Source organism: Plectropomus leopardus, chromosome 11, assembly GCF_008729295.1.
Source record: "Plectropomus leopardus isolate mb chromosome 11, YSFRI_Pleo_2.0, whole genome shotgun sequence".
NCBI classification, from domain to species: Eukaryota; Metazoa; Chordata; class Actinopteri; order Perciformes; family Serranidae; genus Plectropomus; species Plectropomus leopardus.
Genome location: NC_056473.1, coordinates 8,224,928 through 8,369,106, shown reverse-complemented (window position 1 = coordinate 8,369,106; position 144,179 = coordinate 8,224,928). Strand labels below are relative to the sequence as shown.

General features: G+C 39.6%; 4 protein-coding genes and 1 long non-coding RNA gene across 7 annotated transcripts in view; 2 read left to right on the top strand and 3 right to left on the bottom strand.

Moving 5' to 3' along the window:
* Positions 1-39,738: 39,738 nt before the first annotated feature.
* LOC121949926 (zinc finger protein AEBP2-like) lies at positions 39,739-74,649 on the bottom strand. Of its 2 annotated transcripts, none has more exons than XM_042495791.1 (9): positions 74,041-74,649; positions 72,418-72,628; positions 71,268-71,375; positions 70,757-70,943; positions 67,969-68,093; positions 60,211-60,278; positions 49,783-49,896; positions 48,576-48,605; positions 39,739-40,024 (listed from the first exon to the last, which is right to left on the bottom strand). In XM_042495791.1, the coding sequence occupies exons 1-9, from the start codon at positions 74,577-74,579 to the stop codon at positions 40,006-40,008; spliced, it is 1,401 nt and encodes a 466-aa protein (XP_042351725.1). In that variant the 5' UTR covers positions 74,580-74,649; the 3' UTR covers positions 39,739-40,005. The 2 variants fall into 2 exon arrangements, with proteins under 2 accessions (XP_042351725.1, XP_042351726.1); XM_042495792.1 differs by lacking the exon at positions 39,739-40,024 and adding an exon at positions 45,113-47,015.
* A 9,031-nt stretch (positions 74,650-83,680) lies between these two features.
* On the bottom strand, positions 83,681-85,613 carry LOC121950773. The gene is made up of 3 exons (XR_006106341.1): positions 85,528-85,613; positions 84,376-84,809; positions 83,681-84,234 (listed from the first exon to the last, which is right to left on the bottom strand). It is a non-coding gene; the product is annotated as an uncharacterized LOC121950773 (long non-coding RNA).
* A 5,005-nt stretch (positions 85,614-90,618) lies between these two features.
* LOC121950647 (neuroplastin-like) lies at positions 90,619-108,884 on the top strand. Of its 2 annotated transcripts, XM_042496719.1 has the most exons (9): positions 90,619-90,954; positions 99,417-99,764; positions 100,893-101,061; positions 102,072-102,166; positions 103,142-103,275; positions 104,002-104,275; positions 105,818-105,839; positions 107,715-107,791; positions 107,964-108,884. In XM_042496719.1, the coding sequence occupies exons 1-8, from the start codon at positions 90,864-90,866 to the stop codon at positions 107,773-107,775; spliced, it is 1,194 nt and encodes a 397-aa protein (XP_042352653.1). In that variant the 5' UTR covers positions 90,619-90,863; the 3' UTR covers positions 107,776-107,791; positions 107,964-108,884. The 2 variants fall into 2 exon arrangements, with proteins under 2 accessions (XP_042352653.1, XP_042352654.1); XM_042496720.1 differs by lacking the exon at positions 99,417-99,764 and having other exon boundaries at positions 90,620-90,954.
* A 6,526-nt stretch (positions 108,885-115,410) lies between these two features.
* LOC121950426 (potassium/sodium hyperpolarization-activated cyclic nucleotide-gated channel 3-like) lies at positions 115,411-132,774 on the top strand. Its single transcript, XM_042496421.1, has 8 exons — positions 115,411-116,060; positions 120,657-121,080; positions 122,233-122,394; positions 124,660-124,878; positions 126,631-126,777; positions 127,536-127,776; positions 128,778-128,942; positions 131,222-132,774. Exons 1-8 carry the CDS (start codon positions 115,411-115,413, stop codon positions 132,769-132,771), a joined length of 3,558 nt encoding a protein of 1,185 aa, XP_042352355.1. The 3' UTR covers positions 132,772-132,774.
* A 5,527-nt stretch (positions 132,775-138,301) lies between these two features.
* LOC121950688 (pyruvate kinase PKM-like) overlaps positions 138,302-144,179 on the bottom strand; it is a 9,575-nt gene continuing 3,697 nt past the window's right edge. Inside the window, exons 4-11 of the mRNA XM_042496765.1 lie at positions 143,826-143,957; positions 143,502-143,688; positions 142,712-142,982; positions 142,475-142,625; positions 142,237-142,389; positions 140,557-140,723; positions 139,049-139,230; positions 138,302-138,865 (exon numbers count right to left, since the gene is read on the bottom strand). Of these exons, the coding sequence (XP_042352699.1) occupies positions 138,759-138,865; positions 139,049-139,230; positions 140,557-140,723; positions 142,237-142,389; positions 142,475-142,625; positions 142,712-142,982; positions 143,502-143,688; positions 143,826-143,957 (1,350 nt within the window). The 3' untranslated portion in view covers positions 138,302-138,758. The remainder of the gene's footprint in view (positions 138,866-139,048; positions 139,231-140,556; positions 140,724-142,236; positions 142,390-142,474; positions 142,626-142,711; positions 142,983-143,501; positions 143,689-143,825; positions 143,958-144,179) is intronic.

Sequence of the window (144,179 nt, the reverse complement as noted above, 5' to 3'; positions counted from 1 at the left end):
CCCACCAGAATGTAACCCTAACCTTAACCGCTTTTCTTTTAACCTAACTTTGCTTCTGGGCTTTTGCTTCCAGACCAAGAACCTGATGGTGAACTAATGGTGCGCGAGTCATGTAGCTGGTGGGCTGATCACGTAGCTCCTCCAGGCCCTGCTACACATACTGACACAGCTCTTTGGTTCACAGATGACAGATTACTGTTTTTTCTCAGTAGAGTCTGACTTTCAAGAGAGCAACATAACGGCTTCGGTTCCCATCAGAAATGACTGACGGTGAGGTATAGTAGTAAAAATATTCTAACTATAGCATACACTTAACAAACTGATGTTGATGTTGTAAGTTGGAACTATAGGTGGTTGAAATACACTTTGCTGCTGCCCCCCCTCCACAAAAGTACATGTCTTAGCTTCCGTGTCTGTGTTGATACCTACTGTAAGTAATAAAGTGACTGTGAATAAGTACCTCACACAACCAAACTATCCCTTCAATGGCATCTGGATTCTCCTCTGTAATCTGTGCTCACATGCTTTTGTATGAGCTCCAACACATTTTTGGTATGAATTCTCCTACAGGAGCCCTCATGAACATTTGAGTCAGTTTTAAATCAGGGTCATCCTCTCTATGATTTTGTTTTCATGTTGACAAAACATTTTGCTGACTCTCAAACCCTGTGACGCCACAAAGCCCTGACTTTCTTTTTCTCTCTCTCTCTCTTTCGGGAAACTGTAATGAGTACTACACTGAGCACAGACATGAGCCAAATTTCTCAGAATATATGGTGCTGAAACATTTCTGTGGCTCTGCATTATGCACAAGTTATTCACGGCTCACTGGGAGCGTTCAATAATTAAAGTGCTAAAATGGCATATGTTTAAAAATTTAAACACCCCCCCTTTTGCCTTACTTGTGCACTGCACTGTTCCTCTCACTGTCCTACCAGTTTGGTGTGCATGGGGGGGTGTGTGTCATATAGCGACTTCAAGAGGATACAAATAACATTGTTGTCACACAGAATAAGAGATAAAAAGACAAGGAAAAGAAATGGAAAATAACACTATTCCTTTAATTAAAAAAAACATTCTTTAAACTGTTACTTCTTTATATAACTCCTTTTTGATCAATATTTAGCCGTTAGAATTAAAATAAGGATTTTTCTGTTGGAAGTATGTTGGTGATGAGATCATTCTTATCTAACTTTGATGTCCCTGATTTTAAAATATTAAGACTAAACACATTAATGGATTTAATAATTTAGACAAGACATCATCAGAAATCAAATCAAACAAATATAGTCTCCTATGCAGCAAAAGATAAAATTACAAACTGAAAAATTCACCAGAAAGACTGAATAAAATATCTACAGGAGAGTGCGTTGGGAGCTGCTGAAGTGCGTCCTATCCCTGTGGCATCAGATTTGGGGTTTAATGACTTCCAAAGGCCCAGGTCATTTCCTGCCTGTGCTTCCTGGTGCTCAGACCTGTGTGTGTTGGACTTTCCCTGCAGCCCTCCACTCTGCTTGGCCTCAACCGGACTGTTCCCTGGGGAGAGGGCCTAGTCCAAGTGGTAAAAGCCAAAGAGCTCTCATACAGACCAAACCATCAGGCCCTGCTGGCTCTGATCTAATCTGTGCTGGGCAAGAAAACCCAGCACAGCTTGTTATTACTCCAGTGCACAAGGAAAGTGCTCCTTGTGCTCCGACATCGGCTTCAGCGGCCAGATAAGCCTACAGACTAACTAACCACTCAGGAATCCAAAGATTGAGTCTGTTAAGGAAGCGTATGCCCGTGGATAGACGTATTAGCATGTAACCATGGCTGAGTATGCGTGACAAACTGAGCCGTCAGCTATATTTGCGTGCGTATGAGAGCATTTTATATCTGTTTGTATGCAGCTGAGGGCACATGCACATCATGTTTGGCTGATAAAGCAGGCACGCCATCTGGGAAGAACATACTCAGTATTTTCAAGTTTCCTTGGCTGGATGCTTTGCTGATCCATGATGACTGGCAGAAAGGCTGTGTGGAGTTTCCACGGCACATGGAAGGAGAAACACTTGCTGCGTGTTGCGCTCTGTAGGAGACACTGACATCATGTGATTTCATTCATTGACCTTGGGCTGACCAAAGGTAAGCCTTTAAAAGCATACTGGTGTGTTAGGGCGAATACACATGTATAAAGTATATACACATCCAGGATTTATTAGATCCACCTACAAATAGCAGGAGGTCAATGTCCATCAATCTAATGGAAGTTTGACTGCAACTTATGTTATATTACAGCTCTTCGTTGTGTGTGTTTGATTCAGCAATTCATTGGCAAATGTATTGAGCAATCCGTTTGATTTAACACGGTGAGCACTGATTTCATATTTGTCCAATCATGAAAACTACAACAAGCACACCCTTTAATCTATTACAATTACAATTTAAAGGAGAGAGCAGTAATCAGAAACATTGCCAAGAATTTATAGCCATAATGTATATGTATCAGCATATACATGTATCTACACCAAGAGGTCTCACAGCAGACAGCAACTTCAATTAATGAGCATTCAACAACCACAACTTCCATAATGCCTGAAAGACACTGCATGCATGAGCAGCACATTACGGCGAACTCCCCAAACTTCTGCATCTTGCACACTAGTGGTGTTCACCCTGGCAGTGTTGTTGCTTCGACGCTACTGTGTTTTCACAATTATAAGCACATACTCTACTCATTTATAAAGCCGTGCAAGCTCCTGCATTGTCAACAACACGGTGCTGCAAATATTTTATAATGAAATGCCGTGTGTCAACAACTGAAGGGATTCTGTCAACAGAAACATTGTCGGAGGGCTTTTATTTTGAAACTGAAAAAGGAACGTTTGAGTAAAATAGATATGTTTGTATTTTCCTTATGTCTGGGACAGATAAAGATATTGAAACTGCAGTAAAAGGTTGTATAGATTCAATATAATTAGAAAATTGCCTTTTTAAATGTCTATTTTTGCTGAAGACCACGCACATCACGAAGAAAAAGGTATGTGCCTGAGAAGCAGCTGAGACACGCCTGACCAGCGCTGCTGATGCTGGCAGTGTGGCTGCTCTAATCTGTTAACAGGGCGCCAAAATTAAAAAAACAAAAACAAAAAAAAAAACAGGCTCCGCGCTGCTCACACATGCAGTGTGTTCCAGGCATAAGGCTTTGAAATCATTGTGCTATTGGATAACAAAATAAGTTAAAGGGGACTGCCAACCCCCTCTGTGTCGAGATGCAACACAAAGCTCCCTCTGCATTGTTTTAGTAAGGCCCGCGGCTTTTGCCCAAGTGGCAAAGTAAGATGAGAGGGAATGAGATTGTGTTGCAGAAGAAATACCAACATGTACAGTACAGAAAGAGATGTGACAATGAGAAAGTTATCAAAGCCCAAGAGACAAATACAAGAGGGTTTCTCATTGTAAGTTTTAATAGTGAAAGGGCCTCAGAATATAACCCTAGCCTTCAGAAGTTTAATTTTCATACAGACAAACTTGTTAGTAAGCGTAAAAAAAAAATGTAAAGAAAGAGAGGCAGCTTCCCTCTGAGCTGTAGGAAGAATCCTCTCAAGCCTGCTTCACAAGCATGTAATTTTACAGACGTATGCTGTCTCCACATTTTAGGCCCTGAGATCCGGTTTACCGTTGGCTCTCAGGTTCATTACTAGAGATAATTACAACACTCACCACTGCATTTTATGCAGTAAGGTTGGTTGGTCTTCCCTGACTGAGAGACGTAATAACTGCTGGTGTTTATTTATCTAAAAAGCCCCAGTCGGAAAATTGCCATCTTAAATCTCATTTTTGGAACTCTGGGCCATACTTAACTCGCTCCAACAATTGGCTGATGATTCAGGAGCTCATGCTAGGAGTGATATAAGAGAGGCAGCTTTACTGTAAGCACACTGATGTCATGGAGTAATTTACAAAGCCACCTAAAATCCAAACATGTTTACTCTTCTGTAACGTTAAAGCACTTTGACATTAATTCCCACTTTTCGGCTGTAAAATGGAATGTACGCTCAGCTAACCTTGCCTGTAGTAACACAGGATTAAATGAGAGGAAACAAAATGAACTTTTACAAGGCATGGCTAACTCTGCAGCTACATCTACAAGAATTTTTGAGCATGCATCAGCTACTTCCCTTCCTGCGCTCGTTGTGGTTCTCCAGTTCACATAACAGCTGCTGGTAATGCATGTTGAGAGAGCCAGGTTCAGTCAACCGACCTGCAGTGTGTCTGCAGCATGAATGAACACTGCATGTGGGAGCACCAGGAGCAAAGAAAGGTTATATATCTTGAGGAGGAAACAGCTTTTCACAGAAATAGATATAATACATACAGCATACTGATATGCACTATATGTTACTATATCATGGCACTTCACTGCAGTGATGATGGCTGATATACAGTGGTTTAACCTATAATTAAAGCTATGTGTTGACTCTACCTCATAGTCTTTGAAATCTACTTTTTTTAAAACAGTTTTTGAGAATGAAGATTCATTCTTGATCTTGGTGACTAGGGGTGTAACGATGCATCCATTGTATCGTTGCATCAGTTCATATTTCTGTGATCATAGCACAGCAGTAGGTAAACAGCAAGTCTACCTTGTGTGACTTGTATGGATCTGAAATCATTTTTCAAGGCACAAATCAATTGTATCGATACTAAAGAAGCTAACATTTTTTAATAATATGCCCACTGTCTCTTTCTGTTTATAAAATGTCAGCAAATACTAAAAAATTTGATGTGAAGTTCACATCTTCATTTTGTTTTGTCCATGCAACAACCCAAAATTCAAAGATACTCAGTTTATTGTCATAGATAAAGATAAAACCCAGCAAATATTCACACTTCAGAAGTTGCAAACAATTGATTTCTGACTTTTTTTTGTTAGAAAAAAGTCTTAAATAGTTTAAAAAAGGTGCTAATTAGTTTTCTGATGTTTGACTAGTATGCAAAACAATCCACTCAATGTAACAATGTAATAATGTGAACAAGGGCTAACATGATGTCATATTTTCACCACATGATTATTGTTGCCAAAAGAGTGCACAATAACAATATTATTGCAAAATCTATATAAACTTTGATTAATTAAATTAAAAAATGCTATTGGTCAAATACTACTAATACTCAACTTTGTTGAATTGAGGGAAGGAGACAGCGAGTATGGAAAGAAACAGAAATAATTTAAGAGGTACTGGACTACTTACATGATATTATCATATGTGTGTTAATAACATGATATCAAAATTTCCTTTTCAAATATCACACTTATTGTCAAAACTTGTGTATTGCAACACCCTTAGTACTAACAATGTCACTTGCAATAATAATGCAATGTTTTTTGTATATTTTGTCATGTAATTTTGCATCTTCCCTTAAAATTCAAATCTGTAATTACCATCAATAATAGCTTTAATTATTTCTTTAAGCATGGACATGTCATGCATGTCTTCAATTGCATGCACACATTCTGGGATTTGGGTGAAATGTATTTAGATCCGTTCTAGTTATAATAACCATCTACTGAAACACCAATAAAGCATTCGATAATAATGATAAATGACAGTCAAATAATTTTAGAAGATCAAATATATTACATACACAAAAAACATGAAATGTAATTGCATTTCAAATCTAAATGATGGCAGACCTATTACCATGTTGACCTAGTCAGCACCGAGGCAATTTCAATTTAGAGGTCACACAAGTCACAGCTAATAGAGTTCTGTCAGGATTACCAAGGCTTAATTAAGATTAATTGTAGCATTTATTTCTCTCCAGTTAGTGTATAAATCAAGTGTGACAGCGCAGTATTGAGTCTAGCTGCGGGGCTGGTGGGTATTACTATGGTGACTTGACATCTACACACAAGGCCTCTCAAGGCAGGTGGTTTTAGGCTACAGGGATTTTGACAGGCTCCATTAGCCAACACTTGACTCTGACACTGAGGAGTGAATGCAGACTGGAGCTCCCAGACCCCCCTGGGCCCTGTTTACCTTTCAGACCACACTAGACGATAGTCTATCTGACAAGGAAGAATGTGAGAGATACAGTCATACTAACACTGCAGGACACCCACAGTGAGATACACATATAAAACACTGTTGCAGCAGAGAAGGAAAATCAAGGTTGGAATCATCTACAGCGAACGAAAATTTTAAATGCAGCACCTTTGTCTGTGCTCCTATTTTCCACTGGTTTAAGTTAAATATCTGACACTTTTTAAATACATGTATTTCTGTCAAATTTTGGTCACACATTTGTTAGAATCTGTGTCAGTGTGCATTTCTGCTTTTCCAAAATAATCCATCCACCTGACAGGTGTGTGCATTTCAAGCTGCTGACTAAAAAAAGCTTGATTAGTACACGGGTGTGGCTTGGGATGGTCACAATAAAAAGCTACTCTAACATATACAGGCATCCCTCTGCGTCGGTTGTTTTTGCTTCAGGATGCCGCGACCATGATGTCAACAAATGCACATGTTGGAAGGACATTGCATGTGGTTGTGTTGAGGCAACAACAGCACTGATGGTTAGGTTTAGGTGTCAAAGTCATGGATGGTAAGGTTTTGGGCGAGGAGGCACATGGTAAGGTGTAGAAAAAAACATCACATTCAAAAGGTAAGTGAACACCGGACTCCTGCAGTAAAGTCCAGGTTTGTGGGCACTCCTTACATCGTGTCGTTACCAGCAGCGTTCATACTGGACGCTGTCCTGACAGATTTAGTGCACATGTGCCAGGTACTGTCCAGCCAAATTCTCAAGTGATGCCACCCGTCCACTGGACACGGCAGGTGTCATCTGGCCACATATAATAACACTGCAACCGATTTTGTCTGGCCACAGTTGTAATATTAGATTTACAAACTGCTGTGGGTGATCCTGCATTTGCAGTGGAGTGCAAATCAAATCCTTGACCTTTCTCCTCCACATTTAAGGAGGGTATCTCTCAGGGTAACACAAGGCTACCCTGCCACCCTGTTACCCAATCAGTGTTTTTCCTGCCTGCTCCCGTCTTCAGGGCCAAATCTACAAGGGAAACTTTCCAGCTGGCTTCTGTGTCTGTGCAGTAATCAACAAAGGAATCTGTTTGGTTAGCGATGTACAATTAGATGGTTTTTAGAGCGTTTTGTAAGAGACTGGATTTATGGTCGGGAAGAGGCCCGATGTTTAAAGCGGAGGAGATAAAGTCAGGGGATGAAAAGCTCAGTTTCCAAAGAGCATCATATAACTGGGATCTTTGTTGTAATTGGATTGAGATTTTAAAATTTGCAAAACTAAGCTGACTCTGCCAAAGCTTTATACTGTCAGCTCTGAGACACTGCAGAACGATCAACCCTGACCTTTGACCTCTCTGAGGAAATGCTAACATGTTTGCATAGATTTTATGACATGTATGTCATTTAAGTTCAATAAAAATGTTATTCTGAAGCTTTTTAGACCCTGAGAGAAAACTACTGTGCATGACTGGTTCCATATTGTTAAACCTAACACACTGACAGTCAGCTATATGCTTTGGTAGACTGACAAATCTCCAGGCAGTTAAGCTACTAGAGTGCACAAACATGATATGGTTAATAATCACCTGATAAACTTGGTCTTTTCAAACACAAGTGAAAAATTAATTTGTTCATCTTGGATCAAGGTTACTTTGAAATCGAGGTGATATGAGGTGAAACTGACTGGCATGCATTACCATATCTTGTAGAGAAAGCACTCTAATGGCACTGAGCTGTAGTTAATATAAAACTCAGGGACATATCTTATCTAAAACATTTCTGAACTCTGAAATTAATCTGTCATAAAACTGCAGACCAAAACAAGAGAGAGAACGCACAGTTTAATTATGCATTCAACATTATAAATAATCTAATATACAGCAGCAATCTAACTGACCATTTCTAATGCACTCTGTGATGTCTGGATTTGATCTATATATAGTTAAAAATACAGAATGAAATTAAAACCACAGAATGAAAAATCTTTATGACAAAAGTGTAGGATTTAGTGGCATCAAGCAGATAGGTTGCAGACTGCAAACCATCCCAAACTTTTCCTGTTTGCTAAGCATGTAGTAGAGCAACAGTGACTGACATAAAGACGCAGAATCATGAGTGGCCCTATCTAAAGTCATAGTGTTTGATTTATCTGTGTCCGGCTACTGTAGAAACGATATATCCGTTGAATATGTAGATACAAACGGCTCATTTTAAGGCAAAGAAAGCAATCCTTGCTGTGGAATCTTTAACGCAGCTGTCAATCATGTTAATCACAGCTCCTGAATTGCGGTCAAACTGCTGCCATGTTGAAAACAGTGGAGCCAAAACAAATCACCGCCCACCAGCCACAGCAAACTTTCTCATTTTACAGAGAAAGAGTACAATAAAAAATGTTTTTGAAAACCTCTGAGGTGAAAAAATACGCATTGCAGTAACAGAATCTTGATTAATTTTTGATCTGCACTGTCTAGTTTGTCAGTTTGACTGAAGTTTACAAGCATTGATAGACATGACTGATAGCTGCTCTCTCTGAAAAAATGGCCCGCGATTGGCCAAAGTCACTCATCAGGGTGGTAGATTTTATGAGAACATGGTAACAATACCTTTTATAAAGTGGTATCTTTTAAAGGATTCTTTCTCCTTAAGCATAATTTGTTAATGTCTCAGGATTAAACAGAGCAGTATTTACTGCTCCGCCAAGCTCAGTAAGGATCGCCCTGTCCTCTTGTTAATTATACACTTGTTTGGTTTATTTCCATGACGAGAGAGACAGATGTGTTCTGGTCAACTCCCACTGTTTTTCAAGGGTCCACTTCATCAATGTGTCTGTTCCTGGTCCAGATAACAAAGCTCCGGCACATAAAACAAACAGGGAGTTTTACCCAGTGAGAGATTTGGATGGAGCTGCCAGACTCTTGGCACCCGGAGTCGTCCTCATCAGCACGGGAGGCCGAACAAGTGTGAGAAAGCAATGCCCAGAGAGGAAACAATACCAGGGTGCATTTAAGGCTGCTGCCACAATGACACTGTGTACATGAAAACAACTCATAGACGGTGATTAAATCAGAGGACTGAACAACTATAATCGCGGTTTTCTTTTTGATCATGATGCAACAAACGTCTCCATGTGTCGTCATTTTTATTCTCCACACGTTGGGTGAAAACAAACAATCTCAGACTGAAAACAAGATGCCAGAAGCTAACAGAGGTCTTGTTCGTGGTAACCCATTTTATAGGAAAAAAGGAGGCATCAGGCACATAAAGATATTAATAACACCTTGGGCTCATAAGATAAACTTGACCTAAACAATATATGCCATGTGTGGATAAATCAAACTTTAGACTGACAACTAATGAGTATTTTCATTGGCTAAAAATAGTGAAAAATTATATATTAAATTCTTAGAGCCCAAGGAGGTGTCTTCGAAATCTTGTTTTATATTCAACCATCAGTCCAAACTCCAAATTTAAACAGTTTACTATCAAATACGGTAGTGTAAAGCCGCAAGTCCTCACATTAAAATACATGAAAAAAGAGAGTGTTTACCATTTTTGTTTGATTAAGAATTTTTTTAAAAATGATTTATGACTTATAGTGTCAGAATTAAATACAATAAAATAAGAGAACATATGAGATCTGAAACGATTAGTCAATTAATAGACAGAAAAGCAAACGACATTTTTTACAAACAATTATTTACAGTTTCTTTTCATATTCTGTAATGCTAAAAAATAATATATTTGAGTCATGGTCTGTTATAAACTAACATTTGAAGACGTCACCTTTGGCTCTGGGAAATGCAAAGGGCATTGTTCACTATTTTCTGAGATTTTGTACACAAAATGATCAAACGATTAATCGAGAAAATAATGCAAAGATTAATCAACTATTTTTTTGTTCAATGACACAGTTTTTGTGAGATTTTAATTGAAGTGTAACCTTAATCTTTATTTTAACCTCAAAATGTGCACTGTTTTGCTACGGCTAAACATGTGTATTTACTAATAGATCTTTACTGACTGTATGTGCAATTTTTGTTTTATTTTACACTTGGATTGACAATGTAAACATGTTTCCCAAACCAATAAAGCCCTTTTTAACTGAACTGAATTTAATTAAACCCTGCAGTATTGAAAGGCAGTGCACTTTTGTAACAGCAGGGTGTTTATTGCACCACCGTTTCTATTTGAATAATCTTTTTGTGGGGAGCTGAACACAGCTATGATGTAGGTGATTTAACAAGGTTTTCAGGAGGTGAGAAACAGCCTGTCAGAGATGTTCTGGAGTGTCATTTTTTTTGCATGTGTAATTAACAAGAGGGTGATAAGCAGACTACCAGATTATCATTCAAAACATTCCAAAAGCAATACCACAGAACACAACCGACGTCACTGCACTCGTCTCCAGCCATAACTGTCACACTCACTTGAATGAAGCTCTGTTCGTTTTGGTATTAGAGCGTTCACTGAAGCTGAAGTCTTATAGTTGCTGACTTGGCCTTACTTGACAAAGTTTCACTGAGCTGGCAGAGATGATAGATTCTGTTGGTCGCATTGTTTTTCCAACATCCCCATTTGGCAGTTCTGACCCTGTCATTTATAATGGCCCTGGTCCATGTTTAATTCATACAAGCCCCGCAGAGCGAGGCTCCATACAGGAAGCTGGCTTTACAGGCGACAGCCATTCTACTTTCCTGCCTCAGATATTTTATCAAGACGTAACTCCGAGCCAAGATTTATGCTCAGCAGGCTGTACATCAAACATGAGGGACACACGCCAAATCCAGCGCTTGCACCCCCGCTAACCTCAAATTTCAGATCAGTGTACTAACAACTTCTCCCGGCTATTCTCCAAAGCGGTCAGCAATTACATCCTGACTGTAAATCCATGCGGGGGGTGTAAGTGACACAGTGTAAACACTAATCAGTTATTTTGCAGGCTTTGTCTCCACAGCGCTGCTGTGCGGTGGCATTAGCTGGACGCATTCCAAGTTGCATCAGAGAAGCCCTCGCAGAGGTGCAGCCTCCGCAGCCTAATTAGGCGCTCCAGTAGATGCTGTCCACATCACCAATCGTGGGCTTCAAAGCACGAGCTCAAGCTTGTGATCTGTTTAAATGTTTCTTTCATGAAATCCTCGTCACATCAGGGCGGCTATCACAAAAAAAGGTCAGTGAGAGGCAGAGAGGAGGAGAGACTGGAATCAGGTGGTGAGACTGAGCCAATGGAAGTTAGCTTGACTCCCCTCTAAGTATTTGAAGCTCTTGTGCATGTCATGAGCAGATCCAGAGGGACTTCTGTGATGCATGAAAAATCTCTTTTCATCTGTCCTCACTTACACCCCCTGATGCTGCACGGCATCGCTCCAACGGTCAGGACTGGCTGATAGTTTGCTGTTGCCACCATGTCACACATGACTCGGCCGATGTTTACACCCCAAATCAAAACTGATTGGTGACTAAAGGGAGATGTTGTGCTTCATACTGAAAGGTTTATGTAAAATCTTGCACCATATATCATACTATATGAAGAATTCAAGGAGTTTCTCATACCACAAAGAAAAGAAAGGCTTACCTAAAGAGCGAGCACTGCGGTTTAACAAACATACTGTACAAGCAATCCTTCATAACAATCCACATTCTGCAGGGGAGAATTAGCCTACACTGCTCGAGCTGAGGGTGGAAAGATGGTTGAGAGTGAGTGCTACAGACATTCTTGGAGTGTTAATGTCATCATGATGGCCTGACCATGGGTCCGCAAACTGACAGACCATCATCTGCAGCTGGCCTCCAGGCACGCTTGTGGTCCCCGCGTCGCTCAAGAATGAAGCAGAGAGAGAAATCTGCAGTTGTTTAAAAGGTTACATAACGCGATATTTGGAGGTGATCTATTTCTTAGAAAGACTGTGGCAGCGGTGGCGACGGCAGCGGTGGTTGCGGTCAGGCTGGAAGATTCTAATCACATACCGGCTCTGTGTCTACTGCAGCTGAAAGCATGGATGTTAAATTTCCTAAATAAGAAGGAAATAAAAATGCACGCAAGAATCATATTTCAACTGAATGTAAGGGGCGCGAACAATAGCCTTGCCCTCTATGTTTCCTTCTTGATCTCACGTAAGAGATGAAAAAAAAGGCAACATGATGCCATGCAATAATGCCAGTGGCTGGAAGGAATCTCTGGAGACATGCATGCATGCACAAATAGTCATATGCATGCAGTACATACAGTATGCATGAATGCCCCAATTAAAGTCTTACAATGCCTTTAATTGTTTTTTTCTGTAATTTCTCACTTTTCTTTCTCATGTGAACATTGTGTATTTAACAGGATTTTAATTTTAAGAGACAATCCTGGTTAAATAATGGTCAAATAAAAAAATAAAAAACAAAACTAAGACATATTCGCTCGCATATAGACAAATATTCACAAAGATCAAACACACACAAAAACGTGTCTTGCAATGGAGCCAACAAGCTACACTAACTTACAACATCAGATACTCAAACAGAAAGCAAAATGTTTTCAGAAAACTGATGTCCAAAACCCTGTCAGTGATGCATATTGCAGAATATGGGCGTGCGTCCACACAGTGTTGTTGTTTTGGGGGGTTTTCCAGCAGAAAAGCAGTAGCAGGACACTGCGGAGCACTTAATAGTGCTATAGTCCCAGTATTTCATAAAAAACACGTTTCCAGTGATTATTTAAGCGATGAGCCACGCATGGGTATGTATCTATGACAACAATATTTTGACATCAGTGCTAGCTAGGTGGCTGACTAACACTACATTAGCAGAGGGTTGACTGTGCACAGTTAGCCACAAGTACAAGTTACAGCACCTATAATTCACAACATTCACAAACAACAACTAACTGGCTGATCTGCTCCCTCACTTTTCTATCTTTGTTGTGAGAATTTCTGATTGCCATATTTATTATTAATTATACATAATTTATTATCACTTATTTTCTGACTGAAATATCCATAGAAATAGAATGACATTTTATTTTTATGGACATTTCATACAGTAACTAAAGGAACAAGAGAGACATCACTGGAGCCTTTCTGAAATTTTCAACTAGAAGCACGTGGAGCAGCCTGACAAAAAAAGCAGGAGCGCTCTGATAAAAGGTGGTTTCTGCACTCTTTCTTTAGTTGGCTGATTTTGCTCTCCCCTCAAAGGTTAAAAAAAATGATAAAATTAAAAAAAGACACTATCTGGACACTGGGCCCTAATACATTTTTTTTTTTAAATCTATGTCTTCATTCAACATTTAGCCAGTAACACAAACTTTAGCCACTCATTAACCAAAGCTTTGGCATTAAATATGTGTCCCAACACAAGGTCAACATGTACGTCAGCATCTATAAGAGATCAATAGACCAACATGTGAACACAGTAGATAATTAACACAATACATAACCATTTCAACACCTTATAAATGGAGATGATCGGAATTTATCAATTCAGATAAGTAAAATGTTTTAGCAAACATAATGCAGTGACAGACAGTGGGCCGTTATATTTCACTACTGTGCCATAAAACTCTCAGTGAGTCCACAGAGCACTTTTTCTCAGAGTCCCTATCGCCAGCCAGGTAAAGTTATCTCCAATCAGACTTAACACTTCCTCTCAGACTTCCTTAAATTAAGTGGTTGTTTCTCTTCTCAGAGATTAACACCATTAGTTTTTAGACAGACTCTTATTTTCCCTTCAGAGAGCTGCTTCTGCTCTGCAAAATAACAAAGAACACCACAAGAAATGCTGATAACATTAAAGATAAATAATGTGGAGGAAAAAGTATTCTATAATGCCTCAATACTGTAACTGTACAACTGTTAGCAGGCATGAGGAATTATGGACAGGTGGACAACATTTTCCAAATTAGCCCCTCGTCCATACCCACCCACCCTTTGCTCTTATAAAAACGACTATTTCAAATGGTCTGAATATTTTTACCCGCTACAGCAGGTTGCTCCTTTTCCATATTCAGTTTCGCCTGCAGTACCTGGTGGTTCCTTTGTGCTTTTAACCCTGAAATTTGCCAATTGTATTTCTGCTCAATCCATATCTTTTATGTTCCCTAGCTTTTTTTTGAGCCTCTGATTTTAATGAGGGTTTTTGACTTAACTAGTCAGTTTGCTTTACATCTTTAGCAACACGTGTGTTTTTCTGTGTTTTAAGGATAACATTAAACCTAGCTATTTATCATGTAAATACATATAATTTTAATCATCAGTGAGAGAGGTCAGTAAGTAAACTGTTGTTACTTGATCCCATTTAAGAGTCAACCATAAACCTTTTGCATGGGCTGAGGTCATCCGTACCTTTTGACCCCCATTTCTCTAACCCAATAGGCATAACTGTTATATAATTTGAGTGCTCCTCTCTATGTTAATATTTGGATTTGTATTGAATTGTTTTTTCTATTTGTTTTCCCGTTTCTTTACCTGAAATATATATTTCAGGTTCAATAATTCAGCCTGTTCACATAAAAAAAAAAAAATACACATCAAACAGTTATGACAGAGAATGTGCTGGCAGATAAAAATATCCACTCAGTGGGTNTAAACCTTTTGCAGGGGCTGAGGTCATCCGTACCTTCTGACCCCCATTTCGCTAACCCAATAGGCATAACTGTTATATAATTTGAGTGCTCCTCTCTATGTTAATATTTGGATTTGTATTGAATTGTTTTTTCTATTTGTTTTCCCGTTTCTTAACCTGAAATATATATTTCAGGTTCAATAATCCAGCCTGTTCACAATAAAAAAAAAAAAAAAAAAAAAAAAAAATATATATATAATATATATATATATATATATATATATATATATATATATATATATATATATATATATATATATACTTATATATAACATGAAAACTTTGATTCAATATTTTCAAAAGCAGACTTTTCTCTCTGTTAAAAAGAAAGACCTCTTCAATAGTAAAACATAATAAAGGCATAGATGTGCAGAGGCATCGCTCCCAAAGCAACAACAGAGACTGTTATTCCTCTCCAGTGTCTTCATCATAGGAATGTGATGCAGAGGCCATAGACTGAGATGAGCAAAGGCTGCTGTCACCATAATCAACCCAGTCAGAGATGGGAGCATGTGTCATCAGAGGAGGACTTAAGGTTATCATAGTTCAGGATGCTGTGCTCTCCCATTTTCTCTCTATCTCTCTCTATCTTTCCCCCTCTCTGTCTCTCCGCTCCCCAGCCTCCTCCTGCATCGCTGCAAGCAAACAGACCCTTTCCATCAGCCTCTGCCATCTCAAAATGCCAATCAAACAGAGAGAAGATCTGCAGGCAACACATTTTAAACAACCATCGTAGTGTCAGCCTCAGATTAACCACGGGGCAGGACACAGGAGACGTGCTTCCTCAAGTCCCATTACATCAAGAAACCCTTTGAATTTCAAAGAGAGAATAAAAAGCACCACCACAGTCGTGAACTTTGCGGCCACATGTGTCACAGGCCGGCCTTTAGCACAAAATCAGCCAGCCACGAACAGAAACACCATTTTCCAGGTAGCACTACATTTCACGAACAGGATAAAATGCTTCAAAGCTGAAAAACAGAGTCATTAAGGAGGTGACAATTATTGCCAGGAGACATAGTGGATATAGAGGTGTCAGTGGATGTGACACACCATGACATCTCGCAGGGCAGTTGTTGCACTGTGGCCCTGAGAACCACAGATCTTTGGTGGAGGACAACGCAATAAATCAGCTGAGTGGCTGTTTTTATGTGGGACTGGCACTATATGCTTTTATCTCCAGTATTTAACTACTATGAGCCTGATAGATTTAGGCCGTAAAAAGGAAGAGGTCTGATAAACAGTGCAGATGGCACCAAAGTAATCCGCTATCTATGGGTTCGGCCTTTTAATGTCGTGCTGACAACACCAGGAGATTATCTACCATCTATCATTGGATAACCTGAAGGGTGGCAGCCATTGAAAGTGCAGAAATTCAGGAAAATATTTACAGTAAAAAATGAAAACAAAACCAGCATAAAATGATATCCAGAGCATTGATATAGTAGCAAAAAACAATTTACTATGTAAAGATAAAAAAGGTATAGTGGAGTAATAGCGTCCTGAGCAGAGAATAAAGTCACACCCCCTCTGTGTGTTGTAATCTGAGCTTCTCTGTTCTTTGTTGTGGATGCCAGTCCAGCTACAGACTAAGTCTCTGGGTATCTCACTGGCTAGCTAACCATCACTACTCTGCACTGGGTTCATATGGCTGTTACTGCTGATAACGCTATGCCAACCCACAGTGGTTGGACAGCACAATGTTGCGCCCACCCTCTGATTCCTCCACAGGTTAGCACTGTTGACTCTGTAAGCACTGTTAGCTGCTAGCCACCTCCATGTTGACCGTGTGCAGGCAGAGATATTTAACTTGCTTTGCTTGGTGGGCACTTCTACAAACTGGCAGGAGGCCAGGAGCCACTTACAGCAACCCAATACATGTCTCCAGGATTTTAGGACATTTTTAGGATTTTAGGACATTTTTAGGATTTACGGACATTTCTCGAGTTTTAGGACATTTCTTGGATTTTGGTTGGATTTTAGTAACTTTCTAGAATTCCAGGACAATTTCTAGAATTTCAGGATGTTTCTGGGATTTTAGATAATCTATTTGTCCTAAAAAATTAGACTCTTTTTCACAGCAGGTGCATAAAAATTACATGCACTCTGGCACGTTATGTATGTTAAAGGTACAAAAACAATTACCTGTGTGAATCACTGTATTTTTATTGTTAAATAGAAAATGGTTTTGGGGGGGACCCTGTCGGGGGCCAGATTTGGCCCACTGGCCATAAGTTTAGTATAACTGCTCTAAATCATAGATATGCTTTGAATGTTGTATACATTTCCTTTAAAAACATCTTTACCTTTTATTTAAATTATTCAACTACCCTTTATATAGTTGGGCCAAAAAAATCCCAAAAACCCTTACCTTAAGGACCAGAGTTTTTGACGACATCCGTCATCAGACATCAGTCTTCCATAGTACATGAAGTTTGCTCAGTCACTGAGAGAGATTGAAAAAAAATACATATATAATCACTCTATTTACGAACCGTTATACTATTCAATAAACTGCTTCTGATTACAAATAATGCACACGTCTACAGAGGTGGTATCTATGCTCTATTAACACAGCATATCAAACATACTAAAGGCATCTATGTGACTGTATGGTTAGATTAATATTGTAAGTGTAATCCATCTCTACTTGCATTTTATGCACTTGGCAAAAATAGCATTTGACCTTTGTTTGCATCTCTGATGGCTTTGCACCTGCACTACAGTGGGTCTTTTTTCATGCCTTGAGCAGTTGACCCTGGGTTTTTACTTAATAGAGGCAAATGTAAGCGATGAGTCAGTATGCTTCAGACAAATCGCCTCCTCACACATGTCCAGTGTCAGAATTTTTCACAAGCACACTTGCTTCAAGCGTGGATTGGCCAAGTGTGCAGAGGTGAGAAAGCATGCAGGATTTTAACTTCCCTCTCAAACCTCTTCTTTTCGTACCCACTCACAACACCATGCCTGCCTTAGGATCTCACTAAGGTCCTGCCCCAATATGCATGCAATGTCCTTTGCAGCTGTATGTAACATCTGTGACAATTAATAAACACATACTCTACATACTGTCATTGAGTCTTGCTGTCTCTGAGTGAGAATTATCATTACTGTGACACAGGTGGGAGCTGTGGACAAATGTAAATGTACAGAGAAGGACTACTGTTGAAGAGGAAATTGTGGAAAGCTGAATGTGATATTTTTTGTTAAAAAAATATCACGTGCATAAATACCGTGGTTGTTTGTCACCATTGTGCAACAAACAGGTTTTGTTCTGCACTTGCTTCCTCATTCCTCTTGCTCTGAAAAACACATCAGCTCTCTAGTTACTTTTGGAAGGATGTGGAAAAAAGCGATTTGGTCGTGGGTTCCACAGACTGACGAGTCAATCATCAACAGTTGGCATGGCCGCAGGCCGATGTTCTACATTTTAAGAGGCACGCGCCGGTTTCCTGCGCCAGCCCCAATTACGCAGCTGCGGAGGTTTGAGGGTGCACGTGTGAATGTGTCCAAAATTATGGACCATTATCCCCATTTGTACATTACTCGCCATAATGCCAGGATTTTTGCTCTGCCCCTGAGTGTGGCCATTTGGAACAGATATAAACACATTGCCTTTAGCACAGTGGTTAGACTATTGTACAATAGTAATCTGTTATAAAGAAGTACGTTTTCAAAAACCAAGACAATGGACAGCAGGTGTAAGCAGAGGGACATTGCTGTAGTTGATACAAACTCTTAGAAACACTTTACAGCCATCTTTTTCAATCGTAATAATGGCTTATTGTCAGAACTCAAGAGTTTGAACATGCTTTAGTTTTTTATCATCTATGTGTCAACATGTCGTGAACTGGGCAACCGTTTTTACTGAATGGATATACTGAAGTACTCGGTTTAAGAGAGTGACTCAGAATGAAGATCTGCCATCAGTGCCAGGGGACTGATGAAACTGGCTGAGATTTTGGGGGTTATCTGTCAGTAGTTCACTGACCTGTTTGATTTCTCTGGCTCACTTTGGAAAGGATCTTGCCAAAGCAAACTGAGGACACGATTATCCGTCTCCCATTTTAAGCCTCACACTAATCTCTCTCGTCCTCTTTAGAGTCGTTACATTTGCCGACAGTACATTCTTTTGATGTGAAGAAAATGAAGAGATTGTTTCCCAGCTCTGGCACTGTTCACGTCTCCTGTGACGCCTCTGATCATTGCTGAGAACCAAAGTTTCACTCTCGTATCCGTCTGTCAGGTTAGCAGCCAGGAGCGCAAGAAACAAACTTCCCCTATTTGACAAGTGTTTGTAGTAACAAAAGCAGGTCATTTTTAAAGACAGCTCAGGACATGTCCAGCCATGTTTATAGTGACAAAAGCAGTCATTTTCTAACGACAGTTTGGCACATGTCCAGATGATTTCGTAGCAACAAATGCAGGTGGTATTAACAAGAGTTCAGGACATGTCCAGTAGTTTTTGGAGGGACAAAAGGGGGATTTTTTTTAAGAAACTTTGGGACATTTGTGGCAACAAACATGGCTGGACAGCAGGTATTTTTTAACAATAGTTGGGGACATTCTTTTTGTAGTGACAAAAGCAGGCATTTTTTGAGGACAGTTCAGGATGTCCAGCAGTTGAAAGTTTGGGACTTTTCCAGCTGTTTTTGTAATGACAAAAGTGATTGTTTTGTCAAGACAGTACAAGACATGTCCAGTCATTTTTGTAGCAATGAAAGCATGTGTTTTTTAACAACACTTCTGCACATGCCCACCTGTTTTTGTTGCAATTAAACCATGCTTTGTAGGTATTTTTTAAAAATAGTTTAGAACATATCCAGCTGTTTTGTAGCAACCAAACCGGGTACTTTTAGTCCTAACATGATGTTTTCCTAAATCTGACAAAGTTTTTGTGCCTTAACCTAACCAAACATTAACCATAGCACTGTCACAACAAAAATTGAAACAAAGTGTCAACATGTGAAATGCACTAAATGTAACATATTCGTGGTTTGCAGAAACGTACGATGCCAACATTTATTGTGGCGACTGGTTTGCCACAGAGGGATTGTGGTCACTTTCCCTCGCCCTGCTCTTTCATTCCTTTGACTTACTGTCCCATGAGCTATGAATCACGCTATTGGGCCAGCAGGATTGAGTGAGATCACAAAAAGAGAGGAATGCTATCACCACACTTTGCATACTGCCAGGTGCTGTGTCACATGTTTTGAGCAATCAGAAAGAAGCCCAGAATCAAAAAGAAACAGTCCTGCTTGTTTGAAGCTATTCCCAGTTTTAAGCCATTCATGCACTCATTCTGTTTACATTATTATCTTTGATTCATGTGGGCCAGACAGTCAAGAACTCAGGACTGTTAATGACAGCATGCATTATAATAATGTGATTTGCATGTATCTCATAATTCATAGCCAGAATCCAAATCGTCTTTCAATAACATCAATATTATAAGATGTGACAGCACAATTGCATGATATAAACTGATAATATATCATTTAACTCCGAGGATTGACCCTGAGCATTTGGATAGTTATACTTCAGTCATTATTTCAATTGGCATCTAATTCTGTGGCAATCCTTGAATCCATCCTGACAGAACTGCACAGCTTGTGGTTTGAATTTTGAGGTGAGGCATTAAAAAATGAAAGGAGGAGCATTCTTCATCTGTGCCCCTAAATCTATTTTCAGTGTCACGTCTTCATATCTGCCTCTTCTCAGATGATGAATATATTATGATGATGAGAACTCTAATGTAATCAGAAGCGACTGTCAGCGTTCTCAGGTGATTCCCTTCCATCCATTCTCCATGTCATCAGTTCACTGTTCAGTGTCTGTCAGTCCGCATGCTCATGCATTGTTTGCGAGAGAGAATTGCTCAGGCTTCTGAATTACTCAACAAGGTGAGTGCCTGTGGACAGGTGCACTGATAAAGACTGTTATGGAAGAGATTTTTAAAGAAAATATGATTGCAGGTGCATCGTACTACATGTGAAGATTTGTTACATTCATCCCCTGTGTGTTGCATTATTTTGACGTGTGTGTAACAAACTGTAATAGAAACACATTGAACAGAACCCATATACCTGAATACACATGTGGCAACATGGTGAAAGCTTGTCTAAGAAGTGACAGGTTATGAATGATCATCATTCATCTACCTGGGTTCAGGTATGTGTCATAATGTTCACCACAGCGTCAGGCTGTTCTCGTGCACTGTTTGTACGAATACCAACAAAAAATGATGCACCACAATTCCTACACAACTCAAGCAATTATGACCCAGCAATTCATGTATATATTATCTGGAAGGCTGCAATGGCATGACTTATGCACTGACAGGAGTAAATTATCATAAATGATCATAGTTTTTCCACTGATGTTAAAAACTAGATTTTTAAGCAATCAGTCAGCACTTACCTTCGGCCTGACTGACATCAACTTATATGACAAACACATCTGCATGTTTGTCAGCCAATGAATAACAAGAAATTGTAAAAGACAATGAGGTGCCATTGAAAGCCTCTGAAAAGCTGGGAACCAGAGGTTAATATTGTTTGTAAAGCTACCACTGCCAAGATCAATGACAAACATAAAAACTCAACTTTACAAATCCTAAAATTTAAATAAACCTGAGGGGAATAGATCATGATTTTGAAAACTAATCAAACAAACAAGACATACCATGGTAATAAGTGAATTTCAGTGGTGCTGGCAGGCTGCTGGTGGTAGCTTTACATTTAAGCAACAAATATGAGAGTGTCGTCAATCTTCTCATCTAACTCTCATCAAGAAAACCAATAAGCACATTGTATGTTTTACTGTAGCTGAGAAGTGATGTGTAGTTAACCCTGGGAAACCTGATTGGTCTGACTTCTTTCAAAAACATGGTGAGAAGGTAACAAGCAACTTGACAACAGATTGCCCCAAAAATAGTAGGAAATGAGTAAAAAGTTACGAGAAAATAAAAAAGTAAAACACAAAAATAAACAGGAAAATGACCCCAAAAATATGCATAATATATATATATATATATATATATATATATATATATATTTTTTTTTTTTTTTTTTCTCTTTCCATCACACAATTTTAATTATATAATTATAGTTATTATAAATATAGTTTTCTGTACATTTTTTTTCCTATTCTTTGATCATTTTCAAGCAATTATCCTACCTTATTTTGAAACAAATTTTCAGGTCACTTTCTTCTGATGTCAAACCAGGTTAAAAGGGTTAAGCAGTTCCACATTTTGAGGTTACTGATTTGAAATGGAAAAATTTAATTGGATAATATCTTGAGTTAAAGTATCAGAATCAATTTGGGAGAGGACAAGGTGTGATAGTCATAACAGTATGCTCCACAGCTGGAGGAGAAACGCCACAGTGTCACCACTCATGCCAAACTCGTCTCTACTGTATCAACAGACACCAGACGAAACTTATCAGAAGTGAGATATTTGCATGAGTGTGTTTTCCAGTTTTCCAGTCGCACAAACGTGTGACAAATCTCTTCAGTACATTTGACCTCTTTTGTATTTCAGCTAGTTCCAGTCTAAATTCACACAGCTGTAATATTATCCCTCCTCCGTAGGGCTCCGATTCAACTTCAAGTGAGCTAACAGCGGGAGAGAATGATAAAATGGCAAGTGCTATGAGCTCTGTATGCCACAGTTTTAAAAAGAAAACTCTGATCCGAGTTCTCCTGACAAGCTGCAAATGTCACATCAGGCTTCATGTTCAAAGTTTTATTCTGCAACATTGCAGCGTCTATTGTGAGCCTCTTGCCATGTTGCATCATGGCTGGCTGATGTAAGCTGGTGAACACAAAGGAAAACGCAGGGGCTCATGCTCAGCATCATTACTTTGGGGAAGCCTGTCCTGCGGTTTCTATTGTCTTCTCATATAGCCCCCGGCCACACCCAGACACCACTCCAAACATCTGCCTGTATCTGGCTGTCCCCATTCTGTGAAGACTGTGAATCCCTTTCAGCCAACTGCTGGGATGGATGGCGATGACAGTGTATCCCGAGAACAATATGAGAACAACAATATGAAATTTGGAACATTTTTTACTCTTTTCAAATACAGAAACAGAGACTATGAGTCAGATAGAGAGAAAGATCCATGAATTATAACAAAGAGCAGGATGATCAAAATGAAGGAGCATGGTGGGTGGTGGAGTTTTCTAATGGAGGCGGGGGCTGTTGGATACAGCTGTCTTGCGCTGCCAAATTCTGCGACACATCTAAGAGTTGGCGTCACGTTCTGATCTGAATTCAATGAAATGGAAAAAGGCAGGGCGTCCAATTTTATTCATGTGAATCCCACCCAAACCCACTGAACTTCACCGTTTGCCTGATTTTCCACTTCAAAGGAATATTGAGCGAGTGGCCCTTTTTTTTCCTGCTTTGTGAGGAAAGCTTCCAACCAGTTTGGGACTTGGTTGGGGTTTACTCTAAGACTGACTGTAAATGTGAAATCAGGCAGTGAAAATTTTATTCAGAAGGAAAAAAAGAAGCTCTCTTTTCCTGGGGCGCTCTCTGTGGAGCTGGTGTACTTTTGACAGCACCTCAGGGACAAATGCTGACACATGAACAAAAAACAAGAACAAAGCTCACCTTTGTATTAGAAGCAATGCATGTTAGGCAAGGTTCGATCCGGTCAGGACATGAGGGACTGAACCCCAGGAGAACGCTGAACGACAAAGCAGATTTGGACCCACTAAACCCTTCTACAACTTCTATTAAAGGTGCTGTTTTTTATTTCCTATTTTGTAAAAGAACTTTAAAAATACATTTGTTAAGAAACACAGAAAAAAGAAACAATTCTGAATTAAAATGCGATATTTATAACCAATACACAGAGAACCTAATCACAAGTCTTGATCAAACAGCTGTCCAGGGGATGGTGGTATCTCTCTATCCATCCATCATGGGCAATCTGGGGCCACTGCCCACCTGTGAAAAACACACCACAGCGCAGCACAGATACCCTCTCATTACTGGAGGAGATGGTGCAGCAGTGGAGCGCACTGATTCCACATTAACCCCAATAATGATCGGACAGCTGGGATACTTTTTCATTTTCTGTCTTTGGAGCAGCGCCCCACTTGACAGCTTATCATGTATTCTCAGATGGTACAACTGAGCCACATACTGGTTGGTTTTCACTTTTTTTGCTCTCATTTTTCTTTATTTTTTCAGTGATTGACTATTTATTATTATGTTACATGTTGTCTTGTTCTAGAGCTAAAGTAATGAGTTGATAAATAGGTTGCTAGAAAACAGATTAATAGATTGACAGAATAGACTGATAGAAAATGAATCTGCAATTATTTTGATCATTGATTTAAGTCACTTTTAAAGCAAAAATGCCAAACATTTGTGAATGCCTGAGGCATTTTTGCTTTTTTCTGAGACATACAGAATGAGGCATCTAAAAAAAAACTATGGGCATTTTTGGCACAATTTTGTTTTCACCTTTTAATACCTGGATCGACATCAGTTTTCTTGTGCTGCAGTTAGCACTTTTCACTAGCCTTCAAACCTCTGAAACCTGAGAAAAGTAGTTTGATTTCTGTCAAAAACATGGTGGAAAAACCAAACGAGCAACCTCATAAATTAAAAAATATTATAAAAGGTGACAAAGACATCATTAAAGAAGTTTGGGGGAGGGGAATGGTTATCAGATAGATATGATAAAAAAATGTCCAGAAAACTATACATATGGGTCTCTTTATTATATATTTAAATTATGTCATTATATATATATATATATATATATATATATATATATATATATATATATATATATATATATATATATATATATATATATATATATATATATATATATATATATATATATATATATACACATATTCTTTACAGTGGTTTTTGTTTCATTGTCATTTTTTCATTTATTTATTTTGCTTACTTTCAAGTACTTTCTATAAACTAAAATTATTTTTCTATTTTTTTCAAGTTGTTTGTTGCTCTCTCTCCATGTTTTTGAAAGAAATAAAACCAATTTGCTTAAGTTTTAAAGGGTTAAAGGAGAGTTTTGCACCTCCAACTATCCATCAACTATATTGCAGGCGATATAGTTTACAAAGAGAAGCGGGCAATTCCTGCATCCTTTAATTACATCTATTCCATGTTTTGATTCAATTCATGATCAATGATCATACAAAACATAGAGATAAATGTAAAGCTGTAAAAATAAAGAAAAAAAGGAAGATCATTAAAGAGACACTTTGCAGTAAAAAGTAGGAAAAGTCATCATTTTTGGCACATGCAGCTTGTCGGATCTTATCTGTTCATGGGTGGTTGAATTACAAGTCCAAGGATCACTGAGCATTTCAGTGCTGCTGCGCACATGGGAACAGGATAAATCTTGCATGTTAATAATTTCATATAAGGGATTTACTCAGAGTGAGACTGCCATGCAGGAGTCTGGCAATTGGTTTGGGATTTTGGAGGTGTGAAACGTGACTGCGTGTGTGTGCATTTTTCTCATGTACTGTTCAAGCAGAGCTAGGAACCTCAATCTTGAGAGTTGTGGTTATGTGCAGCCAGATAGGATTGGTGCAAGCGTGTGAGTGTGTGTGCGTGTGTGCAGCAGCTCTGCAGAAGGACAGCTCAGAGATAACCTGGTGACGTCACAGCCAGAGTCAGGTCTGCTATCTCTCCCTGACAGCAGGGCCGTGCGTCACTCCTTACATGCCGAGCCAGCGAGAGCGAGAGTGAGAGCGAGAGAGAGAGAGAGAGAGAGAGAGAGAGAGAGAGAGAGAGAGAGAGAGAGAGAGGGGGAGGGAGCAGGAAGTATAGTGGGAGGACAGGGAGAGGAGTAAGGGAGGGAAGAAGGATAGAAAGGAGGATGCCTCGGATCATTTAGTGGAGGGAAGTGGGACCTGGGCCAGAGTGATGCTAAAGTGGGAGAGTTTTTAATAAGAATAAGGAGGGACAGAAGGAGGAGAGGGAGAGAGGGGGGAGATTATGGAAAACACTCTTTACAGTAAGTGGTAATCAGTGTGAGAGTGAAAGAGAGAAAGGACAGAAAAAAAAACCCAGCAGGGTAAACATTCTGTTTGAAGAATAGAAATGCATAATGAAGACAAGAATGGATGGAGGTTATCTGTAGTGACAGAGACATAAACAGAGTGAGATTTGAGCAGGAAGAGGCAGGTCCACAGTTCATCATATGATAATGAACATTTTTTTTACAAGAGGAAAAGACAATATGATTCAAAGAATCTGGAGCAAGGTTCGTCATTGTGCCAGAGCGCACCAGCTTGCACTCCTGCTAATTATAAGCATTGTTGTGCGATAATTACATTCATGCCCGTCTCTTTTGAAGAGGAAGATTTCTCCCTGTGGAATTACTTCCATCACATTGCTCAAAAAACTCCAATATCAACATGACCACAAACATATCTGCTTTTCATTTATGGTTTGGGGGTTTGAGGATTAAAAATGTGGAGAAAGTGATGTGAAAGAAGAATTAAAGGACAAAAAAGTGTTTTTTTGCTCCAGGCATGTGTGAGACATTCTAACCTTGTCTCTGAGTGTGTTTGCATATTTGTGTGAATACACATGCACAATGGCACTGACACTATTTCAGACATGCAACTTAAAATCAGAGTTCATACGGTACAGAGGTCAGCAAGCGGCTCCAACCACATCACTCCCTGCAGGCATCCACTGAGCTCAGCAATGTATATTCTGGCCCTGTATATGGTAATGGCAAGTACAAAAAACCTGAAACTAGAGGTCACCTGGATTTTTATAGGCCAATAGTAATAATACAATAATAAATACAATAATACAATAGTTTGGAACGGGAAAAAAGCGTAGAGCCGATCAGTGTTCCACTGATAACAATGATTTGTCAAATGTCCTATCGGTGCTGATTAATTGGCCAAACTGAAAAACTGGTTAACAATTATTTGAAACACCTCTTAATGTAGTTCAGTATATCACCTTTAACTATGAACTTCCCAATAAACATATAAATGAATCTACACATGATTGACAATGTTGGAATTCTAAGCTTTGGAAAGATGCAATTACAAATACAACAATTTATAGCAGAACAGTAGTATGGAATTACTATAAACTGTACAGGTGAACCTAAAAAAGTAGACACTGATGGCCAAATACACAGCTGATGGCACCATGAATTTTGCATCACTTGCAGCCACTATCTGCCAGCCTCAATGCCTGATTCACACATGATAGTGTGCTAATTGTGTTAAAGTGCAAACTTAAAGTTTCTCAGTTGAGTGCAAAATGTCCTTCTGTTGTTCTGTAAGGGGATGTGTCCAACAAAACTGTTTTTTTCTGAGGCCAACAGAGTTTTTTTTAATGCTTTGCAAAGGGAGCACCATGTATTAATGTGTATTAATGCACTTCAAATGCCAGCAGCTTGGACAAAGTGTTGGATGTGATTTTGCACAGGATGTGGATTTGCACAGAGCATATATATATATATATATATATATATATATATATATATATATATATATATATATATATATATATATATATATATATATATATATATATATATATATATATATATATATATATATATATATATATATATATACATATATATATACACACACACACACACACACACACACACACACACACACACGGGTTCATAAGAGGAAATGTTGTATGTATATATATATATATATATATATATATATATATATATATATATATATATATATATATATATATATATATATATATATATATATATATATATATGAACCCACACAGACTGGCGGTTTGTCCTCTCTCCCTGCATGCCTCAGCCTTCCCCTCATCCAGAGCTGGTACTCTACCTTGAGGCGACAAGTTCTCTTAAACGCTCCCAGCTGACGCAACCTACATTTAATAAACTCGCCCACAAAATCATCAGCAGATTGAGTTCCATTCAGCTAAATGTTATGGAGCATGACATGTGTTTGACAATAGCTCAAGGTTAGCAATAAGTGTGATTTGGTGTAAAACAGAAGTTGAGCAATTTAAATTAGCAGCGAAACAGAAGCTGATGAAAAAAGATTTGTTAGAAAAATAAATAAAAGCGCTGCTCTAGAGAGGGACGTCTGGAGTGCTTTGCTTAGCCTTCTGCCCCTGCAGTCCGGCCTCAGATAAACAGGCAACAATGGATAGATGGATGGATATAAAACTTGTCATCAAACTCTCTGTCATAAGGTCCATAAATCATTTTACAAAAATGCCAAACTATCCCTTTAAGTTTGAAATGCTGCATCAGTGACACTATGTCATTTGGGTATAGCAAAACAGTTTGAGTTTTCCCTGTGAACTAACTTTTAAGCTTTGCTCCATTTATGCGCCATCTACGCACACAAGTTTAAATATATGCGGTGGAGTCCGGAGTTCATTCGGTCAACATCACAGGAATGTGTTTTCTGATGAGGAAGCTCGTGCCCTCACTTCCCTCTCCATATCAATGAGCTTGCACTGGGTTGTGCGTCATCAAAACAGATCACAGTGTTTACAGTCAACGTCTCTGTCTGTCGGTGAACACTCATGTGAAACCTGTATCCTGAGAGAGAGAGAGGTGGGAAGGAGTGCAGTCACACTGTCTGAAGGAGCCATCTGTCACAGATGTCCTAAATATCATTCCACTGTTACAGCAATCTGTTTACAGCTGTTGTGAAAATAATGTCAACACTAATGAGCTCGGAGTGGGAGGGGAAAAAAAAAAATCAATTCTTTGATGCATCACAATAGTCTCTTGAAGGATTATTTCTTGATGCTGAAAAGTCAATAATTTGATATTTTATATACAATTTTCTATATTATGATCACCTCTGACAATTATCTAAGACCAGGCTCTATATTCCTCATGGCTGAACCAATCGGATGGTGAAACATTACAGACCTAAACATGCGGATCGTGTTTATGTTCTATGACAGTGGTTCCCAACTGGTGGGTCACAGTCCAAAAGTGGGTCACAGGTCAATTCTGAATGGACCGCAAGTGACTTGAGAACATGCTAACTTTGCCAACAAACACACTTTATTTTTAAGTAAAGTAAAGTGAATTTCGAGCCCAGAGCTTTGATTTTGTATTGCTGTTTCCAGTGAATAAGACACTGCTACTTAACAGACACAGCAAACCAGCTAAACAGCATGGCAAAATGCACGAACGACATTATATATTAAACTGCCCACCCCACGAGTCAACCCGCGGGCTGTGGTTCTACCCGTGCATCACTAGTAGGAAGTAAAGGCATTATTCACTGACATCAAAGATCTTGCGCAGGATGAACACGCAGCTAAATGGTGTGATGTTCCCCATAGGTTAGTCAGGGCAATTTAAAATGCAGGGACAACAAGTAAATAGGTCCCTTATGTTCTGGCCAAATCAGAAATGTTGTGTGTGATATATCAATGATTAAAAAGACACTGTTTTCTCCATGGAGCTGTTCGTAAATCCAAAATGTACGTTGCATCATTAACTTTATGGCTCATTTGTTGGTTCAGCCTTTAGGATTTAGTCACTGAGAGTACAGCAGAAAATTAAAGTCACATCAGGAAATGATGCAGATATCAAAACTCACAACAAAAAAAGTAGAAAAAAATGATAATATTGAAAAAAAATTCATAACACAACTGCTGCAAAATAAATAGATACACCAAGTTTTTCACACAAATGTGCAAGAGTATTGGGTTCTTAACATTTTTTGTGTCAAGGATCCCTATTTATATATTTTAGGTCACAGGCCCTTCACTTCAGGGATCTCTTTCTGAAAAGATTATGGTGGTTCGATATGACTAAGATCATAACTCTAAAATTGTCAACATGATAACCGTGGAGGAAGTGAAACCTATTCATCACGCTTATGACTCATTCACATTGGGTTCACTTTTATGATATATTAAATAGTGAAAATGAACTATTCCCCATTTATAGCATTTAAATTAAACACTGCCTAAAAATTTAATAATTTCTTTCAATGGGCATATATACTTTTATATTCCTTTTTCTGCTTCTACTTAACTCTCAAGACTTGCAGAAATAAAAAAAAAAAAAAACTTCCACTTGAACAGAAACGCTATATTTCAAGACCACTTGGAACATTTTATTTTGAAGGATACAAGAATTGATTTAGTAATATTTTAGATTTATGTTAATTTGCATATTTTCACCTAAGAATATTACTTTTTAAAAGTACAAACCAATCATTTAAACATGATTTATTACTATGAATTACACTATTTAAAAAAACTGCACACTATTTAATCTGATGTAACAGTTAGTTATTATTATCATTACCATTAGTAATTCTGATGATGATGATATTCTTATATTCTTTCATTACTTCGCAAGTTAATTAGTTCATGCATAATTGAAAAAAAAAACTAGTGTATTCCTGCCAGTCTCACGGTAAGTCTCCTGTTTCCAGTTATAAAGTTCCTGTGTTCTCAGAAAAGCTAAGGAAGCATGGAATAAGAGACTTATGACTTCCTCCTTTCCTCACCTTATCTCTGTCTTTACACACACACACACACACACACACACACACACACACACACACACACACACACACACACACACAACTCATTCATGCATGAAGAAAAAGGGCTTTCACACAGCACTCACAGGCCGAGCAGGACTGCTATTTCTGCACTTGAACCGAAGGCAACACAATGGCTGAAGTCATTGTCTGCCATGTTTTGGACTCTGGTGAATGAGCAGATGAATGAATCTCGAGTGCATTAGAATCACATGAATTTTGCATGGGCAATGCATTTGATGGTGAGGAGGAGTTCTGTGGTCAAACATAACACTGTTGGGTGTATTATAAGAGAAACAGAACGCCATTGCCCCACATCAGAGCAGATGAATGATGAGTGATGAAGGATGAGGGAGAGAGAAAGAAGCAAAGACAGAGGAGGGAGAGCGGTAGAAGCAAAAGAGAAATAAAGAGAACAAGTGTGGAGAACGACTGTTTATTTGACGAGGGGTGATTACGATCGGACAAGGTGAAGCGAGCACTTTTGCGAAGGGTGTGATCCCTGAAGAGAGGGAAAATTGGAAGGGCAAGCAGGAGGACGGGGCAGAGTGTGTGAAAGGGGAGAGACACAGAGAGGGGAAAAGATAGAAAGAGAGCAAACTCAGAGAGAGTGGCTGCTTTAAAAAACATCTGGGAGCCATCAGGGAGCGGAGAGAAAAACGCTGGACTCAGCTGAAACTCTCGGCTCCCCTCGCTACACTGCTTGCCTACTCGCCTGCTTCACGTCCAACTAACACCTTCCCCCAAAAGACACAAAGAAGAGGAGGGAGAGTACAGTCGATCACAGTCCTTGAGCTCTGCAAGCTCCCACTCCCCTCAGACTACAAGGAGTGCTGTAAAAGTGGACCATGCATTGTTAACGAATGGGATTCGTCTGAGGTCAAAACATTGCAAAAAGTTGGCTTTAAATGACATTCAGACACGCAACTTTTCATGTCTGAGATTCATTTGAAACTGTAAAATGCAACACATAAAAAGCTTTAACGTGACGTTTGGTGCACGCAATGTCTACGCACGCACTGCACTCGCCTGCGTTTCCACCGTGCTGTCACCTGCACTTATTTATCATGTAAAGAATTCAACATATGATGTTTAAGGAGGCGGTGTGCTTCCGTAGATGGCTATAAAAATTTACCTCCGCAGGCGTTCACTTGAAAACACAGAGAGACATGGAGTTTCCTGTGTGGTCACAGTGGTGTGAGCAGAGGGTGGCATCTGTCCATGTCTTCACTGAAATGGCACGGCTCATGTGATGGCATTAGCAGAAATGTCAGTCACCCGGTCCCAGCGGTTGTGTAAAGGGCAGACTTTCTTTCTCCGTGGCACCACCACAGTTATCTGCTAAACCAGCGGATTCCCTTAGCATGTCTCCATTTCATTTCCAGAGGATGGAGCAGACACACAGCTATAAATGATACATGCATGTACACTGCAGTCATTGAATAGAAAAAATGAACGAAAAGTTTTTAAAAGGAAGCACTATAGAGGAAAGGTCATGGAGTCATACAAGTCTAAAAAAGGTTATCATCATATCACTGGGAATATACATGCAATCCAACACAAGTCTTCCTCTTGGATTACAACATATCTCATGCACAAATCTGACATTTTGGCTTGAGGGGAAAACAAAATGGAAACAGTTTACATCCTAACTGAGACAGATTATACTGTGCTCATACTGTAGATCAGTGGCTCTCAACTGGTGGATTGGTGGATTACAGCCCAAAAATAGGTCGCAGGTCCATTCTGAACGGAGTGACTTGTCAATATGTCAAATTTGTAAGAAAAAAATCAAAAAACAATTTACTTTAGAATGCAGTGAATTTCCTGCACAGAGCTTTTATTCATTCAAGTGCCATTTCTGTTTATTCTTGCATTATGTTTGTATTTCTTTGTGTTCTAAGCCAATGTGAAGTTTTTGTTGTGAAGATTTTGTGAAATTAAATTGAATTTGTGGTAATTTATCTATTTATTTATCATTTTATTCATATTTTTTATTTATTTCACACCATGAGTTACATTCACTCATTCACACACATTCATACACTGGTGGCCGGGGCTACCGTACAGGGTGCCACCTGCTACTCAGTTTTTAAACACACTGTTGGCACAGCCATTGGGAGCCTTTTGGGGTTCAGTATCTTGCACAAAGATATCTCTAGATGTTGGCTGGAGAAGCCTAAGATCAAACCACCAAGCTTCTGATTAGAGGACAACTTGCTCTACTTTCTGAGCCACAGCCGACCTTTACCGGAGACATGGCTGCATTTCAAGCTGTAATAGAGCCATGTAAAGTGCTTTTTTATACAGGACATCTGTGCATTTTTGGAAGGGATTGTGTCCCCAGTACCAGGTGTTTTAAGCCAACACAAGCTAACCAAGTGGTTTTTGTGCATAACCCTAACCTCACGTTAACCAAAACATGTAACATGTAAAGAAACATAAAGTTTCAACGTATCTGCTACATAATAACATACAATTGCAACATATTGGTGGTTTGCAGAAATGTACAACACCAACATTTATTCCACTGACTGAGTTGAATCATGATGGTCCATCTGGCACAAAATGATACATGACCTTAAAATTGCAAGATTATGTTGAAAATTATGTTTTCCGTAATGTTTTTTCAAACAAACTTTTATATGTGGACGTCATTCACCTCCAGTTAATCCTTTACAGTTTTGTCCTGAAACACCCTTGTAACAACTCCTATATCTGGATGCTACAATGACAACTTGGCATCAGCATTCATGTCGGGGAGGGAGAAAATGCATTCCTTTATGAGCCATTTGTAGAATGCTTCTTTCCATTAAATCTGTAACAAGTCCAATTTCTTTTGGTAATCCCTTTCTGAGGGAACACAATGATATGTAAATTGTCATATCAGAATGGCAGAATGGTTATTAAAAAGGGGACACAGATTGAAAGTGATTCAGGGACAACCCTGGTAATATATTCATACCATAGCAGCACACTCCCATCCCAACATGTCCTACCTTCGAGTCCTCTCTGATATTTTCTACCCAAAATGTGTATTTTCTCAGAGATAAATGGGTAGAGATTGGGTTATGAATGAAGAAATGTAGGTGAGAATAATTTTGCCTGATCGTTTTATAGGCCACCACTGCAAACAAATCCCTTTTCTAAGTCTGATCTGCATGTCATCATTCCTTTAAAGTGATTTTCTCTACTCTGGCTGTTTCCGTCTTCCCCTCCCCCACTCCCATCCTCTGCCCTCCTTTTATCCAACTTCCATTCTTGCTCTCATCGTCTCCCCCAACACACCAACCCTGCCTCCCGCCTCCTTCTCCTCTCCTTGCCTCTCCTTTTCTGGCACGTCCCTCTGTCTTTGTGTTGCCATCCAGAAGAGGTAGCGGTGACGATAGTGGTGATGCACGGCCCGGGCACAGTCCGGGACAGTGTTGAGGAAGAAACACGAGCATCATCATCACCATCATTGTCATCATCAGCCAGATGAGGGGAGCCAAACTTGAAGTCTGTCCATCCCCATCAGGCTGGCTGACAGTCACAAACTCATCTCTTATTCACTCCACTCATCAATTATACACAGGCCAAAGGAGCCCTGAGAGGCAGGAGGCTGCAAAGGCCCTTCTCCACGTGTCGTCGCCAACTGCGGCACAAACACAACGCAGCGCTCTACACTTAGCCCTTATCATCAATGTCCTCCTTCAGTCTCTTTAAAAGCAGGAGGCAGCTTGTCATAATGCCTTTAGCCACTGTTGCTATGTGTGGATGTCATGTATCTCATCGTGAGGCTAAGGTTAGATCATCTGGCCAACAACGACATGACGACGAGAGAGTGTAGACCTGGTAACCTTTCTCAGGACAAATATTCCATTAAATGTTAATTTGTGGCGTCCACCATTGGGATCCATTAAAAGAGAAAACATGATGTCAATATTTATATTTTCAAACAGGATCTGCAATCTGATTGGTCGCTCCCTTTGGGCAAAAATGTACTGACCAAAACAAAACTGACAGATAGCCAACATTAATCGTGCTCAGGTATTTATACAAGGCTCCATTTTTCAGTCCACATGCTGAACCATTGTTTCGCCAACTGTGATTTACCACACAATTGGGACCAATAACAAGTAACAAACATGACATATAGCCCTGGAAAACAGATTTAGAGAGAAAAAGCAACATTTAACAGTCGAGACAAGTCCATTAAAAGCTCCATGTTGGGTTTGTATCAGCAATGTGTCAGCTCGGAGCAGAGTAAAATAGTGCTCCGAATTTACAGCTTTGTCATCAGAGATTAGAGATCTTCTGATGTTGTGTTCAAGGAAACGTCTTTCGTACGAGAAGAGCTGAGCCTGGTGATGTTATCTGGAGGATACAGCTGTCAAGTGGTCACTTCTTGCATGAAAGATCAGAGGCTAATGGTTGAGTTAGCTGTTACCTGCGGGTAAACACTGCTAATTCTGACAAGTATGAAACCCTCCCGGCCATTCTGTGAAAGATATAAACTACTTGGAAACAGAGCCGCTCTCCTCTTGTCTAAGGTTTCATGATCATATCTCTGAAAGTGCAGCAAAGACAACACATCTTTTTTTTTTTTTTTTTTTTTTTTACATGAGGGTGGTTTGACAGTTTTTTTTTTACAGTCACTAGCTATTTCCATATCAGGCAATGCAGCTGGCGTGGGGGAGCCCATTCAGAGAGGTGGGCTGGCTCTGACATGAAAGAGGTAGCATCCATGCCAGAGTTAGCGTGACATGCCCATTCCTTGTGTGTGTGTGTGTGTGTGTGTGTGTGTGTGTGTGTGTGTGTGTGTGTGTGTGTGTGTGTGTGTGTGAAAGGGACTGGTCACCCCTGCATAAAGTAATCTGACCTGAGCAGACAGCTAAACACTAACCTCGCAAGTCAGCCGGATCTAACAAGCTCTGCTCAACAGTTTCATTTGCACGAGATGCAACTGCAACAAGCCGAGTATGATTAACAGGACTTGTTTTCCTTTTACTGATTGTAAGATTATATGTATTATATATCATGTATCTCAACTGCATTTATACATATACAAAAATCCCCATGACGTAGATCATGATTTTGGGTCATTTGATATTTATCTTTTTTTTTTTTTTATCTATACATTTATTGACATTTGAATGGTAAATGGTAAACGGACCTGCACTTGCATATTGCTTTTCTAGTCACTTGACCACTCAAGCACTTTTACACTATGAGCCACATTCACACATGTTCATACACTGGTGGCCGACGCCATCACACAAGGTCCCACCTGCTTCTCAGTTTTACAAATTCAAACACACTCACACTGATGGCACAGACATTTTTATGTTATTATCTGTCCTTTTCCCCTTTGTTTTCTCTAATTGTCCTTTTATATACTCTATGACAATTGCTTCCTTTAGGGATAATTCGTGCATTTTATTGAAGTTGTGATGTAGATTTCAGAACTGTATGCTTTGTTTATACATTCCAAGTTTCTCTTGAGGTTTTCAAATAAAGCTTCAAATTACCGTTGCTATATCTTAATAAAAAAAATTTAACCTTGAACAAAATCCTGTTTTAATAAAGTTATTCATTAGATTAAATGAGTTAGCCTGTTAGCCTGTCCTCTTTAATGAATAAACATAAATTATTGTGTTGTTAGATGGATGCTAGACCTCCCTGTTAATAGGACTTTCTGACCGCAGTGAAAATGATATCTGAAAGACAGAACGCTGAAAAATATGGACTGATGCAGAATATTTTTTTAGGTAAAAACATGCTGTGAATTTGAAAATAAATTTTGACTATTGGACTTTACACCCTGGAGTTATGGTTTTGTTTTGATTCCTAATCAAGACAGTCTGGAAAAATTTTCTTTACCCTGTCAATATGGACTTCAAAACTATTTTGTAATTAAAAATATGGGAATTGAAAACCTGTAATTTATCGCAATTAACTACAGAAAATTCTGCAATTAATCGTGACTAAAAAAAATGAATAGGTTTACAGCCCTAGTTATGTTTCCTGTTTGCAGTCCTGCCAAATCCATAAGGGACTGATGCACTTTCAACTAACTTAAACATACAGTCAAATGTGAGGAGGAAATAGAGAAACGGAGTCGTAGCTGTCGGAGCTTAATGCTCGATATCGTTAGAAGATAATGAGTGGAGGAGGAAATGGAAAGAGGGTGAAAGATAAAGATAAACAGAGCGAGACCACACAGATAGCTGGGCAACAATTCTGACAAATCACTGAAGACTGGAGGCCAAAATGGGAGGCTGCAAAAGGAGAGGTTGCCAGCCAATCACATTTTAAGAACAAATGCATTTAATCATCTGCTAAAAAGGGAGTACAGCTCAGAATTGAGAAAGAAACTCAACACATCCAGCAGGTCCCAATGACTCTGCTGATACCTACCTGTATCGTGACGATGGGGGAGATGCCAATGATGTGACGATAATGCTTATGAGTGTGAGCTATACTGCTCTGGCAATGATTAGTGTAAAAATTGACATCCTGTGAGTAATTTATTTTGACGTTATCTTGCACAAGAGTACAGTGTTGCACCATCTTTTTCTCTCACGTGTCCTCTTCGTCATAGAGAAAGTAGTTTACATTCTATCGGAGGATGATCCCAAGCAATCTGACAGGAGGGAATTGGTTAAAAGGCAGACAAGAAGCGTGACATTATTCCCATATGGCGAACTCAGTCACACACACATTCATCCTCCAGATACATGCATGGGAAATATGTGATGGCACAATATCTAAAGGATTGAGACTTATTCTATTTCACATGAGGTAGAAGGGGAGCTGAAGCTAGGCATGGCTAATGTGCCTTCACTAATTGGTGCTCCCGAGGGGCCTAAGTTCAGAACATAGAAAAGAGCCCAAATCATTTATTTCTGCATCTGTCATCAGCACACAGCATGCTCCAATCACCACCACCCCATCCGCTTCCCTCGACCCTCATGAATCAGCACGTTGACCTGTCGTGATTAAGATGCAGCGTCAGAGATGAAGCATGGAATCAAATATGCCGATACTGACTCAGGAACGTAGCACAAAAGGCTCCTAACATCAGCCTACACTCTAATTCTTTCACTTAACTGTGTATCCTCCGCTGTAAACTGAAATAAATCTGGAGGATGTCAATTAATTCTCACATCACTGCATGCAGCACATAACTGAAAAACTGTGATTTACAGATAAATACATGCAAATGAACAAAGAGCAGAAACATAAATCATAAGCAGAGGTCAGAAACATAAATTAATGCTGGTGTAGAAGCAGAACATAATTGGTTCATGTTTATGTTGGTGATTATTTGTCGTGTGATGATCACCAGCTGGAGGTCGTACAGTTTTATCTCTCTGCAGAATCTAATCCCATCAGATCCTCCCTTATTCCCACCAGAACCACAAAATAAACATGAAGAAAGAGATGCTGTTTGATATACAAACAATGTTTTACAACAAATCCAAACATAGAACATTATTTCAAGCTGAAATAGGAAACAGATAATGCCCCAATCATATACAGTGTGTTTCCTGCACTCCGTTGCCGTTTTTCCTGCAGTGCTGATGACACACTGAGAAACTGATGAAATACTATCATCTATAAATAAAAGCTGGTACTATTGTAAAGCTGCACGGCCTGATGGGAGAGTGGAGAGGGAGCGTGATGCTGGGTAAATGGCCAAAGGGCCATTCGACACTGTTGCAGAGTCGTAATGTTGAAACTGCAGTGAATGAGTTTTCGGCGAGCACAAAGACAGAGCTTGATATTAATTCATTAATGCAGGCCTTCCCTTTGCTTGCAGTTCAACTGTAATGATAACTTACATAACCTCTACACACTGACTTTCCCCCTTTACAGAGCCATGCTGTGATATTTGCATGATGTCAACTGAGTCTATTGGACTGGTTGTACTGAGAGAGCCATGTGCCTCTGTGGGACAGTCTATACGAGGATACCGACAGGCATCACGTGGTAGAACTGGAGTGCAAGACTTCAGCATATATTTAAATTAACTTCCATTACATTCAAGCCCTTACCAAACAGGTTCACATTGAGCCTAATGCCCCAGGGAAGGTTTTTCGCAGTTTAGTTGTGTCTGGTGTCTACGGTGACTTATCATGCTGGCGCAACAAAAATGATGCATTTTCATCAATCAGCCAGAGCTAAAAGAGAAAAATCCTAACAAATGTCCAAGAACAGTTTCTGGAGTCTTTGCACCAAATACAATAGAAACTCTGCATTCAGATAAAGGATTAGAGTCAAAATATTTCCATGGGAAGAACTTAAGAGACTGGTCCAAGGGTTCACCTGTGCACATACATAATAAGCGCAAATTTGCAGTGTTTGTGTAAGAACACTCACTACCAGAGGGAGGAGACAAAAGCTCCACATTCCAGCTTTAAAGGAACACTTTAAGATGTTGGGAAACAGGCTTATTTATGTCTTTGCCGAGAGTTAGGTGCTGTGTCCATCAAAGCAATTTTTTTTCTGAGGCAGTGTAGTATTTATTTATTGAATTTTTTAACACTTTGCAGTCTGTGCGCCATGTATCAACATCGATGAGGTGTTGGACATGGATTTTGTGCTTAGCGCTGCAGATTGGGTGTTTTTTTCATTTCATTTATTTTATTCATAAGGACAACACACATTAATCAACATTTATGTAAATGTGCCAATGTTCGCCATCTGACTAATTTTCAACTGTACTCCTTTTGGTACTCTACCTTGTGCCAGGATGGTTACCTCTGCTGATATTCCGTATCATCGCAACCAGATGAAGTGAAAGTTTCTCAGCTGGAAAAAAATGCAGTGTCTCCAAAGCGCTCTTAACACTCCTGGAGCACCTGGTGTTTTCAGCTGGAAAAAAACACTTTGCTAGACACTGGGCCTTAGATCAGAAGATTTAAACACCCTATCTGTGTTAAAGCTTGAGCCAAGAGGTGATTGGCTTACCTTAGCATAAGACCAGAGGTAAAGTGAAACAGCCCCAGCATCCAAGCTCAAAAACACCTACTAACACCTGTAAAGCTAACAAATTTACACAATGTATCTCTTTAATCCATGTACAAGCAGTGATGTAAAAACAACAATTTGTGGCTTCAAATAAGTTACATGGTGTAACTTTTTCTTAAACAAGCATGAAACTCTTCGTAAAGTGCTGTTCTTACAGTTCTGTTTGTCTATGGATTAGGTTTAGGAGCCATAATGTGCTTTAGAAGTGCTGGTGTGGGTATTTTTAATCTTTTGGGAGAACTTGGTTGTCTGTTTCCCCCCCTGCTAAGCTAATTGCTTTCTGGCTCCAGCTTCATACTTAATGCACAAAAATGAGTGCTATCTTCTCAAAAAACTCTTGATGTTAAGTGTTTATTTCAAACATTAAGACACAAGTACACGTTAGCTGCTATGCACACATCTCTGGCATCCACCCCTACTGAAAATAAGTTCCTGCATGGATTATCCCTATGCTAAAGTCATGGCATATTATAGTCATTAGATAAATACGTTTAGATTTAGCATCATTTGTGACTTAACAGTGCAGCAACAGTTTCCCACCTTTATTTGGTCAAAATTCCTCCAAATTGAGGTAAAAACAAATCCTAAACTCACAAAATCTGAACTAAACAAAGTAAGGGATCCCCTGCTCTATAACCTGATGGCTAGCAAGCTAGAGACCACCACGGAGGATTAACTGGCTTCCCCAGCTGGAAGATGTTTAGACAGGATCAGATCCTTGTGTTGACAGGAGGGGTCAGCAGTCAGGGCCACTTAAGGACAGATTATTGACCGTTTCTCCATGCAGTCCGCACTAATGGAAGGGTCCAAAGCTGTCAAAATATATTTGCGCACAATGCTTAAACAAATGAATAACCCATCAGAATGAATAATACAAGGAGATGAAGCTATGGATGGACAGCAACGTCACAACAAAAGACTTTCAGCATCTCAAATAGACTTCAAGGAAAAACACTAAGATAGAAAGACTCAATAAAAAGACCATTAGTGTTTAATGCTGTAGCAGAGGAATCAGAAACATGATGGAAATCCAATTAAAAATACATCTACAAAGGAAGAGTTAGGCAATTTACAAATACTCCAGCAGCTGATATGTCCGTGTCCTTTTTTTTGCAGGCACGCTCCATGTGTGTATTTGCTCCAGGGCCCGACAGAATCCCTTATACGGCCTGTTTTCACAATGATGCTTTGTGAAACTGCCCTGTTTATGCAATATGACTTCTGATTCTGTTATTTCTATAATGACTGTCTCCAAAGCTAGATGTTGCGGATTAATTACCATCTGAAATAGTAGAAGGAAGTGGGTTTGTCAGAGTTATTGATACTTCAATTCTTTTTCGATACCATGTGTTTAAAATGATATCTGTTTATTTCATATTCGATAATACTGAAGCTATAAAAAAAAACATCTACAATCAGATTTTCAACCAAAGGCTGCACAGATGAGACTAAAAAGAGCAATCAGAAATCTTTGATCCATGGTATTCACAACTGGTCTCTTAACGATATCAGCTGTGTCTGTGCGCTACGGTACAACAAAGTAGTAAATGAGGACAATAAACAATTAAAGGAATAAGAGCTTTAACTACATAGCCTACTTACTTACTCATGGTATAAGCACAAATATCAAGAAAAAATGATGACATAAACAAAATCCCAGATAACAAAAACAGGGACTAATTCATCCTGTAATGTGCCTATCTTTAGTGGATTAAAACACATTGGGAATGGAATTAATCTACAGATGCCTCGGGTCAAATGGAGACCAAACTTTTCTATGGATGTCAGTTTTTGAGCCACAGCAGAGGCCAACATGTGGCCTGCAACAGACGGAAGGGCTTGTTGTCTTAAGCTGAGACAATTTCCAGAAAGAAGGAGGAGGATTTAGCTGTCATTGACAATATGAAACAATCAGTGACAAAGGTCTTTCAACAACTGTGAATCACTGCAACCACAAGAGGTCGGCGAGCACAAAGTCATAAATGAGCACACAAAATATTAGGATGACTGGTCCGCTAGTTTGCAAGATTAGCTGTAGACTATCAGATACACACACTCAGACAAACTACTGAACGCACCAGCAATGAACGTTAAAGAACGGAATTAGCCATGGAATCTGAAGAGGTATCATGTATCATTTTTTCATGCTTGTATGAAGTATGACGTTTAAAATTCTGGCATTGTGACAACATTTATATGAAGTGAAATTTTCAAGTAGAAAGGCAAAAATCATAAAGTTTTGGTCACCAGTCTAATGACCACTACTCACCATTTCATACTATTAATACCCTTCCACATGCCACAATAATTAACGAGCCTTTAACATAATACTCCTGACTGATTTCAACTCATTTCCTAGCAGTTATTCCTTTGAAATATCTGAAACAGTGAGGAAAAACAATTCCAGTCCAGGATTTGGAGCAGCAGCTCATCGCTTTTGTTCTTGATGTAATGCCTTCCTTCTTTACTGAGACAGCGGTGCATGCAGCCAAAGCAAAGGGAAGATTTTGTGCACAATGAGAAACTCAGATGGGTGATTCAGGACCAAATGTAACAAGAGCTGCAGCCCATGGAAGACGTCCAGGTTTGAGCAGTTGGACCACAGAACCAACAGACAACACTTACAGACACAGTGTCACACATGACTAATGGGCCAGCTTAACGAGGTTCACATGTCACAGAGCAGAATGAGCTTCCATTACTGGTGTAACTTAGATCAATATTAAAGTAAGTGACGTCAATAAATTCACATCTGCGAACATGCTGTGATGAATCCAAAACAAAACTGTTTATCTGGGATTTTCCAGTGGAGATAGAGGCGGAGGGATTGGCATCATACTTGGAGGAAGAGGAGCTGAAGGAGGGGAACTCATCTCATGGGTTGAGTGAACAGTCACTCCAGGGTAGAGTCCCAGTGTTTCCTTCACAGAGGGGTTAAGGCAGGATTAGGCTCTGCAGGCAGAGCCGCTGCCTGCTTTCGAAATCCGCCTGCCAGTCTATCAATCATAGTGTTCACTCCAACTGATGTCAGTTGTGAAGATTTAAACAAACCTCGGTAACAACTAGGGCTGCCCCTTAAAAGTCGTAGATTTGAATTATCAGTCAGAGACCCATCAGTTGACTGAGATTGCTCAAGTCGAGTCGAGTCATCAAATTTTTTTTTTGTTGTTTTTTTCTTGTTGGTGTGCGGTGCAATGTACTTCTGGGGATGTTTTGGCCTCCCAATTTTGCTGCGGAGTGACCGTGCTTCAGTTATAAGACCAATAAACAAAATTTGGATCTGATATGCATTTACAATAAAAATTAAAATCTTTGTCAATTTTCAGAATTTGAAATATAACAACACAAAACTTTGTTGAATGCCTTTTGCAAATCTTTAATCAAAACTGAAACTTTCAACATCAAATAGAGCAATTTATCAGCATTTTTTTATAAAGTCAAATGCAAATTTAAACAAAAAATTTGACTGACATAACTCTGAGTCGGGTACAGTCCTAGAAACAGCGTGCTATTATTTCATTCAAAACATCCAGGAGGAAATGCTGGAAACATGATGTGCCAAAGAGAACAGGAGACATTTAAAAAACATACATATTCAATCCAACAACAGGGATTACTGAATGTTGAAAAGCCTTCAAAAATCTGAATGTGTTAATGCTCAATAATCCTGAAAGGGGGGAGCAGTCCACTAATGTAAAGGAACATATAGCCATAAATAGGATATCAAAACAGGAGTACATCAAGCAAAGTACATTGCAAACGTGCAAAAAGGGCCTGCTTTCCTACTGAGTAATACTGATCATTATTGGAGAAAGCACTGCAGATGTGGCCTACTTCCTGTTTGTAACCTCGACTCCAACTTTGTCACAGCCAAATGGTCTGCTGTTAGTTAATCGAGTGTTGTCGACAGAACTGTGGGAATGTTATTTACTCACTGATATAAGAAACTGATAGGTCTATTCAACTGTCTCGCACTATAACTCATGAGCAACTGAAATATTGTAAATAATGTGCGCACACTAACCTCACAGTACATTCTTATCATTGAGAACTTCCTGCTCAACGATAGCTTTGAATCTGTGATCCTGCGATAAGTCCGACACTCAACTTATGAAACTGCAAGCAAAAAGTGGGTATTAAAAAAACACACATTTTCAGGAGTTAAACAGGGATAAATAGGATTTGGTATAAGTTTTGATTTCAATAGTTTCTGATGTATTTTTGGGGGCTTTGCAGTCCATTTTAATGTGGTTCCACCTCCAAACTAACACATTAATAACCTAACATCAGCATCATGAAGTTGAAATGCTAAATGGGTTGCAGTGTAAAAATAATTGCATTATTTACAAGTAAGTCATCTCAATGCTCCTTTTATGTGCATATGAGTCAATCTGTCATAGAAATATGTTTCTGATATAGTTACCTTAACACACTTGCAATGACCCACGCAACTTAGAATAACAAGTTTAAAAATATGGCAATATGTAAAAAGGTTTTAAAAATTTACACAGTACTATGACTCACACTTTGGTTATACTCTTTCACTGACTTCATTATCCTTTACAGTTTGCAATATAGCAGTTTTAGTGATAACAGCATCCAAAAGACACTGTAAGATATGATGGCTGGTTCGACTTTTGTCAGATGCAAAAACAAAAAAAGAAGGGAGACAGGAGGTTTGGCAAACATCAGAATCACCAGCTCGTTTTCATTCCCCACTGGTCAAATACGACCATCTCAGCTTGTGATATGGATGTTAAAGACACCCTTTCAGACGTTTCAGGCTTTCAACAAACTGCAATTTAAACCCATCCTTGAAAATATTTGAGGCTGAGACCATGTGACATAGTGCCAAGAGCGGAAACTCTGCATCGGGTTGGTGGATGGGTCAAACAAACACGGACTTCAACTCAGGAGACCACTGTTCGTGTTCCGTGACAAACCACAAGTCAGGTTCTACGTGCTCTATAGTAGGCAACTGGACGTGCTTGAGTACTTGAAGATGTTTCATCTCTAATCCGAGACGCTTCTTCAGTTCTAACTTTAGTTCGTTAGAAGTATTACGTCACACAAGCCATACATTAAGGTCACGTTACGTACCTATTTTAACCCAAAACATGTTTTTTCTAAACCTGTTCAAGAAATGTTGTTGCCTAACATCTGACAACGTTAACCATGTTTCACAGAGTCTTTCACCCTAAAGACAGCTGTGTGTCACATACAGATGCTAAAGGATGCCTGGTGGAGCAGCATGAGATGCCAGAAATGAGTTCCGGTCGGAATGGCAGCAAAATGAAAATAAAGTTTAGCAGAGCATTTTTTTTGTAGTTTATTGTTGTTGATGTTGTTCAACTTAATCCAAGATCCCTGGCTTTAGGTAGTATCTTTAGGTAGTTTTTGCCACAAAACAGTTCCAAGAGCTGCCACCGACCACTGCAGGTATGAGACAGACAAAAAGCAAAGCACAAGAAAACAACAGGGTGCCAAAAAACTTTCAGTGCTTTTCCCCAAAAAGAATGGAACAAAACCTGAAGGCCTCATTATATCATATGCTGGAGTCCTAACTCCCCATGAATTTTGTATGTGTAAGCGTGTAAGTGCATGAGATACTGAAGAGCAGGACAGCCATATTGTAGAGGACCTCTCCCTGAACTCGGTTTTCTCCGCAGGCAAGTTCACTAACAGCTGAGGCTAGCAGGGGTTCTGCCCTGCTGGCCCAGTCATTAGCTCCTCCACAGCATGCTCCCAAAGCTGTTCTGCTAATGGACGCCAAACAACCCAGCCAACCCTTCCAACGCACACATAAGGAACTCATATTCATACCACAGTAGAGGCATTGCTCCTTTCTGCCACTCAAACACCTTGCATCCTCATCCGTACAACAACTTGCGATCATCGTCTGTCGTTTCCCCCCATTTTATTACAGAGTATTCCATTTCCAACAGGGATAACATACAGTAGAAAACACCTTTTTAAACAATAACTTTTAAGTGCTTAAATGTAATGTAAATTTATCATGATGATACACACAGTTCACGATATTTGAGGAAGAGATGGTGGGGGTACATTTTGATTTGGGGACCTGACACATCAAGCCGAAGGTCAATGTCTGGGTCATAAGTGAGCATCTGTTGCCATAGTTTTTGCCGCAGATCCGGCACAGGCCCCAAGTTAGTGCACCTAGCTTTGAGGCTAATTTTTGTAGAGGCCAAACAGTGGAATTACAATTCCCGAGTCTGTCACATCATGCCAATAGGCCCAAAAAGACTTTTCTAAACGACTTACATGGCAAAAGAGATGTCTGTAAATCAGTGGATACATGTTTTGAGCATCACACCCCGCAAAGTGACTCATTTCACTACCAGGATTTAATCCATTCAGTCTAATAACATTTGGAAAGTCTGGAAGAGCTGCAAGATTAAATAATTTTTTCCCCAGTCAGTTAGTGGCGCGCTAAACCCAAACTAGCCAGTTTCTAATGCGCTTGCTCCATGGGCCCAATGATGTGGAAGTAGTGCCTTTCGTGAGAATGAACGGGGCCCCACCTCCAATGCTGTATCCAGGTCTCATAATATAACCATGGTCGTCATGGCCTGTTTTTTAGCCATTACAGCATGGTGACCTGCTGGCGAAGCCAGCGTAGTACTCAATGACAGAAATAGCACTGTTCAGCTCAGTGCACAAGAAGAGAAATGCAAATGAAGAAAGTAAACAAACAACTAAAGTCAAGAGGGCATGAGACTGAAACAAACTTATTTTTTTTTAACGAGTGAGTGCTTTAGCAGACGATTTGCAATTGTTTGTCTTACTGAGCGCTAGCGCACATTTAACATCAATTGTTGTTCTTTCAACATCAGGTTGCGTTGTGAATGTGCTTAAAGGTTAACTGGCATCTTAAATCTGTCCCATTGGTTTTCCGGTTTCCCTCTGAATAATACAGATTACCACCACCTGCTGCTATGGAGAGTTATTTCCTCTCATGCAGGCAGTCTTTGCCGTTTGGTCAAGTGCAACTTTTTGGACGAGACATTGGTGACACAAGGCAACACAACAGTCAGCCTTCGCTGCCATTTTTTTTATATTGTTTTGGTGTCTCTGGGCCTTTGCACTTTGAGGGTTTGATGAAACGTTATTTCTGAACTGTATTACCTACAAACTTGGTAAATATTTAAAGTCGTGACTGGTACAACCTCACACTTCATTGTCATACACACAATTAAAAGTACTGCAATCAGTAAGTATAAATAGGATAATCTGTTAAGACTTTTGTCATGTACAATGCAATAACAACTAGAAATTTCTCCTACAAGTGACAGTTAACATAGATTATCACAGTAAATACGGTTTGATTTAAAACCTTCACAAAAGTCACAACAGCATTTTCATGGTATAAAAATAAGTTACAAATCTGCATAAATATTTTACACAAAAAAAACAGTTATAAAATATGCTGTATTTTCTGACAAGGTTACACAAATCATTTTTTTTTTACACCATTGGGTATTAATATTTTCAGTTTGGTGCTTGTTAGAAAAACATTCATTGAAGTTTTTGATGAACATAAACTTTTTAAAAAAATGTTAGTCCCATTCTCCACCACAGTTGGCTACAACAGTTGTTCAGATATACAAAACTGAAGAGGAAAAAAAACTGCAGCATAGCCAAGTTTCACTTCCCTTTATCGCCACTTCACTCCCCCCGTTCGGCAGAGACAGATGAAGAGCGTCCCATCCCATATAGATAAACCTCCCATGAACAAGCATTTCCCCTTAAGTATCAAGTCCACAGATGACTCCTTACAGGCTGAGCACAAAGAAAGGAGAGAAAGACACAGAGAGGGAGAGAATGAGTTGTTCTCAGTGTGTCATGAGAGAGATTACAGTATGAGAAATGGGCTTTATCCTGGATGTTCAGACACTGAGCTGACTTCCTTTGCAGACACATTACACTGTGTGTTTTAGAGCTTTTGAGGCACTGAACTACTGAGGTCAATTAATGGAATAATGAACAAGGGCCAAAAGTGACCTCATGTTTGAGTGAGACTAGGGAATGCCAAGGGTCGTGGCTCCAAAATGGCCCGCTTCCCAATTAACTGGCCTCACGGTACATAGGAACTGTGAAACTGTGGGCGATAAGTAATCATCCACAATGATGTTTCACCACAGGAGAGCCGGAGCCATGTGTAATACTGCGGATACACAATCATTACCATACCATCAAGGCATTGGCATTGTTTGATCTCCATTATAGCACAAAGAATATGGAAATTTTCAACTTACGGTATAGGCATGTGGGAGTTAACAAGCAAGAATAAGGCAGTATAAACTCTGTTGTCTGCGTACACAGACCAACATCACTATGAACTTCAAAAGCTGTGCACAGATGTTGAAAAAAGATACTGATGTGACATTAATGCATCATGCGGCTATCTTTTATGCATTAGCCCTCCCTTTCTGTGCATCCGTGACTGCAGTATTACTGCTACAAACTATGCCAGTAATGCCTTTATTATTTTTTAATAATGCAATTATATTCAAAAGAAAAGAATTAAAAGAAAAATAACCGAAAGGCAAAATCCGTTGCCTTAATACATTCGAGAAGTGTTTTAATGTAGTCATTTGAGTGCCTGAAAACTGTTAATTTCTGTAGTTCAAATAAAATTGCTGAGTTACACCCATATTGTTAAATACTTGTAGTGCATATTGTTGTATACTTGCAGTGTGTATATGTTATGGCAATAGTGTGCAGTATATCTAACCAATGCAGTATGTGAGGTTCCGTTTGTCCAGTTTCCACTTTCAGTTTTGGATTTGCTGTTTGATGTGTGGGCATCAATAATGAGGTCAAATAACATGTTCACTTGTGGATGATATACACTGTTATAACTGTTGGCTTTGAGCTAAAATTGGACTGAGTTTCAGTCAAACACACACCGTGCTACTTTGTTTGTATAATCGATATCTAAATACATCTTTCAAGGTCCAGTGTGTGGGATTTAGTGGCATCTAGCGGTGAGGTTGCAAAGCTGAAACTTCTCCCATGTGTAAAGCATGTAGGAGAATTATGGTGGCCTCGGATATCATAAATGGTCCTATCTGGAGTCAGTGTTTGGTTTGTCCACTCTGGACTACTTTAGACTACTTTAGTCTACTAAGTCTGTGGGAGAGGATCTACTCCATATGGAGATATAAACAGCACAGCGGTCATTATTTTTAATGTGATCATAAACTAATGAAAACATTGTTATAAATATGACATCCAAGTGCTGCCTATAGATTCCCCTAAATCCTACATACTGGCCCTGTAAGTGCACATCAATGTATTTTTATTGATATCCAACACGTAGACGCTGTTTCAGCTTACCTGCGCTTCAGCCGCTTTTGAGGAAGTGCTCTGAAAAGACAGAAAAAGTTTGTGAGGCCACTGTGCAAAAAAAAAAAAAACAACGCAATGGGATCATATGTTTGAGCTGATTTCAGTCCAGTAGGACTTGTGACAAAGTGTAAGAACCTCAACATGGAAACACTGAAATAATATAATCCTAGACTGCCGCTACGTCAGTGTCTTCCTGCACATCCCATTCACATGCAGAGGGGTTCAAACACCCTACTATATTTACAGCCAGAGGCACCAGCCACCTCATTTGTTTGGGGATTTCATGCATTAGGACAACCTTGACATAAACTGGCTGAGTGCTGATGGTTATATTCTACTGTGAAACCAGAGTCCAGCAGCAGCCCTTGCAGTTACTGAGCCTTCAGGTCTAATTAAAATCAGCCAGCTTGTGTGCTGATCAGCACAGTTGTGAGCCATATATCTCCGGTAAGATGACCACTCTGTTATTTTAGGCACATTGTTCCTCTTTCAGGGTTCATTTTCAGCCTTTTATGGTGTATCGTAAAGCTAGCCTTGTTTTTTTTCATCTCAGTGATGAGTGAACTAAGTCTTGCAGTGCTGCACAGTATCCAAATAATATCACAGTTAATGTTTAGTGGAACATTGTGCACTTGAAGACAGAGAAAATATAGGCTGTGGAGTTTTATTTGCATGGAAGCAAGAGGTTCTTTTTCCTGGTTCAAAATCTGTGATTTGACTTTTTAACAACCAGTTTCATTTTGACAAATCATCAGTTGTCAATGACCTTCTTGATCAGGTTGTACTATGTTGACCTGATCATACACACAAAGACAAACAATCTAAATGAGTTTTCTCTGCACTTTTTTAAAACCTTCTTGTTGAAGTCAAGAGTTGGCGCCACCTGGTGGAACAAAGTGTTAAGGATGCCGCGCGCACGCACACACACACACACACACACACACACACACACACACACACAAAAAAAAACAAACACAGAGCCACAGACACACACACACAGGTGTGGAGGGCAGAGGAAATGCTTTCCAACACTTTTTTATTGCATTTAAATGCTTCACACAATGAATCCTATGGAGGATTAGATAACATTTACACATGGGCAACATGTGTTTGGCTGAGAAAAACTGGATCTGCAGCAGTGTGTTAGTGTGTGTGCATGTACACAAAAAGGCCACTGACATCATCACACACTCACCGATAGATGTTTGGGTCTAGCAGCATGGCAGTGTCCTGCGGTAATTGGGATAAGTGCACCACTTTCGTCTTCAGCTGAGATCGCTCTGTTTCATTCACCCACACGTCAGGTAGTCTGCAAGACAACACACACACATGCAGAGAGAGGACATGTGGTCAAGGTTTGAGCTCTAACAAGAAAGTGAAAGAGAAAAGGGCGGTGGAGTGGGAGTAAGGTTAAATGGAGCTGGGTAAGAGGGATGGACAAAGAGCCTCATTGAGTTCAGCGCACATGTTAACACCTTCCCCAGAACACTGAGTACATTTCCATAAGTAACATGGCCTTGACCAAAGCACTGGGGCCGACACACTCATAAACGTGTACACACATTTACACACAGGAAAAGCATTAGTTCCTCCCATGTTGTTAATTATCAAGTACCTTCTACACTACATCTTCATGGTTAGCATTTGTTCACCTGTGTACACTGGGAAAAACTATGGGACAAGTGAAAGCTGTGTGTGTCAATGTCTGTGTGCATGCATGTGAGAGTGCATGCATTTAAAACTTGAAAAATGTGCACCTTTGAATCTGAGACGTCTGATTTTTCAACCTCTTTAAGCTCGAGTGCAGAGAGGTAATGTCTTTAGGGAACAGCTGCATACACACATGTGCACATGATGTACTGTACTGCTCAGCTGCACCTTACTGTACCCACAACAGTGTGATCCCCTTGTGAAAGAAGGGAGTGTGCGAGCACTGGCGTGGCAAGTCGAGGTGCAGAAGAAACAAAGAGCTTAGCAAGTCGACTGCACCTCTCCTCCCTCCTCCAACAAGCCCCCCCTTCCCTCCCCTCCCCTCCGTCTCCACCCCCAGCATTCCCCCCGTCACTATGTGCGTCATCACAGGAGCCCCCAGAGATGCAGACATACTCGCGCACACACACAGACACACAGGGCAGTTAGGCGAGCAGGCAGCCACCCAGCCAAATCACTCATTCACATGCCTAGTCAGCCCATTCAGTCCTGTACAGGTAGCACTTCACATGCATCACTTTCATTGCAACTGGGTGCAGGTAAAAGGTGGAGGACAAAAGAAGGAAAAGTGATAGAAAACTGACGGGAAAGGGAAGAAGGGAAAGTGGAAGGGGAGGGTAAAAAAAGTGGCTCATGTTAATGTACAACAACTCACTTTAACAGTGGTTGCAAATCCTTTTATGGCGTGTTTTAGTAGCTGGAGGGTGGGGTTAGCCACACTGGATAATTTAAATTTTAAATACTATAAAGTTCAGAAAGCCACAATAGTGAATTTATAATCTACCAAAATCCAGTTTTTATCGTAAAACAGAGTAATTTGTATATTCATATAGATTTATCAGAAACACAAACTGGCATTTTAGTCCATCTGGCCTTAAAATGAACACATGTGAAACAAACAGACATAATGTTATTTTAACAAGAATGTGTTTATAAGCGTCAAAAGAATTACACAAAGTGCCTGGAGACAATTACAACCCTCCATTCACAACATGAAGTGAAAAGCCCAACTCAGCCCTTTGCTTTAAGGGATACTATGCAGGATTGTCCGTTACTGTTCGCAAACACACTCACCAGTGAAAGTGAGAGTAAACGCCAAACCACAGATTTACTCTCATTGGGCATTTTGCCTCACTATATTAGTGTTTTTTTGGTGCTGTGTCTCTTGGATGCCTGTTGCTTATGATGTGACACGTTGTTGCTATCTTTTTAGAAAATCATGACCTCACCTGAGCCCTGTGGGGGTACACAGCCATGAACGTCTCGAACACAGAAAATAAGTAAGAAATTTGCATATGTGGAAGTGATCATGCATACGTGAGGCATTTGATGGCAATGATATCTGATCACTGTGTAATTGATGGACGTTTTTACCTTGTTTTTCATAAACATTTGAAATAATTTTGGTAGATGCACTGAATAGGATATTTCAAAGAAATTTCTAAAATGTTGCCCTAATAATTGGTTAATTTGTCTTGTTTTTGATTCTATATTGCAAGGCAAAAGTGTCTCTATCCCCTTTAATGGTGGGGAGAGAAGACAGAGGAGGCTGAGGAAAAGCAGGGACAAGACGAGAAACAGTCCCCTTCAAAGCAGCTTTAAAGTTTGGATTAGTCTTGAGTTAGTGTCCTTGTGCTACGCAAACCTCAAATGACAGACGAGGACCTGCTGAGTGTTAAATATGCAGTCAACACCCATGTGTATTTGTGTGCGTGCACGCCCACACACCCGCTCCACTCCATAGTCACCGTAAACATGTCAGAGCGAGTGTGCTGTGGTGTTGATGACTTATTATATTCTGATGGATGTAAGGCACAGGAGGGCTGCACCGGAGGGGTCAGCATGTCACACGTGTCATGTACACACATATATGCGCCAAAGTGTTCATATTCCTTCCCAAAATGCGCGCATACACAAACAGTTCATTCAACAGAACATTTCAAAAGACATCTCCACCCAAAGACTCTATTCAGTCACACCAAACCAAATAAAGACAAATGGATTTATTTTATTTTCCAGAGGAGACTGTTATTTGGCTCGCTTCTTTATGAGCCAGAAATGTATATTGTGAGTGAGGCCTCTGTGGGGAGAGCTACTGGGGGTGCCTGCCAGAGTGAAGCCCTGTCTTCCAGCCTGGATTGATAGCTGGCTCCAGGCCTTGAAGCTCCCAGTGGTGACAGGAGCAATAAGTTCATCACAAAGCAGCAAAGTGTATATTAAACCGCTCACATATTAAATGGCTTTGTATGGAAGTCTGCAGGATTGACTGCAGGAGTTCACTGTCCTTATAAACTGCATCATTCTGCAGAGCAGAAGAGACCGGGCTCAGAGGGCTGTTTCGGGAACTGCAAAGGTCACTGCAGCTGATAGAAATACCTTGTTTGGCAAAAAGAGTGAGACTGCACAACTTCAACACAATCACAGTAGGTCTGATCGCAAAGCTGAGGACACTTTTGAAAAACAGTCACTCAAGTGGCCCGCCCTTAATTATGCATAACTTTAAGCCTTAAGAAAATGTAAACAAGTGAGTTATATAAAAATTCATCCAGTTACAGTTGTAATGAATCCTAATATCAGCTATAAAGACCAAAACCAGTTTTTGTACCAGGCTGTAAACACATTTATTTCTGCTGCTGGGCAAGTTAACATGGCCTCCAGTAGTCATTTAAAGAACTGCAGTTTTTGGCACTTTCATATTGGCTTCATTTTACAGCCTCAGCAGAGGTTGCCACTTGGCTAACTGTCATGACGTCATATTCATAAATGAAATGCACAATGCACAAAAATATACTCACACACAGATAACTGTAACTCAGTTTTATCAATAAATTTAGAATTATAAATGGATTAGACGCATGCACCTGAGTACTAAGGTAGTTATGTGCATGCACTGAAGTTTTAAAGAAGAAATAAGTGTCACTAGCTACTGCCATTTAGACTTGGTAATATTTTCTTCTTGCCTGATATCAACTCCTGCCTGCAGCTGTTTTTGAAGTTTGGTGCCACTTTGTAAGTCGTTTCTTTCAACCACAATTTTCCCTCTCAAAATTTTATGTCTCCAGGCAAGAAAACTGCGAAAACATGAAGGTGTATGGCACTGTTAAAATACAAAAAGATTAAAAAAAATGAATTCATAAAGACAGATCAACCTCACATTGGTCTTCCTCGGGGTCAAGCCTGAGGTAGTATGAGGTGAATCAAGGATAGAGCTGGATATAATTTACTCTGCTTACATGACTGATTTGCCTGTGTGACCCTGAGATCGTTTTATTACTATTAGATCAAAAGAGCCGTTCCTCTTTTGTTTTACAACACATATATAAACTGCAGTGAAGCGTTTTCTTGCCGTTTTTCTTTTATTCTCTACTCTATATGTAACTGTTTATGGTGCAGAACAAAATGACACTCCTTTCTGTTGCAATATCACAGCAGGACTGCAATTAAGCAAGGACAAACTGGCCATATATAAGCCTATGACTGACTCACCCATATTGCTGCTGGCTGCTTGCTCCAAATGCATTCAGCCATTTATGTGCTGCTGCTTCTTCATGATCAAACGTGCACATAGAAGGGAAAGCTTTTTCACACCTCAAACGGATGTTGCTTATGGATCATTAGTGTATTTAAAGATCCTTGATCTTTGCCATTATTCTGCATGCTGAATTAGCGTTGCCAATTTGATGTGACGGAGTTCCCTGGATTTTTTTCTTCTTCCTCGGGCGTTGGGGAGGTTTATGTAATGAAAACATTAGATTGAAAAAAAAAGTCGTATTTGAATTTGATGCAATTTTTTCCCATAAAATGATGAGATTTAGGTTATATTTATGTGTGTTTCATACTCTCATTAGTTTTTATACCAAAATGTTTAGATTGAGGAAATTTGTTTAAGGAGTTGTGGTCTTTGAAGTGCTGGAAATGTTTCTGTTTCATTTCCTGTTTTGATCATCTGCTGCTGGTGGGATTTTTTTTTAGGTTCCCAGCAACAACCAAAAGAAAATCGGGCATGCAGCCTTTGTCAATTACGCCCCAAAGCAATGGAACATACAACCGACACATATCAGGGAAGCCAGCTCGCTAAAAAATCTTAAATGAAAGCAAAAAACTTATCTCTTCACTTTCCAGATGATGCCTTAAAATTCTTTCTTTTAGAACGCTTCACATTGTTGATATTGTTTTTAAGAAGTTTTATCTTACTTGATGTCATTTATGGTTTTACGCTTCTATGATTTTGCTCATACTGAGCTTTGATGCCTTCCATCATTTCTGTTTTCATCTAATTTTTGTTTTTTTTTAACTTGCATTCTTTTCATCTATCTTATTTGATAGGGACAATGCAATTTAATATAGTTTTAATACAGAGTTTAAGTATGATGTGTTGCAGACTTTAAAGCTATTGCTAACTTTCAACTCTATTTAAATGTCCTTTTATACTGAATTGCCTTGTTGACCTGTTTTATGTTTTTTTGTCGATTTTTATGTGAAGCACTCAGTGCATATAATTCCCTTATTGTAAAGCACTTTGTGCTGCATTTCTTGAATGAAAACTGTTAAATGAATCAAGTTTATTATTATCGTTATTACAATTCTGTTAGCATGCGTAGTTTGATGTTATTTTGAAAACACCATCTATCAAAGTTGTAATAAACTCAAGGAAGCACTATCAGCTTGTGACATTCTTTGTGCACTTTGGTAACTAAATACAAACAAAGCAATAAAAGCAAAGCAAGCAAAAAAAAATCCCAAATTATCTTACAACAGTTTTAAAAGATAACCCATGTTGAGCATGATAAGCACCGTGTAGTCTGTACCAAAATGATGTACAAGCATGCATTCAGTTGCTTGAGGCGTTCATTGTCACCGACTAGTGTATTTTACTATTTGTTATTCTGAAGCATTTAACAGCATGCAGGGGAATCCATTCACCCATCCATCAAAGATTAGACAGCAATTATAGTTCTCTCTTTCTCTCTCAGCCCACCCAACTCCCCTCCTCTTCCTAAGCGATCCGCTGGTCGTTCATGTTAATCAGTTACTCATTAATCCAAATGGAGTTAATGAGTGTCAGCCAGAATGTGAATGGTTTGCTCCAGCATTAATAAACATGACTTCCCACATTCACACAGCTAATCATTGACTCAGTGACTGAGAAATATACACGTACACATACAGCACTTGATGTTGACCTCTGTGTTGAGGGTCATGTCACTCGATGGAGGACTAAATGACCACCGTATTGCCTGCCAGATACCAGGACATTACACTGAGCCGAAGACTAAATATTAACTCTGCCGAACTGACACTCACTATCAACCATCCCAGTCTCAAAACAGTTTAAGCAAAATCGCTCCCCTTAACAGCAATCGCATGGCTGACAAGCTTTTGATTTTCTCATATGGTGAAACAATGTTCGTGTTGTGCTATGAGCAAAATACAGAATTTAAAGGGCATGCAGGGTGGTACCTTTTTTAGCCTTTCCAAAAACCAAAAATACAAAAGCAAAAACGTAGGGAGTGCAGTGTGTTCATCTCATCTTAAACTGCATCATTGGCATGTCCGGCTGATTAAATGGGGATTATCAGAATTAAGTCCAATGTTAGACACACACAAAGGTACCAAAGCAGCTTGCATTTGAGGTTGCTAAGTGACCAACAGCACTGTATCATAACCTACTTACCAGAGATCCTGAGTTCAGAGCTGTTCTTTTTTAAGTGTGTATCAGGCCTTAAATATTGTCACTAGGACAGATGTGCAGCTCTAAATATCCCTGTGCTAAAATGATCAACTTCTTCTCCATATTTATCATCAACTAAAGAAGAAAAGCATCATATCTACCTGCTGTGGTTGGTTGTTCCTCATCACATGACATGCAATGCGCATTGCTGTGTTTGCCAAAAGTTAAACTTTGTTTATCTGAGGGCGCAGCCTGACAAAACAGATGCTTGGTTAAGCTTGCACGTCACAACAGCTTCACACTTTGTTTTAATAACTAGAAACATTAAATACTCAGCCTAAAGTGAAAGTTTTAACCAACTCATGGAGCTAATTCACATCTGCACTAACTCCTGCACCACCAGTGGTGCATAGATCTTTGCCTGACCAGCGTTGCTCATGCAAGCAGAGTGGCTGCTCTAACTTGTTAACATGGAAGCTGGGAGTCCAAAAAAAACCAAAAAACTAATGTGCCACTCACACATGCATTGTGTTCCAGGTGTGAGCTGGGATTGCTGCTTGTACATGGTTTTCAACATGGAGGTGATCGAACCAGTGGCTAGCAGCTAGCCATGCTAGTGCCTAACTGTGTTAACAGTGTGTACAATGGCAACATTACTGATAGCTAATGGTGTAAAACTCGGGATGGAGGATGGGTACTACACTTCGCTAAACACGCAATTATGCCACTCTCAGGAGTCAGGATTTCATCTGGTTATTAGAGGTGACCGCTGTATAAATCAAGTAGGATACACTCACAGAGGGTTTACATGCTCTAACATGCATGCACAGCCAGACTGGCTGTCAAAACAAAGAACAGAGAAGCTCAGCTTAGAACGCACAGAGAGGTACTGTCTGCTCAGGGCGCCTTTGCTCTACTACATCTTGACATAGCAAACAGTAGTTTGGTGGTACACTGATGCTCTGAATGTCATATAGAGCTCCTTGCTTGCCTTTCCCTAAAGGAAAGTATGTGACTCAGTAGGATCGCATTTTTTCTCCCACACAGACCGAGCCAAAAAGCATCACATCCTCTTTTTCTATCTTTCTTGTTTACTCCCCATCATTCACTCTGTTTTCATTCTGCTTCTTCTTCACATTTCTCTCTCCCACAACCATTTTCTTCCCACTCTCATTTCTCACCCTCCTCAATTCTCTGTCTCCCCCATTCTCTCCCTCATCTATTCTGCTTATATCTGTCTTTGAGTATCAGTATAAATCTCCATCTACATCCCTCTGTTTGGAATTAATCTGAGGAGTTTTTACTGATCACCAAACTTCATCTTTCTTTTCCTCCCCCTTCCCCTCATTATTTCTCTATGCACAAGATTAAACTCCCACACACAGGGTGAGGAGGAGATAGAAGAGGTGGATCAGAGAGGGGAAAAGGAAAGCAGGATGAAGCAGCCAGAAGGCTGAGAGAACAAGGATTTAGCTACAGTATGTTCATTGGAAGATGTCAGCTGCAATCTTCTTCCTGATGCATCATCCGCTTTTCTTTGGCCAGTGCCATCTTCACCAAATCCATTTTTCTCTTTGTTTACCAACCTCTTTTTTGTCTCCTTTGACCTTGTTCTCTTTTCCCCTCATTTGCCTCCTCCTCTCTCTTTATTCACCTTTTTCTGCTTACTTCTTCTCATCTCCCAAATGCTTCACCCTCTTTCCTCCTCTCTTTCATGCTTCCCCTCTCAGCACTCTGATCATACTCGGAGGCCGTGCAGTCAAACCCTTTAATGGGAACGTTGGAAGTGTGATGGGAGCTTCCCCTGAGTAAGAGCCTTGCTGAATGTTACAGCGCTCTGTGAAGCTCTCTCTCTTGATGAGACCGACCTATTTCATAAGCACAGTGCCAAATCTGCCTGCCCTTCTGCCAAATTGCTTAATTGAGTTGCGGCTTAAGCGGTGCCAACGTTCACCTTAAGTGAGCTGAGCCTGGTGAGGCTAAGCTGGGAACAGGTATGTAGATAGTGAGGACTGGGTGGAGCTGCTCATGCCCCAATGGGCTGATAATGATTTTTTTTTAGTGCGAGTTCATGCAGAGGTTATATCAAAATACTACACTTTTACACTGGAAATTCCAGAAAAATGTATTAGAGCCACAAAAAAGAACAAAATCAGGCTCAGAGTAGTTTTCAGATTTGTGCAAAACTTTGCAGCCACTGCACTAGCCATCATCATTTCCTTTTAAAGGCGACGTAGGTGTGCAATGGCAAAGATAATGAAAAGCCAAGCCCCTTATACGTGGGAGCAGCCGAGGGATTTCTGGGAGGTGACAGTCCACAGTCTCACAGAGTAATTGTAGATTCAAAACTTCTGGAAGATCCACTCAATTTCTGATGAGATATGTGATGCAATAACACCTCCTGGAGTACATGCTGCATTATGCCCAAGAGAGCCATTTCCTACCAACAAGTAAATAGCCATAGCATCACGTGAAACAAAAATAGTGTTTCCATTGCAGTTTTGCAAAATATGGCTTTTTGAATCCCCTGAAATACGACCTCATAAGAGCATAAAAACTTTTTTTTCTCCAAAGTTTACATGTTTCCAGTAGATGTCTTTAATATTCGCAATTTAAATTTGCGCAATTTGAGGGTTACTGCATACTGTTACAAAATACAAAAAAAAATAAAGTTTAACCAAGTAAGACCAAGCCAATCAGATGTTATAGAACCAGCTCCACACTCAAAGAGACACGCAGAAGACTTTCTAATTGCCAAGTCCAAACTTCTCCCCATCAGCGCTTCAGGCATGAATGTGGTATAACACTGAGTGAGGATGATGGCCCATTATTATGGCTGATGCCCTCAGCTCCCTTTGAGGAGAGCCCCAGGGCGTCAAGCAGGGGTGCTAGTGTAATATGGTCTATAAGGGGACCTGGAATCCTCCCACTTATGAGCTCTCCAAGAAAAAATACTGGATCAGCCAACTGTGGAAGGTTGGAAGGATTTACAGCAAATCATGACGCGGAAGAAGGCCACCATGTTGAGAGCAAAACTGGATGGAAATGAGAGTCGTAAAACTATCAGAGATACGTATACATTGTTGGTGTTCACTTACACTTGCAAGCACCCTGCTGCTCAATAAGGAAATGTTTGTGTGACAGGCTCAGGCTTTACATGGTAAGCATGTGGAGGAGATTTGTAAATGTGATCTTGAGTTGCCTGTTTGTGGATCAGTGACATTTTAAAGGTTTTCTACAAATCTAAAAGTGTTTATGGACACATCTTTTAATAATAAAAACGCTTTACATTTAAATACTGAATAGTATTTCAAATCCACCTCTACCTGTTTTGCAACAGGCATAAAGATACCATAAAAAAAAAAACTTTGGCAGGGAGCTGGGTCATCTAGCATGTTTACCCAGAAATATCTGCTATAGAGTTCACTACAATCAATTAAGCAATTTTAGGGTGAATGAAGGGGGGCGCTACCCCCCTTGATAGCGAAATGACCAAAATGCATCCCCCTTGTTAACATGCCATCCATCCCCTCCCTCTGCAGTCACTAATACTAATAGACTGGCCATGGTCCAGGTCCAGATCCTGACGTTGTCCTCCGACTGCTGTGAACTAGAGCAGCAGCTAAATGTATTTTAGCCATCTAAAACCATTATCTATGCTAACTTCAAAGCCACCAGCTTCCCTTAACAAAAACAGTCATTTTATCTCACAGAATGTGAGAGTTGCTGGTTAACGCTGCCTCGATCCTTTAGTTTGTTTGTGTTATTGTGTGACTTTGGTGTTAATTTGGACTTGTGGATGGAGACAGCGGTAGATCAATAACTCACTGTGTTCTGCAAGTTAAAATTTTTTGTTTGTTTGTTTTTAAAAAGGAATCTGGTGCCTTTGAAGGCAGCATACATGGAAGTAACAGCTTCAGATCCCTGTTGGAAAAGGTTGACTGCAAAATAAAGCAGTGAAAATATTTTTATTTTAAATAACGCACATTTAGGATAAAGGGTGAGGAGGTGGTCATTTCCCTTGTTAAAAAATGTACAAATGGCATGTGAAGCATTTTTTATTCTTCTTTCACCTAAGAGTACTGATGATAAACTCATTTTAAAAATTACAATTGGATCTTTGCAGAATTTGCATGTTCTATTTGCTCTAAAAAAATCAATTTCTCTATTTGTAAAATGTTCTAGCCTAAGGCAAAGATTAATGCAGATGTGTGGTAAAGTGCCAGGGAAAGTTTTACTCACATGTCTTCAGGTGTCCAATGTAGGAGGACCTTCACCTTGCCAGATCCCTCTTTCCTTCTGGCTAGCACCTGCACAGAGACAGTCAAGCAAAAACATACAATGAGTGCCAAGAGCCAAAGACAAATTGTCTTCTTGTTATCATTTCACTCAGTTTGTCTTTGCTGTAGTGTTTGGCTCACGCATAGCAAGTAACCAGCTTCACCAAAAGAAGTCACATCCACGTATAGACAGGCATATGATTTAAATTACATATTATGGATAATTCCGAGACAGGTTGTGATTTTACAAGCGTCAGATTAGCATAAAAGTGTTAGGTTTGGCTCCTATTGCAGCATTCTCTCTTGGCTGTAGAGAACGGGCTTCAAAGACATGCCCCCACCCTGGCCCCGTCCGTCTAACGAATAATGAGGCTACATGCTTCAAACATCTCACCAAGTGATACAGTGGGTGATCATTACACTAATAAGCAATGTGAGCACTCTTAATAATGCATGCAAGAGCTCAGTGAGATTTCTATTTTCAACGGGATTTATCTCGCGTTCCCCTGCAACATACTGTAAGACCGAGGAATTCAGACAAAAGTTCGATATCTCCTGAGTATCTGGACTTCACAGAGAACTGCTTATCGCGGCTGACATTCTTGTGTCTTGACTCTTGAATCAAGAAGATAGACATGGGGTATTCACTGAGCAGTTATCACCATAAGCAAGTCACTGCTCTCGTTTGTGGATTATGTCAGCACCAGACGCGTCAGACAGGAGTGCGTCTGATGGAGAGACCAGCACCCACTCTCTAACATTTGCTGCAGTAACATGGCGTGTTGTGTTCACTCCAGCCGTGTTTTGTCACCTGGTTTAACTACTCAAGATTTAATCTGCCAACACAACCATGAGCTTCAAGGCTTTTCTTCTTGTGAAAATACAGTTGAGACAATACCAGACTTCCTGAATATTTGGCTCTTTTCATGCATAACATTTCATCTATCATGCTGTGCGTGCTTATAGTAAAACTGGTCTGGAATTCACACAAATATTGTCAGTGAGGGGAAAGTAAAGCTAGAAAAATAACCAGGAGAGTCAAAAATAGCCAGAGATATAACCTCTTGCGTCAATTGGCTCTTTTTTGTTAGGAATGTCTATTTTTAGGACAGGGGAATGAGCTCACATGTGAAGAACTTCGCTTACGCACATGAATATCTGAAATTATTTTTGTGACTCTAGGGACCGGCTGCGGCATTGATGGAAACTGGTTTGAGGACAGGAGGGACGAGGCTCCACTGAGACAAGAGACACAGACAGAGACAAAGACCTAGAATCACTGCCCTCCTCACGGCTTTTCTTCCCCTCCCACTTTTGAGCCATATATGTATTAATCTGATCAATTTTTGGAACTATCTTTTCCGGCTCAGGTCCATATTTTTGTTTTCTATCTAGAACAATGCAAAAACAATGAAAATATGCTCCTCCCACTTCACTGTGAGTACAAGAGCAGCAAAAAAGTGTGCAAATCTAAATTTATATTTTGATAAACTTCCAGGTATAGAGCTGTCAGCCACACTTTGATTCATTATTTTTGTATGAAATATTTAGGCGCTGTTAGCAGACATCAGTTTTGTTGTTATTGGCTTTGTGCCTTAATATTTGTCTGTGAAAATCTTTTGCAAATAGCAGCCAAGTTGGCAAATCAGCCCTGTTGTTGCCTTTTGTCTGTAATACAGTGTTCAGCCGTAAAACTCTCTAGAGTGGAAAAAGAGAACAAGCGGGCAGAGCAACACAGCAGTAACAGCTTCAGCGGTGAAACAGAAAAATGACTGGAGCATCTCTCACTTTAACAGAAATACTGTTGGCGTGAAATCTAAGCTAACTAGCACCCATGACCCTTAAAAATCAAATATGCTACAACAGTCTGCCTCTGTGGGCAAAAAATTGTCGTGATTTCCGCTTGTTTCCGTGTTAGTGAATCATAGAAAGGATGTAATACGAGTGATACATGTAGTCAATGTTCGCTCATGATTTTTGACACATGCATGCAAACATGTAAGCATGATGTCATTGGTTGGATTGTGATGTCAGTGCCATCCCCCTCTCTTGCTCCATCAATGCATTTCAATGCAATTAAGTAAGTTGGTGACATCTAGCTTTCTCCACTGGGCTGATTTTACTAAAGCGAACACACAAATTTCCAATGGTAAATTTTTACTGGCTCTGTACAATATGCCTTCCATGTCTACAGGAAACCAGGTGTCTAATCAGCTTGCCCATTTTTTTTTATTTCAATGAGCCATTTTTAATTCAGATGATAAAATTACCTCCCTCATTAAGCCAAATGTAGAATTGCACAAGTTTATTACTGTCTGAATACTAGACTGATCTAAGCTCTCTACCTTTTATTTGATTTATCTACTTACTTTGTCTGAATATATTTTTTGTTTTTATTTGAATGAGTCAGATTTTTTTTTTTACAAAAAACTATATATTAATACATGTACTTATGTTTTTTATGAATGTGTGTTAGTGTATTCAACTTGATGTAATTCTGGGTTTTGTGCAATGTTGTATTCAACATTTTAGATGTATTAAATGCATTAAACTTTAAGTATGATTTAGTGGCATCTAGCGGTGAGGAGAGCTACTGTGACTGACACAAAAACTGAGCTACTGTAGAAACAACATGGCAGGCTCCATGGAAGAGGAACCGCTGTTTGTAGATAGAAATGCTTATTGTAAGGTCATGAAAACACAACGATTCTTAGTTTCAGGCGAATCTAAATTAATGAAAACATAGTTATGCATGTTAAATTCCATTTCTGCTAATATGCTGTACGTACCATCTTGATTAATCTGTCTGTAACTAACTGTTGTTAAATTGTATGCTCTCCGAAACAGGTCTCTCTCTCAGGTCTCTTAGATTTCTTATCACTTGTATATAAAGATCAACTTAAATTGCTATTAGAGACCCCTCTTTGAGCTTTCCAAATTACCCATTAGAAGATGTAAAACCTACTGAATTCCCCCTCATATGTTAATAAAAAATATTTTCTTGTGTAGCTGCCTCTGCTTTTATCTATGAGCTTCCCACCAAAGCCTGGGTGACTAGTGCTGCTCCATAATAGACCCACGCGAGAAAGAAGAGACAACTTCTCGGAGTCATCCACAGAGCCTGGCAGCAGCATTAGCCTGAATCTAGAGCTGGCCGCTATGGGCCCTACAGTAAATGTCTTAAGCCTTGCGGCTAAGACTCAGTGCAGCAGCAGCTGCTTCATTGCCCTTTTAATTAAAAATGCATAGCTGTTAACCTGTGCCCTCAGGCTCTGCACAGCACCAGGTTAATAATCACAAGCTCAGGCTACACCTGAAGAGGCCATGACCATGTATGTAAAGGCAAAGGATGAAGAAGTGGGCTTGTGTTTAGGCAGCATGAAGTGATTTGTGAGCTGAGTGGTTTGATGATGGCAGTTGGTGCTTTAAGGGACAGATCTTAATCCTCAATAGACGAGAGAGAGCGTCAGGGAGGGGGAGAGAGAGAAAGAGAGAGAGAGAGAGAGAGAGAGAGAGCACAGGAGGAAATAGGGAGTGAACAGTGGATATTAGTGCGGCTCCAAAACAAGCTAGTGCAAACTGCAGGACCAAAGGCGGGGGAGGGCAGGCCTGCTAAAACTGGGTGCCTGTCTAGTGTCAGGGGGTCAGGCTGTGGATGACGCAGATTGGCGCAATAACAAAAATATCCCATCATAAACATGACTGAGCTTCTCTGGCGTGTCAGCAGGCCCACTAGCCAAACTCCACAGAACCCCCACAGCTCTACTCCATCTCCCCAGGCCTGGGAGGGTCCGCTGGGGCCTGGGGTCTGACGCAGTGCCGCAGTCCTTCTCCACCACAATCCTTCAGGGATTAGAGAGAAGGAGCATGTATGCCCAACTGGCTAGATCTCCTTCCGATTCCATGACCCTGAACTTCACTTAACCCCCTTTTGCTTGTCCTTTCTCTCCAAGTCTCTGTTTCTCTCCATTTGTTTCTCTCCCTCCCCTGGTTGGCTCTTCCTCCTTCTCAGTTTGTGTCCAAATATGTGGTTACCTCTCTTAACCTCTTCCCAAGCTTTATCTTCACTTCTTTTCTTTTTTTTTCCCTGAGCTTTTCTTTTAAAATTCTTGGCTGCTGATGAGCAGCTGAGGTTTGTAGAGAGCAGAGCAGAGAAGAGTTGAAAGGGACTGAGCAAAGAGCAGACAAATACTGTAGGGAGAGTAGCACTGATGTCAACACTCTAATTACACTTTAGCATGAACAGAAACATAAACAGTGAGTTTTTCTGACACTGTACTCAACACTACACGTTTTCACAAAATCCTTAAAGGGACAGTTCACTCAAAAATTTAAATTATACATGTTTCTTATCAACCAAGATTGTTTTGGTGCCGAGTGTTGGAGACATCAGACAGCCATGAAGATGTCTGCCTTCTCTCAAATATAACAGAACTAGATGGCCCTTGACTTGTGGTGCTCAACACGCCAAAAAATATGTTTGAAGAACTTAGCTCAACTTGTGAGCAGTGTCATGTAGGTACTATTTTCTACTGAACTACAAACAAACCATTTTGCAGAAGGAAGCATGGACAAGAGGCTCGTGCTCGTGACAGCGTGAGATGTAAACATTAATGGCATCCTCTTCAGCTGAACTGTAATGTTAGCTAGCTCAGTGAGCGTGCATCTACGGCTAACTAGGTGAGCTAGCCGTAGGTGCACGCTTCCTTCCTTCCTTCCTTGTAAAAGGAAATCAAATCCCATATGAAACTACTCACAACAAGGCCTGTGGATTATCTTGAGACATTGCTGCAAATATATTTTTTGACTCTTTGAGCCCAACATGCTGAGTGCATTATATTGGAGAGAAAGCAGGCATCTCTACAGCTGATATCTTTAACACTCCGCAACTCACACCAAATCAATCTAGAACGATAAACAGCACTACAGGTAAAAAGAAAAATATGTTTTGTTTTTTCTTGATTTTGGGGTGAACCTATCCCTTTAAATTAATGGGAAAGAGAAGTTCAACAGAGTTTCATGGATATCTGTTTACATAATAAAAAATATACATTTAAGAGACACGTGAAGAGACGCATGTAACCTGCAGGTCTATCACACTCTTACATTGTCTGTGACCTTGTTGGCACACGCACACATATTTTTCAATCAATAAAACTCCTGACTGTCTCACCGGAGAATCAATATTATTAATTGTTTACTGAGTTTGAGTGGAAGCATTGTGAAAATGTGATCTTCTTCTTGCATGGGGTTTTTGTTCTGAAAATTTCTGTTGTATTAATGAATGTTTCCGCAAGTAAGCATAATTAGGAAAAAACAAAATAAGTTATTGAAGTTTGTTTTGTTTTTGTTGTGTTTTTTAACACAAACTAATAAAATAATCTAAGGTGTTCTGTTCTTTGCTTTGTTTTACTCAGTTCTGCATTATTTAGCCATTTAGTGATATATATTGACCTCTGAAAACATAATTATTAATATGTTAATCAGTTAAACATTATTGCCCTTACCTGTAAACTAATCTTCTACCTGTGTGTGTTTCTTTGTGTATGTGGTGTAAATCACATGTGAGGTGCTTCAGAAAATGTTTTCACTTTTCTCTTGGGGGAGGTGAAAATGTAGATTTTTTTTCCCCTTTGCAAACAGACCGTTTCGGCTAGGTTTGCTGGTGGTGGCACGGTACAATAGCAAACCACATTAAATGTATAATTTATTTATGAGGTAACTCATTGAGGGGAAAATATTACATTGCTAATTTTCTGAGTGGAGTTCTAGAAACTGATAATTAAGGACATATTTCTGCCATAATGTACCCCCTATAAACAGAATCACTGTCACTGACTTAAGAGTAAGAAACATGGATGATGGATGATGACCCTTTCATTTTCCACCTCATGCAACATGAGGGTCTTAAACAGGAGGCAGAGCGCTCCCTAGTGGAACTGCACAAAAAAGGCAGTCATTCAAAGAAAGACCTGCCATTCACAACCAGTGTGTTATTACCGCTGACCCTCCTTAATATGGAATTAATTCCTCCACTCTTTGAAGCCGTTTTCAGTGAGAGACGGAAAATCTTTCACTGGAAAAAATAGTTTTTTCCCCATGTGAGTGCTCATATATGCCCTCAATAGTAAGGTGCAAAGGCATTTTAGAGCTCATTAATAATGTATCATGCACTGGGCTCAGAATTGAACTGAGCACAATACACAAAAACAATCCAATTGTCTTAACTATGAAGGGTGATTCAGAGAAAAACAACATCAAGCCTTGGGGCGATTCACAAGGTTCACTTCAAGTGCAACGAGGAAAAAATCTGCAAAGAGGCGGATTTTCAAATAGTGATTCTTTCATGCCCCCTGCTGTCTGAAAAGAAAGTGACATCAAATAAAAAACGTTCTTAAAAAAAATAAATAAAGACTCAAATGTGAAAACAGTCATGCACATTAAATGACCAGACAGCCTGTGTTTTTACTATACTTAAGATTAATTATGATTTTGATATAAAACTGAGTAAATACTGTGCGTAAATCTTCACTCCTCTATTCCAATGAACCGAAGATCTTTGGGTTATGAACAAAAAAAGACATTTGAGAACGTTGCCTTGGGCTTTGGGAAACACTAATCAACACTTTTTTTTCCATTTTCTGACATTTTATAGACCAAACAACTAGTTGTCAAATGTAGAAAATAATCAACAGTTGCAGCCCTAAATGCCAGTATGTAATACTAAACCTGAAACAAGCCTTTCTGCATTCACTTTTCATATTATGATGTCTTAGGTTATATTCGATTTATGCAGTACAGTTAACTTTTAACATGTACAGCTACATGTTGATTATAGCTACATTAGGTAACTTTTATAAACTATAAACCATTTAGCTGCAAAATAAGTCCAGCTCTGGCCTGTGGGCTTGATTTTGGTTTGACTGTTATTGACATGACAGCCGGGTCACAAACACTCTCATATTACATCTAAATGGTAAACCAAAATGTGTCTCAGAAAACATTTGAAGCGAGAAAGAGGCTATGCAGTAAGAGAATCTTGATTCATACTTGTTCAGCGCTGCCTTGTTTGACAGTTTTACCGCAGTTCACAAATGGTGACTGACATGACTGACAGCTGCGTTAGAGACTGTTGACTCGGGCTGGTTGTTTTCATTTAGCCACAGTGGATTCTTGCAAATGCCATCAGAAGCAGTAGGATGAGGCAGAGGAACATGATTCTTCACATATTAACTGTCTCATGTAAGACTGTGTGGATATAGTAACAGTTTCAGCAAATATGACAAAATGTTATTTTAGAAAAGTTAGAAACGGCAGCTCTGAAGAGCAGTAAAGACGATGTTTGGTTTTTTGCAAACATTTTGTGTCAAGCATACAGCACACAAAATGTCATATCTCTTTATCTGTCTATATACATGTATTTGTTTTATTTTATTACTTTTTTAAATTTATATTTTTTTTCTTTAACTTTTTCTTTTTTACTTTTTGTGCCCTTTTTTCCTATTCTTGTTTTATTGACATGTTCAAAATAAACATATTAATTTAGTCTAATCCATCAAAGAGGAATGCATCTGGTTGTTTCTCCAAGAAAATCAGAAAGCATCCTCACTGTTATCTCTGAATTCCCTCAGATACTTATTGTGTTTAAACCCATTAAAATGGAAACAGGCAGTCGGAGGAAAACACCTACAAGACTCACAAAAGTAGCAAAGTTGCTCACCGTGCTGTGAAAGACCACACTGTGGCCGTTGCCCACACTTTCGATGTGGGTGGCGAGGTTGAGACAGATGGCCCTGTGGCGAATAGCATCCATGGTTTGGGCATCGAAGAAGTCGTGGGGCCTCGCTGGAGGAAGAAAAGGACAGACTCAGATGAGAGCAGAGTCAAACAAACATAACATCAGGGTTCCCACTGTGGCCCAGTACATAAAAATTCCAGGGCTTTTCCAAGTCTTTCTGTACCTAACCATAACTACGTCAGAATAATCTCATGACTGAAAAATGATATTCCTTTGTGGTTTCTAAATGTTGCTTTGCACCAACACAAAAATCCAAAAACGAGGTACAACTCTCCACTGAAAGCTGCAGTAATGAGATTCTTCTGGTTTAGGGCTCTGAAGAACTGCCTCACTGCACATATTCAGTGGCAACGATAGTCCTCGTGACATTTCAAATTGGTACAAAATATTTATCCAGGATTTTGGGCTGCGGTCCATGCAAAGCAATTTTATACAAACTTAAGTATAGAATTAAAACAGAGGAAAGCCTACAAGTTTCAACACATTTGCTTTATTTGGGCTAAATAATCAAACTAGCAGAAGTATGATCATCTTTTACTGGGACCTCTTTCTCATATCACATGAAGAGGTTCTGGAAACTATTTCCTTTTTACAATAATTTCAATTGACCCATCAAGGTGAGACCAGGTCTCTGCACAGGATCTCACTGGCACTCAATGGACAATATATGACTCTTGGTCAGAGTGATTCTTTGTCATTTATTCAATAATCCATATCCATAAATTTCCCTTTTATGTTGTCATAAATGAGAAAAGAGCGCTTTGCATAGAACATGCCATTTTCAAATGTCAGTGTCTCAAGATGTTGATCACATAATTTAAACTTGGTAAAAATGTTTGTGTTGGTAAATGGCATGTCATATAGGTTCTGGTGTTATTATATTTACACAACATTTTTTGTGTATTTGCTTACATTTACATTATTTATTATATTATTTATGTTAGAATACAGGTGAAGATTATTTACCACAGGTATGATGCCATAAGGCAGTTAAGTGCGCATGACAAGACAGAATGTCTTGACCTTGTACTTGAAGATGACGAGAAGTCTGCATTGGTGAGGATAGTTTTTAATTTTTGACCGTGTTATGTTGTGTTACAGTGTATAATAACAATACATTACATAGGGACAGGACATCAAAACAGTAGTGTACTAGACGAGATGTAATACTTTAAGGACTTTGCCTGCCTTTTTTGTGTTCTCCAATAGACCTTCAAGTTCTTCCCCGTCTCATGTGAGTTCTTGGATTTCACAAACAGAACTGGAACAGTCTGGAGTCAAAGCCCAAACACCTTGCAGACTAAATGGCCTAAGAACTTTGGTATGTTAAAACAGCCACTACACTACTCATAAACAGAAGTTTTTTATATTATAACCTTTTAGTGAAAAATGCATCTGTAAAGGAAGCACTGAGCATATGACTGGATAAATAAGAGTCAGATTATACTGCAAGAGTTGTGGAAGTGGTTGTACTCAGGTTTTGATATAGTTTTGCTGTTGTTAAAGATGATCCCTAGAGACTTTAATACATGAAGAATGTTCGCCTTTTTTGGAGTCTCTGTTTTCCATGGAGGCGTGCAATATAAACAAAGTTTCTTCATGAATTTAAGGCAACATGGGGTGAGTAATGGATATAATAACGGTCATATAAATCCTTAACTAAAAGTGTAAAATATACAATAATGAGAGAGATGTTTTATGAAGACAGCAGAAAACTGCAACATGCAATCTGTCTGTAATGTAAAAAAAAAAACATTTTTGTGATCTAACTTCATACATATTTAGACATCAATACACAACTACAGCTGCCTGAATTTTAATACAAGCAAAAGGTGTAAAAGTAGAAAAAAAAGAACTGAGTGTGCATAATGCAGACACAAGCCATCTGAGGTAAAACATGCCACCATGGAGCCAAGTATCAGTATCAACATGAGCGCAGACACATCAGCTGAGAGGAACTATGCAAATAGATTAAAAAGCTGTTCTCTGAAATGCAATAAATTGCCATGGGGAGGATCTCTCTGTGTAGCTGGCACAATAGCATGTAGCCATTTGTGTGTGTGCTGTCCAGCTCTAGCTTCTCCAACAAACAGATAAGTGTGGTTAGAAGTAGGGGTCGACAGATTAACGGTCTGGCCGATTACTGGGGCTGATTTTTGGCATTTTGCAGATTATCTGTGTCGGCATTTTATTTTCGTGATTGCCGATAAAATAACTTAATTAAAAAGAGCAGAGAAAGTGTCAGCATGGGAGGAACTTTTACCCTGTAAAACCTCAGGGAGATATTTTTGTTTATTCATTTTCCATTTGAATTTTCATTTGACAAAAAAAAGTTGCTGGGAACTTGCTGTATTCAATGTTAAACGTTTCGGTTTTGATTTTTGCTAAAAGGCATTTAAACAAAATTTTGCGTTGGAATTTTTTTCAAATTCTATGTACTGACAGAAAGATTTTTTATTTTTATTATAAATGCATATTGGTTCCAAATATTTGTTATTGGTCTCATTAACTACTAATAATTAGTATCGGTATTGGCCCTGAAAACCCACTATCGGCCAGCCCCTAGTTAGAAGCTGAAACCATCAGCTTACGCACAACAGACATGGCAGAAAAAGGCTCAAAAAATGTGTTCAGCCTGTAATCCTTCCCAATAAAGAAAAGAGGAAGACACTTTGAAATAGGTTAGTTTGTGTGTCTGTTAGGTACGTACGTAGGGAGCACCTGCGTTTGTTCCTGAGTTTCTTCCTCTTGTTGAGTCCAGCCTTGGAGGGGGACTCCTCCTTCAGTTTGGTCTGGCTGGACACTTTGGAGGAGCTCTGCTGGCTGAAGTGGCTGGGGACATGGCGAGCTAACCCGCCTTGGGAAGCAAAGCTGGCATTGCAGCCACCAACTACACACTATAGCACAGCAAACAAAAAAAGAATATAGGTTATATTTGCCACTTAACAGGGCAAAATGACAACATTTTAATCAAATTACTAACTTTATTTTAAGGCAAAGTAGGGTCAGGCACTACCATGCATTTACTATCACAAAATATAACCAACATACACATAAAGGGGACTGTCCTCTGCATACAGACTTCTTTAGTAGTAAAACAACAAAAACAATGGCTAGATGTTTATGCTATAAATATTGATCAGTATCATATCACTGATGATCACAAACTGGGGAAAGAGCTGCAGATATATATTGTATCCTCGTTAGAGTGTTTGTTTTACCTTGAAGGGCTTGTCTCCACTGTGGGTCAACATGTGTCTCTGGAGCCAACTTTGACTGGTGGATGGTGTGTTATATACCTTACAGCCCTTCCACAGACACACAAACACCTGAGACACAAACATGAAAAGAGGAAAAGGAGAAAAAGAAAAAGAGTGGGGCAGAGTAAAAACAGAGGTTGATTTCCATGACAGTTTGGAGAGGGACTGTTGGACAGAAACACAAAGAGAGATCTCTCAAATTATATAAATCCCACTCCTAACTTCCATTCCCTGGACACTGGGGATTTTGTTGAAACCTCAAGTGGAAAGGGTCCAAGTGTTTTCTGGTATTTCTTATGTCAAGAAACAGAAAATGTAAATATGTGACTGTGAACCTAAATCAATGTTACATTGATTGACATTTTTGCATTGCACATGTTCGACATACTGCAAACAATTGCACAATCTTCAGTCCATATTTTGCACATTCCATCCTCTGTGTTTTAAACACTGCCCCACTCTTTTCATTGTAAAGGAGGTATATATTACATATTTTTATTGTAATTTTCTATTTTGTATCTATGATTCTGCACTTTTTAACGTTTTCTTTTTTTTTCTTTTTTTTTTTACTTTGTTAGGCAAAATCCCCTAAAGACATATTTGGCAATAAATCTGTTTCTGATTATGATCAGCACAGCTGCAGAAGCCGACAATGGCTGTGCTTGCTATTATTTTTTTTTAAAACCGTTATCTCGAAATCATGAGTAATCATTTTGTCATCTCAAGATAACGAAGCAATTTGAACCAACTCTTTAACACTCAACGGTTGTATGCAGTCTAATTGTAGCAAGTCATTTTACTCTGTCTTGGGTGTCTGGACTGTCAATTTTAAGACTTTTTTTGCCTTTTTATGCCTTTAATTTTGACAGGACAGCTTAAGCGTGAAAGGGGGAGAGAGAGGCGATGACATGCAGCGAAGGGCCGCAGGTTGGAGTGGAGCTTGCGCCCGCTGCGGCAAGAATATAGCCTTTGTAAATAAGGGCACCCGCTCTACCAGGTGACCTACTATGCACCCCTTAATATTAAGCTACAGCCAAAAGGGACATTATCTTGCCCGACTACCTCTCAGACAGAATAAAGGAGATCAACACAAAGTTTTAAGTCTACTGACCCCTCCCCTCTGTCCATCCACATGAATGCCTCTTATATGCTCAGCCAGATCAGGACTTGAGTTGAAGCACTGTGAACAGAGGTCCCAGCAGCAAGGGTAAGCCACTGTCTTAGGCCCAGAGGAGCTGGCACTGCTCTGTCCGATCATCATAGCAGGGGTGGAGCGCCCGCTCGACACTATGCTCTCCATCTCCATTAGGGTGCTGCTGATACTACAGAGAAGGAGAAGGTGAGTAGACCAAGAAAAGAAAAAGGAAGAATACAGTCCCACTGTTATAAAACATGTGTGCCAAGGCCATCGTCTTCATTGCTTAGATGAGGCTTTGAACAGCCATGAAGAACAGGTGCAGATATTACAAGCCACATTAAATGGTCACTATGCGTGAAAGCCTTCAGGCTGCAACTGATTTTTCATGCATGCCACTTTTATCACTCATGCCAAATCCATTACAGTGCTGCATTCAATATCCCTAGCACAAGATTATTAATTTGCTGTGCTGTCAACATCATCAATGGGCTAGTAGGCAATAGTTAACTCATCACTCATTCAACAAGTGACTGCTCCTTGTTTACACTTTTACACCAATGCTTTAATCACATTTTATGAAGGGGATTGGCAGAAATACCTTTCAATAAATGTAATTTTTACCCTGGATGTTTGACCCTCAGTGTGCAGAATAATGCATGTGTAGAATATGACACGAGAAAGCTGTCTTCCCACTCATCTACTGAAGTTTCTGAGCGTTTACTTCGAAATCTGTCATATGGATTGTCTATTCTGTAATTTAATACTGTTGCTCTGTTTCTACACAAGACATTGTTGCATATCTGTACGTCCTGGGAGAGGGATCTGTCCTCGGTTGTGCTTTCAGAGGTTTCTTCAATTTTTCATCACTTCAGCTGTTTTTATTTTAGGGTCCAAGGTCAGAGGGTGTTGAATGTTGTAAAGCCCTCTGAGGCAAACTGGGAGTTTAGATATTGGGCAATATGAGTAAAATCTAATTGAACAGAATCAAGACCTTGACCTGCACTATGATTTTGTGACATTACAACTAATTTGGATGCCATTAACGGTCCCACATGCAAGCTACACAAGTGTGACTGAGACAACTGAAAACTCTCCCATAAACATGCTGATAATTGACTTTTTAGTGAGTTAGGAGCCATCTTGCATCCAGCAGTTAAACTTTTGAAATGCACTCTTCTATAGTATATACTTTTTATACACCTGCAAAAAGATTATGGATCAATGAAGGAGGAGTGGCATTTTGATCATAGTGGTTAACTTTTTCAAGGGAAAACCACATTAGGCACAAACATTATTATTCAAGCAGAGCATATCTAACTGAACAGGTTTTGAAACATGTCTGACGTTACTGGCTGATGTGAAAATATGACACGTTGAAATTGAAATTAACACGCTGATTTGACATTTGTGGTTCGTGACATGAAGGTGTACATTTTAAAGCTTGACCTGTTAACAACAAACACTCTAATTAACGTTAGCTAACTAAGTTGTTATCGTATATTCATTAAAAGACGAGTTGCTAATACTGACTTGTTGTTCGTGGCTAACGTTTCTGTAACACCGCTCAACACTGATCATTCATTTCCCACAACCAACCTGTCCTCCGAGTCCATGCGGCTCAGCGGTTCACCATCCGAGGATGATACCTCGACACTCGGTCGCCTCTTGTCGCCCAGCTCCCCTCCTCCGGCTTTCTCACCATCTTCGCAAACTGTTTTACTCTTCTCGCAGTTTATCACTGAACACCGGCTGTCCTCTCCCAGGTCCTCCTTGGCTTCTTTTAACGCGGTATCGTTAGTAGTTTCATTGTTACCTTCTCCCGGGTTTATCTGGGACTCCGGCTTTTGCTCCGGTTCTTCAGGAGTGGCTGCCGCCGCCTCCTGGTTCACAGTTACCGTACTGTCGTCTGTCACCGCCTCGCTCGCGGCCTTGTCTGCCGCTGCAGCGGGTTTCTCCTCGTCGGCCTCCGCGTACACCTCTTCCATTTTCGGTTCTACGCCACTGCGGGGCTCCTCTGTTTCCGGCTCGGCGAGGGCCTTTTCTTTCTCCTCACCGGTGCTCTCCGCTGTCTCGACAGGCGGTACATCGTTCCCGACACTCAGCGCGGGTGTTTCTTCTGAAGCCGCAGCAGCCATTTCAGCGGCGGAGGGGCCGTGAGACACTTTCGGTATTAAAATTTCGCCGTGGCACCGAAATGCTCCTCTGCAGAAGAAGGGTGGGTCAACTCACACAGCCTGCTCTCTGATTGGTCAGAGGCGGCACGAGGAGGAGAAGCTCTGACGTTGGTATTTAAACTTTCCATGTGTTTCAAGATTCTTTTAAATATGGAAGTCTTTGTTTACTACAGCAAAGGCTCCCAAATTATTAAGGCGTCATGCACAGATACTGTAATTCTGTTAAGGTATAACATTATATCCGTAGAGGGTCTTGGACAGGATGCAATGGCAATAATTTTACCAGTGCTGTCAGTTAAAAGCCATATTCAAAGCAGACATTTTGACACGCATAGTAGGAAAAGCACAGGTGTAGGTGTATTTAATAACATTAGTGACGGCTGCATTCCACTTAGAGGAGGCCCTGATGTTGTCTGGCTCACTTAATGGGAAACTTGGAAAGGTTAATGTTATTAATTCCACCTGTGCTTATTCTTTCACTGAGAAGTCAAAATGTCTGCAGAGAATCTGGACCAAAACCAATCAATAACATCTTATCTCCATTTATAACTCATGGGTGGCTCATTAGAAAGCCTCTGGATGCATCCAGAGGTTTTTATTGATCAATATCTAAAACTCAACCACTGCTGGATTGCCAGCTTGGCAAATTAGGCCAAAGGCCACGGGCCTGACAGCCAATTTTTTGCACAGGAGCCCCAAACAAGTTTAGAAAAGTTTGTTTTTTCTGCACATAAATGTATATTTCAAAAAAGAGGAAGAAGAAGAAAAATTTGAACTGTGCCAGAGAGGTTTGTTGCCAAAAGTGGCTTGTGAAGATACCTTCCCTATTAAATAACAAAAGTCATAAAATAAAACAAAAATTGTATCATTGATTAAAGTTTTAAGATATAGCAGTAATACGAAATTGATACAAATGTACAAATTACAAGAAGTTTATGCATACAAATTGAGATTAATGACGAAGGAATCAATGAAATGTTATGTTGGTGAATTTAAGAGTCCTATTAAGACGTTTGTTTGTTTGTTTTTTACAATTAGGCCTATAATATGAATGTTGATTTTGGTGATGGAAATGGTTGGTTGCCTACCAAAGACATGGTACTCATATTTTAATTAATTTTAATTAAGGGAAGTCCAAGAAGTTAATCCAACCATTAAAAAAAAATAAAATAAAAAGTTTTATTGCTTTGTTGCCAAACAGGCATTAACCCACGATTTGGCGGTGCCTGGGGCCTCCGACCTCTAGGGGGCCTCCACACCCCACCAACTGTAACATCCAGCCTTTACTCCTTCTTCTTTTTTTTAAAATCAGAGAAATACTTAACTTTATGCTAGTACCTGTGTTGAAATATTAATAAATTCATGTGGGTACTTTATTTCATTATAACAAAAGTTTTAAAGGTTGTTTTGTTGCTGTGCCTGTGATGATGACGATGAGTCATGTTACCTTGAGAACTGACCTAACATAGGCTATCATTCTCCTCATAGCAGAAAATGGATTTTAAAAAATGGTGGACCACTGGAGCAGCAGCAGGGTGAGCTTAAAATACGGAAAAATATTTCCTCAATTTCAGTTTTTTTTTCACTCTGGAAAAGAGCCAGAATGCTGCAGTGAGAAGGACGTAGCCTATTTTTTGGGCCTGATGCTAATGTGGAGGACAAGCCGGATACCGAAGCAGATGGTGGAGACCCGTTGGCGGGTAGGCAAGGAGTTTAACAGCCCCACGATTTATCTTTTTCCTATCTATTTTAGTCTTGACAGTTTTATTTCACTATTTAAACCATCAAGGCCAGGCGCCATCGTGCCCCCGCCACCCCCCTGAAAAGTCAAATGGATTTTATTCATATATTTATATATTCTATATGTAGCGCAAAATCACAACAAAGTCATCTGAGGTCACTTTTCATATGGAATAGGTCTAGACCATGTTTTTTATTGAGTAAACTAAATATGCGTATGAAATTGATGCTTTCGAATGAATGTTTCAGTTTCAGCTGAAAGAGTCAGTGAAATGTTGGTGAATTTAAGAGTCTCTGTAAATTCTGCGCCCCAAAACGCACACGCACCGAGATTAACTCTGGTTAGAGTTAATACTGAAAATGCACAGAAATAGTTACCTGTTTTGTTTTTAGGACACACGCTAAGATTTCATGTCCACGGGCCTCTTCACTTTTAGTCTGTGGCTGGGGAAAGTTACTGCAGCAAAATGACCACAAGAGGGAGCCACAGTTCAAAATTTAAAATGGTTGCGTTAGTCATTCCACTGACCCATTCTACATTTATTTCTGATGAAGGTAATACATTTAATTATTACTCCATTATTCAAACTAAAACCTCTAAATGTTTATTTTTTGTGACCTGAAATCAGGGATACACATTTTAATAGCCAGACCCTGAGTCATGTTAGCATGATTTTTGCTCTTTACAAAGCTGACAAAGCTGAACTTGAGCTTATGAACATGAGTGAGTAAGTTTATGGCTTTATTATCAGCTTGTTAAATTGCTTTTTATGATGAGAAAGAACACAGAACAAACATATGAGAAAAAAGAGAAGAGAAAAGAAAGAAAAAAAAAAAAAGCAAAAAGGCCCCCCCCCACCACCCCTAAGTAAACAATAAACAAGTAGAACACGAACATGATCAGCTCATCACACAGAGAAGTAACAAAGACCACAGTCATGACAACAAATTAAACATACATGTTTTAAAGAAAAACTGCAAAGTGAACGGTGAATGGTAAAATAAGGAATATGCACAGCAAGGCGTTTCACAGTGGTGGACACAGTAGTCCTATCGTTGAAGTAGTTGCAGCACCGGATCCCACATCTTTTTAAATATATCTCCCCTGTCTTCATTCAGAAATCTCAGTCTTTCCAGGTGAAGCATATTTGCCATTTCTCCCAGCCACAAGTCATACGAGGGTGCAAAGTCTGACCTCCATGCCCGGAGAATAACTTCTTTGCAATTAAAATAGGATAGCCTTCTTCTAATGAATATGTTCCATAGCCTTTTCTCATATGTATTTGTTAGCATGTTGACCAGTATGTCTTAATCTGTATGGCAAAGTAGTTCACAGAGCAGCAAAAGCCGTTATGGATCCCATACATCATCTTTCAATTCTGCACCCAGTTCATCTTTCCATGCCTGCCTAATGTTTGCTGTCTTGTGCAAAATCTGGTTTCCAGAAGAAGGAGACTGCCCCTTTAGTAGCAAGGTCAAACTTATTTATTGCCTCATGTTCTTCCAGAATTTCAAAGTTAGATAAGTGGGTCCTGACAAAATTTCAAATTTGAAAGTATCGAAAAAGGCCAGTTTTGGGAATGTCATATTTAGCTACAAGTTGTGGGTATGAGGCAAAAATGCCTTGAATATATAAATCACCTATATTGCAAATGCCTTTCCGCTTCCAGAGGAGAAAAACACTATCAGACAGACCTGGCAAAAAAGAATGATTTTCACATATTGGGGTGTCCAGGTAGATTTTTGGAGCCTTAATGTAATGTTTTATCTGCTTCCAGATTTTTATGGTGTTGCCAATTACAAAACTGCTGTTAAAGCATTCCTTTTTAACAGTAGTAGGGCTGTTAAGAAGAGCAGATAGTGAAGTTTTTTTGCAAAGCATTTTTCTATACACAACCATGCAGGGCAGATGTCTGCCTCCGAGGGAGGGCCCTTCTTCCACCATGCAAGAATAGATAAGTGTGCCGCCCAATAATACAACTTAAAATTCGGCAAAGCGAAACCTCCCATATCCTTTGGTTTTGATAGGTGTTTTTTAGAGATTCTAACAGTTTTATAACTCCAAACAAAAGGTATAATAATCGAGTCTAACTGCTTGAAATATGATTGCGCAATAAAACATGGAATGGACTGGAAAAGGTGGAGGAAGCGGGGCAATACAATCATCTTGATTGCATTCATCCTCCCAACCATAGATATCGGGAGGGTTCTCCAAAACTCGATATTAGTTTTGACTTGCTCAATTTTGTTTTGCCAGTTTAACCGGAGGAGATCATTTGGATTTTTGGTGACAATCACTCCTAAATATGTAAAAGTTTTGTAGGATTTTTTAAATGGAATGGATTGCAAGTATGTCTTGTTAACTGTTGCGGAGACGGGCATAAGTTCACTTTTCTCCCAGTTGATAGAAAATCCTGAGAGGCCACCAAATTTATCAATGAGAGTCAGGAGAGGAGGTATTGATGCTTGTGGCTGAGAAATGTACAGGAGGACGGGCATATATAATGAAAGATGATGTTTTTAAAACATGTTAATGGGGGAGATTAAAGGACTCTGTCTGATACTTGCAGCGAGCGGTTCGATGATAATTGCGAACAAAAAGGGGGAGAGGGGGCAACCTTGACGGGTCCCACGGTGAACTGCAAATGGAGGGGAGATATTCTGATTTGTAATAACTGATGCAGTCGGTCGTAAGTAAATTATTTCAATCCACTTCATGAAAGAGGGTCCAAATCCAAATTTTTTGAGCACAGACATCATGTAAGGCCACTCTACTTGATCAAACGCGCATTGCGCATCCAGTGAAATAACAACCGCCTCTCCTGAATGCTTGGCATATAGTATATTGAAAAGGCGGCGTAAATTAAAATACATATGTCGACTGGGCATAAAGCCAGTTTGATCTGGATGTATGATGGAGCATATGCATTCTTTAAGTCTATTGGCAAGAATTTTTCCAAGAATTTTGGTTTCGATGGATAATAGCGAAATCGGGCGATATGATGATACCATCTGAGGGTCACGGCCTGACTTTGGAATTAGTGAAATATTAGCTTTATATAAGGTAGGCGGCAAAGCCGAGGATAACTTTGTGTGATTGAACATTCGTAAGAGCAGCGGGGACACCTTAGAGCCAAATTTTTTGAAAAACTCTACATTAAAACCATCTGGACCAGGTGCTTTGTTATTTGGAAAGGAAGAGATAACCTGGGTAATCTCATCTAGATTGATGGCTCTGTCTAACATATCAGCTGAGTCCAATGATAATTTAGGTAAATCCAGACTCTCAAAGAATGCATTAAAGGCTTGAAGGTCTAGGCCGCCCTGTGACTTGTAGACATTAGCATAGAAATCTGCAAAACATTCATTGATCTTCACTGGGTCAGTATGCAAGGTTCCTTTTTCGGATTTGATACAATGTATGGCTCTAGAAGCCTGTATTTGCCTTAGCTGGTCGGCTAATAGCTTGTGTGGCTTGTCGCCAAGCTCAAAAAATATCTCTGTCTGACTTGTACTAGTAATTTTGATGCATTTTTTGACATTATAGAGTTATATTCATACCGTAGAGCTGTTATTTTATTAAGTACTTCTAGTTTACGCTCAGTTTTGTATGTTTTTTATTCTAGTTTGGTCAATTTGGTCAATTGATCATCGATTTCAGTTAATCTTTCCTTTGATTTTTTTTTCTCTATTGCCTCATATGATATTATATGGCCTCTAAGGACAGCCTTCATGGCCTCCCACAGAGTGGAATCATCTACATCGCCCGTATCGTTGCTGCTTAAAATACAGTTCTATTTTATCAGAAAGATAAGTTTACAGAAATTTTCATCTTTTAATAGTGCATTATTCAAACGCCAGCTATATTCACCTCTCTTGTGGTTCAAGTCAAGACTTAATGAAACAGGAGCGTGGTCTGATATTAGTATATTATGGTAAGTGCAGTCAACAACTGACTGTAGTAGCTTAGAATCAATCAAAAAGTAGTCAATCCTGGAATAGGATTTATGTACTGCGGAAAAATAAGAAAAATCCCTCACGGTGGGATGGAGAAGCCTCCAGATATCCACCAAATTATAAGATTGCATAAGATTGTTGAGCATGCCAGTGTTTCTAAATACAGCAGTGTGGGAGTGCTGTCGATCGAGAACAGGGTCTAAGACGTAGTTGAAATCCCCACCCATGATTACATTTGAATCTGACAGATTTGGCAGGGTATTGTAAAGGTTCTGAAAGAAAATTGGGTCATCATCGAAATTGGGCCCGTAAACATTTACTAGAATTAATGGCGTGGAGTTCAGAGTCCCAAAAACTATCACATACCTGCCCCTATGGTCCGAAATTGTTTGAGAATGGATAAATGGTATATTTTTACTTATCATAATTGCAACGCCCCTAGATTTTGTACTGAAGTTGGATTGATAGACCTGAGAAGCCCATGAGGGACATAGTATTTTTTCTGCTGTTTTTTTTTAATGTGTGTCTCCTGGAGAAAATATATGTCTGATTTAAGTGCTCGTAAATGAGCATACACCTTTCCCCTTTTCAGTGGGCTGTTCATCCCTCTTACATTCCAGCTAGTTATTTTAATTTTACCATTGCTGCGTCCATGAGAATCAGCTAACATACTGAGTATCTACTGTATATATAAAAATGAAAACATTTTCCATGACTGTGATAAGGCATATTCAATTAATTCAAACAAACAGATGTGCTGCTGAGTAATCACCCCATAACAAACACAAAACCCTTCCGTGTGAACACAGGAGTAGTACTTCCATACCCCTAACTTAAAGTTAAAACTAGACTTGGGAACCTGCTGGTGGTCCAGACTAGCAGTATAACTATCCATCTTCCTCCAGCCTTGGGAGAACAGGCACCCCACTTCACAGACAAGTATTGAGAAAACAATAAAACTTAATAGTCCTCACGCAAACTGAACATGAGCATATCTTATGAACTGGCAGTCTTTGTTAAACAACATAACTTACGTCATCCTTTAGTACCGCAGCATTTATCATATAATGTGTCCAGGATATCAGTCTGCCCCCCGGCTTACAGTAGCGCTGGCGGCAGCGTCCCATCCCTCAGCCTCGCGGCTCAGGAACTCTTCAGCTTCGGCCGGGGTGGTAAACGTGGCAGTGTTGTTGTTTACCGTGACCATGAACCGTGCTGGATGCCGGAATCCACACCGGATCGACTTAGCCCTGCACTTCTCCCTGATAGCTTGGAATGCCTGTCGTTTCTTCATTGTGGCTGAAGTGAAATCCGGAAAGATGTACACCGGGCGCCCATCATATCGTAGAGGAGCTTTCTCTCTTGCGAGCCGCAGCACGAGCTCTTTCACCTGGTAATAGTGTATCCTGCCGATGATGGCTCTCGCCTTGCCGTCTGTAGCCGGAGCTAAGCTGCGATGGGCCCGGTCTACTTCTATTGGGAGGTTGAAATGCTCCTCTCCGAGCAGTATAGGAAGCAGCTTAGAAAAACTCTGTAGGCTGGCCATTTTCTGTCTTCTCCTTGATTCCGACGATACGAATATTCTGCCTGCGGGAGCGAGCTTCAAGATCATCTAGCTTGGCTTGCTGCTGCTTGTACTGAGACGCTAATGTGTCACATCGCTTCTCCAGCCCCTCTAGTCGCCTCTCGTGTGACTCGGTGGCGGCCTCGGTATTTGACACCCGCTCGCTTACTTCGGTTAGAGCAGCTTTAAAATCCGAGATGACTCCGTTGAGCTCAGCGAACCATGTCGACCTTGCTGTCCAGCGTTTTTATGGCTGTCAGGATGTCTTCAATGGTAGAAGGAGCCGGGGAGCTAGCTACGTTGGAGTTAGCTTCACATGCGTCTGTTAGCATGGCTCCGTGGTCGCCAGAGTCGTCCTCACCGGGACATTTTTCTTGCTTCTTTCCTTTACCGGTTTTCGTCATCTTAACTAAAATGTTGTAGTTCACTTCAGACAGTATAAAGTGATTGAAACATTCACATATGTGTCGGCAACAATGCGACAGGGACTGCAGAAGATCCCGTTTTTAAATAATTACAACCCAGACACAGGAAAAATTACAAATAATCTTTGTCTGCAGCAATAAAGTGGCTCCTCCTTTCTTTGTAATGGAGGGATCTACATCTCTTATAAAGTCATCTCTCTCTTTGATAGATGTTCTTTACAATAAATGGATAAATATGAATGGTTAGCGCATGACCTATGTCTGAAAAACAAAGTTAGTATCTTATAAAAGACTTCAGTGAATTAAAATGATGTGAAAGTATGTTGCATTGGCTTGTAAAAAATGAAAATGGAACTGCAACAATAACAGTATCAAAGCTGTGTTGTGTGGCGCCCCAAAGAGGGGAAACAACAGAGAAATGAGAAAGTGTTGTTGTTGGCGTAAGAGCTTAAGACATCACAGTGAGCATACAGAAGTCAGAGGATAACACCCCGACGTACAGAGCAGGCAGTTTCACTTCTTAATAGATCATAAATTAGAAATGTATGAGTTATGGCTTATGGATGTGGATAAACAAGTAATCCACATGATCTTGATATAATGATTTAGAGCTTTTAGAAAAAATGTGCTCTTTGGTTTATTGTTAAGGAACTAAATGTATTTCCTAAAAGCTGAGAGATAAAATACTGCATTAAGTAGAAACAACTCCATCAGGTATTACAGACAAACAGGTAATCAATTGTCATAAGTTTATTTATTTCATTATGACACAGCAAATGCATGAAAAGGAAATACATGTGACACATTGTTGTTCCATGTTTGATTTGTTTGTAATTTTAGACATTATAAGTCTTCCATAGAAGACTCCACCTCACTGCATACTTGAAGCCAAAAATTTAACAATTTCACAATTATGAATAGTATTTATGTTCATAGAATATGTTAACATTTTTCTAGTATATAGCATGTCAGTACTTTTATCCTAATATATTAAAGTGTATTATGATGCATTCATATATATTGTATATTGTGTAGATAGTCTATAGATACATATCTTTTTTTTCTTTTAATACAAATATACGGTTTATATTTCTCTATTTTCTTCAATATTTTTCAATAATATAATATGCACAAAAGTGTCATATCCATTTTACATAGAAATAACATAGATAATGAAAGACAAACAGATTGAAAGGATTTAGCTTCATTCAAGACATTGAAATGATGGATGAGAAATACAGGTTTTATCAATTTTATCTTTACATTTTTGTTGATTATGATTATTCATTACCTTTACAATTCCATGGTAAGTTTTTGTCTATTTGTTGTAACAGCTAAAGTAATAACAAACAAAAAAAAATACATGCCAAGCACTACTGAAATGTTTTACAAATAAATGACTTTTTGAACAACACAACAATTATGACATATTTGAGTAGATATTTAAATGATACACATTCCATTTGTATTTCTTTGTAAAATAACTTTCTTCAAGTACATCGTTTGTTCCTGAAGGAGTATTTCTGCTGATTGTTTTGCCATTAGAGGATAGACAAACTCCAAAACAAGGTAGCCAACAGACACATCCCTGACTCATTATCACTTTGTCATCATATTAACAAACACTTGCCTTCTTATACATCCAACAGACACGTAGCATCATTACAGTATCATCCTACTGGAGTTGTGTATACTAGAGACAGAAAAATTGGGCAAAAACTGAAGATTGAAGGATTAACATGTTAATATGCACTAATGTGCATAACAAAGCTCTTCTAATACTCAAATACTTAAACATCCTTTATACTTAACGTTCCTGGTCCTCCTCTTTCGGTGATTGTTTTCTGTGTCATCCGCTTTGTTTGTACGCCTTTATGACAAGCACAAGGACAAGTGCGACAAAAATGATGAGCATCACGATTCCGATGTTCTAAAGAGTGAACAATTAATAAAAAAATTAGTTAGACAAGATGTTCATCAGCACTGTCAAGTAACCAGTCAGGTTAAAGATGATACTAAAGCTCTCATCCTACATATCAGTTTCAGATACAAAAAAGTATATTTCTCTTACCTGGGACAAAATGTAAAAGTCATGCGACTGGTTCAGCAGTTCGGAGAACCTTGTTGTGTTAGTTGGTGAACACCACTTCAGATAACTTTTATCAACAGAAACATATTTGCCAGGCCAGTCTGTGTTTCCACAAACAAAGTATTCACCATTAAGAAAAAGAAAATCCACCCATAAGTAGGCCGGGAGAATGCTGGACAAAGTTTTTAAAGAACTTTCTTCTCGCTTGACATGGATCAACAAAACCAGGAGAAATACCAGAATGGCAGGAACTCCAAAAAACCCAGCTGTAACCCAGGCGTTCCATTTAGGATCACAGGGACAGGCAAACTCCATCTCCATAATCTTCTCCAGAAGAGCCAGGATGAAGCAAGCTGTCAAATTTGTCGTAACACTGCTTTCTACGAACTTCTCAATGAAGGCTGACATAATGAATTCTACAAAGAGAAAAATACAGATTTAAAGTGAGAGAAAACATCAAAGAGGAAAAGGTTGAGTGTGTAGGATTTACAGGCATATATTGTCAGAAATGGAATGAAATATCCATTAGTTTATAATCACCTCAAAATAAGAACTGTTGTGTTTCATTATCTTACAATGAGCCATTTCTATCTACATACGAAGCAGGTCCTCTTCCGCTGTGTCTGCCATGTTGTTTCTACAGTGGCCCAGAGTGGATAAATCAAACACTATCTCTAGATAGGGTCTTTTGCATTTTTGCATCTGCCGCCAACTTGGGAGAAGTTTCAGTTGTGCAACCTCATTGCTAGATGCCACTAAATCCTACACACTGGACCTTTAATGCATTGGTTTTACTGGTTTGATTTTTTGTTCATAGGTTCACCTATTTAATAGCTTACAAACAGGACCAGTTTTTGCATCACAAAATTACACAGCACAGCTCTTTTTTAATATTTAAAAATATTTTGTAAAAATTGTCCTTCATTGTTATTAAAAACTTTTTTTTTCATTTTGAATAATGAAATATATTACCCTTTTTCACATTTTAATGCTATAATCAAACAAAGGTTTTATTTTCTGGAGTAATAAGAGTTGTCATCTGGAAACAATAAAATACCCTTAGGAAAGAAGCACACATTGTAATATAAAACCTAGACTTAATGAAATGTATATTAGGATTAAAGTTTTACCTACCTTAAGAGTTTTCCTGAGAATACCTTGAGAAAAATGTTCTTCTTGAAGCCTGCTTGAAGTAAGTGAAAGTCCTTCAACTACTTCCTCTTTTACACTTGTACTTTAGTTTTCAATCTCTACACACGTTTCAAGCATGGGCGTTTCCTTTTGTCTTTTTGCCTAGTGCAGCACTGAATTTCACCAATAGATCTGTTTGCACACTGAGACATTTTAATGTTCATGCAACAATACAAAACAGTGCTCAGTGTCCTCCACACTTTTACTGTCTGGACCTTTGTCGATTAATTAAGAGGAATAGATGCCATATCAGTGGCCTCTTCTCCAGTTTCTCTGCTGCTTCTTCTTGTACATACGATGATACAATGAGTAGCAGGAGCAAAACTGTGAGTATAGCATTTCCGAACCCCTAGATTTCAGTCAGACACCACTCAGTCAGACACTGTGATATAAACAGCCATATTTTGTGGGAAACTGGTGTTCAGTTTCTGATATTTGCAAAAACAAAAGCCATCTTTTGTTTTTACTTGAGACATGATATAAAACCTGTGTGAGCGATTCAGTAGTTCTTCTGAAATGGTTGTGTTGATGGGAGTACACCATTTCAGATATGATTTTTTATCAGTGACAAATGTGCCTGGCCGGTCTGTCTTTGCTCAGACCATGTATTGGCCATTGAGCAACATCAGGGCCAGCCACACTATGGGATGAAAGAGGCCACACAAAACATTTTTATACCCGCTATATCCGTGAATCATCGGCATTAGCACAGTAGCTGTGACTGCAGGGATTAAGAAAAATGGAATCACAAACATGCCGTTCCATGTGGGGTTACAAGAGCAAGCGAATGCCACCTCCATCATCTTTTCCACACCAGCCAGGAGGAAGCCAAAAACAACGTTTGACACAACAGGGCATTGTCCAAACTCATTCTTGAGTCGACCGATCAACTCTGCATCTGCTTTCATAATAATGATGACAATCTATACAAAGCTAATCAAAAGTGCAGATGAATAATCAGAGAAATGGTGCACATTCAGAAGGCGTTCATGGATGTCTTCATATGTCTTGGTTATAGGTTCACTTTGTGTGTTTGCACTCACAAATCTATATTTCACCCTGACAGGTGACTGAGGAAGAACAATAAATGGAGGAAGAGATCCAGGAACGTCAGAGAGCCTTATTGATATACCAGATTTTACTACTTTGTCATAACAAAACTGCGCTTAATAAGGGAATAGCAGATGGCTTTCAGGCTGCATTCAACAAGACAGGAAGTGAAAAAAAGGGTCTTGGTCTTTGTTTTTCTGAGTTTTAGAATTTGCTGTGATAACAAGGCATATCAAAACATTGTTTATCCAGCAAATAGGGCTACTTATTCCTACATTCCTTCATATTGTGTGCCTTCTTGTGGGCTTTTGATTATCTTAAGTGTCATAGCCCTCTAACCCTTATACAATAATTTTTATTTTATTTCTACTTTATTGCATAGAGACTGGAAAGGCAGGGGACAGAGAGTATTGTTCAGTCACTTTTAATGCTATTGTTAAAGAAAAATGAAAGTTTAGGAATATAAGAAATTTGTGTTAAAATGCTTTGTTTTCAAGATTGATATCAATCTAACTGAGTAACAATAAAATAATCTTATTGTGCAAAAGTAAGTACAACAAAACCTAAAAACATACTAAAACCAGGAACTGTCTTTCAGTATGGGTCTATTTCCTTAAAGCCTGCTTTAAGTGAAACTCATGCTACTGTTCACATTGGTTTCTATCTTTGCACGTCTGTTTCAAGCATGGGAGTTTCTTTTTTAGATCTTTTGTGAACCTCACATTTGTGGTCTTCAGTTTGTCTTACTGTAGCTTCGTATTTATATCATCTTAATGATAATAATTTATGGAGGTCAAACATAACATTAGTTGAAGACTGGAATCTAAAAAGCAATTTGACACTGAAAGAGAGCTAAGCTTATAAATATGAAAGCTACTAAAAGGAGGCTACATAGAGGTTAGAGTTGTGAATCCAAAACTTTGACTGGGTTATGTTACAAATGTGATGAATTATGTTATTTGGGAGCTGAAACATAGAAACAACTGGGAGTGATATATCTAGCACTCAGATGTGATGTCAGATTGTCTCAGATTGAAGATGTGCCATAAAGAAAAGTTACATTCAGGTCTATCAGTCTTGGTCTCTTGTCAGGGAGGCACACCAGTTTACTCAGCCAATTGTCATTCACAATTTTAGTGTTTGTTATGAATGTATTATAAAACAATGGTTCCTAACTAGTCCAGTCACAATTCCCAGATTTCTCCTTAGTCTTTCGTTCAAGGGCATCATATTAGATAAATAATCACATGTTCAATTTGATCTCCCAAAATGTAAACAACATAATGGCTTACAACAATAATAAATGTAAAACAGTGCAAGAATAAAAAGAAGATAAAAGCTTTGTGCCAAAAATTCACTGTACTTCAAGATAAAGTGTTTTTTTTCTTGTTGTTATTTTTTTTTACGAACATTCATAAGTCACTTGCTGTAAATTCAGACACAATGCTCTGCCTGGTTTCATTCCCAAAGTATTAAAAGACAGTGCTTGAGCAGTGTCCTCGGGGTCACTGTAATGACACCAGGGGGTTAGTGTTTGTGTGAGATCCACTGGGCTTTCCACCAACTTCAACGTAAACCAGTTTGTGTCATTATCAGACACTCTGAGCCATTTGCGTATAAAAAACATGAAAGTCCACCTAGGGTGAATTCAGGTGGATGGGTCTGACAAACAATGGAATTTGACCAAGGGGACTGGTGTTCAAGAGCATCAAACAACAACATTGGTTTGTGGCACTGAATGTGGTTAAGTGACATGCAGCTGCCTTTCTAGCAGCATTTATAGCATTTAAAGCCAAGTATTTTTAGCAACATCTTCAATCTTTTCTTAACCATAACCAAGTAGTTTTGCTGCTTAAACCTAAAAAACAACCCCTTACCACTGAAATCTTCTGCTACAGTGTGAAACATTGCCCCCCTGATTTCTGCCCATGTGGCAAAATATGACCTTTTAAGATAGAGATCACATCCCAGTGCTGTTGGATTGTCTGTTTAGTTAATGTCATCAACTTTGTTATCAACATTGGCTTGCATTTTATATGCAACATTATTGTAGAGGAAGCTTTCATTAGGAAAAGTCAAAGTAAAAGGGATATTCCACCTTTTTTACATATGAAATATGATGCAGCAGACACTTTGCATGCATTAATACAATGAATAGTTTTAAATCTTTTATTTTTTTATTTTTTGGATCACGTAGCCAATGTATGTGCAAAATAAGAAGCTGATGTGGGTACATTTTTATCCTTTTGGTAGGCTCTTTTATATTATTATAACACATTTTACACCTTCTATTAGTAGCAGTGTGGTTTTATAATAATAATAATAATAATTACTTTATTTACACAGCACCTTTAAAAACAGAGTTTACAAAGTGCTTCGACAAACGGCAAAATCACTGTCATTGCAAAATCACTGTCAAGTGGTGGATTGGATTGCTGCAGTAATTTAGCAACTCACAGATGACTGTGATTGCATTTGTTAGCTCCACTTTATGAAGACAGACAAACTTTATGAAGCTAATGAGAAACAGCGAGCTGAATTCATCCGCTGTATCATCTATTGTTGCACCCTTGAGAGAGACTTTATGAGAGATACAGAGTACTGAGTGCTACAGAATCAGCACTGACAAAGGCACTAACCACAACATCATGTATGTGCCTTGCAGGATGTGGTAAAACATTTCCTGTAGCCTTTCTGTTTACCTGACATATTTCACATCCACATGTAACTCAATAAAGTAAAGCTCGCTTGGTGATAGCAAAAGTGAACAACAACAGCATTTTACAGTGTATGACAAAGAAGCAGATTTTTTTTAGGATTACACTTTATGTGAGATCTGGAAGGATTTCTAAAGTTAGACTTGTTAATGAGGATATTTAAGATATTACAGAGCAAGAAAATAAAAAGTAAAAACTATCTAAAATATACTATGACAGGAATAAAATACATGAATAAAAGTTTCAGTGCAGTGTAAGAAATGAATAAATATTTGATAAAATAAAAGGCTGCGGCTAATTTGAAAAGAAAAGTCTTCAGCCCTGCAGACTTAACTGCAGCTTATTACTGCTATTAGAGGAGGAACCACACCCACAGAACCACTTGTCCTGGTTTGCTGCCACAGAATGGTTGCTTGGTTGTTATTATTAGATAATAAATAATTCCTTCTATGCATTTTCCACATTTTCAACAACCATATCCTGTAAGTCCCTCATCAATGAGTGGCCTATGACATGATGCAAATCCCAATGACATTAACCACTGACCACAAAGTAAGCTACATTTAGGTTACTTTACCAGCTCCATTTAGTTAAGGAGCACGGTTACACAGTGTTGTAGGCGTGAGGCTGCCATTAGGCCTAGTTTAAAGGGAAATAGGATTAAAAGTCTACTTAAAGCCACAGGTCCTGTTGAGGTCAGGGCTTAGTCATCCTGAGAGACTGCTTGACCCACGGCACAGTTTCAGGCCTGTTGCAATTTTTAAGACATGGATACCATTTGTTATGGCTTTCAACTATGTTACAAAAAACATACAAAAAAATGACAGAAATTGTTTGACTTTTTCAGATACATAAATATAAAAAAGTTATATTAGTTTATTAAATACAAATGTACTTTTTAAAAATATTAATTTTCCATTAAAAACATTGTTGGCCCCAGTGCAACCGCACTGCCTGCACTGTCTTTATTTGCTCATGACCACAAAGTTTGAAGAACAACTTCCAAATTCACCAGCGCGTGAAATCTGCAATAATTCCGCTCAAAAGTCAACGAAACTCAACCACATAAGTTAATACGGCTACAAACAATTTTCAGAGATGTTTTACATTGATAAGTGACAACGGTAAAACCTGGCTGATTAAACAATAACGTCCATTTTGTCTGTTGTTTCCATATTTCTGCTCCACTCTCCAACAGGACGGCGTCTCTGATGTATCCGTTTGTCTCTGTGCTCCTATAAGATCTCGCGGGATTTAAGATTAAAGGGGTGGTTAAGAAGAAAAAAAGGTGGTTCCCTTGCTGCACCGGGCTGACAGCAGCACAGCGGAGAGCCGCACAGGTAGCTAGCAGCAGCGCCGGAGGCTCCCGTTAGTCTACCTAGCGACACTTCCCTCTCTGCGTGATACGACGGGAGTGTGCGGAGCCTCGGCGAATCCAGCCCGCATCATCATACCCCGCTCAGGTCACCTTAGAGCTCGCCTACCGGCATTTTCCATCTCCCGTCTCCGAAGATGATACCTGGCAAACGAAGAGCTGCAGTCATGTCCCTCTCGGTGGCGATATTTGGAGCCCTGATGCTGCAGTCCGTCTCTTCCCAGAACGGTAGGAAACGAGCTCTCCTGGCAGAAAATACATGGCGGTTATCTCACAATATGACGAAATTGCGGGTATTGCGGTGGGGTTGTCGCCTGCATTTCTGCAGCGGGGGTATTTTTAATGAATAATTTTAAAGACGTGTCTTTTTAAGAGCGCTATCCATCACGAATGTCTCCCAAGCAGCCCAAGACTCTTTAGATAATCCCTTAACGTGACATTAACAGAAACATCCCAGTCGACTGAATTGCTTTTTTTTTTTTATTGGCTTTGAAATGAATTGTTAATAAATCATTAAAGAGCTGTGTTTGTTGGGCTGAAGTGGGCCACACGGAGGCCTGTGCGATGTCCCTTAAAATGTCCTTTGAAGTGAGGAGCTGCATGCACGCGCCGTGCGCTCAGCAAGGACAAGTTCTGCTCATTATCTTTGGGAACAGGAGAAGGTGCATAAGGGAAATGGTGTCACGCTGAACTTCAAAATCTGTCATGCTTTCCTCAAGAGATGAACACACGCACAGCCAGCATGCTGTCACGCTCGGGTCTGCTCAGGTATGTCAGGATATGGCTCAGGAATTCAGTATCCAGCAGCTCCTCTCTTGCAGGGTGAGATCATTCCCTGCATCAGTCCAGCTCCCTGTTACAGAGCATCACATGTATGTAATTAGATGTAGGACCTCAGAAGTGCTGGAAATAGCACCAGTCCATTTTGCTGCATGCTTCTATTTTTAGAGCAGAGATGCTGCACTGGGAACCATGGCTTTAATGTCCTCTTGCAACAGTGAATCTGTTAACTCTTCGTACTGCACTGCAGAATGGCATTGATTTTGTCAGCACGGTGCTACTTGTCCAATTGACCCCGCTGCTCATAAATCTCACCCCCCACCAAACAGTTTAGGGCAATGTAAACTAGCCTGGGCTCAGTATTTGGAGGTGGCAGTGTGCAGTGTGGCTTTTTATCCCTTCTGCAAGCATCATGTGAGAATGAGTGAGAATTTATTCATCCCTGGCCTTCCCTGGAGTTGATCATGTGTAGGAATGCATTACACATCTGCTCCTATACAGCACACCCACTCATTACATCTTCAATCAGCACGCCAGCAGATAAAACTCTGCTTAAATCTAATGGCTTCTTATCTGACTGACTGCTAGAAAGTGTAATTTTTTCCTCATCTTTGCGTGTTTTCAAAACGTCTGGATGGTTTGCACAATAATACACCAAATATTGTAAGTATAATATACCATTAGCTGATGTTAATGTGAGATATTAACGCACACAGCAGCCAACCACATCATAGAAGCCTTTTGTATCTACTAATGGCTGCTCACATTTGAAGCTATTCCCGCCGAGGTTCCCAAAGGATGTGTGTTTGATCTAAAGTGATCTTTTACCAACAAGGCTGTTTTAACAGTATAGTTCAAACCACATTTTTTGGTTTCTCATTTTTCATGCAGTAGCCACAAAAATGGCTAAATACGAAGGTCACAGTTAATGAACTCGTCTGAATTGCAGAGGATTTTGTTGCTCCAGTAATGAATTTAGTGCAATCAGTAAGTATTTAGAAATGATCAGTCTTGGGTTCATATGATCGTAGCAGTGTTGAGATTTTCATTAGTACTCAGGCCAGGGTGCAGTTATCCTGACAAAACAACCTGCCAGAGCGATTATTCACCTTCGGATCAGGATCACTTCTATTTTCATTTTCAACGTTAAACTGATATGTTAACAAATCCCAGAATGAGAATACATATTGATTTCAGTCCCAGATTTAATCCTTATTAATACAGTTGATCAACCTGTATATTTGCTGGCAATTTGTGAATGATCAAATAGTGAAATTTTTAACATGTGTTGTCAGTGAGTGTGTGAAAATAAAGCGTACAGTACATTTTAAAACAACTTATTAACATAAAGCTCATCAAGTGACATGTATAATACACAACAGACATCAGCAAGCCTGAAATGTGAAGTTCCTATCTGTGTAGCCTGCAGAATAGGGCTACAGATATTGATTATTTGAATTATTGATTAATCTGATTACAGTTCTCTCAATTTGTTGATTAATTGTTTGGTCAACACGATGTCAGAAAAAAAGCTGAAACTAGGGAATCTGAGGCATTTGAAATACTTAAATGATTATCAAAACTTTTGCAAAACACTATTTTTTCAATTGATTAATTGATTAGTTGTTTTAGTTCTGATTTACATTTCTGTAAAATTTAACATCAAAGGGGCAAGGGCATCCTAACTAGGAAGTATTGTTGACTTTCCTTATTGGATCCAAAATATTAATTTTTTCTTTAATCATTTTAGAGACTCAGTTTGTAAGAGTAAAAACTGTAAATTCAAATGATGAAGCACATTAAAAATCGGATGACAGCAAAGTAATATTTTAATTTTTGTATTTTATTTATTTATTTAGCAGCACATAAAACTGCATAAGATCCAGATGATTTAAAAAGAGGTCAAAAAAACAGCAGCCTGTACACTGTACCTCCCCTCAAGTTAAGGAGAACTTTTTTCTTAGATGGAGAAAAAAAAAATCATGTTTAAGAAATCACTTTTATTTTCTGGAAACATCAGATTGCAGTAGTTTGATCTGATTGATATTTGTTTATACAATGTAAATAAAAAAGATTAAAATCAATAGATTGTAATGAGCGACAACCTGTACAACAAACTCAATGAATAGATTCTCAGAAACAGCAAAAATGAGATCTTAAATGAAATGAAATGGTCAGAGGAATACACTAAATGCACTAAATGTCAGTAATGTAAGTCACTCAAGTAATAATACATCAATACATTCACTTTAAAACCAGCACGTAAATATAATATGTGCTTTCTGTTGCTTTTTCTAATCTCCAGTCATCTCTGTCCGCTTCTGATAGAATATTAATTTGTCATCCAGTTAGCTACTCAGTATGTGTTGCTACAGTTTTGGTACATTACCTGGGACAGAGGCCAGATTCACTTTATATTACACCGGTTTGAAGAAATTCATCAGAAGATACAGAGAAAGTATCTGCAAGGAAAGACTCATGACTATTCCAGGCCATCTGTTGTCAGGTTGTACTGTCAGATTTACCATTTGAATAATGAGCCAGAAATTAGCATCAGTTTAAACTCAAGTTGGTCTCCAGTAATAAATGAAGAGCGTAGTGATGAGAGATTTAAATTTCTGGTTTAAGCATCATATTAACCATCTTCTCAGTTTAGAGGAGCCACATGGCTAAAGGCAGATTTTGGTTAATCCTCACTGACACATCAAAGTTTCTGATTGGAGAAAAGAGCTAAAAACCTTCTATGATGATGCAATGCAGTGATTGTCTCTAGCTTAGAATACATTTTCTGAAATTAACAAAGCATTATAAAGTCATTTTTAGAGCTGAAACAGTTTGCCAAATAATCACTGAGTAGATCAGAAGAAAAACATTTGCCAACTATTTTGATAATCAATAATCATCAAAGTTAGTTATCAAGCTCTAATTCTCTGGTTTCAGCATCTCCAGTATGAATATTTATTGTTTTGGCATTTTTAGGTCATTGTAGAGTGAATATTTTTATTGATGGTCAGACAAAATAAGACACTTGAAGATGTCACCTTGGATTCTGGGTAACTGTGATTGGCATTTTTTCAAATTGTAATTTTCTGATTTTAAAACAACAAAAACAATAATAGATTATCGTCAAAAAGGTAAAGGTATTTATTAGGGGTGTATCAATACATCAGTCTGGATCAATATACAGATTTACTGATCAACAATTTAATATTATTGATGCAAATTGAAAACATCAATATTGTTATCTATAAGATATATCTTTATTTTAAAATTCCCATGGTGCTAGCTGCCTAGCACCAGGCAGACTGTGGCGAGAAGCCAAGAAAAAGAGAATATGGATATTTCCTGGTATCACCTCAGATTAGTGCAGGCCACTGAACTGAATCAAATAGAATCTGTATCATGACAGACTTTGTGATATCAAGAAATATCATGTCGTCCAAAGAATCGATCTATCATATTCTGTTGAAACTTGTAATTTACTAACTCTCGTGTTCATAAAACACAACTGATAAACCAGGCAGTTTCAATTTGTTTTTTTCTAAATATTAAACACGCTTTTCCACATATTCATCCAAAAAAACCAACAAAATCCAGTGTACAACATGGAAAAAGAAACACAAAACTATGAAGATAGACAGATGCTTTACAGACATTTAAACTTTAACAGGAATTGGAAACAAACTGTAAACAAAGATTTTTATAAATCAAAGTGTGAGCGTGTGCACAAATTTGGCAATACTAATGTAAACAATGAAAATAAATTAAAGGTATTAACAGCATTAGAGGGCAACATAAAACAACTGTCTCTTCTTAAGATCACACATTTAACAGATAAATTGATCATGAAAGGCATCAGTTGGTTTCAGTTCAGCACATTCAAAGGTTTAGAATAAATGGACAACTGTAGAATAATCAGGATGATCTAAAAATAAAGAGCACAGTGCAGCTTTTTATAGTTCTTAGATCGACCACATGAGACACACAGAACAGCGTGCCAAAACTGAACTAACAATCAACTTGACATGAGTGATGTCATTTAGAAATGTACAGCACAGTGCGACTGCCTCAGCACTTTTTACTCATCTGGACTATCCGAGGTGGCAGGATCTGTCTCTCAGCAGTTCTGTGTTAAGAGCTGAAGTGTTGCTTTTTGTTTTCAGTCCCAGTCATTTACACTCACTTTATTAGCTAAAACTAATGCAGCCTAATGCAGCAGTCCTGCAATAAATCCTACCTTCATAATTTCAAGTTCTATATGAAAACCACAAATAAAATTAGCGGCACTTTGTGTTTGCAAAAATATGCAAAATAATAGCCAATACCTCACATGTGAAAACCATATCAAATGAGCAGTAACACTGAAGATAGCCTGTCTTTTGCATTGCTTGCTCAAGTGTCTGTGTGTCACTGTCGATAAGGACAAGAGACCAGTAGCATCACTGGGTATGCCTGCTGCACGCCCACTCTGTAAACAAGAGAATAGCAAAACAAACCCCTGATGCATGCTGTGCTCGCATCTGGGAGATACTGACTTTACTTTATGCTGGGTACCAGGTACCATTTAAAGTGAGCGCAGTGATCAAGCCAGGGTGTCTGCAAGTCTGTCTTAAATTCAATTTTATAAATATTAAGCCATATAAGTAATAGCTAGTCTTAAATTTGAATTTCTGGGGTCGTTATTACCGCAAACATTTTGTCTAATTTCATTTATCTGTCTTATTTTTGCCGAAATGCTTGAAAGCCCACATTTCTGATGTTGCAAATCTGTAAACCTACCACTAAACCACACACTGTCTTTTTATTTTCACTTCGATGTTGGCAAAATGTAGACGGACCTAACAGAACTAGCCGCAACTAAAACCGCCTGTTGTTTCGCCTCTCGACCAAAAGGTAGCACTTAAACACACAGTAAAGACTTAAACAGATGGCCGAACAGCACGTTTGTGTTGCGCCTGTGTGAGAGGAAATAACTCTGTATCAGCAGAGGGCAGTAGTCTGTAATTGTTATTCAAAAAGGGACACTGGAAGACCGTTGTGACACTAGTTAGCACATTAATAACACAATCCAATAATGAAAGCACCAAGCATATTTACCATGCGCCAGTGAACAGCAACAAAAACCATCAAGATGATCAGATCGATGATCAGAGATGTCTCTGCTATAGAGCTCAATGGCTTAAAACAAAATTTTACCTTTTATAACAAGTTTGTTTCGATCTCACTCCCTCTTGACCTTAGCTGTTTGTTTACTTTCTTCACTTTGGTTTCTCTTCTCGTGAGCTGAGCTGAACTGCCAATCACAGTGATTTCATTCACCGACGGGCTTTGCTGTCTCCAATGGCGATTAAACATGCTGAATCGGCTGAAAAAAAGAAAACCAAGGGCCGACAGTGCGGGACACACCGCAGGGACTAGGACACTCACCATCAGCCTAACATTGACCGACAGCTTGGTGTGTCAGGGTTGTTAAAGTTGGTGAAAAATTATTTTTAAAAGATCTTAAAAAGCATAAAATAAAGGTATCTGTGACCTGTAGACACCCTGACATATAATAACTGAAATTTGAAATGATGATACTAACTAAACTGATAAGCTTTTTTATCCCTAGTTCGGTTTTTGTTTTGCAGATGTGTTGATTCTTCTACATGCTTCTTTCAGAGGCTGCAGTGATTGTGTTGAATTGTGGCAGGTGTCTCTACTATTTTGTCCACTCCATTTATGTCAGTGAGGTTCGTCAAAACAACAGAGACTTCAGTCAGCATAATGCAATACAATCCAACATAAAAATCTTCATGGAGGTAGGATTTATTGCAGGACTGTTGTATTAGTTTTAGCTTGGTGTACCTAATAAACTGTCAGCTGAGTGTATGTGTCTGTTTGTGCCTGCAGTAAATGTGCTGGTGCTGATGAACCAGTTGTGGGCTTTGCAGCAGGGTTATGATGTCAGCTTGACAAAAAAACAAACATGTCTGTGCGTCTTGTGATGATCTGCCTGGTCCGGCTGGCCGTCTCTTCCTCTTCCCACTTTGTTGCCGTAGAGTGCTTCTATGGAAACGGAGGGGGTCTATCACCATGCGCCCACACACTCCCCAGAGACCTAGAGCTGCAGTTTCTATAAATCTCCTCTCAATCTCATGTGCTCTACACAGTGCCTATAGACCATGCTTATGACTACAGCCCCCCTCCACCACCCCCGAACTCCTCCTCCTCCTCCAATCTGTGCAGCCGTAATCAATTGTTTCACTTTTATTGAATTAATCTCAGAGAGAGAGAGACATTTCAGTCCTGTAAAATTAACAGTGCACATTTTGCCTGGTGTCTGTGTCCCATTATTGAATGATTATATAAACAAGCACTAATGATGTTTTCATTATATACCGAAAAAGACAAGGTCAGTTGGAGGACTTTTGGATGTGAGTGCCATGTGAGCCTGGCACAAATCTATACGATGTCATTAATTGGACAAAATAAAGTGAGAGCAGCCTCGCAAAGACTTCCCAGGAGAATTGAATGAAAGCTTTCTAGGATAAGCAGCAGTAATGACTAAGGCAGAACTGAGGTCATCTCTTTCTCTTACCAAAAATGTTGGCCTGACCATTCCCAACAGATTGTTTCATGTTGATTTCACTGAGTTGTGTGTCACAAAGAAGTTATTCTGCAAAAAATGGCCAAAATTTTCATAATGTTGGCCATTTTTCCAATTTTATGATTTTCTTTTTTAACCCTTAGGGACTGTTTGGCACATTTTTCATGCTTTTCATTCTTCATTTTTTTGATGATTTTGGCTGTGTTGGCAAACATTTTGGCAAGCTTTTGTATTTTGGTTTTATCTTGGAATTTGCAGTTCAGCTCCTACAATAAGTCTAAAATACACTCTGTAAACATAATCGTTACAGTCATACTGATAAGTGCAAAAACTGCCCCTCAGAAACCTCATTTAAACTGGAATTTCTGATCCCACAGCCATCAAAGCATGAAAACATACATTATATTATTTCTGGGTGTCATTCTGGGCTTTTGCCTTCGAATTTGTAATTTTTACTATTTTCCACTTAATGTCATTTTTACCATTTTTGGCATAAGGAGAAGATTCATGCTATTTCCACTAAAAAAATTCTGAAATTTAACAAATATTTGATATTTATGATTAGGACTGATGTTGGTTAAAAATATGACTCCATGAAAGTAGAAAATAATATCAATGTATAATATTTTTTTAAGCTTGGATTTTAAAAGCACATTATTGTGTGCATCTCTGTGTGTTCTGATCTGCTCCAATTGGCAGCGATGAAAATATGCCCGAGCTGACGTCCTAGTTTTTTTGTCTTTTTTCTAATTTTTCTCATCATGATGCAATGATGCCACAAAATACCATATGTCTCCATCCAAGCAGTGCTTGATCATCATTCAAAATTTTTAGATTCAGTTACAATGACCCTTAAATGATGAAAACAATATTCTGTTACAGACTTATTCAATGGCCTATTTTCAGTAGGTTTTTCCCACGTTAAAAAAATCCTGAATATATGTGTAGATATTGGTGGAAAAGGTGTATATAGTGAACTGAATATTGTTGAGTTTGGAACTGTTGGTCAGCCAAAAAAAAAGAAAATTGTGGACATGAGCCTGGACTTTCATTAATAATGAACGCAATCATTAACGGCAGCTTTTTATACATTTTCTTCTTTCTTTGTTTACTTAAATAACCTTTGTTTCATTTTACGATAATTTGTCTGTCAGTGTCTGTTTGATTACTTTATTTATGTTTTTTCTGTTTGTTTTTCTTTTTCTGATTCCCTTTTAACTTACCTTGTTATTTTCTTGCCTTTCCATCCGCCACCTGTTTTCCTTCTTTTGGGGGAGGGGCTTATCTCTGGACATGCTGCCCCCTAAATCTCCACCGCCAGCTGGCTTTGTCAAATCACCTTTTTCTGAGACTAAACTCACTGGCGACACCTTTGAGCTGTACTGTGACGTGGTGGGAAACCCCACCCCAGAAATCCAGTGGTGGTACTCTGAGATCAACCGAGGCGACTCCTTCAGGCAGCTGTGGGACGGCGCCCGTAAGCGGCGAGTGTCCATCAATACAGCTTATGGCTCCAACGCCGTGAGCGTGTTGGGTGTCTCTCATCTCACATTGGATGATGCTGGGACCTACGAATGCAGAGCGAGCAATGACCCGCGACGTAACGACCTGCACCAAAATCCAGCCACCACCTGGATCCGTGCTCAGGCCACTATATCGGTGCTGCAGAGTGAGTGGTCACTGTAGAGGAAACACCCCCCTCCTCCTCTATTAGCAACCAAATGTAACACTTCCTGTGTGATTCAGCCTCCCTCAAACCTCTCCAGAGGACCTCTAGCTTCCTTCGTAGGTGCCATCCTCCCCTGCAGACTTAGTAAATGAAGAAAAATACCAAAAACTAGTCATTATACACTTTTACTAGCAAAGTTGAGTATTTTATATTGTGCTCATCCCTCGGTCCTTCAACCTGAGCCCCATTAAGCCTAATCTCCCTATCTTTATTTTCCTCTCTGGTTTGTTTTTCTTTCCCTGTAGCTCTCATCTTTTCATTTCCCTGAACTCTATGCCATAAGATTCAGTTTCCTTCTTTGTTTTGATTATTATTATTTAATCTGTTTTTTTTCCTTTTCCTTAAATGTTGATTTTTGCAGACTGACTTCACACGCAAACACCAATATTTTCCTTGACCTTGTTTCTGAATCTTTTGAATTATAACAGTTGTTTGTTGTTTTTTCAAGCAGCAGCAAACAATCAGCATGTAATTATTTTCTAAAAAGTATAATCCGTTTGGTACAGATGTTTCTTTCTGCACAAACAATCCTGAAATACACAGAACACAGATAGAAACCACTTGTGGCTACTGAACTTCAGTGTTGAAGAAATGTTTCTGTCGCTATCAAATGTCTGGTCATTACGGTAATCTTGTTTACATTTTTGTTGATCACATAGCAAATGAACCTTGGGAACTGTAGTTGGCTTCTCTACTAACGTTTTTATGTACGGAGGCTTGTAGCTTAACTTTTATTTAAGCAGCAGATATTTCCCATTGCAGTTAGCCATCTCTTGTACTGATGATTCAGCCGAGGGAGTTTTGAGCCTTGGAAGTGCTCCCACTTCCCAGTCACCAAACAACACAGAAAATGACTTCTACTTAAGGAACCCTAAATGCCCAAAATAATTCCTCCCACTTCAGGACTCTGTTCCTGTGCTATGTTGTATAAGTGTGTATAAAGTGTGTTTGGCTGTGGTGTCCGCCTGAATCCTTTGTGCGTTGTTGTTTACATCCTCCAACAGTCCCTCACCCACGGGTAACAGCAAGCATCACTTCTGTCGTAGCTGATCCGTGTCTTTCTTACAGAACCGTCAATCGTCGCCTCCGAACACACCACACTTCCTGTGGAAGGCGACTCGTACACACTGCAGTGCAACCTGACCAGCGCCCACAGTGCACACCAGGAGAGCTACTGGATGAAGAACGGGGAGGAGATCCCTGAAACACGCAGCCCAAATAGGAACACTGAGTACAAGTAGGAGTCACAGCAAAACCTCATATAATTGCTTGTGTAAAGGCCCAGACACACCATACCGACATCAAAGAACTAGCAACGACGAAAGCCAACTGATGCGTCACCTCACGTCACCTGTGTCTCGGCCAAAAAGTTGTGCATGAACACACCACAAAGGCTACAACCGACGGCCAACCAGTGCATACGTTTGCACCTGCGTGAGAGGAAATAACTCTCCATACCAGTAGGTGGAAGTACTCTGTAATCGTCATTCAAAAAGCAAAAATGGAGGACTGTCATTATGTTAGTTAGACAGTTAGCCCACACAGTTGTCGTTTGGACATGGTTTGGGTATGAAAGGTCAGACACAGAAGTAGGGAAATATACAAAGCTTGTTCCACGTGCGATGCATAATATGACTATCACGACCATCTTTTTTTTTAGCCACTGGCATGAGACTCGCTTTGGTGTTTTGTTTTTCCCTCTCTTACGGTTTTCTGCCTCTCACGGACACACAAAAAAAGCAGCAACAAAAACATCAACACTTCAGCCCGAAATGAGCCGTGTCAAAGTACAATAGGTTATTAAACTTTATAATAACTTTATTTTATGGCAGTAGCTACTTTATTTGTAACTCTAACTACAGTTCATTTAACAATTTTGTATTTTAGTAGTTTACAGTAGTTTAAAGGAGATTTTCAAAATATCAAGATATATATTGTGTATTGCGATAAAGTCTAAAAATATCGGGATATTATTTTAAAGCCATATTGCCCAGCCCTACTGCAAATCATTCACCAATCGGCTATGATGAGCTCTGCAGTCTGCGACACCCAAGACATTGATTTAATATGCTGAATTGACTGAAAAAAAGGCAACGAGGGCCAATGGTGAAAGACACACTGCAGTGACTTAAACGCTCACCAACAGCCTAATATTAACCAACAGCCGACTGTCGGCTTGGTGTGTCATGGCCTTAAAACTCAAGAGTTTAGCAGTGAGTTCACGTGAGGTGTGTTTCTGCTCTTCAGGCTGACCAAACCAAGAGGAGATGATGCCGGAGTCTACATGTGTGTCTACACCTTCAAGACGACTCCTCCAGCAAATGCCACCATCGAAGTTAAATGTAGGTGTTGATTTGTGAGCTGCGGGCGTTTTTTTTTGTCAGTTTCAAGGCCACATCAGAGATGTCACCAATAAAAATGGCCTGAATGGCCTTGAGCATTAGCAGCTCTGTCATGTGAGGACCTGTGATTTCAAATGGCTCTGCAGGCTGCTCATGGGGCAGCCGGCGCCCTTGACACCTCCATCTAACCAATGCCCGGCTCAGTGGCAGCAGATGGTGTCTTGTTTGTCTGATGGCAAGGGATTATGTCTCAACGGTAAAATCTGGTCGGCCTTTTCTGCCGTCACACTACAGAGGAAAATTGGATTTGGTTTGCTGTTATTTTACGGGACATTTCTTGTCATGCTTTTACAGCCAGGCAGATTTATAATATACAGAATACACAGAATAATACAGGCAGCTTGATGTTACATGTTCCTGATAGATACGATGAAATGCTATGAGTTAAATATTTGATGTTGAAGTTTTACTCAGAAGATTGTCAGACCTCCCTGTCTTTTACTCCCTGCTCATGACTAGAAGACTTCGATAGAATTACCTTTTAATTGTGGATTAGTTGAATACCACTGTGTCTGTGTTTTTAGTCTTTACTTGTGAGTTTTCCTCTTTTATATTTCCCTACTTGTTGCAGCCTTGTTTGCTGCATTATTTCCCCCTGCAGCTGTTTTGAAGCCAGTTATATTTAGCATATACTGACTCTAGAATGTGCTTTGTGCATTGTGCTTGATAAGTGCTCTATGAATAAATAATTACTTTTATTATTTTTTATGATTTGAACAAAGTGAAGCAGCTCTCTTTTGCACAAGTAGTGTTTACTTAACTAATATTTAAAAGATAGATGCATTAAAAAAGCACATTGCTACGACTTGAGAATAAGTAGATGAGAAGCCTAAATTGACAAGCATTTTAACATCTTATTTTTGTAGATTTCTTGAATGGTAAAATTGTTCTTTATTATTTTATATTTTATTTTAGCTGCTCCTGAGATCATAGGCCACAAGCGCAGTGAGAATAAGAACGAGGGCCAGCGTGCCATTCTTTACTGTAAGTCTACGGGCTATCCTCACCCCATCTGGACCTGGCGCAAGTACGACAACGGCATGCATCGGGTATGTGATATTAATGTACACCATCTGGCTACTTTATTAAGTACACATGTACAATTTAATGCAGTCAGTACAAATTGTACATTTAAAAAAAGATAATAATGTTTGTTTTTTGTTAAAGCCTTCAGAGAGGTATCCATTCAACTGTGTGTTTATTATTGAGGTTATAGTTGGTGGTGTTGTTGTGCTGGACTGCATTGTAGTGAAATGTGTTTTTAGTATTCTTCCTGTATGTAAATGGGATGGGCAAAAATTTTGAAACACCTCTCAGAACTTCTCCAAACTACAACCTCAATAATACTTAAATGAACACTTTGCTTACAGTATTGGTGTTTAGCCAGTCATTTAATAAATGAGTGAACATGCTTCTAACTACCTCAGCATTCTTTAATGCTTATTTAGTGTTTGTTCGCAAAACCATACTTATACTGAGTTACTGTGAATATTCAAGCTCGAAATGCAATTTATTATTAACCACATTTATGGCCACATGATTACATCAAAAAACAAATCTGCACAATGCAGCTGTTTCAGAGTGAGAAAGCCGTACAGTTTTGCGCAGGATGTGCAAAAATATTCATCAGGGGTTGGTAAAAGTTTGCAGGATAGCAAATATGTGCAATGTGCAGAGATAATAGTCTAAGATGTGTGTTAATGTAAAAAAAAAAGCAGCTCTGTTCAACAGAACCACCGTCAACCCTCAACACTTTTTCCTTCCACCTCTGACAGGAAATCGACAACTCAAGCGGTCGCTTCTTCATCAACAGCAGAGACAACTACACCGAGCTCCACATCGCCAACCTGGACATTAATTTAGATCCAGGCGAGTACCACTGCAATGCCACCAACATGCTCGGCACCCGCGATGAGAAGATCGTGCTGAGGGTCCGCAGCCACTTGGCTCCCTTATGGCCTCTGCTGGGGGTTTTGGCTGAGATCATCATCCTGGTCATCATCATCGTCGTTTATGAGAAGCGCAAGAAGCCCGAGGATTTACAAGACGGTGAGTCACCATCGGTGGCGCTCAGAGCTGTTTTATTATTCCACTGTTTTTAATATATTTGAGGAGAAACTGGTTATACTGTTCATTTCAAACCCTGTCAGTGTGGTGTGCGACGAGGCGACCGCAATAGGACGCACGCTTTGTTTTTTTTGGTTTAAGTTATTCCTCCGCCAGAGACACCAACAGAGTCACCTGACACTGAGCTCTGCCTGATTCCAGTAATTCAGTCTGGCGAGGTTGACCCAACAGGCAGACACTGTTGCAGGAGGTCGCACCTTGTCAGGACAATTTTATGCATTTAATATTCATGAGAAATATGATACTGCAGTGTTGCGGAGGTGGACAGTTTCAATTATTAACAGATTCCCAAGGACCTTGTGCTGTCCCCAAGCTGCTGCAAGCTTAACCACCAGACACATAATTTAGCTACACAACCTGCATGTGCCACTAATACTACCGAGTACTTTATTTTCAAGAGTCTAGCTATATCATAAATTATGCATTAATGGTATTTGGGCGACCTTTTCCTCTCTAACAGAATTTTGATGTTGTCACATGCTGATCAGACGCAACGTGAAGTGAATGACTGACAGCTTGGAGCTGCGACAGTCTGTCAGTCAGTGACACAGGAATATACTGTCATTACGGTTCATTATGTTTAAATCACCTCGAGAATCCTCACAGGACGTAGATTGCGTGAATAAAAACAGCAAATTCTTGCATGAAATGTTAATACTTCCTATTTTACTGAGATTAGCTTTGGCTGTAGAATATTTTAACAGACTGTTGTAATATCTCCCATCCTCCCCTTTTCCCCAAATTGCATAACCTTAACCATGTTCGTGGTAAGTGTGAGACTTAGCATGCTTCATGAATTTTAATAAGCACTCATTTTCTTCCAGTTCACAGCACAAGAATACACATTTCTGCCTCTCCTTAACATTAGTGTCGAGTGCAAAAATCTTACATCTTACAAACAAACAGTAACTTCACTTTTTGGCATCAAATTGCAGCAATGAGACGGCATGCAAGTCACTGCACAGAATTTAAAATATTTTGTGTTTATTAATCATTTCCCCTGTTGCTGTGTCCCATTGCTTCAGTGACTTTATTACCCTCAGTAGAGCGCTGATATTTTATTCTCACTAATCTCTTTGAACAGCTGTTCTTTGAGAGCGATGCCTGTCTGTGCATGACAACAGTATATTTTTATATTTTGAAATTTTGCTTGTATGTAATTGTTTTAATGTGGTGTTTTGCTGTGTGTTTTGTGAGAGACCTAATGACGTGGTTTTTCCTGCAGCATGACAGCCTGTCGTTTACTATTTTGTTGCTTCATCTAGGCTGCATTTCCATCCCATAACACAGTGTGCACGTGCAGTATAAAACATAAAAACTGTGTCAGTCACAGCTATTGTCCTCAATACTTCATGCTTTCTGTAAAAAGAAAAAAAAAACGCCACTTCATCAACGTTTGCAACTTCCTTGCGATGATTTTATTTCTTGGTCTTCATTTCTCCATATTTTCCCTTGTTGCCTCAGATGATGACCCAGCAGGTCCCGTGTAAGTACAAAATTTTTTACCTTAAATAACTTTCCTCTGTAAAGCTTAATCATGTGTGCTTTGTTGTAGCTTATTATGGTGTATCCCCTCCTGACTGTCTTTAGAGCTCAGTGAACAGTACACCCCAGAACTGGGTCACATATGACCGGGAGCATCATGCGGACATGTTTTTGCTGCAGTCAGATAAATCACAGGAAAATATTATCAGTCAAGTACGGACATTTTTATGCCTTCAGTGTAAGAAAATACTGATACACTTGAGTATTGCAATATTATATTTTGTGATACTTGATCAATTCTCAAAATCACTATCTTTTAATTTTAATTATAAATTTAGATGCACAGATTCAGGGCAGCGGTTCATTTTTGTGTAGTTTAAACCTCTTGATAGCAGTGTTTTAATCTATCTTCAGCCATTTGCTTCTTCCACTACAACATAACAGCAAAGTGCCAGCGTGTTACAGGGACTGTGACAAATACAAATGTAGCTTCCACTGTTGTGATTGCACAAAAACTAAGCTTTTTTACTCAGATTAAATGCATATAGTGTTAAAGTGTTTCTTAAAATTAGATTTTCATAAAATGACAATATATTGTCTTGCTTACAGTATTGCAATGTATTGTAATGTAACACGTATCAAATTGACAGATTCTTGCCAACACAAAGCCTTAGTCAACGAAAAGTTACCATCTAAATTGTCGTGTTTATGGAAGCCCTGCCCATGATGCTCTAAGACTAAACATTCATAAGCAGTATGCAAACATTTAAAAATACAAGCACACTATAATGCAGCTGAAAGCAGGAGTAAGTATTGTTAAAAGGATCTGTATGTGACATTATGAGCATTAATATAGCAGCAAGCAGCTGTTAGCTGTGTAAAGATATAATGGAGTAATGGCGTCCCGAGTAGAGAATGAAGTTAAGCTACTTCTGTTTATGTTGTAAACTGAGCTTCTCTGTTTTTTGTTTTGCTGCTGGTCTGCATGTTAGTGCATTTTAGTCCTTGACGCTGCTTTGTACTGCTCTCATACAGCAGTTACTGCTGATATCGATGATATGTTGCAGAAATGAAGCTCCCTGGTTAACTCAGTTGGCTCTGTCCATGCTGCTAGCTGCCAGCTCAATATTATTACAACTAAATTATAGTGTGTTGCAGTATAAACCATTTATTAAATGATTGTACACTGCTTTGATATTTTAATGTGTAAAAATGTATAACTGAACTCAGGTACTCCTTCACAGTGAATGGTAGAATTTGTGTTCATGTTTAATTGTTTGTGTAGCTGTTTAGTGTACACTAGAGCTACAACTAAGTACTGTTTTGGTATCGATTAAAGAAGCATTACACCAATCATTTTCTCCACATATCAGAAATTATGCTAAATTTTGACCACTGGTTGGCAGTGTTGACCCGAGAAATTTCCTTTACAGGGGTGACCTCTTGGGGCCACTGAAAATCTTGCAATGGACCTTTTTTACAGCAGATATTTTGACAAGTCATATTGGGAAAAGTGTTTTGGTTTTTTTTTGTTTTTGTTTTTTTTACGAAGATGAGTCGACATTTCTGCTGTGAAAAAACTCTATTGTAACTGGGCAGCAGTGGTCCCCCTGACCACGAATTGGTGGCGCCACTGCTACTTGGCAAAGTTTAAAAAGATGACTTAAAATTGTTAAGCTATTCTAATTGCTGACCAAAAGTATCTCATTTGTAGTGACATGAAATAGAGAAATGTAATTGTTTGTGTTTTCATTTGATAAATGGCTACAATAATTTAACAGGTATTTTAATTGTAGTCAAATAATTTTACTGTCTTTAGTGTACACACATTTAACTTGGGGTATGCCCTTAATGTGTTGTTTTCTTCCTGCTTAAGGAAAACTAATTCAACCAACAACCACAAAGACAAGAATCTGCGCCAGAGGAATACAAACTGAGCAGTCTGTCTGCTAAGTAAGTATTCAATTATTAAGAAGAAAGCCTGATGATGAATATGTATGACAAGCCTGTGGCTACAAATTACAAGATGATCCACCATATGATCTTATCACTGAACGCTGTTGTCAACCAAAATAAGACTGCTGTCAGACGGGACTAATGAGTCGATTGTTCTCTTTCTTTGCAGGTTTCATTACACATGTATTGACCATATGAAGGTAAACAAGAAGGGAATCCATACCAGTTGTTAATAGGATGTATCTTCCATTATGAGTATGGTTATGGAGGAGTTCAATGAGGCATGCCTTATGATTTTATTGTGTGAGGGTGCGAATATGGAATTGTTAACATTATAACCATTGTTGCTGCATGCGGTTGTTGATAATTTTTTTTTTCCCTCTTATCCACTAATTTAACATTTTTACTACTTCTTAAATAATGCATGCAAGATGTTGACCTTCTGTTTGATACAGAAATGGCTTTTTCTTTTTGCTCTTTTCTCTGAGAGTGGCTTCATTTAGATGATCTGTGCCGTGCGTTCTAGAGGAAAAACAAAACTCGGCAATGTAAAAGAAAACGCCACCGTGATCTGGTATGACAGCTGTGTACAGTTTTATCATTCCACTGCATACCATTTTATCTGAAAATATTTATTACATTTTAAGGGCTTTGCAACGTCCCTCTAAATTTGTTTAAGATTTAATTTACTGTATGTACTGTATGTATTAAATCACTATAACTATGTATCAGATCACCATTAATATAAAGACTATTCATATGATATGATGCACTTAAATGTTGAGGATAATGACAATGTGTATAAACCTACTTTAGGAAAACTGTACTAATCATTCTAACATATTGTTTTATAATTGTGTGTATTGTACAGCATGGCTATTATCCTATGCAATTATTATCCATATCAATATATTGAAAATCACTGCAGCTTTTGATTTCTCTGTGACAAAGCTTTAAACTAGTAGGATCACCGTAGAGCGTCGACGGCATACTACACGGCTGCATGAATTCTCCAGCTGACGTGGGAGGCGGTGAAAGAAGCCCACGTCAGGACTGACACGTGTGAAGCAACTCCAAGATCCCCCGACTCATTTTTAAGAATAAATATCTCAAAAAAGAAAAGTCTGTTGAGTTGGTTTCTTTGTGAAACTCAGGAGATATTGAGTTGCACCTTTAATGATGCACATAGGCCTCCCCATGAAGATGTAGGAAAAGTAGAGCACGTTGAAAACAGCACCATCTAGTGACAATAAAGCGACTCACAGCAGACATGTTGAACATGATGATGAACTTCACATCAAAAGAACAAGGACCAGCAAACCTTGATGTATAGAAATACTCTTTCATTGCACAAAAATCCCAGAAATTTGCTACAAAACACACCAGTTCAAACTTAAGTCTTCTTTGAACAATACATATTTGTTATGTTGGTTCATTCTAGGTTTTTGGAGTTCTTTTAATATCTGGTCATGAATAACAAACAAACTTTGAATCAGTCTGTGGGGTCATTTACAATTTAGCAATGAGCATTGGTCAAACAACAAAATATTCTAAAACCAGACCCCTAATTACAAGAGTATAGCACCATATTTAATCATACAAGATCATTAACTCTTTCAATTGTTTCTTTTCAGTGTTTTTATTTATAAGATCCAGTTCGGATGTGAAATGAAGGAAAATGTGAGATTGTAAAGATAAAGCTATCTTTCTGGTTAGGATTATTGAGGTGGAGATGAAAAATTGTTCTACATTACCATTGACAAAGGCTACTATCGAGGACACTGAGGTCATGCCTTTGGCGTCTGGGGGTTTCTGGCACTTCACCTACTTTAAGGATGTATATAGAGGTTTTATGTACTATTGTACCTTGTCAAGGAACATGGGGTTTTAAAACATCCTTGGTTTAGTGTTTATCATCTACCATTGGAAAAAAAGTATTGAGTATTTATGATTGATCCAGATGTTTTTTCTGAGCCCAAATTCTAAAATTGGACTGTTTTATGCCAAAATCCAAACGTTAAATTGAACTGAGTCACCCTTGTGCATGAGAAAATGAATAGAATATGATGGGATGCAGCTCCCATGACTTTTGAAAAGCAGTCTGAATGCACCTAAAGCAGCTGTTCTGCCTCCTGAGAAGCATTACCTGTGCTACTGCATGGGTCTTCAACAGGGGATCTGTGACCCATAGGAGGTCATCAGAGTTACTGAAAAGGGGCCCCCAAATTATTGTTGAATAATTTCTCTCATAGGGCCTGTGTCCCCCTGGTGTTTTTTTTCTCAGCCTAAAAATGTTGGCAGGACGCTTGGGGACACCCTCATTCCAGCTTCATTAAACAGCTCTCGTAGCACTTTTTTAAATGATGTGTTTGGGTTTTGTTTCTATAACGATATCTCAACATTAACATTAGCTAGGGAGCTCAGGTGATGCCACATTGACAAGAGGTTGACTACACAGTGAACAACAAGCTCACAACACCGCAGTGATTGAAGCACAACACACACTATCAACATTCAGTGTCCGCCAGCCGATCTGCTCCCACAGAAGGACTTTTCTGTCTTACAGAAAGAGTACTCTTGTGTCAGTAGCTTAGCTAAAAAGCGCCATTGACATCTCCAACACCTCTCTGAAAAGTTCAGAGTTTTTGAACTTGAAGCTTGTGGCATGGCTGCACAAAACAGGCCAAGTGCTTTTTCTCGAGGTCACCGCATGCAGAAGCAGACGCAATTGAAAAATATGCAAGAGCTGAGAAAAAAAACACTAGCCTATGGGGACACAGGCCCCAAGTGTTTATTTGCTTTTCCTTTTACTCCTAAAAGTGAAATATGTCTGAAAGACATTTACTTGTACGTGAATCCAACATAATATTAAGCAAAGATAAATGACCTATTAAATTAAAAAATGTAATTAAAAAATCATTGTAAAGGCCACAATGTTGATGATAGGCCAATTATTACCCATGGACCCTTGTCAACTGAAACCATTAATATGAATTGGTCATTTATTACTTTAATAGTGTAGTATTATATGTGCCATATAAAAGTGTATTTATATATGTCACTTTGGGATGCCTACATGGTAATTTAGGTCCAGTTTAATATGCAGCTTAATTTTATTTATGTAGTGGGGCTCTGCTCCATCTCTTTCAGCTGAGGGGTCCTTCGTCTGAAACATGCTGAAGATCCCTGTGTTACTGCAGTTCAGGCTTTTGTCACAGCATTATTATGTGCAAAATTATGTCCCTGGTATTGTAGAGAAGGCTTGAAAGCATCTGGACAATTGTGTATCACAAAAGGAGCAAAATAAGTATTTTGAATGAGTGATTTAATCATTAACATGCATGGCATGATGTCAACTGATTCAATTTCAAGCAAGAATATGTGCAGTTTTGCCATTTTATGTTTTTTTTAAAGACACAAATACTGCATATACACTCAGTTTATTAGGTACACTGAGCTAAAACTAATGAATTCTAAAACAGTCCTGCTATAAATCAGACCTTTATGAAGGTATTGATTCAGCTGCATGTTCAGTTGTGATGCTGTTGAATTGTATTATCTCAAACAGCAGTGGGCAGCACATTCAACACATTATGTGAAAAAATGCAGCAGCTTAGCAAAGTGGGGCGCTATTTTATAGTGGTTGCTGTGTGGTAGCACCAGTGGTCAGGTCTCATTTAAGCAACATTTCTGTATCTGTTACCGTCTGAAGAGTGATGGCATATTGTAATGTGTTTTCATAAATTTTAAACTGGTCTTTTAATTATCTGGACTTGGTTCCCATGATGTAATGCCATGTCCTGGATTAATATGTCACTGGGATTCAAACTGTAATAAGACCAGTCCATTTCTAGAACAGAGAGACATCTGTGACTTTGTGAACCCTGGAAAAAAAAAATAGGAACACAACTTTCGAGAAAAGTGATTTGTAGTCGTGTCTGTCTGGGTTAATCTCTCACTCTGAGATGTTAGGTGAAGTTTAAATAAATCAGATGGACTACTTCTTAAACAGGTCAGTAGGTTGTATTTAAAAACAAATGTAAGGGTAGATTTAAACATTGAGAGATTTATCATTTTATTTTTAATCAATTCATTGGTTTTTGAACCTCTACTTTTGCCTCCTCTGTAATCAGACTGACTCCAATTTAAAGATCCTCTCCAGACATAAAAATAGTTAACACTGAATAATATTTTCTGTCTGATATGGGTTTTTCAACATCGCTGGAGTGTGTGTTTCCCTTTTGATATTAAGTGAAGTGACAGTTTTTTATGTACACTCAGCGAAAACTGGTTTTAGGAAGGTTTTTCTTGCAATGTAATAGGTTAAAGATTACTAGTTACCCTGTTACAAATGTAATGTAACAATTTTAATTAATCAACGTAATGTACCTTTTTGATTACTTTTCTAATGGGATTGATTGTGGTTATATTTAATCGCTGTATATGTTTATCAGGGTTTTGACATGGAGCATTTTAATGTTGACGAAAACATTGATATATGTATGAGCTTTACATTGTATGGTAATGTTAGAGATATTTTCTGATTTCTGTAGTTCTTGACAACATGACCACTCGCTTTGGCATGGTCGGCAGGTGTCAGGGACAGCAAACTCAGGTTGCATTGATTTGATTGGCTGTGAGAGGCTGTACAAATTTAAATAAGAGAACCAATCAAAAACTATGTTCTAAATTTGAGCGTCACTGACAATTAAATGGAGCCTGTCTTACCGTAGAGACAGCTTCTTGTAATACTCTTGCTTGATGATGCACTTAAATTTGTCCAAAGGTCTTTGCTCCCTACTCAGGGAAAAGATGAAAAGCAACAGAATGGATGTTTTATTCTACATATAAGCCTTTTTTTTGTTTTTCTTGTTTGTTTGTTTTTACGGATAAAGAATATTCAGATGTAACCCCTTTGTAATCACCAACATTTTGATCAGTAACTGTAATGGATTACATTTACTTTGTGATTTCATAATGTAACTCCATTACCTGTAACTATTTAACACTTGCTAAAGCTAATATTTGGTCTACTGAAAAGGGGTCTTCGTATAGTGCAATGCTCTTCAACAGCACCACAAGCTGCAGCCTCCAAAATTACCTTAAAGTTGCATCAACACCTCTACACAGCACAGAACATGGCAATTATCTTTGGCTGTGTTGGTTTTTGTGCACCTAATAAACTGTAAACTGAGTGTAAATCATCTTTGTGGTATGAGATGATATCTCACACTTGCCAATAGTCATGCATGCAAGCATAATGAAAAGTGATGACTGAAGTACTGAACTCCTCATTATTGTGCAAAATCCAAATCGCTATCGCTGCAATTTTTTCAATAAAGGACAAAAGCGTCAAAACCTACCACGACAATTGAAGCATTGTGGTGCTAGAGAAATGCCAGAGCCTACAAATCATATTCCACACATATAAGTGGACATGCTTGTTTGTTACAAATCCCAGCAAAAATGACATCATCCTTATTTGATACATATTTTTTTCAGTTAGAATTAAATCAAATTAAAACTGCGACTCATCTCAATCGCATTGTTTACTAAAATAATGGCACTATGGTTATTTTTGCATAGACAGCCTGCAGACAGTTGCATGCATTTGAAAAGTCACTTTTTAAACTTGAGTTTATTGACAAAAATGCACTAAAATCACACATAATAACTGCTAATGGTGTTTATGATTTGTAGGTTTGTTCATCACGCCAACCTGTAATTAGGATTTTAGACCAACGAATAAAACTCTTGACTAATTTCCATCACAGAAAGCATGACTTTTTCCTTCTGTGGCATTTTTGCCTCATAATTCTTGCACATGAATTAGATCACTAATTCAAACTTATTTTTCAAATTTGATTTCCATACGCAAGTGTCCAAATGTCATTTTAGAGTTTTATACAGTGTGAAGAACATCCTTTTACATGCCAATTCTATTCCCTTCATTTTACACCCCATGTTATGTGTCCACTGATGGGAGAATGAAAGAAAAATAGTCTTTGATGCACAAAGTAGCAGAATCTTGAACTCTGATAGACATTTACATTTAGTTCATCACTGTATCATGAGGGAACATTTTGGCAGAAACAAACTGTTTACTTCTCTTTGTCTCATGGCATCTTGCCATATGAAATTGCTGCATGGTTTAAACCAATTCAAGGGAATGACAGAGAGGTAATCAAATCAGCTGCCAACAACCTTTCACCAAATCAAATGGCTCTGTTTGTATGTGCCAGGAAGTATTTCATCACTTAAATGTCTCCATCAGGGAATAAAAATTAACACTGCATACACTGAGAGTTATGCATTTGCCATAATACAGGGAGTAGGTGGCCAGACAGGTTGTACCTCAGTGTAATATTATCACAGTAATTGATGAAGGTTTAAACAAGTCCACTATTAAAAAAGAAAGTACTGAATGTTATTCACATTGACTTCTCGCCTCAAACTGTAAGTTTAAAGGTTGATCAGAAGGTGTGGGGACAGAAAATTGGGAACAATCAATCCCTCTGGTCCTTTGAGATGTGTCATGGCAGATTGATTACAGCTCAGGTCACATCACATCATTTTGTTTATATAGTGTAAAATCACAAATTTGCCTCAACCGGCTTTACAATATTTACAGCATAAACAGCATGTAACCTTGCAGACTTTTAATTTAGATAATGAATAACTCCCTTTTTTTGAGGATTTCAGGACATTATAGGGGCTTAGCCAGGACCTCTGTGGGGGGGGGGGGGGGGGGCACTCTGGTGCCTTGTGTAGCCTATACCTAAAACAATCTCTAGTGTGGATCACTTTACTTTTATTGTGAATTAGAAAATGGTTGAAGGGCCACAGGGCACCCTATTGGGACCAAATTTGGCCCGCGGGCCGTAAGTTGAGTATCCCTGGTGTAGCCTATTGTTTCTTCATGCGGGGCCATCTTCAAACATGTGATGATGCATAAAGACCGGACTTTATTCCCTGACATCCCGTCGCTTTCTCTCAACTAGTCAACCAACTTCAAGGCAGGATCGCATCCTTGAATCATCCTCTCCAGCTGTCCTGACTGGGCGGGGTGAGCGCATGTGCCATCCTGGCTCCTATGGCAACCCCATAGATTAGCTCCATCAATATTCACGTTATTAGAAAGCTGGCAGGCTGATGGATCAGTGATGTCAGCGCTCTGTGGACGCCGGTGCCGGCTGCCCTGCATGCGTGTCATCACCTTGCACTGACAGAGAGCTCGGATATTTTGGGGAGGTGGAGATCATGCTTTGTCATTGAGGAGCTCAGCAGCAGCGTTTCTCCCACTCCGGCACGTCCGACGCTCAGCATGCTGCATCCTGATGCGCTCTCGTCTGCACGCCGTGGGGTTACCTGGATTTACACGCATTTCCCGTGTACCTCTTCTACATGACCGTCGGATCGAAGAGGCCACGTATTGTTGACGCATCTCAATGTTTGAACCGGGGGAGAGAGGCACGTCCCAAGTGTCACAGAAGATACAACCTGTCCTGCGGATGCGCCGTCACTGTTTTGCCTCCAGTGGCTTCCCAAGTGATTCATGATTCATCCCTGTGTTTTCACGGGCTATCCTTAGAGCGCATCTCTTCTCCTGCTTAAAAATGGAAAGATTTCAGTCCTCCATGCGCAAACGGCTGTACAGCCTGCCGCAAAACATTGGGCAAAAACCCTTCGTGGTTGACGAAGGAGACAACGGCGACAAGGACACAAAGAGGAAAAGTATTCGGCTAAAACATTTGTCCTCTCCGTCTCCTGCGAGCAGTTGCAGGAGCATCGAGGAGGCCAGGAGCGAAGACTTGGAAAGGGACGTTACTGTGAAGACCAACTTGAACGGGGACTGTCGCTTATTTAGGGGCAGCATCTCCTCCATCACCGGGCGGCATCCTCCCGGGTCAGATCCAGCAGAGCAGCGGCGCCTCATCCCGGAGGCTGGTGTCAGTGAGAGTTACCCCGGTGAGCACGGCCCCGGGGCCCAGCAGCGGGCAACGGGAGGTGTGAGTGGCGCAGCCGGGCAAGCGTCCGTGTTTGACCAGTCAAGTTTCATCAAGTTGGAGGGGACCGAGCAGATCATACCTGAGGACGACCGGCTGTACCAAGCCGGCTTCATGCACCGGCAGTTTGGGGCGATGCTCCAGCCGGGAGTCAACAAGTTCTCCCTGCGGATGTTGGGGAGTGAGAGGGCCGTGGAGCATGAGAGGGAACGAGTAAAGTCTGCTGGCTTCTGGATAATCCACCCATACAGTGATTTTAGGTAATTTGTGGGCAGAAAACCTTCATGTGCAGGCTGTGGTGTCTTACAAAAAAAAGTGCAGCAGTGATCCTGTCACACATTTGAAGCTTTTGCTAGTGTACAAACGCAGAAAAAAAGACTCATAATTTTTAATAGAATAATCATAATGGAGCATAAAATAACATTAAATATGATAAGGTCACTATAAACTGAATAGCCTATCATAGCCACACACTAATCCCCCATATAGCATGAGTGTTTTTTCTTTGATCACTGTGATGACATTATGATAACATGATAATCAGGAGCCTGTAGGACAGATCATTAGATGAATGTGCCTCAGTAATCCACCTTTCTGACAATTATCCTTTTCTAAAGACTCATCCTACTGTGCAGGCCGTTCTCACAGGGAAACATTTGATGTATGCAAAGGCTGGCATCCAAAATCCTCCTATGACAGCCAAATTATAACCCACATATGTAGAATGTAAGTCCCTCTTTTGTTTGGCCTAAGTGTGTGTATATGGTTTCATTCACACAAGAATAGGTTCCATAGTAGCTAATCAAAGCAACCAGTTTCCTGCACAAACATCTATAAATTAAATCTCTGCACCAGCCTAAGCCTGTCTGTAATTCCCTAATTTGCCATCCACGCTTTGCGATGCATATATGCACGCTCTATATTTCATTGCACGCCGCATGCAAACCAGCATTCTGTTCATCACCGCCATCAAGGGATTTTCATGACATTTAACCTTGAGGCTCGCTGTCATCATATTTTCACCAGCCAGTTGTACGCCGATGTGTGTCACTGCAGGTTTTTTTTCCACTCATCTGAATTACACTTTTTTTTGATCATTTAGTGAGGGCAATGGATTACAGAGAGTGCAGCAGGGGCTTGGAAATGGGGTAATCAAAATAGGGTAACATGACCATTCGAGATATTAGAAGATATTAGAAGCACACATCAGTGGAGATTATTACAGTACAATTAGTCTAATGGAGTAGAGATGGTGTGGACAGGGAGAGGACACACCACAAAACGACACACACACACAGAAAGAGAGATTGAAATGAAAAGGATGTGAGGAATCAGGACACCCAGCTGTTAACTCTGTGTATGAGGTATGAGGTGTCATGGCTTTATGGTCGGTTTGGGTCACGCTTTGAGCAGGAGGACGGTTTTGGCTTCTTAAGTTGGACATTTATCCTGCAGATCTCATTTCAAGTTACAGGTGTAAACCTTTGTGCCCTTTAAGACTATTCATGTCTTTTCGGCTTGTGAGACACTCTTGAATCCAGTCCTGCAAACAGTCAACTTCGCTTACTTCAAACACTGTATGTTTCCATGACCATTGTGTACCAGCTCAGCACAGTGTTACCTTCTCCATATATCATTTATAAACACCGTCTCTGTGTTGTTTATAGCATAAGTGACTGCTGTCTTTGATTAAAGCTGTCCATGGACGCAGCAGCAGACATACCGAACTGGCACGCTGCGCAAATATGGTTAATATGATTGCTGGTGAGCCTGAGCCACAGTACAGGTGTGTGTTAAGCCACTGAGCTGCATGCAGGCTGTTGTGCTTGAGCTGTGCTCTGGCAGCAAGAGATAAGTATCTCTAGTACAAATGTGATCCCTTTTTCAGCTGTCCTGATTGATCTAAGCTCCTTTCACCATTTTAAGCCTTTTTGTGTTCACTTTGCTTGCAACTCCACTCCCTTTGTGCTCTCATGCTCTTTAACGTGGTTGCACTCTGACCCAAATAGTGCAAGATTCCTTTGCAGACCAGCCATGGTGCAGAGACCCCACAACTGTCAGTTTTTTTTGATGGTAACAGATTATATCAGAAAGTTGTCTGATCTTTGCGGCCTGAATGCTGCGTGCACTGTCGATGAGGATGGTCTGCAGGGGCAGTAATGCACTGTCCCCTGCAGACTTTTTTTTTTATTTTTTGGTCCAGCTGTTCCAGGGTTCTGCAGCAGGGTGACGTGTGCAGAGCAGTAATGCTAACTACTCAACATCTGGCTGATGGGAGCTGACTTCTGGAGATGACATGGATTCCCAGGAGATAACGGTGGATTTAGCTAGAGAGGGGAAGTGCAATTAGGACCAGTGTGTCACTGCAGAGGCGAACAGGCAGATGAAGAGAGGAATGCAAATGCTTTGTTTGGCAGAGAACAACAGAAAGCTGATTAGAACAAATGGCCACCGTGTCCTCTCTGGTTCCCTCGTTTTGTGATGTTCTCCTGTGATGGTTTGGTGTTAACTCTGAAATCTGGGTTTGTAGGTTGTGATCTGCCCTGGTCACATCTCTGCTGTTTCATGGACCTGTAAGTGAACCCAGAAAATATCAAGAAAACAGTTTAGCCGCCTGTTCCTCTCAGCTGGTTCTTTATGGATTTTGTTTCACAGCTAATCATGGACTCAAGTTTTGCATTACACCTGTTGACGTTTGCATTCATTACAACAAGCTCCTATAGTGCGGTTACTGTATGCTGCCCCACATACCGCTTAAGTAACCTTAAGTGGTGCAATGCATGCGCCCTCGCAGGTCTGCCCCCCCGACACCCTCCCCTACCAGCAGTTTGTGCTGGCCCTGCAGGTGTGTCAGCCTCCTGTTGGATCGATCAGTTGTTAATTAGGTCTCTGGAATGGATCGGACATGCAGTCACATCCGGGCATGCTTTCCTGTTTCACACACACACACACACACACACACACACACACACACACACACACACACACACACACACACACACACACACACACTTAAGATGGTAATTGCTAAACAAACACTCTCCATGTCTTGGCTGGCCGTTTTGTGGCTGAGCTGTACATATTTGTGTTTCCTGTGAATTGGAAAGTGCTCTGATGTTGTCCTCTGTTACACATCATTGGGTGCAATGCAAATTTTGGATTTAGAAGTTTTGTTTTTAAGATGTTTGTAATGAGACATTTAAGAACTGATCGTATCAAATGTCAGGATAGTTAATAGAGCATAGGTGTAGATTTTGGGCATGCGTCATATGCCAAGACTACAGTGTTTCACGCTCAAAATTTTGTTGGCTAGGACCAGACATCTGACTTAATATGTGCCCCCCACCCTCCAGGCAGATATCAGGACTTTTTTTATATTTATCTGTTGGCAGATATTTTTTAATGAAAGCATGCATTTTAATAAAATATTTTTGCCATATTAAAAATGCAATTTAGCAACTTCACTGTAAACAACTAAACGCAGCCCCTTTTTAAATGCAATTATGGATGAAATTGAACACTCTGCTGCTGATACTTGAGGATTTAGTTAGTTGCGAAAATCAATATTTCCTCATGAGCAATTCAGATTGATTCCAATAACCCATTTTCCTCTTTGTCCCTGTGGCCAGAAGCCCAGTATTGAACTGAATTACATTTTCTTGAATCAACTCATTTCTTGCTTTGTTAATGTTTATGCTTGATTTGTTTTCATTGTTTCTCCTCATTTGAACATAAATCCACTGGATCTTGTGTTACAGTGGCAGAATGGTAGCTGCACAGAGATCGATTTCTATTTGAAGCTCCTACACATCCAGAATTGCTTTGAATATGTAGCAGATATTCAGTATTCACAGAGAAACACACACAGACTCTGGTTTTAAGAGTCTCCTGTGTGGAAGGAATAGCAGCCACTGATAAAATTGGTGGTTCTTGCAGGTTCTTTCTGCCATTTCACTCAAAGAAAACAGACTTAAAATGAATCAGTACTCTTCCTGGGGCTACAATTTTTCATTATTGGTTAATCTGCTAATTACTATTTTGATTGATTGTTTGGTCTGTAATGTACACAAAGTGTAAAAATGGCCATAATATTTTCTCCAGAGGCCCTTTAGAACAAAATACAAGTAGATTCAGTTTATCACATAGACTGTATAACTAATGGACGTAGCTACTGTGACGTCAGCCATTGTTTGTGGACACTCGTTTTGAAGCCTGAAGTTCAACATTTGTTAGGCTGTTGTTTTCGGAGCCAGACGAGAACATGTTTGGGTGATCTGAACTAAATGTCAGAGTTATATCAAAATGATTCCCTCATACAGTTGTCAGGATTGTTGAAATTAGCAACAGAGACCAAAACTGTTTTTTGTAGCGGGCTGTAAACATGTTCATTTCTGCTGTAAAGGACATTTTAACATGGTTGATGGGAATTTAGTCTGTTTTCGAGTCAGCCTCAAGTGGCCATTTAATGAACTGCATTTTTTGGCACCTCTACACTGAAGTCCAATCAATCTTCTTTTGAATGAGAAAATTGTAATGAGATTATTTTGTTTTGTGTAAATAGGCTAAAATTATTTCCCAGAGGCCAATATATATATAAAAACAGGCCAAAAACTCGAATATATCCAATATGCTAATATGACTGAGAAGTCTTAAATCCTAATATTTAAGAAGTGGGAGACAACATATTTTTGCCCCGATCTCTTATAAAGTCAGAAAATTCATCCTCACATAAAACATTCAACTCAGTTATTCTCTCAGTGTTGTGAGGTATTGTTTGATGAGTTATCAAAAGACCTGGATGACTTTGGCCAGCTGTTACCTTCATCATGAGTTATGTATGTGGCCATGTGTTTCAGGTTCTACTGGGATCTAACCATGCTGCTGCTGATGGTGGGAAACCTCATCATCATCCCCGTGGGCATCACCTTCTTCAAGGACGAGCACACACCACCCTGGATCGTCTTCAACGTAGTCTCCGACACCTTCTTTCTCATGGACCTCGTCCTCAATTTCCGCACGGGCATCGTCAAGGAGGACAACACAGAGATCATCCTGGACCCGCAGCAGATCAAGATCAAGTACCTGAAGACCTGGTTCGTGGTGGATTTCATCTCCTCCATACCTGTGGACTACATCTTTCTCATCGTGGAGACACGCATCAACTCGGACTTTTATAAGACAGCACGAGCCCTGAGGATCGTCCGGTTCACCAAAATCCTCAGTCTGCTGCGGCTGCTGCGACTTTCCAGACTCATTCGCTACATCCACCAGTGGGAAGAGGTAGATTCTGCAGGGACAGGCTCTTTGGATCTCTAGAAAAGACTTCACATTAACTAATAGAGATGCAACAGTTAGTCAATTACACTCCAATGGAGTGCTGCAGGAATGAGTCCTAAAACCTGGAAATGAGTTAGCAGTTTAGCACTACTGGTTCCCTCGTCTTGAAGTCAGTGTTTTTTTTAAATAGCTTTATGGTTAGATGTCTGAAATATGGTCTGTGGTTAACACAAGCTGAGGAGACTACGAAAGTACATCAGAAAATACCCTATTCGCAAACTCTGAAGCTTTTAAGCGTCTTAAAACAGCCTTGAACAAAACGTGTAAGTATCATAAGCGTTTGACACATGACCTTTTTTTCTGCCATAAAAAAAATCCAATGGAAAAATCCCATAGGCTTTTTGACCAGGGAACCAGGGCGACGCTAACTTCTTCATCGGCCTACAGAAAAACGCCATCTATTAATCTGTAGCAATTTTGATAATAATTTTAGCCACTTTATAAGAAGAAATGTCCCAAACGCCCTGCTTATAGCATTTTTAAACAGTGTTTTTGACAATAGTAAAGTAAATAGCTTTAGGTTTTAACTGCTCTTTTTGTAAAACAAGCAATTTAACACCACCTTGCTCTGAGATTATGAGCATTTCTTACAGATTTCTGTCATTTCAACAAACAGATTATTACGTTTTGAAAATCATCAACACAACATGCTGAGATCTCCTTCATATCTATTAACCTGTCTGAATTACTACCCTATTCTTCTTTCAAGGAAAATGCATGATACCCATCGCAAAAAACAAAGAGAGTTCATCTGTTGATTCCCCTCAGAGACTTGCGCACAAACAACTGACTTAATAACAGATATTTTCCTGCATTATCTTATTTCTATAATTCCAACTGAGGCTGCACTCCCCATAGGCCATTAATGTTGCTTGCAGATGGTTACACAACACTGGAACAGCCTCTGGTGGTCTATAGAAGATTAAGAACAGTATGGTCTGGTATAGGACCCTGTGCCTGTCGGCCCACAAGGCACCTATTATATTTTTCAAATCCTCTGATTGCATGAGAGAATTGATTTTTCATAGATTTATGTGCAGAGAGACATGTGTTTAGTTGTTTCAGTTATATTAATGCTGATAATCTGTGTCACAGGTTTTCCATATGACTTATGACCTGGCCAGCGCCATGGTGCGCATCATGAACCTGATTGGTATGATGCTGCTGCTGTGTCACTGGGATGGCTGTCTGCAGTTCCTGGTTCCCATGCTGCAAGACTTCCCTCCTGACTGCTGGGTCACCAGAAACAAGATGGTGGTAAGTGGTCGGAGTAGTTTTAACACTGAGTGATGCATGAGCACAATCTTTTCCAACAGTTTTGGTTGTTTCGTGAGAGATTTTCTGTATATTTTGTTGTTTCTGTGCTCCTCTGGCTTGATTGAAGTCGTCAGGTGTGGAAATATATCACACACTGCTATCCACCAATCAGGAGTTAGCAACATTTGCATTGAAAGCTGATCACAGTTGCGGGGTTGTTTAGTCACTGTCAATCAAATTAGATCAAATCAGGGTCATGTGATGGCGCGAAGGAAGATGGCTGCTCAGTGTGGAAGCTCCTGCACCATCGCCATTTATTTTCCCTTATTTTGTTGATACCCATTATTCTGTTTTTTTATTTACAAGTCACAGTCCCAACATTCATTGCACCTACAAGAAAAATGCAGAATTACAGGAAAAAATAAGCCCAAGAGCAAATAAGGAAGGCCGTGCAAGCCTCCTGAAATGAACCAACATCTAATGCTGCGTTTTTTGAACTCTTGCAAATGAGATCAAATCAAACCCACACAGTCCTGATGAAGCACAATAGTTGAGTATTTGAATGTTTAACACTAAATATTTTGCAAAGAGAACCTATTACACTCATTTTCAGGTTCATACTTGTATTTTGGGTTTCTAAAAGAACTCGTTTACATGCTTTAATGGTCAAAAACACCACTATCCTCATAATATCTGTACTGGAGCACCTGTATTCGCCCTCTGTCTGAGACGCTCCATTTTAGCGCCTGTCTCTTTAAGTCCCTCTCCCAAAAAAGTCCAGTCTGCTTTTATTGGTCAGCGTTTCCAGGACTTCTGCATCTGCACTCTCCGCTGTTGATATGGCATCTCTTGGCCATCACTTCAGAGGGGGAATGACTGTAATGAAGAATAGCAGCACTTCTTACTGTAAAAAAAATCACCAATAAAAACAAAAAACCATAGACTGTATAAACAGAGGAGCTTGTTTCCGTGACATCACCCACTGGTTTGTGGACCCCCGTTTTGAAGCCTCAAGTATGGAATTTTTGGTTGTTTGCACCTTTGTTTTCTGGAGCCAGAAGTAACCATATTCGGACATGAGGTTAGCGCTGTGTAGGAGTGAAGGGTGGATCTGACTGAGAAGCCGAGGACACCATTCGCAGACAGCCTGTCACTCAAAGCAGCCCCTCTCTTAAATATGCATAACTTTAAACCTCAATAAACTGTAAATGGGTGAGTAAACACAACCGTTCATGTTTTAGCAGGAATATGACCTGAAAGTAATCACATCAGCAACCGATATGATATGTTTCCCTGATGTTAAAATGTAGCTACATGTAACAGTGTATGTAATGTGAACACTTGTAGTATTGAGCCTGAAGCAGCCTCCTTATAAAGAAATATGTCACAAGCCTATGTCAGCTTGTCTCGAAAGTAGGAATAAAACGTTGGACCCAGAGTATTCACAAGTTTGAAGCCTGAGGTTTTTCCTCACAGGGATTTCCTTTACTTCACTATTTGAAACTATGGCCACATTTAGAATGAACATCTGACACTGTGTCATTTTGACAGAAAATAAGAAAAAGCATAATAGGCCCCCTTTAAAAATTTCAAACTTAAATTTGTTTATTCACACAATTTAGGATATTTAATGTCATAGAGAAATACTTACATTTTGAAACCCATTTTGGGGGCTTTAAAACCAAAAAAAAGATCATATTAAGAGCTGCAAAAATGTGATTAATAGATTAGCTGATTTACAGAAAATGTATTGGCAACTATTTTACTAAGTAACTCATCGTTTTAGTAATTTTTTAAACAAATACTATGCCAAATATTCCCTGGTTTCTCCCTCTTAAATGTGAGAATCTTTTCTTTGTTGTAATTCTTTCTTTGATTTTAGACTGTTGGTCATAAAAAAAAATAAAGTTTAAATGAATCACCTTGTTGTGGCTGTGGAAAATGATAACATATTTTTCATATTCATATTCGAGTGTTTATTGTTGAAATTGATTAATTTTTGGTTTAAATACAAAATGAAGTAAGAGATATACTGGTGACTAAAATAGACTAACAGCTAAGAATAAAGCAGGACAGCATGTTTTAAGGTGTTTTAAGGTGATGTTTTCTGACAGTCATTAGGTGGGCATTTCAAAACCAACAAAACTGGAAAAAAAGGCATCATCTGCATTCTTGATCTTAAACTTTGAATCGTCTCACAAAATGTGCCGAAGCATTAATGTTGTGGTGATAAACTTTCTCTGTCCTCCTCTTCATCTCTTACAGAACGACACTTGGGGTCAGCAATACTCCTACGCCCTGTTCAAGGCCATGAGTCACATGCTGTGCATCGGGTACGGCCTGTACCCCCCCATCGGCATGGCTGACGTGTGGCTCACCATCCTCAGCATGATCGTGGGCGCTACCTGCTTTGCCATGTTTGTGGGGCATGCTACTGCACTCATTCAGTCTCTGGACTCCTCCAGGAGGCAGTACCAAGAAAAGGTGGGCGTTTGTTCTCTGCGTGGCTGAAATTTGTCAACAAATTTTCTTCCTTTGAGTCTTGAAATCAGTGATGGAAATATTGCACTAAAGTACACTTTTGAGATATGTTACTGGAGTATTTCCATTTAATTCTCCTTTTTATTTCTACTCCAATACATTATTTAACAGCATACATTTTTATACAATACAAGGTGCTGCATGATATGCAAAAAAATTAAAATTGTGATTATTTTGACAGATATTGCGACTGTGACATGAGTTGTGATTTAGATGGAAATGGTCACTTTTGCATTTCATTTTCACTAAAAAATTCAAAAAGTGGAGATGTGATTTTAGCAGCCATCCATACCAAACCAGCATCGTCCCTTATGTGATTGTGGAATATGATTTGTAGACTCTGGCATCTCTCTTGCACCACAATGCGAGATTATCTTTATTAAAAAAAGGCTCCTGTGATGTGCATGTATTTCTATTTAAAAAATATTCAGTTTTATTGTGCAGGCCTATACAAAACATTTCATCAGTCTATATAATCTGATGCATTATTACAGATTAAACTACCCATCAGAAATCCAATAATATAATGCATAATAATATAACACTCATGATGGCTGTTTTTCTGCATAATTAGTACTTAAACTTTAAACAATTTAAGTGCAATTTACTAATACTTATGCACTTTTACTTGAATGTGGTACTTTTACTTGTAAGCAAATTTTAAATATTTTCTATTGCTGTGTTGCTGCTTTCATGTAAAGCTCCAGTGTACAGGATTTAGGAGCAGAATGTTATATTATATTCATAACTATGTGTATAATCACCTGAAAATAAGAATCTTTTTGTTTTTGTAACCTTTGAGTTAATCGTTTATATCTACATATGGAGCGGGTCCTTGTCTACGCAGTCTGCCATGTTGCACCTCCATGTTTCTACAGTGGCCCAGAGTGGACAAATCAAACACTGGCTCTAGACAGGGACATGTCTGTTTAATGCGTCGGCCACCGTGGTTCTCCTACACACTTGGCACGTGGGAGAAGTTTCAGTTCTGTAACCTAACAGCTAGATGCTACTAAATCCTACACACTAGGCCTTAAAATAAAGCATCTGTACTCCATGGATTATCAGAATGCAGTTTGAATGATGATGATGATACATGATATTGTGACAAATTCACCCACCTATCATAAATCTTTATGCATTTAAGTGAGAAAATGCCCCATAAAAGGAGAATCTAAATAGATGAGAATAGATGGAGCAGCATGTAAGTGTAGATTTGTTGTAAAGTTTTAACACAGAAAAAAAGAGAGACATGGTTGACAGGTTAGAGCTAGTTAATAACAGCAAAACAACAACTCCCATACAGTAGATTGGGAGTGCAGAGCAGTCATGGTGCTCTGCTGCTAGAGTACACGGCTGAAGGACACAGTAGTTAATGTTATTAGCTGCAGCCTGCAGAGCGCGACTGTATTTGTCAGATGGGACAGAGGCACAGCATCGCTCTGTGGGCAGGTTTCACAGATGGCCTGACAGTTGACTGTTAACATAATGAGACACATTATAGTCCACCTCTGAGCCAACACATCAATCACTTTAATATATTCGTTTTGACATGACTTTGCATTTTCTCTTGCAGTTACATTACAGTTATACAAATGTCTGTGGCAGCTGCTGAATATATAAACTTTGAATGATTTTATAATTGCAATAATTGTGTTGTTGTTGTTGTTGTTGTTGTTGTTGTTGTTGTTACAGTATAAGCAGGTGGAGCAGTACATGTCTTTCCACAAGCTCCCTGCTGACATGCGGCAGAGGATCCACGACTACTACGAACACCGTTACCAGGGAAAGATGTTTGACGAGGAGAGCATCTTGGAGGAGCTAAATGAGCCGCTGCGAGAGGTCAGCAGTCATGTTGTTGTTGTTGTGATAGTAAAACAGCTGAGTCATTAAAATGTTGCCCTCACTGTAAAAAAAAAGTATGCAACATTTTACTTTAAAATTGCTTTGCTTTAGAATTTACAAGCAATATAAAAACATAAATAAAGGGTTTGTGACACACTGTAATGTTTTGCACAGATATTAATCTTTATTTATTCATTTGTCAATAACCAAAAGTACTGCTGTTAATGCCCATGAGTGGAAACTGACAATGGACGGCAATATAGTAAAACACAGTTTTTATGGGAGATAATTTATAATTGTTGAAAAAACAATGTTCATTAATGTTAACTTCAAAATGTCCTTGTATCTGCTTAAAACTACATTATCTTGTGTTTAAAAGCAGTCTTTTACTTTAATGCTAAATAGGAGCATTAAAGTAAAGTGTGACCAGAAATGTTTTCCATGTATTTTATTTTATACGGTTCTCAGATTTAATGAAGTGGGCATCCTTTTTCTAAATGGTTTGCAGTTAATTATTTGTGCAATCTAATATGCCTCTCTTACTTTGCACGATAATGTTAATAGTGGTGTAATCTGATTAGTAATGGCCTGAGACTTTATGAGGACAGAAAACCTCATTAACGGAGCACTAAGCCGTTAACCGCCCTGCTTTTATAATGATTGAAATGTACACATGTAGTGACACTGATGTTTGTGTTGTGAAGGCTTTAATCTAAAACACCTTCTTTCTTTTGTTTTTTTTGCATCTCTTGCAGGAGATCATCAACTTTAACTGTCGTAAACTGGTGGCCTCCATGCCGCTGTTTGCCAATGCCGATCCCAACTTTGTCACCTCCATGCTCACCAAACTGCGCTTCGAAGTCTTCCAGCCGGGCGATTACATCATCAGAGAGGGAACCATCGGCAAGAAGATGTACTTCATCCAGCACGGCGTCGTCAGCGTCATCACCAAGAACAGCAATGACACCAAACTGTCCGATGGCTCTTATTTTGGAGGTAATGTCTGCACGCAAGCTGCTGTGTGGACTGCATGCTAATATCACTGACACTGAGTCAGTTTGAATGTATGTGAAGGAGTGCTGATGGTATGATTTGTTTTGATTTATTTGGCTCTGGCACTCAGCAGATTAACTTCCCTGACTATTACAGCTGGGAAAAATTGTCCACATCATCTCCTTAAAAGGGCTCGAGACTAAGAGGAGCAAAGCTTTGTGATCTTTGATTCCATCTGCGGGGGTTTTCCCTCTTTTGTTAAGGCCATATTTAAAGCTGAAGTCCAGAACTTTCAATTTGCTGTCACCCTCGTTTCATTGTCTCGTTGTCGGTTTCTGGCTGTGCAGAAAAGTAGAAACCATCAAATGTGTCAGCTCAGGAATATGAAGATATAATTTGCTATTATTTCTAACTATATTCTAATGTTTATCCATACTCCAGTGAAGATTTCTGACACAAGGATGATGTGGTTATCACTAAAAAATGATATGTTTTGGCTTAAAGCTACTCAGCAAAACACACACACACAGATGTGAAAATGGTAAATGAGGACAGGAAATGTGTGTTTAAAAGAGAGAAAGAGGGTGTGAGTCTGTGTGTGTGTTTCTGTCTATATCCTCAATATGTCTGTCCTGAAAAATATGTCTACTTTTTTTTTTAATGGCGCATTATTTTATTTTCTGATCTGGCACGACAGATGAGGTCAGGACAAACTGTAAGCTGCAGAAATTGCATTAAGTGCTCCATCTGTGGGGTTCAGAGGCATCGCTCTTTTCGTGTTTTTGCATCTCACACTAATAATACTATTTTTGCCTCTCCTTTTGTGAATGGATCAAAAAATATATAAATGTTGTTTCTTATGTGTCATCACATAACACTTCATATTAATTACCTGTTGTTTTTTTAAAAAAACCTTGATGGTAATCTGATTTGCACTCAGCAGGATGTGTTTTAATAAAAAAATATAACAAATACTTCCATTTTTTCTGCTTTCTTCTCTTCAGAAATTTGCCTGCTGACCCGAGGCAGGAGGACAGCCAGCGTGCGAGCAGATAACTACTGTCGGCTGTACTCTCTGTCGGTGGACAACTTCAACGAGGTGCTGGAGGAGTATCCCATGATGAGGAGGGCCTTTGAGACTGTGGCGCTCGACCGCCTGGACCGCATCGGTAAGTCCTTAACCATAAAAAAAAACCCACATATAGGAGCTTGTTTAATGTGTTACAGTGAAATATTATCCATATTTTAAGTGTTGGTATTACATTTACAATTGTGTCTATTCTTCATATATAATTAATATAACATTAATAATAATAATGGCTATTATACTTCGTGATGGCGGGGACATCATCACATCATGAGAAGTGCACATTTAAACACAGAATCCAACAAAGCCGTTGCAACAGTTTATTAATTGCAGTCGGGGATGATTTGATTGAACTGCTGCTGTTTTTTTTTTCTTTCAGTACACAAAAATGAAATATTACTAATCAGAACAGTTGGGTTAAACAAAGGATTAAATATGATCGGTGAAATAAATCAGGTCATTGTTATTCTCACATCATTAATGCATCCATAATCTTTGCATTAAGGAATTTACCATGAATTTACCATGAATACCAAACAATTGAACACATTCAAACAAATCTGTGATCTATTAACCACGTCAGATACGGATATAAATATGAAAAGCCCATATTTTAACTCACATATAATCTATTGTGTTCTGCACTCTGCAATGGTTTGAAGGACTAACAGGACCAAAGGCTGGAGTTTTTATAATTTCTTTTCCTGGTTTTATCGGCTGTGATATAGTGAATTTTGAAATTTCTACAGAACTTTTTTTTTTTTGCTGTTTTATTATTTGCCCTTACACTCTTAGTCATAATTTCCACATTTCTGATGATTATTTATCAAAAAATCTCATTGTGTGAATATTTTGTGCTAAAAGACATCCCTATGATATCATTGCAAATTGATATCAAGGTATCTGATCAAAAATACTGCCATGTTTGATTTTCTCCTTATCACTCAGCCTGAGTTCAAGAATCATACTTTTATTGCATCACAGACAGAACACTATTTTTTTGTTAGTGAAGAGCCTTTTTAGTGGAAAAACAAACAATTTTGAAAAGCAAAAGTGTTCTACTATTTTAAATGGCATCAGATCTTTTGACATAAAATATGTCAATGCTTGTTCAGGATCTTTCACAGTTTTTGAGGTTGGTGTGTTTGAATCCTGTTTCCTGACACGATATTCACAATTATCCTGATCATTGAAATTTACCAGCATCAACTTATTGTGATTTTTATCTCGATGCAGAATAAAATCATAAATTATCCAATCCCCTAGATTCACACCATTTTCCAACTGTTTTGAAAAACATGATTTATATATTTATGTTCCAGTGGCTCTCAAACATTTTATTCCCCTTTAGGGGAAGAAAAAATTCAGAGGAATCTGCTCTATAGGACTATGAGATGCAGCATTTATTTATGAAACTGAAACTTACATGGTATATTTACTACTACTTTACCACATTACTGCTAATTCCTCCTCTGCTCCAATCATCAACAGCTGTCTGCTCTGAGCACAGCCACAGCTCTCTCTCTCTCTCTCTCTCTCTGTCTCTCTCTCTCTCTCTCTCTCTGTCTCTCTCTGTCTCTCTCTCTCTGTCTCTCTCTCTCTCTCTCTCTCTGTCTCTCTCTGTCTCTCTCTCTCTGTCTCTCTCTCTCTCTCTCTCTCTCTCTCTCTCTCTCTGTCTCTCTCTCTCTGTCTCTCTCTCTCTCTCTCTCTGTCTCTCTCTGTCTCTCTCTCTGTCTCTCTCTGTCTCTCTCTCTCTCTGTCTCTCTCTCTCTCTCTGTCTCTCGCTGTCTCTCTGTCTCTCTGCCTCTCTCTCTCTCTGTGAGTTCAGTGGGGTCGGGGGGAGGAAAAACGAATCCCTCTGCATGTTCTGCAGCATTTGTACTCTGCTGGAAAGCATCTCCTGTTCTTGATTTTGTCCTTGTCAAATATCTGTCCATTCTGTAAACCTACAGACTAACTGTAAATGAACACCGTTGCTACTGTGACAGCACAATTTGTTTACTCAAAATATTACATTAACATCGCATTTTACCCCAGTCAGCAACAGCCCACCTGCCAGTTTAAGAAATGCTGATGTAGACAAACTGTTTTCAAAGTGTTCTTATTGAGTTTATTCTTTACAAGGGACAGAGGATTAATAAACCCTTTTTTCTGGAGGAGGAGATGTCTGAGCTGTGTGCGTAGAATAACATTTCAAAGTTTCTGCTTTGTATAAGATCCCACACTGACGTCAATGTTTCAGCCACATGTATTGCAGCATAACACCACGCATAGGAACTCAACATGGTTGTGGTTCGGTTGCTGATTTATGGAAATCTTCTGTAAAGAAATAGCACGGCCTTATTTGCATTTTCTTAACAGGAAAGAGGAACTCTGTTCTTCAGAATAAAGTCCAGCATCACCAAAGTTCTGGCACACTAAACTTCCAAGAGAGCGAGATCATCCAAAGAATAGTGCAGCATGACCGAGACATGGCCCAGTGCACGCAGCTGATCCAGACCAGCCCACAGCCTCCCCCCGCACCCCCATCACCCACCCCGGTCATCTGGGCCCCGCTGGTTCAGGCCCCGCTCCAGGCTGCTGCTGCCACCACCCCACTTGCTCTGGCCTTAGCCCACCACTCCCAGCTGCCACCCATCCTCTTCCACCATCCTCTGACACCAGGGCCCCTGAAGGACCCCATCAGCCATCCAAAGAGAGTCTATTTGGGAGCGAACACATCCAGTAGCTGTGGCTCAGGGCCAGGTTCTCCTGCCAGCTCCATTAAAGTCAAATCTGGGATTGAGACCTCCACACCGGCGTCCCTCAGGGCGCAGCAACTCATCGCTGGATCTGTGTCACCCTCACTGACGTCCCAGCCCGTCTTCACCAGCAGCCTGCAGCCTCTGGCCCCTCTGCCCTCACACCACCTCCCGCACCACCCTCCCCACTCGGGCATGGCCTCAGTCTTCCCCATCAGCCAGGCCACCGTCTCCTACACCTGCTCCGCTCAGCTCCACCCTCAGCCCTTCCACGGTGCTATGACCACCCCACCACACACTATAGGTTTACTCCAGCAGGGGGCGCCCGGGAGGCTAGCCGGGAGATTCCCAGCCCCCTCTGCCTCCGCCATAAGCCCTCTGATCTCCAGCTCAGTCGGCCCCATACTAAGCCAGCTGCAGCAGACCTCTCACGCCACCGTGCAGCAGATGGGGTTCAGTCATGACAGAGCAGGCAGGACATCCAGTGGTCTGAACCTCCCACATTTTCCCTTCATCACCAGCACTCCGTCCTCCAGTGGATTTATTCAGCCAGGGTCTGCAGTCGGAGCCGGGGCCACAGCCTCACTGGCGCAGCAAAGCTTTGCAGGTCTCCAGTCTGTTTTCCTCCCCCAGGTTCTCCCCGAGCACTCGGCCCTCGCCTCCCTGGCACAGTATGGCTCCGCCGAGGCCTCGCCCTGCTACACACCTCCAGTCCATAGTCCCAGCATACAGAGTCCTGTGAAGGGAAGGACATTTTACCACAGTGAGCTCCCCAGCACTGTGGCCTCTCGCAGCCCTCTCACCCCTCAGACCTCATGCCCTGCCAGGGTGGCCTGTACCCTCAAAGAGAGGGCCGAGTCCTCGGTGGATCTCTTTACCCAGGAAATAAAGACTATCTCAGGCTCTCACAGCTCTATACACCAGGAAAGGCCTTTGGCCATGAGCGGCTTCTCAGAGGGGGCAGCAAGGGCATCCAGCCCCTTCTCCTCCCAATTGGCTGTCAGTAAACCCTACAGCCCGATCCCGGGTCAAGTTGCTCCAATCAGCCGGACACATTCAGGTCCCGAACCTCAGAACCAGTCTGTTGGTGTTCACTCTCCCCATGCTAGGTCCCCCGCTAAGATGCTAGAGACCGAACACAAACAGTCCAAACTTCCATCCAACTTGTGAGGTTCAGACACACCCTCCTTTAATGCCTGAACAAACAGGACATCACCTCCTTCTTTGGCATTGTTTCAACCACTACTTTGTCAAATTTTACAGCAGGAGGGTGTGTTATTCTAATCAGATTGGAGATCGGTGGTTTCGTTTTTAATCAGACTGAATGGATCAGGATAATAATGGACAATGATGGATATTTTTTTCTACAGGATATTGAGTCTTTGAATATAGTAATAAAATCCGAAACCTATTGATGGGTATATATAGCACCTCATGAAAATATCAATTGTTCTATGTATTGTATTATAACCACACTCTGTGATTTGTTCTAAGTATTTTGTTTTGTCCAGGCAATTTGTGTAACCTTTTAGCCTCACATGTTTAGTTGGAAATATGTCCACAACTGTTATCCAGTTATGATTGAAACCAAAAATGACTGTCCTTTTTTTATGTCCTTTCCCGCCACTGAGTGTGTCGTTTGAATGCAAGATTTACCCCCTAAGAGATTCGAGGAGAGACTGACTGTGCACTTTGCTCGTTTCAGAGATCACCTAATGGTTTGATGATGGCATGTCTTCCAAGATAACGTTTCAGCAATATTGCACACCCAAATGGGTCACACAAATCAGATCACAGAGTAATGAATGTAATGTGATGTTTGTCTGTCTGAGTGGAATTAATTTCTGAATGTGTTGAACTCGAGGGCCATGATGGTTTTCTGGAGAGTGTAACCAGTTTCAGAGATACATCTCCACAACTGCTGCAGCGTGTGGCGAGACGAGCCACTGATGCCAACTCATTTGACAATACCTTTGGTACAGAACATTTGTTTGTGTGCCATCAGCATAGTATGCAATAATCTGTGTTTTTCTATGGGTATACAAAGGTACTGTGAATTGAAACACTCGAGTCAATGAGTGAGATTCTGTTTTTAGTTCAAGATTAAAGGTTCGGTGTGCAGGATTTAGCGGTATGCAATGGCAGAAATGGAATATAAAAGTTTGTTTTCTTTAGTGTATAATCAACCAAAATAAGAATTGTGTTTTCATTACTTCAGAATGAGGCATTTATATCTACATAGAGAAAACAGAAAGACCAAAAACAGAAAGACCAAAAACTGGCTTTAGATAGGGCCATTCGCCAAACAGTGTTGGAAAAACATCAATTTTTCAGGTTGCTGTAACAGTGTTAATCACTGGGTCTGTTTGTTTTGGAGAGGCCTCTAAATAAAAGAGGCCTCTGCGGATAATTCAGCTAGCAGCAAAAACCTCCCTAACGTCTGAATCTTAACTTTTCAGAGAAAAAAAGGTGAGTACAAAAAAGCTGGTGCTGGGCTAGAGCCCAACTGCGAAGAGCCAAAAAATGTATGGAAAACAGTGAGGTTGTTTTTTTTCAGTCCATTTGGTTTTTTTTTTGCTCTTTTTTTACAACACAAGACAAATATATACAGAGCAAGTCAAGGAATAGACACACAACGACAAAAGAGGAACTTTAGCCACAGTGGTGATAATGACAGGATCAAATACAAAAAATCAGAATAGAAGTATCATTGTAGTGAAAATCAAGAGAGAAGGGGGATTTTATATGAAAAGGTAACAAAAGCAGAAAGGAGAAACAGTCAGACTTAAATATAGATGTATACAGTGTTACAGTTTTACTATTAAAATTTCCCATATATCTCTGTGACTTGAAGTAGCTGCATAGTAATATATGAATACAGAGAAAAAGAGGAAGAGGAAAAGAGCTCTGTGGATCATTTGGCTCCTTATAAAAACCTTCTGAACATCTGGATCTTAACTTATCAGAGAGAAAAAGGTGAGAACACAATAGCAGGTGCTGGACAGTTTATGACATAAAACTGCTTTTTTTCATGTTTTACCAGTTTTAGTTAATTGGTCTGTTTGTTTTGGAAAGGAAGAGACCTCTGCAGATAATTCTGCTCTTTATAAAAAAAAAACCTAAACAATGAACACTGAAGAAATTCTAACTAGGAGTTCACAAACAGAAGAGGTTTCAACTGGTTGTAATGCGCAATCATCACCACTAGATGTCCCTAAATCCTACACACTGCTCCTTTAAAACCAAGGGACTTAAATGGAATAAAAGCAATTGTGGATAATCAAACATCCTGAAACCAGCAATGCACTAAGACTGATCTGAATGTTTCTTGCACCAGTCAAAGGGCTAAAAGCAGTTACTTGGACACATGGTTAACAAGAAACCCCGATGGGTCATATTGCTGCATACTTTACCTCTTTCATTTTACATTATTTGATTGTAAGATTTGACATCCGTTGTTGAACAATTGCTGCTTTGTGATGCTATGCTGAATCAATAAGACGTGTATCACTGACTGCTTTTTTTTTTTTTTTTTTACAACCTTAAATCTTCCTACTTGTTAATAAGTTCATGTGTTTAAATGATAACTTCTCTCTCTGTGGACCTGTGGCTGGCGAGGACCTGTGAGCAGGTCAAACCATCGGAGGATCCTGTCCAGTGGCTTTTGCTGCCTGGTTACTGAATCTGAGGTTTGCTGTGACTCTGGCCCGCCCAAGGGGAGGAGAGATACTATCAGTCACTAGCCAGTCACTGCCAGTGGGCTCGATCAATCCCTCATTACTATTCTCCTCCAACCCCCGCACCACCACACCACCTGCCAGAGGCATCAGCTCGGGTTAAGTGTAAGGTTACTTTGAGTGCAGTCAACTTAAAGGTGCGTGCAGGAGAGGAGGTGTCAGTCACTCATCTATTTATATATTTATTTCTCATTTTGCTGCCTTTTAACCGACAAATCTGAGAATTCCACCACCTATGTATGTTAGGCATATTTTATTTTAGCTACTGAATTCAGTGCAATAAAACAACATATGGTGAACAGCACTTGTCCTAGCTGTTGATTTTTCTTTTTTTTCAAGAGCAGAGTGTGGCATGTGATGTGAATCTGATAAAACGCTGGTGAAGTTTCAGACTTTAAGCCGGATTATGAATCGAGAACTGTGTGGTGTTGTTCGGTGCCAACATTCAAAATAGCCAGGATTGTAATCTGTGAGATACTCGACTCAACAGTACAAAGAAATTTATCTTCTGTGTTTATGGAGTTGATAACTGCTAGATTAGTAAATATAGATATGTAACTCAGTGCTGCTGCTGCTGCAAAGTTTGATTGAAATAAGATTCAGGTTGTTTCAGGATTTGTGTTTTTCATATGTCAATCTGGACATAGGGTGGACCGACTTGATGTTCTTTGTCGTGTAACAGCACCACTAGATATGATAGTTTTTTGAAGATTATTATACAATAGTCTGACAGAGCATTTACATTTTCTTCTTCTATAAACTTCTACACTACAATTCAGAGGAAACTAGAAGGGCACTTAGAGAGCGTAGAGCGTAGTAAAACCTATAATCCAGTCCTCTATGATATGCAAATCTGAAAGCCGACCCACTGTATATCTTGATACATTTCCAAAACTATTAGAATTATGTCAAAATATAGTTGTGACTATAGCTTCGGCCTCATCATCTGAGCTGTGCTTTTATTACATACTAACATTTTCATATTTGTGAAAACCACAAAACAAAACTTGATTACCACGCACACTCAACAAAAAAAATGTAACACTTGTTTTTTTCTCCCATTTTTCACAGGTTTAAGTTGAAGATGTAAGACTTTTTATGCACTCAATAGATACATTTCTCTCAAATTTAGGTTGCAAATTTGTTAAAATACATGTAAGTCACTTCTCTTATTCCAAGATAACCCATCCACATCACAGGTGTTGCATATCAAGATGCTGATTAAACAGCATGATTAGCACACAGGTGTGCCTTGGGATGGCCACAATGGGCAGTTTAATCACACAATACATAACCAACGGATGACAGTGCCACTGGCATTTCACACAAAACAGAGACTACGTGTAACCACACCAGCCCAACACCTCCATATTTTGCATCTTCACCTGCAAGATCGTCTGAGACCAGCCTCTCAAACAGCTCATGCAATAATTGGGTTTCCAGGTTCATTTTCCAGTTCCTACCAATATCCAGCACCCTGATCAACATGCATGAGGTAAATGGTGGTTACACTAGATACTGATTCTTTAAGAGCATCTGACCAAAAAATGCATTTCTGTAGTGATAGTCATATGAAATCCCAATAAGTGTCTTCTATTGTCACCATCCCAAGACACACCTGTGAAGTAATCGTGCTGTTTAAGCAGCAGCTTGTTATAGCACACCTGTCAGGTGGATGGATCATCTTAAAAAAGGACAAGTGCTGGATTTTAACAAATGTGCAATCAAAATGTGAAAGAAATAAGTCTTTATATGCATATTTTTTTTAAACTCATACTTGTGAAAAATGGGAGCAAAGACAAAAGCAAATCAGCAAGTCACACCAAACTGATGATTACTGTGGATAGATATAAAACTGTTTTGATCCCATAATGAAATTCACAGCAACCTGGCAGTAAACATGTATAACGCTGTCTTTACCAGCTGCAATATTAGTGGGATAAACACATGAATTTATCAGTAATCATAGTACACATTATTCTAAAGCAGCCCATTCTGCATACCTTTTATATATTTTGATGCTAATACTTGTACTTTGTAATTTTACTTAAGTTAAGCAGAGTATTTCTACACTGTGGTATTGCTACTTTTGATTAAGTGAATGGTACAAGTACTTTTTACACCACTGTAGTCTGATGTAGTTTTTTCCGTTGAGGTATCTGTCCCTTGCTTCCTCACAAACATTCTCTGTTGGCATGACGGCCTGACACACATAGCCGACAGTCGACCGTTGGTCGATGTCAGGGAGTCGAGTGTTTGTTGTCCTTGTTTTGTCATGTACAGTTGCACCTTGTTAGCGTTTTTGGGTAGGCCATTTCAACATGTTGAATCAGTCTAAGTGACAGTGGAGCCTGTCGGCGAATCAAATCACTCTGATTGGCAGTTCAGCTCAGTGCATGAGAGGAAATACAGAAGTGAGGAAAGTAAACAAGCGACTGAAGCAAAGCAGGCATGAGATCAAAACAAACTTGCTATATTTGGTAATTTATTTATTATTTTAGCCATTGAGCTTCTTAGCAAAAACGGTTTGCAATTGCTGGTGTTACTGTTCATGGGCACATGGTAAATATCATTTGTTCTTTCAACATCAGGTTGTGTTCCCTATGAGTTCTTGTCTAACAAGCGTCTTGACTCCATCCTGTAGGTCTTCATGTTTACCTTTTTGAATGATGATTTCAGACAACCACCACCTGCTGGTATGGAGAGTTATTTCCTCTCTCATAGGCACAGAATCTACGTGCCCATCGGTTGTAGTCTTTGCAGTGTGATTAAGTGCAACTTTCTGACTGACACACAGGTGAGGCCACAACAGTTCTTTGACGTCGGTTTGATGTGTCTGAGCCTTAACGTTAATGATCATAAAAGAGAATTTTCTTATTTGAATTCTAAGCAAATAAATACTGAATAAAAGAAACCTTTCTCAGTTTGGTGTGACAGTAATTATGAGAGGAAAACAAACACAGTTGACCCAAGAATTCCTTTTAATGGATAGAAACCAACTGTTCAGCATGAAACACTGGAGAGGACAATAACAGTACATCTTTATGTTTATCCCTGGACAATTTAAGAACTCAAAACAGTCAAGGGAAGGATCAAATGTGTACTTCAGTTTACAGAGGAACATTGATTTCTGTTTACCATGCAAACAGAGTCAGCACATGCATGACAGTTTCCACTGAAAGGGTTTGAGTTCAGTCTCTGGTAGCATAATTTAGACAATGAATTACAAATATGGATGACAGGAATCATGGAGTTTCTGTCTGTGAACGACAACTTCAAAAGTCCTTTGAAGGAGCGGCCTGGTTTTGACTTTCTGTTGGTTATGAAGACCAACAAAAAAGAAAAGTCCGATGCGGAGTTGGGGGAGGCAGGTTACAGGAGAGGGGAAGGGGAGTCGTTGCTAATGTCCTCTGATGATGTTCAAGGCACCAGCACAACTCTCATGGTGTTGGTGTAACCGGTTCCTGGGCGCCAGCCGGTCACAACAATGGCGACATCACCGGACTTAAAGAATTTGCGGTGCTTGCCTACGGATAGAGAAAAGAGGTGTTAGTTTAATAAAGAAAGATTAAATTCATTTAATTGTCTTGTGACTCCTGAAGATGAACAAAATTTCCCCTTACCTCTTGCACCCATTACAGTTTCACTGAAGTGTTAAGAAAAATTCTCTCTCTATTAGACTAATGTTACCAAAAAACATCACCACTCACCAACTTCCAGGGCAAAGTTCACACGCAGGTCAACGTCCTCGGCCCAGACATCGTTGGCGGGCTTGGTGTAGAGCACAGGGTAGATACCGCGGTACAGGTGGGCCTGGCGGGCAGTCTGGGCACAGCGGGTCACAGCAATGATGGGGGCACGGGGCCTGTACCTTGACAGCATGTGAGCAGACCTGCAGGTAGAGGATACAAATTAATACAATGTTAAACCGAAAGGTTCTTAATTGCAACCCCATTTCAAAATATTAGTGTCAAAACTTAGACCTGAAATAATGGATTATTTGCCCAGTTGGAGCAGGCTTTTCATGCATTGTTCATATTTATATCTACAAACAGCAATGCCACAGAATTAATTTATAACCCACAGAACTTGTAAGACCACGATCACCTAACAAAAGCGCTGATGGGCATAAAGAGGGAGGTGGTATTAAGAGCAGAAGTCCACGTCAGGATTCAGGTTGGGGTGGTGGATGGGTCAAACAAAAACAGGACTTTTGGAGTTATTTTAAGGTATGTCGTCACCATGTTTCTTTTCCTAAACCTGTAACTCTATTTTTAGTACATAACTTCACATGATGTGACAATGCCGAACTATCTTTCTTTTTACTTAACCTATGTAACTTTACACTGCGTACATGAATTTATGTTAAAAATGTAATGTGACAGCGGCATACATGGGGTAGGAATTCATTAGGTATCATACAAATTTTTGTATTAGTATACATTGCTTGGGGACAGTGGAAACAATTTGTAAAACAGAACATTGACAAATGATCAACTTTTTAAGTTGATTTGACAAAATTGTTAGCAAACTGTTACATATTTACAGCTATTCAGCATAAGCATTCATCTGAAGTTGGGATTACGTCCACTTGTCCAATATTCATTCTCTTTCAGCTCACATTTTGGTCTCCCCAAACTCCTGAGGGGGATATACACTATGTTCATCAGCTATTCTCTAACTTTATCTGGCATGTAGTGCTGACCAAATAGTGTACAGTGTGTTATTGGAGCTTCTTCACAGCTGAAAACAAACCATGATAACACTGAGAGTAAAGCAAAATACATTGGGTGTGGCTGCTTTCACATAGAAGCAGATATGTGATTCATTGTTAAGATGGAAATATTGACAACAGCTGCGTTTATTGTGCTATTATCATTAGGAAATCCACAGCTGACAGTAGGTCATCTTCTGTATCATGTGTTGTGAGAATGAGCTCCCAAGTAGAGAGGAACGAACAGGGAGTTAAAATTAACTCATAAAATGTCAAGGTTCAGATCTCAAAAGGTCACAAGTGGAGCACAGATTTTGAGTGCTGTGAAAGTTGGCACACTTCGTATGAGCTGAGGGCTTGTGTTAGGGAGGGAGCGGAGGCGGAGGAATAGAGAGATGTTGTAATGCACCAGTTTCTTTGCTCACAGTGGGCGCCGTGTAGGATGTTATGAGTCAGAGCTCTACAGAGGAGGTTTAGTGGACTGCTTTTTTTTCAGAGTCTCACCTGCCAGACTTGGTGAGCACGATGATAGCGCTGGCGCAGCACTTGAAGGAAGCCTCGACGGCACCGATAGCGACGGACTCTGTGGGGTCACGGGTCAGATGAGTGGTGCGACGCAGCTCCTCGAATATCTGCCTGTGGAACATGGCTGCCTCGGCTTCGCGGGCAATCTGAACACGTGAAAACAGATTACAGTAAAGCTGCAGTCACACAGCCACTTTCAGCTGCAGGAGTTAGTTTTTATTTGCAAAGACAAAACAAAGGGGCACTTAACATTAGTGCTGAAGTCTTCATACCTGAAAGCACACTGAGACATGAAGCTAAACAACAGCGGCGGCCATGATGTCCAGGGACTGTTGCGTGCACTGCAGATCCTCAGACACATGCTAGTTGAGTAATATGAACACACAGTTAAGGCACAATGCGAGAGGACAGCAGATGGATGGAGGGAGTGGAGGCGCAAGCGGGATACACGAAGCAACTTGAACAAATACTAAACAAGCTGTTAGTAAAACCCAAGCTGGTACCAGTGAAAGCTGCTTTTCTCTTAATTCTACATGATACAACCTACATCAAAATGCAAAAATAATCTTTAAGATCTTAATATTTAACTGACAAAAGTAACATATTCTAAAGTAAATCTCATCGGTGTGTTGGTAACTTGTTTTGTTATTTATGATCTTGATAATCACTGAACTGGTGGTGCACCATTATGGAAGTTATAGTCAGATGAAGATGCTAAAATGTGTATAACTGAACAAGTTTCATGTTCACCACAAACTGTTATGACAATTACTACAGCAAAATGAGTTGGGGTGTTTTTTGTTTTGTTTTTTAAAGTGTAACAAGCAGCTTCTGGTCTGCACAAAACATAGTGCCTTTGTATATAAACTCAAATAGTGCAAAGCCAATAAGTTATAGTATAGTATAGTAATATATTGCATAATTATGTGAATTTGTTAAAAGCACATGAATGTACCACATGCTTCCAGTGTTAGATGGCCTTAAAGGAATACTTCACCCATCAAATGAAAATCAGTTATTCATCCCATGTTTCCCTGATTTCCCATAGAAAACTTTGTATTTCTCGCATGTCTCTATGGAAAACAGAGAATCCAAAAAAGTTAACCTTCTCAAAATCAAAATCATTGGGGTTCGTCAACAGCAAAATTATACCAAAGCATCTATTTACAAACTCTCATACAACTCTGTATAATCCAAGTCTCATTTATCCATTCATATACACATGCATTTTCACCAAAAACATACTATTTTAACTGAAAGTCAAACTTATCAGTGCTCTCTTTAAAGTCAGAATTCATCACTAAGAGTCCTGTGCATTCAAATGGATAAATGAGACTTTGATTATACTGTGAGTTTTGTGAGAGTTTGTAAAAACATTTTTTTTACATAGTTTTGAATAAATTGATGTTTGGCTTTTTCCATGGTCATTTTTCCATGACTAAGTGATACACAAATGGTTATTTTGTGAGTGACGTATTCCTTCGATATATATAATGAGGCCTTCTTGCAGCCACAAATATGAATAATTGCGACACACGACTGCTGCACTGCATGTGCACAATTGTTACAATTTTTTAAGTAAGAAAACAAACCAACATGCAAGACCACTGGTATGGTCTTTAAACATTTAATAATGGGACCAGTCAGGTGTGCTCTTACCCTGTGCTGTGTGCGGACGGCCTCCAGGGGATAGTCTCCCTTGGCGGTCTCACCGCTCAGCATGATGCAGTCGTTGCCGTCCAACACGGCATTGGCGACATCACTGGCCTCAGCGCGAGTGGGGCGGGGTTTCTTGGTCATGCTCTCCAGCATCTGAGAAGAAACACCAAGACTCTCTGATCCACTTTTCTTTTAAAAATGTCTTCTGCAAACCCGTCATTCTGTTGATGTCACAGACCTGTGTGGCACAGGTGATGGGCTTGCCAACCCTCATGCACCTGCCAGTCATCATCTTCTGGGCGATGAAGACCTTCTCAGTTGGGATTTCAATGCCCAGGTCTCCACGGGCAACCATGATGCCATCACTAGCCTCGAGGATCTCATCGAATCTATACAGGAAAAAAAGTCAATTTAACAATCCTCCAAAGATCCAGATCTGTGCAGATCAAGTGTGACCACTGGTAATTTAACTCACCTGCGCACACCCTCGTGGTTCTCCAGCTTGCTGATGATCTTGATGTCCTTGCCCTTCTCACCCAGTGCTTTCCTGACAGCCTGAACGTCAGCAGCTTTACGGATGAAGGAGGCGAAGACCATGTCGACACCCTGCTCCACGCCGAACTGCAGGTCCTGAAGGTCCTTCTCAGACAGAGCAGGCAGGTCAACAGCAGCTCCAGGAAGGTTGACTCCCTTCTTGCTGCCCAGCATACCGCCATTCTCAATTTCACACATCAGGTAGTCGTTTCCTTCAGACACACAGAACGAAGAGAAACTTCATTTCCACCATCAAGAAAAATAGACTGTTCTTATGCAACTTTTGTACGTATGCCTACAAAAAGTGATGTACCACAATTTATATGCAAACCACATAATCAGGGAGGCTGTGATCACGTAACCAATGCGCTGACGTGAGTAAAGAAGTAAATCATATTAAGACCAAACGTATGTGTAAGGAGGAGGGTTGGCGTAATGAATGGATCAAAAAACACAGAACTTTCCCCCATTAGAGCGGTGTTTGGAACTGTGTGAAACCATGTGAACATTGAGTCATTTTAGATGTACATCGTCATCAGGTTTATGTTTCTAAATCTAACTTACATAACATAACTTGCGTAAACCTAACCTACGCTACTTTAAGTACATAACTTCACGATAAACACATAATGTCTTTCGTGTGGCACTTATTCGCTAGATATCATAGAGAATACATTAATCTCAAGGGTGAAAGCAAAATCTATATGAAAGATAGATGTTTGTGTGCTTACCAACTTCCTTAACCTTGAGGGAAATCAGACCATCGTCAACGTAGACGTGGCTGCCGGTCTGCACAACCTTGGTGATGTTCTTGTAGTCGAGCCACAGAGTTTTCTCATCACATTTCTCCATGAACTGGTTGTCAAGTGTGATCTTGATGGTTTCACCCTTCTTGAGCTCAACCTCAGCAGTGCCACTCTAAAAAAAAAAAAAAAAAAAAAAAAAGACCAACGAGAGCTTGTTCATTCTCATTATAAAACCTTCATACAATTACTTGTGTAAAGGCCTTATTAATTTATAATGCTTGTATACTTTGGAATTTGGCAAGAACTCACGCCCTTGATAAGTCCGGTCCTGATTTCTGGTCCCTTGGTGTCCAGAGCAATGGCCAGTGGTCTGTAATCAGCACTTCCTGGGACAAAGCTCTCAGCTGCCTCACGGACATTCTTGATGGTCTCAGCATGGTACTGTAGAAAAAATAGAAATAATCTTTTATCCACACGTGGTAATTTGCCTCAGAATTTGCAGGTTGGCTAAAACACAATATAGTAAATCGCACAATCAATAACATGACATGCACAATATGGAGAACATTAACAGACATGGATCCAGTGTGAACAGTGTTTGATAAATTTAGTCAAGTTTTGGCATTTGTATTAAGGCTTTTTGTAAATGTTCTGGTTGCTGCA

Bases quoted from the DNA above. Each gene is read 5' to 3' on its own strand.
- LOC121949926 (XM_042495791.1), bottom strand. From the start codon at position 74,579: ATGGCTGCTGCGGCTTCAGAAGAAACACCCGCGCTGAGTGTCGGGAAC. The intron at 60,279-67,968 runs GTGAGCAACTTT...GTCTCTGTGCAG, and splicing joins GTGTGGTCTTTCACAGCACG to GTGCTAGCCAGAAGGAAAGA. The intron at 48,606-49,782 runs GTGAGTGTGTGA...CTGTCTTTTCAG, and splicing joins CTAGACCCAAACATCTATCG to AGCACTTCCTCAAAAGCGGC.
- LOC121950647 (XM_042496719.1), top strand. From the start codon at position 90,864: ATGATACCTGGCAAACGAAGAGCTGCAGTCATGTCCCTCTCGGTGGCG. The intron at 90,955-99,416 runs GTAGGAAACGAG...CTCCACCGCCAG, and splicing joins GTCCGTCTCTTCCCAGAACG to CTGGCTTTGTCAAATCACCT. The intron at 101,062-102,071 runs GTAGGAGTCACA...TCTGCTCTTCAG, and splicing joins AATAGGAACACTGAGTACAA to GCTGACCAAACCAAGAGGAG.
- LOC121950426 (XM_042496421.1), top strand. From the start codon at position 115,411: ATGGAAAGATTTCAGTCCTCCATGCGCAAACGGCTGTACAGCCTGCCG. The intron at 116,061-120,656 runs GTAATTTGTGGG...CATGTGTTTCAG, and splicing joins CACCCATACAGTGATTTTAG to GTTCTACTGGGATCTAACCA. The intron at 128,943-131,221 runs GTAAGTCCTTAA...TTTTCTTAACAG, and splicing joins CGACCGCCTGGACCGCATCG to GAAAGAGGAACTCTGTTCTT.